This window comes from Centruroides vittatus, unplaced genomic scaffold, assembly GCF_030686945.1.
Source record: "Centruroides vittatus isolate TY-2023 unplaced genomic scaffold, ASM3068694v2 contig_918, whole genome shotgun sequence".
Lineage (NCBI taxonomy): Eukaryota > Metazoa > Arthropoda > Arachnida > Scorpiones > Buthidae > Centruroides > Centruroides vittatus.
Window position 1 is genome coordinate 39,345 of NW_027122605.1, and position 120,561 is coordinate 159,905.

At 30.6% G+C, this 120,561-nt stretch overlaps 3 protein-coding genes across 3 annotated transcripts; 2 read left to right on the forward strand and 1 right to left on the reverse strand.

Annotated features, from left to right (window-relative positions):
• Positions 1-11,984: 11,984 nt before the first annotated feature.
• LOC136984387 (uncharacterized) lies at positions 11,985-17,584 on the reverse strand. The gene is made up of 5 exons (XM_067281356.1): positions 17,353-17,584; positions 16,920-16,992; positions 16,576-16,679; positions 12,568-12,710; positions 11,985-12,388 (listed from the first exon to the last, which is right to left on the reverse strand). The coding sequence occupies exons 1-4, from the start codon at positions 17,561-17,563 to the stop codon at positions 12,568-12,570; spliced, it is 531 nt and encodes a 176-aa protein (XP_067137457.1). The 5' UTR covers positions 17,564-17,584; the 3' UTR covers positions 11,985-12,388.
• Positions 17,585-19,501: 1,917 nt separating this feature from the next.
• Positions 19,502-24,505, forward strand: LOC136984398 (transcription elongation factor A N-terminal and central domain-containing protein 2-like). Its single transcript, XM_067281367.1, has 5 exons — positions 19,502-19,674; positions 19,756-19,897; positions 21,820-22,013; positions 23,226-23,370; positions 24,276-24,505. Exons 1-5 carry the CDS (start codon positions 19,576-19,578, stop codon positions 24,503-24,505), a joined length of 810 nt encoding a protein of 269 aa, XP_067137468.1. The 5' UTR covers positions 19,502-19,575.
• A 7,375-nt stretch (positions 24,506-31,880) lies between these two features.
• LOC136984399 (serine/threonine-protein kinase unc-51-like) lies at positions 31,881-112,864 on the forward strand. Its single transcript, XM_067281368.1, has 27 exons — positions 31,881-32,156; positions 49,388-49,480; positions 54,577-54,627; positions 54,718-54,750; positions 63,167-63,203; positions 63,562-63,612; positions 63,987-64,183; positions 68,178-68,279; positions 71,080-71,138; positions 74,726-74,808; positions 78,832-78,876; positions 80,099-80,295; positions 82,205-82,244; positions 83,429-83,486; positions 84,014-84,332; positions 88,406-88,499; positions 92,702-92,812; positions 92,918-93,127; positions 93,201-93,300; positions 93,408-93,415; positions 96,717-96,943; positions 100,931-101,056; positions 102,738-102,897; positions 110,144-110,292; positions 111,663-111,707; positions 111,780-111,870; positions 111,957-112,864. The coding sequence occupies exons 1-27, from the start codon at positions 32,067-32,069 to the stop codon at positions 112,028-112,030; spliced, it is 2,850 nt and encodes a 949-aa protein (XP_067137469.1). The 5' UTR covers positions 31,881-32,066; the 3' UTR covers positions 112,031-112,864.
• The last annotated feature ends 7,697 nt before the right edge of the window (positions 112,865-120,561 follow it).

A 120,561-nucleotide genomic window follows, 5' to 3' on the forward strand; every position in this document is an offset into this window, starting at 1 on the left:
TAAGAGGAAACCTAATAATAAGGGAGAACGATGACAAATCAATCCGAGCAGTCGTCGTCTAGTCGTCCACCTCGAACCCGAATCTTGAGAAAAATCACTGTAACTTTTAGATCTACTCGCAAGAGTTACCCAACCTAGAAAACCGGGAGATATTATCCTGTGCTTTACTCTGTGGAATATTCCATCCAGGACGTCGTTGTTGGATACCACCCAAAAAAATCCAGTAGTCCGACACCAAGTCTCCAAACAAGGTATTTATCAACTCGCGGGTCGTTTGTAAACTCTCTCTCTCTGAATGTCTAATAATGGTTATCGGAACTGATAGCTGTGCGTCGCCTATATTCTCTGTTATTTTTATTACATTTATTCTTGTTAATTAGCCAGTATCCCGAGTGACTCACTTCCTCGTTTCTCCTTCCTCACCTCCACTCCGGATCCAACCGCTCGCGTGACGTTATAACTCTCCGTCGCGATATCCGAGTCCTGAGAGACTCGGTGGTGTCACATCCTGACGAGGTGTCAAAGAGACGCCGACCCTCCGGTCACACACAAATTATACAAGCCAGATGTTCATATCCGAATGGCTCATAACGTTCGCATCCAGGCACTATATATGGAAGAGGTCTCGCATCAAACTTCCCTATAGATTGCTCAAACGCCATTTTACTTTTCCGGCTCTATTGTGTATAACACAGGGAAAGTTTGACGATAGATTAAAAATTAATCCCTAAGATTTTTACATTTTTGGACTCGATCGACCTTAAAACGTTAATAAATGCAAAAAAAAAAAAAAAAAATTGGAGTTTGTTTTTCTGTTTATGTGGATATTAGTGTGTGTCTGACTGAAAATTCAGTAACATATCTTTCTTTTAGTCTCCATGTCATTGCTATCACTGTCAATATTTAATAATACTATTTGAATTCTTGCCATCTTACATCTACCTATTCTGTATGCTAACCTCTAACTCAGTGGTCCCCAACCCTATGCCCGCGGGCACCATGGCGCCCGCCAATCGTTTTACGTGTGCCCGCCATTGTGCGACCACGATAAAAATAAAAATATTTCGGTTTTCGATAAAATGCTATGTAAAAGTTTTTTCACTTTGAATGATTAACCATTCAAAAGTAGAAATGGCGTCCAACACAGATGAAAGCACAAAGCGAAATGCGACTGATCTCTTTTTCCCCTCCGCCAAATCTGCACTAATTCAATTTCCCATACCTGAAATGAAGTAAATCGGTCCGTTCTGAATACCATAAAATCAAAGTAGGGAAACGTGTAGGGCCCGTAACTTGGAGTGACCTAGAAATTTCAGCAGTCGTTAACTAAAAAAAAAAAAAAAAAAAAGAAAAAGGTCAACAGCCATCCGTGTGTGAGAAGTAATCTCCGCCACGATATCTCTCGCACCATCTAGAAATATTCCTGGGTGACACCACGATATCCGCACCGGGTGTCACCCATGCTAATGTCACATTATATAAGATTTGTTTAGAAGCAACTTATTTAAATGGGGCCCCAATTTAAATTTTGTCTAGGGCCCGCTAGAGGCTTAATCCGGCGCTGTTAACTATGTCCAAACATAAATTCACCTTGAAAAAATAAATGGTGCCCGTCGTCCAGCCGGTATTCTAGAATGTGCTCTTAGGTACAAAAAGGTTGGGGACCCCTGCTCTAACTTATTATCCTGCAATTACCTCTAACAAGGGAACTGTCGGAGTGTCTTTTAATGAATATTAATAAAATTTAGTTAATAATTACGTTAAAAGTATACAAACTCTATATTAAATTTGTAATATTCACTAAAAGTTTTTCTGACAGGTTGCATGACAACATTATTTTAACTTATTAAACAGAATAAATGTTATACTATGTGGACTGAAAACATACTTTAAAATTAAAATACAGTAATTGAAATTAAAACTTTTAGTCATTTAAATTGGTTCAAAATATTTGAGAGTAATGTAACATAATACAAAATTGCATATTCTAATGAATTGCTTATTTTGTATATTTATATGAATATTCTAATGTTGCTTAATAATCTTTTTATTATAAAATAAACCATAAATAAAGTTGAAGCTGATATTTCCATTTGTTGGTATTGACAACCGTTTAATAAATTTTTATAAATATATTTACTTAATTCTCTATAAAAATAATTAAATTTTTATAATATATAAAGTTTTATGCATAACTTCCTTCATTTAGAAACTTTTTTATTATCCCTTGCAAACACTTTCGTACTTGCAAACTTTGTATATTACGTTTACTTTACGTAATATATAAAGTTTGTGAGAATGGTTTTTTCTTTTCTAATTCACAAAATAACACCTTTTACTTATAGCTGAGATAATTTTATTACGAAAACTGACGTTTTCGGCTTACTCAATAAGCCATCCTCAGGTTTTTAACATTCGAAAAAAGGAACACTATCGTTCCATTAAAAGAATACAATTGTTTGAAAAAATTCAAATCATTAGTAACGGACCAAAAAATAACAACATGGTAATAAACAAAAAAGGAAGAACATGGTTATACAAATAAATAAATATACAAAAATAAATAAAAACAAAAAACGAAGAACATGGTTATACAAATAAATAAATATACAAAAATAAATAAAAACAAAAAACGAACAACATGGTTATACAAATAAATAAATATACAAAAATAAATAAAAACAAAAAACGAACAACATGGTTATACAAATAAATAAATATACAAAAATAAATAAAAACAAAAAACGAACAACATGGTTATACAAATAAATAAATATACAAAAATAAATAAAAACAAAAAACGAACAACATGGTTATACAAATAAATAAATATACAAAAATAAATAAAAACAAAAAACGAACAACATGGTTATACAAATAAATAAATATACAAAAATAAATAAAAACAAAAAACGAACAACATGGTTATACAAATAAATAAATATACAAAAATAAATAAAAACAAAAAACGAACAACATGGTTATACAAATAAATAAATATACAAAAATAAATAAAAACAAAAAACGAACAACATGGTTATACAAATAAATAAATATACAAAAATAAATAAAAACAAAAAACGAACAACATGGTTATACAAATAAATAAATATACAAAAATAAATAAAAACAAAAAACGAACAACATGGTTATACAAATAAATAAATATACAAAAATAAATAAAAACAAAAAACGAACAACATGGTTATACAAATAAATAAATATACAAAAATAAATAAAAACAAAAAACGAACAACATGGTTATACAAATAAATAAATATACAAAAATAAATAAAAACAAAAAACGAACAACATGGTTATACAAATAAATAAATATACAAAAATAAATAAAAACAAAAAACGAACAACATGGTTATACAAATAAATAAATATACAAAAATAAATAAAAACAAAAAACGAACAACATGGTTATACAAATAAATAAATATACAAAAATAAATAAAAACAAAAAACGAACAACATGGTTATACAAATAAATAAATATACAAAAATAAATAAAAACAAAAAACGAACAACATGGTTATACAAATAAATAAATATACAAAAATAAATAAAAACAAAAAACGAACAACATGGTTATACAAATAAATAAATATACAAAAATAAATAAAAACAAAAAACGAACAACATGGTTATACAAATAAATAAATATACAAAAATAAATAAAAACAAAAAACGAACAACATGGTTATACAAATAAATAAATATACAAAAATAAATAAAAACAAAAAACGAACAACATGGTTATACAAATAAATAAATATACAAAAATAAATAAAAACAAAAAACGAACAACATGGTTATACAAATAAATAAATATACAAAAATAAATAAAAACAAAAAACGAACAACATGGTTATACAAATAAATAAATATACAAAAATAAATAAAAACAAAAAACGAACAACATGGTTATACAAATAAATAAATATACAAAAATAAATAAAAACAAAAAACGAACAACATGGTTATACAAATAAATAAATATACAAAAATAAATAAAAACAAAAAACGAACAACATGGTTATACAAATAAATAAATATACAAAAATAAATAAAAACAAAAAACGAACAACATGGTTATACAAATAAATAAATATACAAAAATAAATAAAAACAAAAAACGAACAACATGGTTATACAAATAAATAAATATACAAAAATAAATAAAAACAAAAAACGAACAACATGGTTATACAAATAAATAAATATACAAAAATAAATAAAAACAAAAAACGAACAACATGGTTATACAAATAAATAAATATACAAAAATAAATAAAAACAAAAAACGAACAACATGGTTATACAAATAAATAAATATACAAAAATAAATAAAAACAAAAAACGAACAACATGGTTATACAAATAAATAAATATACAAAAATAAATAAAAACAAAAAACGAACAACATGGTTATACAAATAAATAAATATACAAAAATAAATAAAAACAAAAAACGAACAACATGGTTATACAAATAAATAAATATACAAAAATAAATAAAAACAAAAAACGAACAACATGGTTATACAAATAAATAAATATACAAAAATAAATAAAAACAAAAAACGAACAACATGGTTATACAAATAAATAAATATACAAAAATAAATAAAAACAAAAAACGAACAACATGGTTATACAAATAAATAAATATACAAAAATAAATAAAAACAAAAAACGAACAACATGGTTATACAAATAAATAAATATACAAAAATAAATAAAAACAAAAAACGAACAACATGGTTATACAAATAAATAAATATACAAAAATAAATAAAAACAAAAAACGAACAACATGGTTATACAAATAAATAAATATACAAAAATAAATAAAAACAAAAAACGAACAACATGGTTATACAAATAAATAAATATACAAAAATAAATAAAAACAAAAAACGAACAACATGGTTATACAAATAAATAAATATACAAAAATAAATAAAAACAAAAAACGAACAACATGGTTATACAAATAAATAAATATACAAAAATAAATAAAAACAAAAAACGAACAACATGGTTATACAAATAAATAAATATACAAAAATAAATAAAAACAAAAAACGAACAACATGGTTATACAAATAAATAAATATACAAAAATAAATAAAAACAAAAAACGAACAACATGGTTATACAAATAAATAAATATACAAAAATAAATAAAAACAAAAAACGAACAACATGGTTATACAAATAAATAAATATACAAAAATAAATAAAAACAAAAAACGAACAACATGGTTATACAAATAAATAAATATACAAAAATAAATAAAAACAAAAAACGAACAACATGGTTATACAAATAAATAAATATACAAAAATAAATAAAAACAAAAAACGAACAACATGGTTATACAAATAAATAAATATACAAAAATAAATAAAAACAAAAAACGAACAACATGGTTATACAAATAAATAAATATACAAAAATAAATAAAAACAAAAAACGAACAACATGGTTATACAAATAAATAAATATACAAAAATAAATAAAAACAAAAAACGAACAACATGGTTATACAAATAAATAAATATACAAAAATAAATAAAAACAAAAAACGAACAACATGGTTATACAAATAAATAAATATACAAAAATAAATAAAAACAAAAAACGAACAACATGGTTATACAAATAAATAAATATACAAAAATAAATAAAAACAAAAAACGAACAACATGGTTATACAAATAAATAAATATACAAAAATAAATAAAAACAAAAAACGAACAACATGGTTATACAAATAAATAAATATACAAAAATAAATAAAAACAAAAAACGAACAACATGGTTATACAAATAAATAAATATACAAAAATAAATAAAAACAAAAAACGAACAACATGGTTATACAAATAAATAAATATACAAAAATAAATAAAAACAAAAAACGAACAACATGGTTATACAAATAAATAAATATACAAAAATAAATAAAAACAAAAAACGAACAACATGGTTATACAAATAAATAAATATACAAAAATAAATAAAAACAAAAAACGAACAACATGGTTATACAAATAAATAAATATACAAAAATAAATAAAAACAAAAAACGAACAACATGGTTATACAAATAAATAAATATACAAAAATAAATAAAAACAAAAAACGAAGAACATGGTTATACAAATAAACTAGCTGACCCGGCCACGCGTTGTTGTGGCTCAAAATGTATCTATTATCAGTGGCGTGCCGTCATTGGAAGCGATGGAAGCGCCGATTCCACCTTCCAATGACCTCTCCTTGTATTTTATAAAATATAAATTTTCATATTTTAACGTACTTTGAATTAATTAAAATGAATATTTTATTATAACTGCATTATGTATCTTTTACAAATTTCTATACTACATGTGGAAAAAAAACAATAAGATTGCTATTGTATATTCGAATAATTCGGTGGCGGAAGGAATGTCGAAACTGGGTCAGTTTCTAATCAGTTAGATTATATAGGCATTAGCACATGCTGTTTACAGAGCACCAACCTCACCCGGTTGACGGCCGGATGGCCGAGCGGTAAAGGTGGCAGCCTACTGCTCTGGGGGACCCGGGATCGAATCCGAACGGGTCGAATAATCCCCAGGAATTTTTCGGGGGTGGTCCGTTCGGATATGTCGGGCCCCGTCCCTCACCACCCGGTCGCCCCATTGTGGGCCTGGCCGAACCCATAATGGGCCTACTAAAAGAGGCCCTCTTAGTGCCCACAGGGCGGAAAGAGTTAAACAAAAAAAAAAAAAAAAAACCTCACCCGGTTTAGCTGGTAGAAGCGACACACGCGTACGGAGTCCAACTTTATAACCCGGACTGATTCTGAGCTGTAGTAGGCTTTGAAAATTTAAATATTTTTGCAAAAGTTACGCAAAATCCTTACGACAAGTGGGCGTTTTAGTTTTAGTTTAGTTTTAGCATCGACATTGGATCGATTTATCGACATGTTTCTTATTTTATTTTCTGTTAAAAATTAATGAGTTTTCATGTTTAATTGTGAAGTTTGAATGTTATTTAAATAGATAATGAAATAATAAAGTTATGATTTACATTTATTATATAAAAATAAAGCAATAATAAAAAAATCAATTTATTATAGATAAATTATCAAATATAAATTATTATTAAAAAACGGGGGTCACAAAAAAATTATGAAATATTTGGTGGGCCGCGAGTATAAAAAGGTTAAGAACCACTGTCCCTAGACCATCACTGACGCGCAATTAACTGATTGCCCCTGGAAGTCGGCTTCTTACAGAAACACAGCTTCCCTGTCATCAAATGTCACAGCACGCCACTGTCTATTATAAATGTGTAACACTTCCCCCATGGGGGGAATTTCAAAATATCCCTTTTCAGTGTATATTCTGTTGACGTCACCTATTAAAACGCAATTAAAAACGCAAAAAACCGCAAGTAAAATAGTATAAATAGAAGCCGAGTTCTTCACGGTAAGCCTTAATTCTGTCCTTTTTTCCGCTGGGGAATATCGAAAAATCCCTTTTTAGTGTATATTCTGTTGACGTCACCTATTAAAACGCAATTAAAAACGCAAAAAACCGCATGTAAAATAGTATAAATAGAAGCCGAGTTCTTCACGGTAAGCCTTAATCCTGTCCCTTTCCCCGCTGGGGAATATCGAAAAATCCCTTTTTAGTGTATATTCTGTTGACTTACCCTATTAAAACGCAATTAAAAACGCAAAAAACCGCATGTAAAATAGTATAAATAGAAGCCGAGTTCTTCACTGTAAGCCTTAATCCTGTCCCTTTCCCCGCTGGGGAATATCGAAAAATCCCTTTTTAGTGTATATTCTGTTGACTTACCCTATTAAAACGCAATTAAAAACGCAAAAAACCGCATGTAAAATAGTATAAATAGAAGCTGAGTGCTTCACAGTAAGCCTTAATCCTGTCCCTCCCTGTGCCTTAATCCTGTCTTAAAACGCCCACTTGTCGTAAGGATTTTGCATATCTTTTGCAAAAATATTTAAATTTTCAAAGCCTACTATTTTTCCTAATTATTTTTAAAATTCCAAGCATTAATAGTTTCTTAAAATTGCTTTGGAATAAAAGAAGTAAATACTGCGGTGTAAGTAGCATATTTACATTTATTTCTTCTGTACTAACAAAGTTGTATGTAGGAAGAAATACAAAATAAATAAATAAAAACTAAATAGGAAAACTTTATCTTTCTTATTTCACTTTTCAATACGATATTCGGATTATACATCAATTTTCTTTTTATTATATTCTGAAGGAAATTTTGCATAATTTGGCGGCCCCCGGCAAACTTCTTATGGACCCCAGGGGCCGCGGTCCCCCTTGTTAAGAATCACTGGTCTAGAGTCCATTCGTATTCATTTGTTCGATAAGCCAGTAAAAACTGTAGACTTTTCTAAATGTATTTTTACTATCACAATTACATTCTGAATCGCTAGCCACGATATAAGGGCTAAAATTAAAAATAAATTATAAAAACTTACTCGGTGAAATAAAATGTGCGATGGATATACATACCTGGTACAATGTATTGTTCGATTGTATTAATATACTTTTAAAGAAAATTATAATTAAAATATAGCTTTGTAAAGAAACGTACATAAAAATAACATAAAATAGTCTTTACTTTTTAAATCTTAAAACAATCCACTTAGTCAAATATCTTGATACGAGTAGCTAATGGATGGAACTAGTGACGGTCCAGGTAGGTGTGTAGTGAGGTGTGCGTGTGCGTGCCAAATCCCGAGGGTGCCGATACCGATCAATGTCAAATGCCTCTTTTGTCGCATTACTAGTATATCTCAAAGGACGCCACAGGGCTGTTGTAAATTTTAAACGTTTCTCACCGTAGCTGTAAAAATCTAACTATGTTAAACTTAATAGTCATTCGTTTTCTAACTAATTCGTTTTAATACCAGGTGTACACGGAAATCAGTTTCCCACTGTACTGAGCGAGTGATTGGTTCTGTTAAGCTTTTGTTGAAGTAAAATTCTGGCTCTTTCAACAGGGTTTTATTTATGTCCCCATTCCCTAATCTCTTAATTATTTAGTCACTTCTTAAGTAGAAATAAGTCGAAACCAGTTACTTTGTACCTGAATATCTGTAGTCTTGGGAAAACAGTGGAAAGACAAATTTTTATGACAACGGATATATAAATCGTAAATTTTAAGGAAAATAAATTCTAGAGCTTTTTTTGTTACCATTGTATTGTACTGTACGTCTCATTCATTAAATTTGGTTGTAAATGATGATGCCAAAGTAACAGTTAATTTTTAACACTGTACTAGAATTGTACACGTTTTTTCTGCATCCCCTTACAGATGGGACATACTAAATCGTAATATCACCGGTTTAACATCGAAATCCGTAAGTAATATAAGATGGGAGAGCGGAATAAACGCAGAATAAATATATCAAATATTTTAATGGAGTTTTTTTAAACTCCTGTCAACTATACAGAACTATCATAAAAACGTGCCAGTAAACTCCTATCGGTTGGGTTGTTATAAATCTAGTCTAGGGTGGGCAACCCTTTTTATAACATGGGCCAGAATAAATTTTACGTTTTTTTCCGCGCCGTAGTAGTTAATTGACGCCTTCTTGTGACTTCGTAATTTTTTTTAGTCTGCAAATATGAAATAAATAAATAAAAAGTTAATTACTACATTTATTTCTCTTATCGTTTTCGAAAATTACAAAGAATTGGAAAATAACTATTAATTAGTTATTTTTCCAATTTAATAATCTATTAAAGATCTCGCGGGCCGGATAGAAACTTTTCGCCAGCCGTAGCTGGCCCGCGGGTTGCCCGCCGTTGATCTAGTCTGCTCGTGATTCACATAATCGGGCGAGGGTGGCCGAATATCTAGCAGGCGGCTAACAGCCCACAACCGCTCCGGGATATAAAGTCGCGTACTCTTTACGCGTGTGTCGCTTCTACCAGCTAAACCGTGACGTTTGTGCTATGTAAAGCGCAATGCGCCAATGCCTATAATCTGGCTGCTTGGAAGTTGACAGGCAGGAGGATAACAGCCCACAAATTGCTCCGGGATATAAAGCTGTACTCTTTACGAGTGTGTCGCTTCTACCAGCTAAACCGGGTGAGGTTGGTGCACTGTAAACCGCATGTGCTAATGCCTATATAATCTGGCTGATTGGAGACTGACCCGGTTTCGACATTCCTTCCGCCACCGAATTATTCGAATATACAATAGCAATCTTATCGTTTTTTTCACATGTAGTATAGAAATTTGTAAAAGATACATAATGCAGTTATAATAAAATATTAATTTTAATTAATTCAAAGTACGTTAAAATATGAAATTTTATATTTTATAAAATTCAAGGGAAGGTCATTGGAAGGTGGAATCGGCGCTTCCATCGCTTCCAATGACGGCACGCCACTGCTGTAATGATGGCACCATCTGTGTTCAGATGGCAGACAACGATGCAGTTGACTGTGTGGGTGCTTGTCACAGGACTATGTCCTTCCTCTCAGCAAGTGATCTGCCAAGAGCACCCTGAGTCTGGGTGCTGTGTGTGTGAGCTCTCTCTCATCCACTGGTCCCAACATCTGTGTTGTCAGAATGGCCTAGCTTTTCGTAATAAAATTATCTCAGCTATAAGTAAAAGGTGTTATTTTGTGAATTAGATTAATTATTGGCTGAACTAGTATCTGTTTTATTTTTCTTTTCTTTTGATCAAATTTTTTTCTAATTTATAAAAATGTTTACTCTGAGCTCCTGTTTGCAGTTTGTGTAATGCAAAAATGTATGTGAATGTAGAAAACTAAATATATTTTTATTTTAACAAATATCTCCAAGTTTCTCTAATTTTCCATATCAAAAATAAATAAATTTATCATCGTACAGTATCATGCGAACCATTGAGATAGCTTTTTATTTTGAAACTTATTTAGTTAAAGCATTTAATTATACGAAGAGTAACAAGTAAATGAAAAGATACTTTATTTGAAATTATAAAAGGAATTCCGTGGTTTGAACTCAAGGAACGTGCAGTTTATTGCACGTACTGTACATAGGATGAAATCTAAACCGCGATCTTGGAACTAAAAACCCAATATGGTGGCTCCGTAGGGAACATTGGTGTCCTGACCTTGTGTTTATACACCTTGATGGTTAGACAGTTGGTGGCGCCATCTTCTAGCGGTAATATTTAGTATATTCCCAGAAGTAGTATGTTTAATGTTCTGTTACATGGTTAAAGAGATTGTAACTGTAGACAATCACTTACTTTTTTTAATGTTTTTGTTTGTTCGGCTGATATCCCGTAGGTGTTCGATCGAGTTACTTTTCAAATGAAAATTACATCACCCATGAAAAATTTGGAACATTTATTTAAAGAATTATTACGAATAATCTTGACATTTCAATAATGTTTATTATTATTCTTTATTTTCAAATACGTGTTATAAACTAAATTTTCGCACAGTTATCCGTATAACAATGAATAATTCTAAGATAGATACACTGATAGCTTATATCTTCTTACATACACTTGTAATAGTTTTATTAGTCATTGAATAAACATTTCTGAGGAAGATTATATATTTATTGGTTCATTCAAACATTACTCGATTTAAATTAAATTTAATCCTACACATTCATAACTCCTCGAATAAACAATAATTAATTATATTACATAAACCTAAACGCGTTTGTACCGGTATATTTTAAATCACTGTCATTAACAATATCGTGAACTTTTAAGGTACCGGTAGAAAATTTAGTTTCGACTTTATATGATAATCTGTCAACATCTGGTACAGCGGAAAATCCATATTTATGTTTTACATGGCCTTCGGCAATGTACCTTAGCCCCTGTAAACCAGGAATTTTAACAGCTTCGAAATCGTCATTAGCTAACTGAGTTAAAGGAATTTCCATTGGATATACATCCTCTCCGTTTTGCAAAGCAACAACCAAAGATCCCGTAAAATAGACCGCTATTTTATAATCTATTATTTTTGTCTTAGTAATTATGTTCCATTGAAGTTTGAAAGTTTCAAACGGGTCTAATTCAGTTTTGTAAGAACCAGTGATCATGTAATCAAATGTTGGTCGTTTTCCAAAAAGCTCATTCCATTCAGACAATACGTCTTTAAGGCTAGAGTATGATGATGGGAACAACCAACTCCACCACAGCGTCTTCTCCTCAGTTATATTATAGATAGTTGGTTGAAATATGGACGCTTCTATGGAATAACTGCGAGGTCTTTCTCCATCGTTATGTAAATAATCGGTTCTATTTACCCAAACTTCTCCATTCAGATGATCGGTTATATTTGTAATTTCGACCGTTGTAGAGAAAGGAACTTTGATAGGCTTCTTCCTGCCAATTAGCACATATTTATTTATTTATTGAAATTTCATTTGTCATATTCTTAACTTTAAAATCAATTATCTCTTATTTATAATTTTAAAAATATCGAAACATTAAATGTACTAATAAATGTATTTTATATTCAATACTTAAAAGAAACTGTATATAATAGTAGAAACACTTACCCATCAGGTTCTAGATCTGTTAGACTGAATTCTGGATCATTTTTATATAATTCAGGAGTATAGAAATTAAACCAACTCACATTACTCCCAGTTTTATTTTCAATAGCGTAAAGGACATCTATTACATATCTTTCGAAATCTAAACAGATATATAGTTATAAATATTTTTACTTTTAAATATTTTATTAATTTTGAATAGAAAGACTATTATTAATTTACGAAGTTGTCTATTAATATACTAATTTATTATAAGAACAGTTTGCTTGTATTGTTCGCTGACTGAAATTAATGATTAAAAACGTTATCTATATCCTTTTTTCCTACTGTGTAATACGGTACCTGTACATGCTGTGCATGACAGTATAGATAATCGACAGATTCTCCAAGCATTCCCATCCCCTTCTCATGAGACTAAATCCTAATTTGGCTCCAATAAAATATAGCGACTCAATTTAAATTACAAAGTCGTAGAATGTCTCAAATTTAGTACAAAACGTTTTGTCCGGTTAAAATACTTATAGAGAACGTTCTTTTCCTGTTAGCAAGCCCCTGTATATCATACTTTCCCTGTCAGAAATAGAGTCATGCCAGTCATGTATCTAACTCCTTTCGGAGGAAATTTTTAAATTGATTTTATTTTAATCGAGGCCTCCTGACCTAAGCTTTTCATGTCTGGTCTTGAATTTCATTTATCTAACATTTTTCTCGAGATTAAAGAGACAGGTGGACAGATAACAGGAGGAATTTATAGTTCTACAATTTTTTCAAATTGCAGCCCAATAAACAACACCACCTGTATAAATATATATTAATTTCGTAACAACAAATTTTAATTATATAAAATTTGATAAAGTCCTATAATAATCAATTTTTCAATTTATAACATTTCAAATCTAGAACTAGGTAGTGTTTCCAATGAATTATATCTGTATATTATATACATACTGTATAGGGCAAAAACCAGTTAGGCGGTAAATGCCCGTGCTTACTGTATAAACTGAAAGGTGGTGCCACGTGTTAGAGGCAGGTAGTTCCGGGTCAGAACCGTTCGAAAGGAACCGTTGAGTCGGAACTACTAGGAACAGTTCCACACCAAGTGTAGAGACGATCCGGTCGAATATTTTTATAAGAGTTCGTAATCATTATTATTATTATTTTTTTTTTAGTCTGGTATTGCCCGGTTAAAAAGTAAGAATGATAAACGTTAACATGAAAACTATATCAAAAGTTTTGTTGTTTTAGTCTAGCATTGCTATGTTTATCACGAAGTGTCGAGGAGATCCAAGCATGAGAAGAGTGGGTCGTCCAGATTTCACAAAAGTCTATTTTTTCCAAGTTTCCGGAGAATAAGTATGAAAAATTTGATTCAGATCGAGCAAGGGGTTTAGGAATTAATAAGGATAATGAAACCAAGAGAGGGGTGGTGTCCAGGTTTCATTGAAGTCAATATTTTACTCAGAGTCTCGGAGAATAAGCAAGAAAAATCTGGAGCAGATCGACCAAAAGCTAAGAATAGAGAGATAAGAATATTCTATTATGTATGTGTATGTATATACACACACACACATAAAACATACATATGTACATGCAAAATATCAATACAAAGCATATCCTATGAGTCATGATTTCTGAATTTACAATAGTAAAGAGATAAAAAAGAATTTTTTTAAATAACTTATAAGTTAGTAAGATAGATAAAATTATTGATAAAAAAATCCAGCAAAGAGTTGCGTAACTTTCCTCGGTGTTATGAGATTGTATTTAAAAAATAAATTTTATATTACTAACCATAATAAATAAAATTGTATATGGCGCCATCTATTGTGAGATTTTATTATAAAATGTTAAAAGGCTTGATTTTGAAACCTTATAAAAATTATAAATTCTAATAATTTTTATTCATTAAGACCCTTAACGACCCTTTTCAAGATATGACAAATGATTCCTCTAACTCCCCATTCCTCGACCTTTAACCACCAAAATTTAATAGCATCGTTGCCCCCTTACAGACAAACTACCATTGGGGCCTTTTTATGCTCTCTTTTGAGTGGAAAAAAGCCTAAAACCACAAAGAAAAAAAAAGACAAACTACCATGCTAAATTTAGTTTCTTCATCGTTACCCTATCCCGAGATATTAAACGAAATAGATGCCAACACACACATAAGCACTGTAAGTATACACATGGATTTTTTTTTTGACATGTTTTTTTGACATGTGATAATTTGAGACCTCCTGAATCCAAATTCAGGAGGTCTCAAAACGTGGTGATTCGCAAAAAACTTAGAGTTTGACACGATCCCAATACGGGAAAGTAAAACAGTCTTTCTATTGTTTAGTCTTAAATTTAATTTAAACTGTTCATTTGGATAAACTAATATGTATGTATTTATTTAAATAGAAATATTTTTAAAAATATTTTAATTGAAATTTATAAGTATTTTATTATTGAAGAAATATTCTGTTATTTATCAGTCTTAATTAATTTAAATTTAGTTAAAAATCATTTATTATTAAATGTAATAAGTTTTTGAACGAATTAATATTATGGAAATATATGTGATAATAGATTTATTGAAATAGTAGTATGAGATTACCTCTGTCTATTTTAATGCAAATTTAATTTGAAGTGTTTTGAGATATATTTACATTGATTTAAAAGGGTACACGACAACTGGGCGATTAACAATGGGTGACAGAAACTTAAACATTTTTTTACGCTTAGCAAGCATACGATTGGGCGGATATTATTTATTTATTTATTATTTTTTGTAAATATTAATAAAATGTATATAAATATAAATATGGTTAAGACTTATGAAGTATTAGTTACAAATTATGGTTAATGTTACCTTAGGTATACAAAATGGCGGCTCGCCTCTGACTCCAGCATACAGAAGCGAGGAAACAGTGGGGACACACGTTTTCTAAGCCTAACCTATTCTAATAATTTAGTTGCTGATAATTATGATAATTTATTAGAATAGGATATGTTTAGAAAACGTGCGTCTCCACTGTTTCCTCGCTTCTGTATGCTGGAGTCAGAGACGAACCGCCATTTTGTATACCTAAGGTAACATTAACCGCAGTGATCAAAGCACATCAAAGAAAAGAAGTTCTTTGAAAATTCTATCGAAGGACTGCTTTTCTTTCATGTGATTTGTTAACTGTTTCTAATTCTTTTGAAGAACTTTCCGTCAATTAAACATTAGTGTGTATAAGCGAATCATTTTCAAATATAAAATTTGAAATAAATTTAAATTTAATTTAACTTTTTTAAAAAAAATTGTTTTTTGAATTTTACGTCTTTTTTTTTTGTTTTTGTTTTTTAACATATGAAGGTGCGATCTCTCTCGTAGGCTAATGAGTTCCCCAAACAGCCTTCAATAGGCTACAGATAGCTTCTACCTAGCCAAAAAATCCTAAATAAAAATGTTATTGTTTAATTTTGTCTATATGTTATCATCATCATCATTATTATTATTCTTTGCTACAGCTAAGCGGTTTTTTTCCTCATGTATTCAAATAGTATATTTAAAAGGTAAATATTAATTATAAATGACTTCTTTTTTCCTAGTAAATAAAAGTGCATTCTATTTTTAATTTTTTAAAACCAAAAAACGGTTTTAAAAAATTTGGGCGAGTGGCACAGGAGCTGGATGGTTTAGATGCACTTAATACTTTTCTCTATATAGTCTATGCTTAAATAGAGATGTGTCTTATATGCCGTAAAGTACGGTAGTTTCTCATAAAAGTATTTAATAGACGACTAACGAATATCTAAATAATATATAAATAAATTTCGAAAATATGTAAGAATTTATAATCATAGAGATATGAAGAAGTAATTATTTGAATAGTCATCTGTCTAAAAAAAATGTTTTTCAACAAAATCTACATTAAAATGATAATAAATTATTGCTGAGTAAAATCAAAGATAGAAATAATTTTTCTTTTTTCAATTAAAAAATTGTTTAAATTTACAAATAAAAAAAAAGTGTTTACCAGCCACGTAAGGTCCTCTGTTTCCATCTGAAGGAATTTCCGTTTTTGGATCTATTTCTGTCGAATCCGTTTTGTTGACTACCTCTGGTTCATCTGTCGAAACCCTAAAATTTTGTGGTTCATCTGTGGAAACACTAAATTTCTCTGGTTCATCTGTCGAAACCCTAAAATTTTGTGGTTCATCTGTCGAAACACTAATTTTTTCTGGTTCATCTGTCGAAACCCTAAAATTTTGTGGTTCATCTGTTGAAACACTAATTTTTTCTCGTTCATCTGTCGAAACACTAATTTTTTCTGGTTCGACCGTCGAAACCCTAAATTTTTCTGGTTCATCTGTGGAAACACTAAATTTTTCTGGTTCATCTGTCGAAACCCTAAATTTTCCTGGTTCATCTGTGGAAACACTAAATTTTTCTGGTTCATCTGTCGAAACCCTAAAATTTTGTGGTTCATCTGTCAAAACACTAAATTTCTCTGGTTCATCTGTCGAAACCCTAAAATTTTGTGGTTTACCTGTCGAAACACTAAATTTCTCTGGTTCATCTGTCGAAACACTAATTTTTTCTGGTTCAGCCGTCGAAACCCTAAAATTTTGTGGTTCATCTGTCGAAACCCTAAAATTTTGTGGTTCATCTGTCAAAACACTAAATTTTTCTGGTTCATCTGTCGAAACACTAAATTTCTCTGGTTCATCTGTCGAAACACTAATATTTTCTGGTTCAGCCGTCAAAATTGTGGATTTCTCTGGTCTTTTAGTCGAATCCGTGAACGATTCAGTTGTCGATTTTATGTATATCTCAGTTATTTCTGTGTCTTCTGTCACATCTGATCCAGTATTAGTTATAAATCTACCAGTAAATTCTGGTTTATCATAAAGTATAGTATCCACAATACTAGGAATGTAAGTTTCTCTTTTCTGAAAACTCTTCGTGTTTGTTCCTGTTAACAAAAGCAAGCACAGAAGCGAAACAAACTGTAAAGAAATCATTTTTTTGTATTAACAACAGTTTGCAAATCTTTATATATATATACATACATACATACATACCTTCTGTAATTTGGTGATTCAATTTTTACAAATATGCTGTGACATGCTGATTAATAAAAATTGATTTCCTTTTTAGGTTAACTATGAAATATAATCCTTTGAATTACCTAGTTTGTTAATTATTTACCGAGTTTTCTAAAGTCATTTATAAAATAAAAGTAAAATATACTGCTAATGAAACAATTTCTGTTTAAAGTGGTAATTTTTATTACGAAGTAATTTGTATGGATATAAACAAGTTAACCCAAAAAATTAAAAAATTAACTTTCCATAAATTATTTTAAAACAATTATATAAATTTTGTATCTATTTTGATAAAGACATTAAGCTCAGACAAGAAAGTAGGTTTTTTTTTTAACTCTTTCTGCCCTGTGGGCACTAAGAGGGCCTCTTTTAGTAGGCCCATTATGGGTTCGGCCAGGCCCACAATGGGGCGACCGGGTGGTGAGGGACGGGGCCCGACATATCCGAACGGACCACCCCCCGAAAAATTCCTGGGGATTATTCGACCCGTTCGGATTCGATCCCGGGTCCCCCAGAGCGGTAGGCTGTCACCTTTACCGCTCGGCCATCCGGCCTCAGACAGAAAGTAGGTTAAGACCAGAATAGCGACCTATTTTTTAATATTTCTTTTGCATACAATATTAAATGTTTTAATCTGTTAACTTTTCAGATTGTTTTCTTATTGCATAAGTTGATATAAGTTCGGTTTCAGTTCAGGCTTAATATATACTTTCTGTTTATCTTAAAGTTTTCCTGGTTGGTCAGATTTCAGTATAGAATTATAGAAGAGCCAATCGGAGACTCCAATCGAGATATGGGATGGAATATCATATATCGCATCCTTCGTTGGTACCTCGATTTTTACAAATCCATTAATCAATCAAAATGTTTATGTTCCAATAAGATAAAGATAACTTTATTACAAGAATATACAACGAATATATACTTGTTCTTTAAAAAGTTTATAATATTATACAGTCTAAAATATTTTAATTGTTCAAAAATACTATAGTACGTTAATATATTAATCCAAACAAAAACATCTGAGATATAAAAAAAATTGCGCCAAGTGAAATCTTATGACAATTTAGACCACGGTCAAATTTTTTCTTAGAAGTTTTTTTTTTGGTAAAGGTAAACTTGGCGCTTGGAGGATGAATGTAGAAAACAATAATACAGGTACAAATCATATGGGTACCGCTTCTAAGATTTTACTTGGCGCAAATTTTTTACATCTCAGATGTTTTTTTTTGTTTGGATATCAATTGCTTTTGTTTAATAATTGTATTATTACGTCAAGATATAAGACGATAACGTACAATTCGGTCGGCGCTCGGCGACTGAACGCCCCGCCGACCAAATGCGCTGCCAACCGAACGCTTTCAATATTCGTTTCGTTCAACGCCGACCAACGCTTTCGATACGCCGTTTAGAAAAATCCTTGAAAAGTTCTACTTGGCATGAATTCGAGCTTTTGTTATTCTGAGTAACATTTTGAATAAAATTCATTTCTTTTCATGCAATTTTATCTTTATAAGCATAAAATTAAGCCAATAAACTGAATTAGCTCTATGGGAAACCCCCGTGAACATTGACCTATTGACCGGGGAAGTTTTGCCAACCCTTCACTGATAACGAAAAAGACTTAAAATTTCAGCTTTCTAGACCCAATAGTTTTTTTTTTTTTTCCTCTACGAACGTCTGTAATGCCGAATGAAGAAGAAGAAAATACTGTACAGGTTTTCTTGGCGATTTTTGCATCTTTCAATTGCTTATATTTCGGCAACCGCTTTATAGAAAATCTTGAAATTTATTATCGAAATCCTACGTTCAGTGTTTCCAGATTAATGAAATCTGGCAACACTGAACGTAGGATTTCGATAATGGCGGCGCTTATGATTTTATTTAGTTTTGTCAAGTTTTTTCATTAGCGAATTATTGTTAGAAAGATGGATAAATATTTGATTAAAAAATCCAGATCGGAGACATCCCAATCTTACCATTCTAACGAGAAAAAGACGAAGCAGGCAACATTGGAATCGTTAAAGGTTTTTTGAAATTCATATTTATGCTAATGAATATAAGAGCTTAATATTAAAGTATAGAAATTAAATTGATTGTCATTACAGGGAGTGGTAGTAATTGAAGACATTTTACGGCATAAAGCAATTTTAGAGTGGAAGAATCAAGAAGTAGAAAATATAGTGCAGTCGTTGGACGAATTATCAAAAAAGACTCCATCTAAAGAAATTCTCGTTTCCACAAAAATTGGTATTTCACGGTTAATTGTTGTTATAATTGACATATATTTAATTTTTTTCACAACCCTTCTATACGTCATGTTTGTGAATTTACATTCTTTTCTTATGTCTTGTCTTTCGTGTCTTGTGTGTGGTGTTTTAGTTATAATCGTGCTTGTAATAGTTTCACAATTTTCAACTAAATTTATTGCTTTAATTTGATGAATTTCCAGAATGACACAAATTATTAATGCAATTCATAATTATTCAGGATATTTTCAACTTTAAAAATTGCTTATTGTTCAAATGACTCACTAAAACCTTTGATTGTCCAGTAAAAATATTTAATTGAACTAACAAACGTTTTCGACCTTAGTATTTGGTCTTCGTTGGGTTTATGAATACTGAGATTCTAAGAACAATTTGTGCTATGGTTTAAAAACTTAGAATGTTTCCAACCTTGTGTATAAAACTGTTGTGTGCATGCTTTGCTATGGATGCATACGTGTTGCTAACATATGCAGCATGCATAGCACAAACAAAAGAATATAATTATTATATACACAAATAAAAGGGACAGACGTGTACATTAAATAGAGCTGTAGGGATTGTCTTCTCTTTCTTATCAGAACTTCCAAGCTTGAGATATGTTAATAGCATTCTTGGAATTGATGCAGTTAGTATGTAATCCGGCTTTATATATTTCAAGAATTTCTAGAGGTCGGATGTGTTCTATGCGGTGCGAGAGTCTGATCGTTTCGGCATTGTGAAGGTCGGCTCTTATGCCCGTGGTCGAGGCATAAGTGGTTAGGGCAGTGGTGTCTTTGTTGTGATTGATGTCATATTTGTGTTCGCATAGACGCTTGTTGAGAGAATGTTTTGTGGAACCAATATACATGAGTTCTCTTTGAAACCTGTCGTTTCATAGTGGAACAGAGTGTACACCTGGAGCCAATCTTTTGTTCATTTTGTTCTTGCAATTGCCCAGGAGGTCGTATATAGTGCTAGGTCTCTTGTATGCAATTTTTTTGTTTGTATATGCTGCAATTTCTCTGTAAATAGAGTCAAGGTGGTTGTTGTATTCAACAACAGCTAGAGACTGAGTGTTATTCGAGTTGTGAGTGCGAGTATTAGTGTTGTCACTAGGATTTACTTGTGAAGAATAGGCACACGCAATGATATAGATTAATCTTGGATCGTACCCGCAACCAAACTCCCAGTGTTTAGCAATGGAACCGCTTGGCTACTGGTGACCGTAATAAAGATATTGAAGAGAAGTCAATTAATTTTTATTTGGTTTTTTTTTCTCTCATTTAAAATAGTTTTATCTTGGATAAACAGTCAGTAAAGAAGTTTTTGAATCCTAACAACTAACTACCTTTTAAATATTTGCATAACAACTGACTGAGGTTTTTTAAAGAAGTTTTAAGTTATATCTTATTACTTTTTAGTGATTTAATATTTACACATGTTACATATTAATATATATTTAACATTAAAACAAAAAGTATATGAAATTCAAAAGAATATTTTTATTTTAAATTTATTAATTCATATTAAAATGATGTGCAATACCATGTAAATATTCTTATATATTTTCCCTACCATTTACTTCAAAAGAATTTATTTTCAAAGAACCCTCCATGAATTTGAAATAAGTATGTATAAGAGCAAGTCATTTTTAAGGAATGAGGATTTCTAAGCTTCTTAACATAAAGTTTCTTCTTTGACAATTTATCATTCATGCATTTTGTGCATGTTTGATCTATTATATTTTCACTAAGATATCCAGTGCCCACTTGACCATTGCCCTCTCACCATCACCCAGTTGAGTATGGTCATATATACAGTATGATATACCACATGTCTAAGCAACAATACTGTTATGTTATATAAGTAGCATATTTTTATAATTGATATTTGAATATAATATATATTATAATCTATCTACAGGTCATCTTGTTCACAAGCTTTGCAAACACACAAATTCAGAAGTGTCTGAAAAAGCTAAACATTTATATGAAGATTGGAAAACTCATATTATGAGTAAAATGAACAAGCCAAGTATAGAAGTACGTAGTGATGTTCAAACAGAAAAATTTCGTGAGGTGGCAAAAAGATTACTTGCTGAATCTCTTAATAAAAAAGTGAGTTTGAAAGTTTTTATTTTAGAACTACATCATATATTTTTTAGTTAAATTTATTTACTCTTTCCTTGTATACAACAATGTTTTTCATTCAGTTTATAGATAAACTTGAAATTATGTACAGTAATCCCTCCATTTATGCACATTCACTTTAATGTGGCTGAAAAATTTTTAAATTTTAAATAATCCACTGTATGGAAATAAATGATAATACATCAAAAATATGTTTTTCGTTATCAGTAACTTCTTTCATAAACATTTAAAAAAACTTTTGTTAAAAGTTTTCCATCCCAGTAAGAGTGAAATACTGTATTAAAGAATATGGAACAGATCCCTATATTAAATAGCTTTTCATGATTCTGTTTACATGGTATTCATTTATGCAGTTTCGATGGAAACCATTACTCATGTAAATGAAGGCATTATTTGTATATGTAAGCTTCTTAAATAGAACTACCAGAAGAAAAAACATTTTGACCAAACAGCATTGCTTTGGATATGAAGTAATGATCAAGAAATAAACAATATCATAGATAATAAATTAACATTAATTATGTTACTTTAGCATTGTATTTATTTAATCATAATTTTTTATCTTTTATTTTAATCTGTAGTAGTGTCAACATTTTTATTTGCTTAAAAATGATGAATTAGCTGAAAACATTTGTATATTTGCTTTTTCCTTCTGATGCTTCAATTAAAGCCATTTATACTTAATCTGTAGTTGTTTTTCAGTATATTTTTACTATAAATATGCTTGAAGATACTTTCAATGTATTTTTTGGCTTTTTTTTATTGTAGTAAGAAAATTTAAAAATTGATGCATAACAATACAATGTTATATACAGTTATTTTGTAGTTTTGTATTTAATATTAATAGTTTTGAAAATAGAATTTACTAAATTTGAAAACAGGTAAAATAATATTTATAGTATTTTAAATAAATATCTTAGATATAAGTATTTTCTGTTAAATTTCAATTCTTTAATTGCCTTATTATAACTTCTTTTTGAAATTATAAAATATTATTTTAATTCTGTAAATTATTCAACTAAAACAACACAGATATATTTTACAATGTAAAACAAGTAATGTAATCTAAAATTTAAAACATTTTTACCATCATCATTTTATGCATAATTGAATTTATATTGGTGATTAACCAGTTTTTATTATTAACTTTATTAATCATTAATATGTTTTTTTATTCAGGAATCCAGCAAATTAGTGAATCTATTGGAAAAACAAATCTTTCACTTAAGCAAAAGATTGATAAATAAGAATTATCGAAGAACAGTAAGAAAAGTTGTTTTTACAATTAAAAACAGTCCCACTGTTAGTGAAAAACTAAAATTAGGTAAATTATCTGTAGAAGAATTATTAAGAGAATGCAAGAGATGATTTTAATCATATTAATTATGTTTATTTACAAATAATATATTATGTATATACATATTATACAAATAGTAAATTATGCTGTTATAAATTTTTTTAAATGAGAAATTGTAATTTGTATTTTATTTATATTTACTATATGTATAAATAAATATATTTAAATTAGTTTTTAATGTGATTATTTTCTAATACATACAGAATATAAACTTTTTTAAGCTTAGAAATAGAAAAAATCTTTTGCTAGTCATTTATAAAAATAATTTAGAACAGTTTTTAAATTTTTGTGATATTATTTGCTACAAAAATTTTAATTTGATTTACAAAACTCCTCTACTATAAAATAAATTTTTAACAGATTCTAAAGAATGTATATGTAAATTTATATTTTGATATTTAAGCACTCGTAAACTCAAAATATCATGTTTATATATTAAAGACAGTGTTATTAATGTTCTATAAGTATTCATTTTAATTATTTGGATTTTTGTTTTCAGATACAATTGTTCAATTTTTAATTGAAAAATCTTAACTACAATAAATTAATATAGTTTTTTATTTTACTTCTGTAGAATTAAATAGTTTTTTTTTTTTTTTGCCAAAATGTTTTCAAAATAGAACATTATAATTTAATAGAAATATGAAAATATAAGATAGAAAATTGCTTTAAATTTGTTCAAAAAAGTTAAATTTGAATTGTATGGAAAGTAACACATTACATTCCAGTACTTTTAACATATGGAATTGTTTTATATGTAAAACAAAAACAATATGAATATTTGAACTATGCATATACTTATGGTTCTTCCTAATGATAAATATAAAAAATATTAGAAGTTTTTGAATATATAGGGTGACTTTTTTCTTAAGGCCAGATGGATGAAATGGTTAATACATCAGTCTGCTGCTCTGAGAGACCTGGGATCAAACCCAAGTGGTCAAAAAACCCCAAGAATTTTTCTGGAGTGGTCTGTCTTGGATATCTTGGATCACATCCCTCACTACCTGGCTGCCCCATTGTGACTTTGATGGAATCTACAATGAGTTTCAAAAAGCTTTTAGGGCTCATGAGTCCAAAAAATTCTTTTTTGTTTTTGTAACAATCAAAAACCCAGTGTTTTAAACATTCTTTTCAAATTACAAATCAAAAGATTTTTCTCTCTCAACATAATCTGAAAATTATCTTAAGGAGATTTGTTAAAACATTTGGTGTAAATTGTTTTTTAACCAAATGGAAGATTAAGGATTTATAATAAAAAAAAATATAGTATGTATGTAGAATTTGTCAATTATCTATAAATTATTATACATAACTGTTAATATACCAAGATTCAATTAAACCAACTTATTTGTTTTGTCATGTATTTGTCAAAAACTACATTGTAATCATTTGTACTGAATTTGCCAACCATGGTGTGAATCATTTGTACTGAATTTGCCAATTTATGAATCATATATATGATTTTTAGCTTCATTATTGAAATGTAATTCTTATTTCATATATATATATCAAAATTACTTTTCATTAATGCAATTTACATTAAGCTTGATATTAAATCAAACTTAATGTAAATCAACATTTGTGAGTCTGACTCAGATTCTTAAAATTTAAAAGAAGTATGTATTTATATATAGATTTTTTATTGGTACATTTTAAATATATATATTCTGTACCATCCATATTCATTCTAATATACCGGTATATATTAAACTGAATATGAATGGTACAGTTTAATGAAATTTTATAACTTGAAATTAAGGAATTTCCTTGAAACAACACGAATGATGTATTTAAAATTTATTTTGTATACTAGTACTTTATATTAACAGGACCAGTTATACTGGAAATTATGGATGCAGATATGTAGTCTTACAGATCAAAAATAATGTTCTTTATTTAGTTCATCTGATGTATCTTCAACTATGATGTAAATGAATAAAGTATATAATACAAACTTATACTGTTAATATAATAATTAACAACATAAAATAAGCAATTACTTATTGTGATGTAGTCGCGAGCATTTCGACTTTAGTAGTATCTTGCTCCTGTACATCATACTTTTCCTGTTAACAGTAGAGTTATGCCGGTATCTGTAACTGCATTCTGGAGAAATTTTTGAATTGAAATAACGTAACTTTCAGTCCAAACAGGAAGTTCGTATATAGTTAATCGGGGCTTCCTGCTACCTAGGCCTTCCATATCTGGTCTCGACCTTTCATCTATCTAACTCCGTATTCGAGATTAAAGGAAGGACGCCAGTGAAAATTTATAGTTTGCAATTTTGCAAAATTTGAAAACTCATATATTTATTGGACTGCAATTTTTGAAAATTGAAGTCCAATAAATATATGAGTTTCTGAATGTAGATAACTGTTTTGAAATAATTTATTTTCAGTTAACATTTAAAATGAGTGATGAATGAAAAATGAAAGACAAAAATTCCATCAATATAATTGTTCTGTGAATTACATTAGGGGTATTCACAATGAGAGCTTTTTTTTTTCGTTTTTAGTAGAGCTGAATTACAGAAAAGCTATGAATCATGAACACGCATGTGAACTAGACAATTTCGGGAAAGTAACAAAAATAAAACATCTCAGTACTGTCAGTTGACAATACTGAAACGGCATAATTCTCGTTTTATCTCTATCGGGCATTTTATTGGTCATGATGTCCATTGTCTTTAAAAAAAAAATTATTTTGCTCCATTTCTGTAAGTTTAAAAATACGAAAACTAGTCAATAATCGGCGAACATTGCACCAAGGCAGCTTTCCTTTAAGTCTGTGGCATTTGTTATAGAAACCATACTTAACGAAGTTAAGATCAAAGATGCGACGCTTGTGTGAATTTAAGAAAGCTACGGATCGTGGAATACCCCTATTGAATTAAGGCCGGAGGACCGAGCGGCTAAGAAGGCAGCATTCCGTTCTGGAGGACTCGGGATCAAATCTGAACGATACCAGAAATATTTTGGGGGTGGTCCATCTGGATGTTTTGGAGTCCCGTCTCTCAGTGCCCAGCTACTCCGTTATGGGCCAGGCCAAACCCATAATGGACTTGCTAAAAAAAAAAGTGCCCGTAGGAGAGAGAGAGTTGACTATTTGTATTGACTCAAGAATTTTTTAGGAGTGATCTGTCTTGGATATATCGGACCCCCTCCCTCACTGTCTACTCGCCTCATTGTGGGCTTAGCCAAACTCACAATTAACTTGAAAAAGTCCCCCTTAATACCCACAGGACAGAAAGAGTTTAAAAAATTCTGTACCGAGAAACACGATGATGTAGAAAAATAATAATATTCTATTCTATGAGGCAGTTATATATGGGTGGTTTGAAGCATACCCTAGTATGCTGCAGAAAAGGATTTGTGTTATTTTACTCATCATCTTAAAATGACCAAATTTTAACGTTTTCTTTCTGCATCATGAGCTTGAATTCGTTCACTAAGATACGTTCTTAGTGATTTATTTCTGACAATTTTTCGATATTTTAATTCTCGGATTTATTTGAATCTTGATTCATAATTCAAAGTATCGCATCGGAGATGAAAAATGATCAATAGAAAATTTAAAGTAAAATTCTGAAAGATCTACAAGTTATCCCTGATTGTTCTAATTAGAATACGTGGTATTAAAAAAAAGAAAGAAAAGTACTGTTAATGTAATTTATAATTGTACAAAAAAAGGATTGAAGAGGGCAAATAGTCCAAAATACATATCCACCCCTTTGTACAAAAATAATGTGATTCAAAATAAGATCTATTCTCTTCGACGTGTGTTTCTGTATGGTAAGTTCGACACGGCAATTTTGTGCTTTGTTCCCAATGAACACAGAAAGAATAAGATGCAATCAAGTATCAAAGAAGTAATGTTTATATTTTATTGCATACATTCTAATTCTTATCGGTGTTTCTTTTTTTATTAGTTGTGGTCTTTATAGCTATAATAACCTCAATATAAAAGAGAGACTATAATTTACTCACTGCTCAAAAGTTTCCTTAAAAAGTTCAAACTTCGTGTAACAAAATAATAATAATTATTTACTGGTGCGATCAGTGATGGTCTAGGGCAGTGGTTCTTAACCTTTTTATATTCGCGGCCCACCAAATATTTCATAATTTTTTTGTGACCCCCATTTTTTAATAATAATTTATATTTGATAATTTGATAATTTATCTATAATAAATTGATTTTTTTATTATTGCTTTATTTTTTATATAATAAATGTAAATAATAATTTTATTATTTCATTATCTATTTAAATAACATTCAAACTTCACAATTAAACATGAAAACTCATTAATTTTTAACAGAAAATAAAATAAGAAACATGTCGATAAATCGATCCAATGTCGATGCTAAAACTAAACTAAAACTAAAACGCCCATTTGCGGTAAGGATTTTGCATAACTTTTGCAAAAATATTTAAATTTTCAAAGCCTACTATTTTTCCTAATTATTTTTAAAATTCCAAGCATTAATAGTTTCTTAAAATTGCTTTGGAATAAAAGAAGTAAATACTGCGGTGTAAGTAGCATATTTACATTTATTTCTTCTGTACTAACAAAGTTGTATGTAGGAAGAAATACAAAATAAATAAATAAAAACTAAATAGGAAAACTTTATCTTTCTTATTTCACTTTTCAATACGATATTCGGATTATACATCAATTTTCTTTTTATTATATTCTGAAGGAAATTTTGCATAATTTGGCGGCCCCCGGCAAACTTCTTATGGACCCCCAGGGGCCGCGGCCCCCTGTTAAGAATCACTGGTCTAGGGTCCATTCGTATTCATTTGTTCGATAAGCCAGTAAAAACTGTAGACTTCTCTAAATGTATTTTTAATATCACAATTACATTCTGAATCGCTAGCCACGATATAAGGGCTAAAATTAAAAATAAATTATAAAAACTTACTCGGTGAAATAAAATGTGCGGTGGATATACATACCTGGTACAATGTATTGTTCGATTGTATTAATATACTTTTAAAGAAAATTATAATTAAAATATAGCTTTGTAAAGAAACGTACATAAAAATAACATAAAATATTCTTTACTTTTTAAATCTTAAAACAATCCACTTAGTCAAATATCTTGATACGAGTAGCTAATGGATGGAACTAGTGACGGTCCAGGTAGGTGTGTAGTGAGTGTGTGCGTGCCAAATCCCGAGGGTGCCGATACCGGTCAATGTCAAATGCCTCTTTTGTCGCATCACTAGTATATCTCAAAGGATGCCACAGGGCTGTTGTAAATTTTAAACGTTTCTCACCGTAGCTGTAAAAATCTAACTATGTTAAACTTAATAGTCATTCGTTTTTTAACTAATTCGTTTTAATACCAGGTGTACACGGAAATCAGTTTCCCACTGTACTGAGCGAGTGATTAGTTCTGTTAAGCTTTTGTTGAAGTAAAATTCTGGCTCTTTCAACAGGGTTTTATTTATGTCCCCATTCCCTAATCTCTTAATTATTTAGTCACTTCTTAAGTAGAAATAAGTCGAAACCAGTTACTTTGTACCTGAATATCTGTAGTCTTGGGAAAACAGTGGAAAGACAAATTTTTATGACAACGGATATATAAATCGTAAATTTAAGGAAAATAAATTCTAGAGCTTTTTTTTGTACCATTGTATGTACTGTACGTCTCATTCATTAAATTTGGTTGTAAATGATGCTGCCAAAGTAACAGTTAATTTTTAACACTGTACTAGAATTGTACACGTTTTTTCTGCATCCCCTTACAGATGGGACATACTAAATCGTAATATCACCGGTTTAACATTGAAATCCGTAAGTAATATAAGATGGGAGAGCGGAATAAACGCAGAATAAATATATCAAATATTTTAATGGAGTTTTTTTAAACTCCTGTCAACTATACAGAACTATCATAAAACCGTGCCAGTAAACTCCTATCGGTTGGGTTGTTATAAATCTAGTCTAGGGTGGGCAACCCTTTTTATAACATGGGCCAGAATAAATTTTACGTTTTTTTCCGCGCCGTAGTAGTTAATTGACGCCTTCTTGTGACTCGTAATTTTTTTAGTCTGCAAATATGAAATAAATAAATAAAAAGTTAATTACTACATTTATTTTTTTATCGTTTTCGAAAATTACAAAGAATTGGAAAAATAACTAATTAATAGTTATTTTTCCAATTTAATAATCTATTAAAGATCTCGCGGGCCGGATAGAAACTTTTCGCCAGCCGTAGCTGGCCCGCGGGTTGCCCGCCGTTGATCTAGTCTGCTCATGATTCACATAATCGGGCGAAGAGTGGCCGAATATCTAGCAGGCGGCTAACAGCCCACAACCGCTCCGGGATATAAAGTCGCGTACTCTTTACGCGTGTGTCGCTTCTACCAGCTAAACCGTGACGTTGGTGCTCTGTAAAGCGCATGCGCCAATGCCTATAATCTGGCTGCTTGGAAGTTGACAGGCAGGCGGCTAACAGCTCAGAACCGGTCCGGGTTATAAAGTTGGACTCCGTACGCGTGTGTCGCTTCTACCAGCTAAACCGGGTGAGGTTGGTGCTCTGTAAACCGCATGTGCTAATGCCTATATAATCTGGCTGATTGGAAACTGACCCGGTTTCGACATTCCTTCCGCCACCGAATTATTCGAATATACAATAGCAATCTTGTCGTTTTTTTTCACATGTAGTATAGAAATTTGTAAAAGATACATAATGCAGTTATAATAAAATATTCATTTTAATTAATTCAAAGTACGTTAAAATATGAAAATGTATATTTTATAAAATACAAGGGAAGGTCATTGGAAGGTGGAATCGGCGCTTCCATCGCTTCCAATGACGGCACGCCACTGGAGACTATAATTTACTCACTGCTCAAAAGTTTCCTTAAAAAGTTCAAATTTCGTGTAACAAAATAATAATAATTATTTACTGGTGCATCAGCTGAGAAGGTCGTTATATTTTTTTAAAATCTTTTTTAAATCTTTGTTATACATTGCTGATGCGTCTATTTCCAATGAAATATGTCACGAAACGCCCTTTGGTTACTCTAGTTTTAAGCCCACATCGAATCGTTTCTAGAAAAAATCGAAATGTCTAAATCCTACCTTTACAATTGGATATTTTAATATCGAATTGATCAAAATCACTGGAATACTTTTCGTTTTTACCTTTATCATTCATTTACATTAATTATTAAAAGTTACAATTACTAATCAATTAGCATTACAAACGGCAAATCATTTTTTTATAACGAAAACTTATAAATTCATTTAAAAATGAGAATTTTGTAACAAATAAATTTCTCGTTTCATTTTTTATAATCCTCAATTAATTTCAAATATAGCAGGTCCATAATCAGAGCGGCTGAGACTGTGTCCGTCGTATCATGGTCAAACCTACTGTAAAATTTTTAAGAGTACAACCAGGATCTCGCAGAACGCTTTCTTAGTCTCCGATGGCCAACCATCAACATTTAAAGAAAAAAGAGCGATTTTGTTGTTTCTATTCAATTTAAAATTAGAATAATTTTCTTAAGACCTTAAGCATCCCAAATACTTCTATCTCATGCATCCAATGAAACGAATTTTATATTTAATCACTATTCTTGAAAAACCGAGTGAATGTTCGGAAATGAAATTAGTTAAATATATTTCTAGTTGCAACGGAGCATAAAATTTCTGTTCAGTATAAATTTGGAAAAGAATGACTGTTATAAATTTTTGAATATTTTTTCATTATTAATTAACTCCGCTCTGACGGTTTTAAAAGGGAAGATTTTAGCCATATCATCGTGGATTAGGTCAGGTTACAATGGAGAGCGGGCCGGCAGTGAGAAACAAAACTCGATACGATCGGGACAAATCACCCCTAAAAAGTGCAATTTATCTCTAATTAAGTCTTTAAGCATTTTAATTATTCACGATGAAACAGGTTAAATTTAAGTAAACAACTAAATCTGTGTCAATTTTCCGGAAATTCCCCGAAATTATGTTCCGTGGATGCTATAAATTATATAATTGCAACATTTGATTTCAGATTCGCCAAAGTCCCGATAATCACTAATATTATTTATAAATAAATTTGAAATCTACAATGAAAGCGTGAAGCAAATTTCAGAACTTTCATAAACTACGGGCATGAAAATATATAGGTGGGTTCGGATTTTATTCTCCATTACAATAGTTCCATCCTCGAGTTTCTATGATATAAAGATTAAAAAAAAAAAATTCAAATGTTTATTAAATAAAAATTTCTGCTATTGATTTTTGTTTATCGATAGGACATTTATATAAAGAAATCTCTTCAAATCGGACAGAAATTATCTTACAGTTATCAGCTAGTATATATATAGGAATTTCGATAACACTAGAAAAATGCAATGCACAATTGCACAATTATTTATAAAATAAAAACACAATATTTCGAATAAGCAATTAATAAAGTGTAAAATATAATATATTCGAGATAAAACTGTGGCCATTAATCATAAATTTCCGATAGGGGGTCTATTTCGGAGTAGCTGCATTCAATCGTTATCCGATCCTTTCTCCAGCTGATGATGATGATGCCGATGAGGAAAAGTAGCATTTTAATACACGTATTTAATAAGATATCAGTGAGATTCCGAGATGAATTGAGTTGGAAAATATAGAAAGAACGATCGGATCATAATGGAAAGCGTGGGGGAATTCGAATATAATACCAAAGATCTCATAGGCCATGGTGCGTTTGCTGTTGTATTTAAAGGGAGGCATAAAATGGTAAATGTCAATTTTGTTTTCGTTCCTTCTTAAGCTCTTTAATACTACGTTTTCGCTCGTTTATTGCCATTTAAAATTTGAATGAAAGAAAATTTCTCTTTTGATATTGATTTTATTCGTAAATGGAATCAATAGAAATCTATAAAAGAATACCACGATTATTTTTAGTAAATGTTTATAAAATAAATCAAATAATAAGGCCAACGATTTTTGTATTAGTAATTTGCAGAAAATAAAATGGCTTTGGTGGATTCATATATAAGTTATTTTTAATGATTTCAAATTAGATATGCTTTATTTGGAAATAATGATGCAATGTAAGAAAAGCTGAAAATGTTTACTACAGTTTAAAAAAAAAAAATAAGGTTTTTAATGTTAATAAATAAATCTGAGTGTATTGAATCTAGATTCATTGTGTAGTGCTGTTTAATTTGTTTACGTCACGTTCAATTACTCGACGTTAACTGTAGATTAAAAACAATGATTTTTAAAATTATTTGGACGACGATAACCGAGAAGTCTAAAAACTACATTTTCAAAATATTTTAATTTGTCAAAAGATTTAGATGAAAAAAATTATAATGGAATATTTAACTTTTAATTAAAATTGATTATCACAGTCGTTATTTTTATTATACTGTATTATATGTACGTTATATAACGTAATAAAAATGAGATTTCTTGCAATATAATTAAAAATTAGTAGGTTTGTTTGTTTTTATTTTTTGATTTAAAAAAAGGTATTAAATAAAGTTTTATAGTTATTTTCTGTATAATGTTTATGATTACAAATAAATGAATGATGTTTTTATAATCTTTTCATTATGAGATATTTCAGATTAATTGAACTTTTGAATAGAAATTATTTTGTTTCTTCTTTTATTAATGTGAAAATTTACTATAAACTATTTTTAAAAATTGTTTATTTTGCTATTATAACGATGTAATTTTTAGATATTACGTTAAAGTTGAAATATTTCGTCTCTGCCGGAGGACGTTGACATATAGATTGAATTACAAACTATCCTTGAAATTGTAGAAAGTAAAAGGAACCATGATTTGGGAACAACTTTATATGAGATGTTCTATTCTAAAATTTTTATTTGTTCTTTCTAATTAAGCTAGACATGTACAGAAAAATGCTGAAACTATTAAGTGTTTGTCTCAACTGTTTGTTTAAAGCAACTTCTTAAATTTAATTTTTATTAATTAAACAATCAGGCTTGCTGGAACAAGCGGCAGTATTGCTTGTTCCAGCTGTATATAGCAGTCAATAACCTCGTGTAATATAAACTTTTAGTCATTTTTTATTAAAAAAAGAAAAAATAGATTTTAAGTATTTTTTCACTTTAAAGTTTTGTTGATTTTTCATGAGTTGCTTCAAACTTCAGGAAAATTTTGGAAATCATATCATGCAAATAATTGTTGATAATACTTTTTTGGTTTTTTGCTTTTTACATTGATAAAGATTTAATTTATTATTTTTGATAATTGTCAAGGTTGCAATAACCTTTTGGTAGTAATAAAATCTTGCTATTAAAATATACAAGAACAACTCTACAAATTAATAAAATATTTTATCTATGCCAGAGGCTATTATATATCATATGTATTCATAAAGGTATTGTGTATGGCAATAAAAATAAATTATAAGTTAAGTCAACCATTTAATCAGCTATAATCAAGTTAAAATTAATATTATAGATAATTTTTAATTAAAAATTTGTTTATAATTATCTTAAAATATATGTTAAATTTAGGGTTATCATAATAATTGAAGGAAAAATACAGATAGATTAGCATTAAAAGTACTCAGATAGTGAAGCAAAATAAAAAAAATTTAATCATATTTTTTACTCTAGTAAATGTAGGCATATAATATAAAGTTTCAATTTATACTTTCCTTTGGGACACAGATTGCAATTTTAAATGTAAGAGAAACTATTTAACCACTTAGATAACAAGTACTATACAATTAAAAAGCCGTTATAACAAATGTTTGTGTGCACATATTCTAAGCAACAGAGCCGTTACATTTGTTTACTCAATGTTTCCACCTAGCCAACAAATACAATAATAATTATCGTCGAAAATTTAGCACCTTTCGTTGTCAGATTTAAATCTAAATGGTTATGATTTAACTATTAATTGCACAATCAGTTAAAAGTACAGACATTTTAAGTATGGTACGGACATGGACAGACTCTTTTGAAGTATGGATTGTCCATACTATATATGGATGTATGGTAACCCCAGTTAAATTATTTGTCAAAAATTTTAAAATCAGAAAATTCAGTTCTCATTAATATCTACCAAATTCTGAATATTGAATTTATTGAATTATACAAATGAAATGAACAATTGTTTCTGGTGGAAAAACCTGTAAATTTATCAGAAATTTTTCAATGTTTCATTTAAAAACTTCTATGATAAGTTTTGTATCTATTGATGAATAAGATAATTGGAAAAACATGTCTACATACAGTATATAAACTAATAAAAACTTTAGAATAAGAATACAGGTATACCTCGACTTACGTCCCTCTCGAGTTACGTCGTTCCCGATTTTATGTCGTTTGTCAAAAATTTATATGGAAAAATAAAAATCAAGTTTAAGTCAGTTTATTCGACTTTAAATCCGTCCGCCATAAACATTGAAGTCGTAATATCACTAGAAAAGCGTTGAAAGCACATAAAATCATATTAAAATATGTGCATTTACAGTAAATGTTAATACAATCATCATAAATCCTAGGGAACGAATCATGAAAACATCTGTGTTTCTGTGTTGTCGTCTTATTTAGCGGTCTTTAAGTGCTCATTATTGGCGTTTCCTCCATTATTGGCATTTAGTTACAACGTAAGTCGAAACTACAACTTACGTCGTAACTACACAAGTAAATTCGACTTACGTTGCCTCTCCTGGAACCAATTACTGACGTAAGTCGAGGTATACCTGTAAAAAATAAAGTCACAAAAAGGATTCTTTAAAATTTACAATTAATAATAATGAAATTAAACAAGTTTCTTATAGAAATTATGTTGGAAAAATTTTTAAGCTATATAAAATATTCAGAAAAATTAATAATAGAATAAGAAGAGTAGGATTTTTGTATGTTTGTTAAAAAGAAATAAGTTAGAAGATAAAATTATTATTCTCCAATACGACACATAAGCCATATAAATAAGCTTGTTGTTATATAAAACTCAGACAGTTAGATTAGAAGTCAGCTAACCCAAATATTAGAATCATTGGAAATGACAACATTAAGAAAAAATCCAGGCAAATTAAATAACTAATGGAATTTGTGCAGTATAACTGTAATCACATTAGACAGAACTTCCACATAGAGAAACTTTGTCTAATATTTCTTACTGAATTTTATATGATGTAAATGAATAGTTCAAACAAAATGTACTTTCAGTACACACTTACTGAGAGAGAACGTCAGAAAATACATCAAGAAAGATGAATGGATTCACTAACCTGAACTTAATGTTATAAAATTTTTTCTTTTGACTAAAAGTTTGTCAAAAAATCAAAAATTTTGGAGAAAAATTATCGATAAGTAAATTATTATTAGTTTAACTTGAAATCTGCATAATTAAAAAAGTTTTCATACATGAGTTTGTTTTCCAATTTTTAGATTTAAAGGTATTTAATTCATCATTTGTAGAATAATTAATTATATTTTTATGTTGATATTATTATGTTTTGACATCTAAAAATACAAGGCTTTAAAAACAATATAATCATCCATACTAGATGCAGAAAAGTGTATTTTTAAATTTGTGATAAGTTGTTTGGATGGCTGTGTAGTAAGATATTCATTCATTGTTGTGAGAAGTCTGAGTTAGAAATATATCTGACTCATAATATTTCTTAGTTAGTTAAGCCAAACACATATTCTTATCCTCCTTGCTGACAACTTTATTGCAAATTAGGCTCATCCATAATGGACAGAATTCTGTTGATCAATGTAGCTTTCATGTATTGGTATTAAACCTTACAAACTAGTCAACCAACAGGAGACCAAGCTTGTTGTTTAACTGGATGGCTTAGCTTTGTGTTTTTATTATCATACCTATGTCTTCATGGATAAATAACAAATTGATAATGATGATTTATAGATGTGTCTTATATATTTTTGTACATTAATATTAAAACAATACATTGTTATAATAACAAGATTAGAATGAAGAATAATATAGGAATATCATATCATAACCAGATTCTTTTTATTAATATTTTATTTTTTAATTTTGCATGATAATGTGTTTGGTTTATTAACATGTACAGGACTTATATATTACATCAGCAAAGCAAGCATTTGGAATGACTGAGAATAACATTCCAAGTAAAAAATAAATTAATAATAATAATAAAGTTCTAAACAGTCTGTATGTTTAATTAGTATAGAGCTACATCTATATCAATTACTGATGACTCTTCTCCATCCTCCTATACATTTGGCAGCATCTAATGAAAATTTATACAGGCATTCCTTACTTAACAACAGAGTTCTGTTCCTATGACTAGGTCATTAAGTGAATTGGTCAATAAATGAGGATTTTATTTATTATTGATAAAAAAATAGTATAAAGGAAACTCCAACTTGATAACTTTGCTTTAATTTGCATCTCTTACATATTACAGAATGTAAAAATACAATCAGCAAAAATTATTAAAATGCTTTACCAAAAAAATTAATGTTTATTTGCTTAAAGTCATTCAGTTCAGTATTTTAGTTATTGAATCCTTCAAAGGTGGTAATGGTTCCAGGTCATCAATGTCATCATTGGAGTTATTAGCAGGATTATCAGGAACTGTAGACAGCTGAACAGGTAAGGGAGATACAGGAGTAGAAGTCCTGGGTATAGCTTCCAAGAAGGAGCTCATTAGTATGATCAGCTTTGTAAGCTTCCTTTTTTCTTCATAAATTTTATGACAGCATCATAAAAGTTTATTCATTTGCTGTTCTACTTTCTTGAACCATTCAACATTTGGATCCATACTCTCTAGTACTAATATAGTTGCATTCAATTTCAAGAACACACCAGCTAGTCCCTTTACAGTGAACTTATTTTCTACTTTTTCTATTGTTTTTTTTTTTTTTTACTCTTCCAAGTGCTGCTACTCTTCCAACTCCCCTGCCCTTCCTTTTATTCTTCATGCTTCATTCAAGTGAAGTCATGCTCTTTCTTTTTGCTGGTACTATGGGTACACAACAAAATACAAATTTATTAACAAAGTATATAATCTTTGAGATTGTGAATGCTTTGTGTAGTAAATACTGACTGACTGTGGGAATGAGACTAAGATTATAAAATGACAAGCTCCCCATGTTGGTGAGCTTGTCATTAAACAGGTAGGCTGTTAAGTGAGAAGTGGTGTAATGGAAAATTCTTTCATTAGGTGTTGAATGTATTTTTAAAAAATGTGTAAAAAGTGTGTAGGAAGTAGTGGCTGTTAGTAGGAAGACTTATATCTACTTAATACTAATAAAATTGAACACAATTGCAAATCTTAATACTACTAAACAGCTAGACAGACAGTGTGAAAGCAAATGAACACAATGACAAACTAGACAAGATGAACGGACTGACAAACAAATGAGCAAGACCCAAATATTTTTTTTCCTTCTTTTTATGTATTTATTATTAATTTTTAAATGTTAACTTACTCACTAACTAAACTAACCTACCATAACCTAGGACAAACCTAACCAGATGACTAAAGCTAATATCCTAATCTAATTTAACCTAACCAGAAACCAAGCTGAGAGTCCTTAATCTAACTTAAAACTAGGATTAACTTAAACTAATTGAATTTAGACTGAAAAAGATAGAAAATAAGAATTAAAATACAAAGTTCAAAGGCAGCTATATACTGACAGTTGAAACAAAGTAAGGGAAAGCTAATTGCTATTTGTGCCCCTGGAGTAAGTGCTCTCAAGAGCCCCATTAAGGGATATGAATGCGAGTAGCTGATGGAACATTGTATGTGTGTGAATGAATTTGTGCGGGTTTCAAGGCTAATTGTACCCTTCAAGAATAGCAGCTCACATTAAACTCTCTCTAATGTGACTGTACCTATTGCAGCAAAAAATTAAGTGATGTGGTGTTTGGTCCTCCTGAATACCACAATCACATTGTGGATTGTATCAAAGGTTAAACCTATGCAAGTATTACTTAAAGTTACTGTGTCCTGTAAGTAGCTTAGTCAGGGTGTAACTGGGGTAAAAGGGGCAAAGAATCACAGTAGTGTCAACCATGGGAATGAAAGTATAGGTGAGCCTACCAGCAGTGTCATGGTCCCAGCTGTCTTGCCAGAGCATGAAGATTTGTTTCTTGATGTGATTGTTGATGTATGACGTAGGAATGTAACTGAAAGTACTAGTGACTGAAGACTTTGCAGCTCATTTGGCAAGACAGTCAGTAATCTCGTTGCCAAAAACCCCGCATGACCTGGGACCCATTGGAAATCTATTCTAATGTTGTCTAAGTGTCTGAGAATGTGGTGTATGAGACGGATGAGTTTTAAGCAGCTATCAGACTTTGCAATCCTGTGTAAAACTACACTACTGTCAGAATATGATAGTGTAAGTAGTGTCTTTTGTCCTTATGCCTAATGTGAATTAAGCTCATATAAATAGCTAAAGTTTCTGCCTGTGCTATTGAGCAATGTGTACCTAGATGAAAGTAAGTATTGTGAAGCCCGCAGTGTAAGTGTGAGTAAACTGCAAAAGCGGCACTCACATCATCACCCATCACTACAGTGACCATACGTCCTTTATTTAAGAGGACAGTCCTTTATTTCACTGCTCTGTCCTCTAACTTTATTTATTTTCTAAAATAGGCATTTTGACCTTTATTTTGTAAAGTCAACACAAAGTTTAAAAAAAATTTTTTTTAATAATATATTGAACAAGTTAGTTTCGTATGCCATCACGACCAGTGTTGTCATCGTGTCATGCATTGCTACATAGAGCATGGTAGTGCAGTGTGTTGCCAATCAAACGGCCTTTGAAAGTACCAGGGGGTGGACACTCTTATGGGGATTTTTGTGATAGTTTTTTAACTCTCTAGTTGGTGGATAATACACTTGGATCGTTGGTGAGCATTTGTCGTCACTTGTCGGCAATCTTCGGAGGCTCGAGCATGTGACATTTTTACTGTTGAGTTTCCCTTCTCTTTATAGTACACTCCTTTTCTCTGGACAGTACACACATGGACCTCACGTCAGTTACTATACTTTTACGCAACATTAATTAGTTACACAGGGACTGCATGTGAGTTTTTAGTCTATTATTTCTAATTTTTCGTATTTAGGTATTATTTAATTTATATTTTGTAGACCATTTATCATGGCACCCAAAAGAAAATGCATTTTTAATCAAACATTACAAGAAGAATTTCCATTTATTAAAAAAGGAATAACGAATAGTGACGTCAAATGCAACAAATGTTTAGCCAGCTTTAATATTGCGAATAGTGGCAGATCAGCAATTACACAACATATTCAGACAGCAAAACACAAAGAAGCGGACATACAGGCTTCAACAAACAAATCGTTAAACTCATTTTTCATTAATAAAAATTCCAATGACAACCTAAAGGATTTAGCACTAAAAGAGGCATCTTGGTGTTATCACTCAATACAACATAACTATTCATTTCGATCAAACGACTGCTCTTCTAAATTAATTAAGAAATGTTTTGAGGAAAAATATTCTTGTGCAAGAACGAAAACGGAAGCAATCATTTGTAATGTTTTCGCACCATATTCTTTTGAATCAATTAAAACTGACTTAAGCAAAACAAATTATATAACTATTTATTCGGATTGTTCGAATCATGGTAATACTAAATTGTGCACAATTCTGGCCAGATATTTTTTACCCAATTGCGGTGTCAGAGTAAAGTTTTGAATATAAATAATCTTTCTGGAGAAACTTCAGATATATTAACAAATTGCATCAAGGATTCACTGTCAAAATTTGAAATTACTAATAAATTACTCGCTTTGTGTGCTGACAATACCAACAGCAATTTTGGTGGTTCCCAGAGAAAAGGAAAGAATAATGTTTTACTTAAAATGCAACAATCAAGTAAACATAAATTGATAGGAGTTAATTGTGCTGCCCACATATTGAACAATTGCATAAGCACTGCTGTAGATTGTCTTCCGATAGATATTAAAGTGATATTAGTAAAAATTTATTCACATTTCTATATTTATACAATACGAGTAGAAGATTTGAAAGAATTTTGTGATGATGCAGAGGTTCAACATAAAAAGCTTCTTGGTTACAGCAAAATACTGCTGGCTAACTCTTTTACCAGCTTTAGATAGAATTTTACAACTATTTAATCCATTAAAATCATACTTTTTGAATCTGGAAAAATGTCCCACAATTCTGAAAAACTTTTTCAATGAAACATTAGCAGAGGAATGGTTATTATTTATTCATAACCAAGCCTCAATATTTCACCAATATATATTGAAAGTTGAATCACAAGAAATCTCAATGTGCGAAACATCCATACTTCTAAAGGAATTAAAGTTAAAGTTAGTTGAAAGAAAAAATGAGGTGTTTCTTCCTATTGTTATTAGAAAAGTGATTTTAGCATTAGAAAAATCAGAAAATATACAAGCCAAAAAATTCAATGATGCTGTGCACACATTTTATCAAACGTGCATAGATTATCTAAATAATTGGGACATGTGTTTTATTGAAATAGAGGTGTTTGAATAGGTCACATTACGCAAAATCCCTTTGTGGGCAAAGGTAGAGGAAAGCTATATTTTTATTTCGAATCATTGGTCCATAAATATACTCGACGGTGGATTATTTGAAGTTTCGTGTGTAAAAAGTATGTCACAAACGAAAAGATCGATGAATGGCGACAGAATAACAAGCCCTGCCATCAAAGGTGGGTTGAGATTTTTGAACATTTTACAGCAAAAGAAATTGCTTTCAAAAACATTTGAAAAATTGCAGAATTTTCTTAATGTCTCCCTGGATCTAATGCCTCTGTCGAACGAATATTTTCACTAGTGAATAATATGTGGACAAATGAAAAAACCCAGTTAAAAGTAAGCACATTAGAAGCATGTATTTCTGTCAAATACAACTTTCAAATGAACTGTATAGAATTTTATGATTTTTTAAAACATGAACCGGTGCTATTGAAAAAAATTAATTCTACTGAAAAGTATCAAAATTAATGTTACTTAAATTTTTACAATGTGTGTGTATGTGTAATAATTAAGATTGTTTAAAATTTTAATGTATGCAATGTTGTATGCTACTATTTTCGTAATAAATGTTATAAACTTATGAATTTCATAAGGTATTTTTTTATTTTCTTCGATATGTCCTTTATTTTCTCCCAAAAAAATATGGTTACTGTACCCATCACCCATCTTGGAACCATCAGTGTATAGCCTAAACATGAGATGATCACCTGGACCTTTAAAGTAAACATCATGGGCAAGCTGATGGGAGAGGAGGTAATCAGGAGGGTATTTTTGTCGATGCTGAATTTTTTGATATCATTGATCAAGGTCAAACTGGGGGATTCTTACCTACTCTAATCATTTTGTTGACATCTGAGTCACTATAATCTCACCAGGGTAAGGTGACGAGATTTTCCTGCCAAATAATGCATTTAATTTCTAAGTTGATAGGGTTAATCCTGACATTACCAAAAAGGCACTAGTGGGTGCGGTCATATAAGCATTACAAATGCGGAGAGCTGCAATCCTTTGAACAGATAACAGTTTTTTATGGTTATGGACTTTGGTGGCCACATGGCCCCAGATCTGTATGGCATAGAGAGTGTTGGCTGAATTGCACCCCTGTAAATAAGCTTAAATAGCATTAGAGCCAAGGCCCCATGTATTCCTAGCAATACTATTGAGGGTATTGGCCTTCTTTTTAGCATTGTCTGTGATGTATTTGATGTGGGGTGTGAAGTTAAGTCTCTCATCAAGAATAACACCTAAATATTTAATTTCTGTTGTTTGCTTTATTCTGTGAGCTCCTATTTGAAGGGTAAGCTTTCCTGACGAGTAGTTTGTTCTTACCAACTATCATGCTTTTACATTTGTCTATGTTAATGGGTTGCCTATGCTTAATACTCCACTGGTGAATGTTATTGAGAATATCATTGCATATGTTCTGTAAGCATTCGCTGTTCCTGTGTGAAGCTAGGATAATTGTGTCATCCACATAGCCCTGTATGTAGCAGCCAGGAAGCAGGGTGTCATTTAAGTGCAGGATAGTTATAGGGTATGTTCCAGAGACCAGGACCAGACCTGGATCCCTGAGAACAGCCTCGAGTGATGGGCTGATTATGTTATTTTGTGTTGTATAAACATAAACACCTGCACTCCTGTCGCTAAGATAGGACTGAAGAAGTTTGTAAAGATTTTGAGGGCAGTGATGAGCATGTAATGTGTGCAGGATAAAAGGCCACCAGTAACAGTAGTGATCAAAGGCCTCTAAAGTCAATAGTGATAATTGCAGTATGCTGATTGTTTTGACCTGTTACTGGGGTGTAATGCATATAAGATATATAGCGGGTGACAAACGTTTTCGAACTATCACGTAGTTCCTCAGGTCAACTAGCTTAGGAATGTTTTTGAACAGAGTGCATGGAATTTGACGGATCAAATGTCATTTTGACAAAGTCAGTCCTGCCTGACATGCATGGTTGTGTGCTGGAGGAGGTAGCTGCTTGTTGGCATCTAATAGGGACTGCCAGGCCAGTGATGGACTCAGCTCCTCCTTTCAGTCGACGCACGTGGCTACCTGGCCAACTCTATAGATAGCTAGTGTTTCTAGCCACCTAAGGTGTTCCTGGTGGGGTATGGTGACGATGACTGCAGCTTTATCAAACTATACGTAGCAAGGGCAGTAGTGAGCCACCCATATCGGGGTGTTTCCTTATATTGGTATTTAAGGAACGTTTGGTAGAACAGATGTATAATAAGTCCTTTCCCCGCCTGTTGTCTCTAATCAAGATGGAATAGAAACCGGGGAGTCTTGTGCAATCTGGAGGGTCTTTTTCATTTCATAGGATATTGAAAATTGTGGGACATCTCCTGTATGCTACTTGTATTCCATGTTTGTTGGCTATCAGTTTATGCACTGTTTTAAGATATGGGTTAAACGTAATGGGAACACGTGTCGAACCATCGGGCTCTAAGTCAGCATTGGAGGCATGCTTCAAGCATTTGTGAGAATTCGAATTGACTGGCAAAATAAAAATTTAAATTAGTCTTTATCTTGACATCAATAACCAAATTTCAAACCAAAAACCGACCCGTCTTAGGGGAATGACTGTACTTCCCCCTCCCCTCGAAACTCGAAACTGAGTCACACTCGGAACTAAAGACAAAATTTGCTTATTGGCGAGAAAACTAACGAGGGGACGAAATAAAAAGGAGGGGAGCAAGAACCAAGGGGTCGTCGTTCGTAGCTTCCGCCTCTAGTCAGACTCGAAGCCTCTACGCCAAAATTCTACGCTCGAAGCCGCTCCGCCACTACGAATTTTGTATTGACTCTGTCATCCGACTCCGATACTTGTTGAGGTATGACGACCACTTATTTGTAAACGCTCTCTCTCGGGTTCGAACTTTCCTATGTTAGTATATAATATCTCTGTCAATGTTATTCGGTGTAACTGTTCTTTATTGTTTCATAATAAATTCTGTTTGTTGATTTAACTGGTGTCCTTTATTCGAATCTCGCCTCGGTCTTATCAACGATCCCCTCTCTCCTCCTCCACTCGCCTGACAAGTTACTAGTTCCAGACTGGACAAGCCATCCTCGACAGTGGGCAGGTCTTAACCAACCTGTGAACCGAGATAAAGGAGGCTGACTCTGTCCGACCTCCCAGTGATCCCACACATTGGTATTGTTTGACCAAGCGGTGCGTCACAGTTGGGTACCCGTGCTCGGCTGCTATCTTTTTAATTCAGGCTGACTCAGTCGTTGGGCTTGCTTGGTTGATGAATGTGAAAATGCCCTTCTGACTAGAGCGTTAAAAGCTGCCGCCTTGTATGAGAACGGGTTGCATGAATCGGCTAGTATGTACATTGAAGTAGCAGACAGTTTGTGGTACACTGATGTATGGATGTTGGGTCCTACTATTTTAATGCCAACATCAAGAAAATGAACTTCTTCTGTGCTAGCCTGCTCCTTAAAAAGAATATTTGTATGTTGGAGGTAGTATAAAAATACATAATGGAAAACTTATATGTAATCATTACAAATATTTAGAAATGTAATTAAGTCAACATGGAAAAGATTATCGAGAAATAGAAAACAACAGAAGATAGTGTAAGCAGCTGAATTGAATCTAGTAGAAGACCAAAATCTGAAAAATAAAATGGAATAATATATATTATTATATATAGCCAAAATGTGAACACTATCAAAAGCAGATGAAAGAAGGCTAAATGCAATCAAAATTAAAATTACCAATTTTGTAGGATTTGCTGGGAGACTTCTTATATTTGGCAAAAATTTAAAAATTCCCTGACTTCCAAATTGAAGCCTATTCTTTCAATTTACTAGATACAACAATCAGCTCTTGGTGTATATATTAAAACAGACTAAAGAATGGGCAACAGCATTTTGATATTGCTGAGAGTAAAAAATATCAACTGAAATTTTTAATCATGAAATGAAAAACTCTCAGAATCAAATCTTTGGGAGTTAGCAGGCTTAGTCAAAATAGATTCAAAATGGTACTGACAAGATAATGCAGAATATTGTACAGGACAAAATAAAAAAATGAAAAAAAATTAAAGAAATGATAAAAAAGTCAATTACTAATGAAATAAAAAGAAGGATGTTAATATACAGTTTTGTGAGAAGAATTGCAGAATACAAATTGTAGAGAATAGCCATGAAACAAAAACCATGAAAGAAGAAAGATGAAGACCATGTATGTAGTTAATGGGTCATCTTCAGGCATGGACAGTTGAAGATGTTATGTTAATGCTTTTTTAATCATTGCTGTAGTCATACCAGGGCTACTAGGGCTGTGCCCTGCTACTTTTTTTAAGCAGGACAAAGCCCTTGTACTTTGTGAACATTTAGGTTGGACTTTAGACTATATGCCTTGGTCAAAAAACTGAGAAAATTACTTTTTGCACAGTTTTTTTGTACTGATTATGAACTTATAGGACATTTTGGTACATTTAAGCCATTTTTCAAATAATGCACTCTTGGAACCTATAACTGGTGTGATATAAAAAAACAAAGGATGCTTATCACTACAAATGTTTTCGAACTGCTGAGAGTTCTTCTTCATGTATGAGACTGAATTATTGAGGGGACAGAGTGAGCCATTAAAGGAAATTCAAGAAACAATAATAAGGTGTTACATCAGATGTGTGTGTGTTGTTCAACTAGTTGACCCAACATGACCTTAAAGGTTGGAGTCTATCAACGTCTGCTATGCTGTCAATAGAATCAATTCATCCTTAAAATTGATGCAGTTCTCGTTGAAGGACGATTTGTAGATTTGAATGGCCTCCAGCCACTTAAAGTGTTCATTGTGTGACGTGGTGTGAACGAGTTTCGCCTGGTGGAATTCGCCTGATGGATTCTATCGACAGCATGGCAGATGTTGATAGACTCCGATCTTTAAGGTTATGTTGGGTCAACTAGTCGAACACACACACGTCTCATGTAACATATTGTTTCTCGAATTTCCTTTAACGGCTCGCTCTGTCGCATCAGTAATTCAGTCTCACACCTGAAGAACTCTCAGCGGTTCGAAAACGTTTGTGGTGATAAGCATTCTTTGTTTTTTTATATCACACCAGTTATAGGTTCCAAGAGTGCAGTATTTTACCCATCCCGGTGTTATCCAGTGTAGTGTAGTACATTTTTCAAATATTGCCCCACAAAATTGCCTTTTTTCCCTTCAAAATTCCATAGATGGTGGTGCCTCCATAGACAAACTTGGAGTGTCAATTAGCATCCTGGCATTTTTAATTTATGACTACATTCCTGATTAAATGTCAAAACATTAGTGCTATTTAAATTTTGCTTACTGTTAAAGGTGCATTGATTAATTTAGCTGAATAACCACAATGCTAGTTCATCCTTATTTGTTTATATTTTATTATTAAGAATTCCAGGAATTATTGATGATTTTATCCTGTATTGACAAAAAGTGAGTTAATGAATAAATAGTTAAATTATATTGGTAGCTGTTTATATTATCTGTAACACTAATGGTTCTCTTTATTTTTATTAAAAATGTTACATTGATAATGAGAAAATTATGTAATTGTGAAGTATGAACAATTGTAATAGAATATGATTAAAAATTCAATGAAAATTATAAGCAGAAATTATAATGGTCTATCTTTTTTTAAAAAAAATATATCATTTTTAATCAATTACATTGATAATGAAAAAATGATGTAATTGTGTAAAACTATTCTTAAGCATTTTACTTAAATAACAAACTGTATTATGAGCCAGTTTATGTTCACAACACTGAACACAACAAAATCTTTCACTTACCCATATAATGACACAACATATTTAAAAACATTTTTATAATACTGTAATTTCTGAAAACATTGATTATTACTAAAAGTTGATTATTAAATGATTGTTATCATCCTAAAAATTATGTTGGACAATTAAATCAAAAGGTTATCACTATTTATATGAAAACAAGTGTTATTTTTTTGAAAATATTTAACAATAAAATCACTTGTTGAAATTTAAATCATTATTGTAATAATTGTTTAAAGTAATGATTTTGCACACTATCATTTTAATAAATTACAGCACACCACATCATGAAATACATAATAATGAATACAGATCCAATTACTGGTGTAATGAAAACAAAAAAAAAAAAATCTTATCACAAATGTTTCCTAACTCCTCCTGAGTTCTTCAGGTGCAACAACAATTACTGATGGAACATCATTTGGAACATAAAAGTTTATAAAAGAAATGTAATTTGAACAACCATTCAAACTATAAGTATAAATTTAAAGCCACGCATATGTTGTCCTGCGCATAACAAAGATTCAATCAACAACTATACCATCGTGTCAAGTAGAACCTGCTAGGCCATTGACAACATAATTTCCTTTTTAAAATTTATACATGATGATGCAAATTAGTTTTAAAGATTTCTATGGCTTCCAACCATCTGAGGTGTTCTGTGTGTGATGTTGTGAAGTTGAATCTTCGTTATGAGCAGGACAATGCATGCATGGCTTTAAATTTATACTTGTAATTCGACATATTCAAACTATATTTCTTTTAAAAACTTTTATGTTTCGAATGATGTTCCATAGGGTAACCATTGTCACACCTGAAGAAGAACTCAGAGGGATTTAGAAAACGTTTGTGCAGAGATTTTTTTTCTTTCTTTACACTAGTAATTGGTTCTGTGTTCTTTATTATAATTTTAATGTTTTTTTTTTATGAAAAAATAACTCTGATCCATTCATTTTTTTCATATTGTGATGATCAGTATCACCAAATATATTTATTATATTTTTATGTATATACCCCACAGAAAACTGCTGGAAGAAATGGGTTACACAAGTGAAACCTACCCCATCATTTACCCTGCAGTCATGGAAGCACTTTGCTCCATAATACTATTTTATGATTGTAATTTAAAATTGATATACAGTGGAACCTGTCTATCTCAAATCTCACAAGAATGAGGAAAAAATTTCAGATAGACAGGTTTCCAGATATAGAGGTTACTACAGTAAACAGTAATAGGTTTGATTGGAAGTATGGTATTGTATTAATACAATAGCAAGTACTGTACATACATACCTGTATTAGATATAAATAAAACATTTTTGACATACCTTAACAGAAATAGTTTGTCAACAGTTTTTGTAATGCCTGACTTTCATCAACCAATAAGATACAAGCCAAACACATCAGAGAAAAGCAGCATTTAGTTGCAACTATGTATTGTATTGCAAAAGATGTTTCTCAACTGGAATTTGTGATATCAAAATGTAATTACTGAACATTGAATTTGTAATAGACACATCAGTCCATAATTTGAGATATAGAAGTTTTGGGAGAAAATTATTTGAGATAAACAAAAGAACATATATTGAATTTAGGCTGAAAATGCAGGGGACAAAATCAATTTTGAGATAGAGGTTTTCAACATAAACATGTTTGAGATACAGGTTCAACTGTCTAACCTGCCTCATTGCATTACCCTCCCCTTTTCAAATTTTTTCTAAACAGATAATTCATGGGTTATATGGGTACAGTTTTTATTTTATATAATCATTTTAAGAGATATTGATGTACCATACATAAAATATCAGTTTATTTTAAAAATTGTTTTTAAACACATTCCACGAACTCTTCAAATTTAATCACTGCTATTCAGAATTTGTTTAAAGTTAACAAAAATGAGAAAATAGGATATATATAAAACAAATAGAGCAGTTTGAATGAATAAAACTTCCTAAAGTTTACATTAAAATCATCTATTCTGTATTCTCGTATTCTGTTTCTTTGTTGACCATAGGAAAACATTTAATTTTCTATTAAAAGCTTTTTCTGAAGCTATAATAGGAACTTGCTTAATAAACTGAGTTTTATTAATGCAGCTGTATACTTTTATTTTGTATACCGTATTCAAAAATTCTGTAAAGATGAATTTGTTAAAAAAAATATATGATTCTCCAAAAGTGATATAATAACAATTATTGATTATAATTATGAAAAATTAAATGTTTTAACATTATGTTATTATTAACATAAATAATTTTAAACAAAAAATGGCACACTTAAACTGGAACTATATAATCAACTAATTGACATCTAAATGCAAATTCCAGCACATACCTGTAATAAACAAAGAAATTTTAATGTTCAAACATTTTCAGTCATCTTTTAGAGGCATCCTGTTGAGGGTCTCTGAAAGACAGCAAAAACGTTTGAATATTAAAATTTCTTTGTTTATTATGTGCTGGAATTTGCATTTAGGTGTCAGTTAGTTAAATAATTTTAGAATATAAACATAATAACATAAAATAATAATATGAAGAACTATAAATATATGAAAATGAATTATCTTTTATTATTGTAATTTAATAATCATCTATAATAATAATAAAAATAAATGATTGATCTAATTTATTTATATTATTTTAATGATATTGATGGCAGTTATTATTTTTAAAACAGAAACATGACCTGGTTGTAGCTATCAAGAGTATAACTAAAAAGAATTTGGCCAAATCTCAGAGCTTGCTTGGAAAAGAAATCAAGATTTTAAGGGCATGTTAACTTATAAATTCCAATTATTTTGTTTGATTTATATTTAAATAGAAAAATTAGCCTATTAAATTATTATATTTTAAATTAAATACTATTATATATGATTTAAAATATAATTAAGTTTATTTTATAAAATATGTATTTAAGTGCTACTGTTATTTTTTAAATTTAAATTTTTAAAATGAAAGATTTTAATAGGATATTAATATTAATTAATTTAGTTAAACTAATGAATACAGTATTAATTTAACATTAATCAGTTTAACATTGTGAAATTTAAGATTTACAAATGTGCAAAAAATAAATCGTAAAAATAAATCATAAAAAAATATATGCTTTGTTGTTTTTTAAAGATTTATTAATTTAAGTTTTATCTGGAATACTATGAGACAACTGTGTTAATTTTAATAATATAACAATGAAAAAATTTAATAGACTATTTTTTGTAGAAATAAGTAAAAAGATTATCAAAACTACAAATTGATTATTTATATACCTTCTCCCTTTTATCCAGTAAATGGATAGTAGTAACAGCAGTAGTAGTAGTTCTGCCAATGCTAGGTAGCATACTGGGCAGCAATTCTCTTTCATCGATTTCAATCATGAGCAAGGACTTCAGCTTCCTCCCAAGTCATATTGAGCATCTTCAAATCTCAAAGAAAAGTTCTATGCCAAGTCTTCCTGGGGTGTCCTCATGATTGTTTGGCACCTGGGGAACCCATTTCATGGCTGTCTTAAGGATCTTATTGTTCTCCATACAAAAAATATGGCTGGCCAGTCAGACTCTTCTACAGACAACAATGTTATGAAGTTTACACATCCACTCCTTTGAAGAACCTCTTCGTTGGTGATATGACCTAAATATCAGATCTTTAGGATTCGTTGTAGGCATTTCTGTTGGAAGACATTGAGCCTTCTATTGATGTTTCCCGATATCTTCCAGGACTTGCTAGCATAAACAGCTATTGGAATCACGATGGAGGTAAACATGCATAATTTGATAAGATGGATGGTGAGAGGACCAGATTGTGTTCATCTGCCAGAAGACTGTCACTGCTTTTCTGATGCAGTACTTCACGTCCATTTCCATGTCACCATTTTGGGTAATAACACTACCCAAGTAAGCAAATCTCTATACCTCCTCCAATTATTGTGCTCTGACAATTATTCCCTGCTATTGGGCAGTGTTACATACATGCATAATTTTTATCCTGAGGCCAATTTTGTGTACCTTCCAACCCATTGCGGCTGTGGTGTGCTGTAGCATTGTCTCGCTTTCCTCTAATAGGGCGATATCATCAGCAAAAACCAAATCTCCAAGATGGTCCTGGTAAAACCATGATGCCGGCCCCAACATGCACACCAGACTCTTCTGCTTGTCGCATGGCATAATCAAGTGTGATGAGGAAGAGGAAAGGGGGCAGGACACAACCCTGCCTGATTCCTATTGTAATTTCAAAGAAGTCCATGTGACCATCTTCAGTCTTGACACAACAATTTGAATGCAGGTATAAGGCCTTGAAAATGGTGACAAAGTTTGTCGATACACCAAATAATCACAGGATCCATCAGAGGGACTCACAGTGAACACTGTCAAAAGCCTTCTTGAAATCAATGAAATTGATGGCCAATGGCTGTCAATACTCAATGATATTTCAAAGGAAGAAGATCTGCTTGCTGCACGATCTTCTGCAGGGAAACCCAACTTTCTCCTCCTGCAAGCGCTGATTGAGGGCAGTCTGCAGGCATCAAAGGAGAACCATACAAAATATCTTTCTAGGCACAGAAAGGAGGTACATTCGGAGATATCTCCTCTCAGGAATTCTGACTATAGCTCCCCATTTCCAATCCTCTGGCACCTCCCCACATTGCCAGCACCTGTTAAACAATAATGTTAAGTTTTCCAACATGGGTTGCCCTCCTCCTCCATGCTTCAAAATCTCAGCCATAATTTTGTCCAAACCAGCTGCTCTACTATTCTTTAGGCTCTTAATCATAAGCTCCACATCCTCAAGGGTAATATCACAAGTGTCCACCTGAAACTCATCCTGTGTATCTTCAATATTGAGATCATATATAATGGTTGGTTCTGCTTGATTAAATGTTTCCTGAAAGTGTTTCATCCATCTGTTGTTCTGCTCATTTTGAGCAATCAGAAGCTTCCTATTTTTGTCTTTTATTGGAGTGCTGGAGTTACTCCTCATCCCAGTCAGTTCATTGACTATGCAGGGTTTTAGAGTCATTCTGGTCAGAAGCCTTCCTGCACTTCAGTGCCCTTTTGTTTTAACCATTCCTTCTTGTCTTTCTGGCAGCTTTTCTTTACTCGTCTATCCAACTTGGTATATCTTTGGCTTAGTTCCTCCATTTCAGCCATTGTTTTAGTCTGGTCCCTTTTTAAGTTTTTGTCTTTCCTTTCATCAATCAACTTCCGTGAGCAATCTTGGATCCACTGATCCTTTTGTCTTTCTCGACATGTTTCAATGATGTTTTGGATGCACTCCGTGGTAATGTCTCTGAGGTTCCCCCCCATAGATCTTCTATATCTGTTATCCCTTCAAGAAGGGTGAAGCGATTGTGCAACTCCAGAGTAAATGCTTCGGTGATGATTGGATCATTTAATTTTTCTCTCGCAAATGGTCTTTTTAGCATGAACTGCCTTTGATTACAAAGTTTGAGTTTAATATCCACTCTAACTAGGTAATGGTCAGATCCAATATCTGCACTTCTGTAAACCATCACATTGTGCAATGATGACCTCCACTTTTTACTAATACAAATAAAATCTATCTCATTCAAAGTGTGCCAGTCTAGTGACTGCCAGGTCTTCTTATGGATAAGCCGATGCTGGAAGTAGGTGTTCCCAACAAACAACCCATTGTGTTCACAAAACAATGTTAGCCTTTCTCCATTATCACTCATATAAGCAGAGGACGCATGAGCACCAATCACAGTCTCGAGTCCTCGATGATTACTGCCAATTGGGCATTGAAGTCTCCGATCAGGACCCTCAGGTCATGATTTGGGATATTATCAAAGACATCTTGGAACTACTCATAAAATTCATCTTTTATTGTGTTCTCTGCATCATTGGTTAGCACATAAACCTGCACCACAGTTGCTTTGGCATGTCCATGGGTAAAGCGAGTTGTAATAATCCAATCATTGAAGGGCCTCCATCCAAGTAGTGCTTTCGTCACTCGTTTACTCAGAATAAGACCTACTCCACATTTGTGCTGCTCTTCATGGCCCACGTACAGAATGGCCTTGCCATTACTACATTTGGCCATTTGATGTCTATCTAACCTCACTGATGCTAAGGATGTCTAACCGTTTCATCAAATGTTTGTAATAGCTGAGCAAGTCTTCCACTCTGATATAGAGTATGCACATTCCAATTTTCATGATATTTCTCGTGGAAAAGATCATTTCTGACATCGGATGCCATTGTCAGTTTCCTATGACACTGTCATATTACTTGGAGCCGAAGTTCAACTCATTTGATCAAAATTTCTGCTTATTCTTGCTGTTTCCACAGCACTTATAACTTTTTACAAGGACGGGTTGCTAATCCAATGCCCAACCCGCCTTCTTTAGCATCTGGGCTCAAACAGTTATTAGCTAATGAAACCTAAAATTTTAACCGTTTATTTTAAATGTTCTATACTATTCAAATTTGAATAGAATAGAACGTTTAAAATAAACAGTTTAAGTAAATGGATAAATCTTTAAAATGAAATAAATAAGTATCAAAAATTTAATTTTCTGGAAAATTTCAAATTTTTTTTTTGTCTCAAATCTTGGAAAAAACAACTGAAAATTTTGGATGTTTATTAAAAGGAAAAAAAATTAAATGTACAAATCTGAAACAGAAAATTGTCAAATTAATCATAATTTTTAATTTCAGTAAAACGAATAGTGTATCAATTCTATGCGCAGTAAACTAGAACTTTGTATAATAAGTTTCACAACACCTTTCTTTCTTTTTTATAGCAATTTCTTTAATGTAACTAACATTTTCATCTATATGAAATGGCCTTCTTCACATTAAATAAAATAGAACATCAGTTATAAAATAAATCAGAACAGAAATTTAAAACATTGAGATCTTGTGATGTCATGGTTTTGAATAGAATAAATAAATACAGAAATAAACAAAAATAAAATTGTATGTTAAAATTAGCAAGCTTAGTGCAAAATAAAAAGTAAGCATCAGTTAAAACATAATATTTATAAAGACATGTTTATAAATTTGTAAAGTTACATGATATTCTTATAGGAATGAGTAAATTAACCCACTTCCTTTAGGGGGAAGTGAATTAATTTATTAAAATGTTACCATACTGGATTTGTTGCATTTGAACTGCTAAATATCTCCCTAGATATCATTGAATGGTATTTTAATTAATTATGATTATCCAGTCATTGACAATCCCTAGTGTATACGGTTTGAGGAACAAATATATATTGTATGTTACAAGTTAGCATATGTTTTATGTCCATTATAAATAAGAGAGAATTATTTTTTCTAAAATCTTTTAAACATAAAGTTGAAGTTTTAACTTGAATATTTTGATATAATTTATTTTAAAAAATTTAAATATTAATGATAAAAAGTGAAGGGAGAAAGAAAGAATTTTGGGATATATTTGATTTAAAATTAAATAAAAAAAATTATTAATATTGGGTGAGTTATTTATAAAACAATTGTATTTACCAAGACTTTTAATGATAGTTAATTATTATTATAGTCTAGGGTGAGTTATGTTACACTAAATTTCCAATGTGTTAATTTATAATAATGAACATCTTTACTTTCTACAGTTGATATGTGGTTTTGATCTCTAGAAATTTAGTTAAATTAGTTTACTAAAAATATATGATATGATCAATGTACAGTAAATTGATTAGAGAAGTGGAAAGATATTCTCAAAATATTAAGGTAAATTATAATTAATATTTTGTTTGCAATAATTTATAATAATTTAAATTATTACATTTAAAAAAATATTTATAGCTATTTTTGTTTATTAATAGTTTTTATTAATATATTTTTTCTCAAAAATTATAATTTGATTTTTTTTTGTTTGTTTTATTAGGAATTAGCAGAACTTCATCATGAGAATGTTGTTGCTCTTCTTGACTGCAAAGTAAGAAAATAATATATATTCAATGCAAAACAATAAGAATCAAATTTAGAATTTTAAAGTGATTTTTAATTTAATGTATTTTATTTTTAGGAAACATTACATCATGTTTATCTTGTGATGGAGGTAATTTTTATAGAACTTTTAAATTTAAATTATTATTAATAGAAAAGATAAAATAGTTATTTGAATAGTGAGTATGAAAAATTATGTTTAGAAGTTAAATTTAAAATTTAAAATAAATATTTTTTTAAATTTAAGTTCCATTTTGTATGAAGCTATTACTGTTTTCAAGAATCACATTATTTTAACAAAAGTGATGATTTTTAATAAACTTGATTAATAATATATTATAAATTCTTTTTAAGTTGAACAAATATTTAATTTATAATATTAAATTAAATTAAAATTTGAGAATTTACAAAAGAGTTTGTTTAAATTATTCTATTTATTAAAATTATATTTAAAAGAACTTAAAGCACTTCATGCCAAAATCACATAGAAAAAATAAAGAAAATACAATTGTCTGTTATCCTTTCAAATTTGTAACATGTATTCCATTTTTCTGAGATTTGAATCTTTTGTGCTTGATGTCAGAACAGATGTGCTTGTGCTTTCTCATCTGAAGATGACAGTAATAAACTGTGGAAAATACTTGTATAATTTTGTTCAATTAGTGTCAACTTTGTTCGCTTATATTCTTTATAATACCGAAAAACAATTAAATTTTCTTTTTCTTTTCTAAAATTACATTTACTGAAATATTAGAAGTAATTTATTAATAGTTTCTAATTAAATGAATATATAATTTTGAAAGGTTTTTTCATCATCATCATGATTTTAATGATTTATTAGTAATTTTTTATTTTCATACTATTAAAATTTGCTAAAAATAAATATTGATTTATAACTAAATTATTACTAATAATTACTAAATTATTAGTAAATGAGAAAAAAGAAAATTTTATGAATCTAATATCAGATGAAGTTACATTGAATATTTTTTCAAATTTCTTTGCAATGTTGTTCAAAATATCATTAGTGTTGTTTATCAGTATTTATTTGGTATTATTCTTACTGTATGAATTACGAAAATTTAGAAATGCAACAATCTTTGATCCAGCAGGAATCATATGTAATTAATAAGAAGTGGCACCTAATGCCTCCCTCTAGTGACAGATTATTTAGCAGTTAATTACATATAATTGCAGAAAAGTAGCTGATGTAATCTGGTGGTCGTTTGGCTTTACAGATTTGTTGGATTTCTTGATGTTTGTTTAAAGCAAAAATGTTTGAAAAATTACACCTACTTGATAACTACAAAGTAGACAAATCATTATATTGATTTTTATTAGTTGCTTAGATCATAAATGAAGTTATAAATGCAAGAATACCAAATACATTTCTCACCCCTTGAAGTAGCTAGAAAATTGTCTCTGTAACTCCACATTTGAACTCTTGTCATTTAAATCGACCTTCATTCACCTTTCTGTTCATAATAACAGTTTCACCAAAGCCAACCACTTCCCGATAGCATATGACTTTAGTGTTACAATGTATCAGGTTTAGTAGAGTTGTTTATTAATAAGAGTTTCATTTTTCTTCGTTACTTTCACTCAGACTGTTTTTGATAAATTAATAATTAATCAATGTTTACATTTTGTTGTAAATTTTTTTTTCCATTTAATTAGGTATCTTATACAATCTGTTTGCTATTTAGAATTCAATTAAAATATGATTTTTACAGCCAAAAAGATAATTAATATACTGTATATATATTTTAATTATATATGCCACATATATTTCTTGGTATTTTCACATCCCTAACACAAATTTGTTATGTAATCCATCATATTCTTCACTATATGATAACTGTGTGTTTTAAACTCAAATATATCAGTATATATTGAGTCTGGGTGTGAATGAAATAAAGGACTGTACAATATTGATTAAAACAAGACGACGACTTTAATAAAATCAACGATCAGGGCTAACAACAGTATGATTGACAGGTATACCACGTTTACAATAATAAACAATTATAATTAATACGATCGCTAATAAACAATAATACTACAGTATTTACAATAATACAATATTTTTACAGAATAATCAAACAAATAAATTATTGAAAATGAATATAACACGTCACAATAACAATCTTACTTCGTTGTATAAACTGTATACTGTCCATAGGTACACACCACGAGGTCGAGGATGTCCTGTCTTCACGGATGGGAACGGATTCTCTTCACGACGAAAAAACCAGGAAAGAAAGGTCCTTCCACACGTGCGATGGTCCCTTTTATGTTCCCCGTCATGCATGAGTGCTCCCTTCCTCACGTGACTTATCCTTGGCCAATCAGGCCACTCCGACTGGTGTATACAGGAACGGTGACAGTATACTATTCCGCAAACAAACATACAAAACGTAGATCCCGAACGATGTTTTTTTTTTACATATACAATACAATTATACAAACAAAACAAAGTAGCGCAGCACTACATACCTCCCTTGCAAAAGCTACTTCCCAAAATATAATTTGCGGAAGTCTAACTTTCTTCCCCGTAAATTATAATGCCTCTCATTACTCGTTATTCCTTCTGGCTCAACCACATTATGTTCACCAGTATCATGGGAACGATTACCAATGCACTTACTCCAAACCACACGGTGGTCGGAGATCTCGTCCTCGTCCTCGGTTACAGTCTCTTTTATATTCCTCCTCCGCCTTAACTTCCTCTTATTAGGTTTTATCCACCCATAACAAGGTTTAATACGGTCTACATGGACCGTTTCTACATCCCCACGATTGCACCCCTCAACGCGATAAGTTGTGGGGCTCATTACCTTGGTGACCCGGAACGGCCCCACATAATTATCAGAGAACTTTTTCTTGACCCCGTTTCTTTTCACCCATACCTTCTGACCTACATTAAATTTAACCAACTTCCTCCCTTTATTCCTAAATTCGCGACTCTTCCGATTCTGCCCCCTTGCATGATATTCTGCTAATTCTCTCAAAACACGAAATTTCGTAGTAAGAAACGACCTACGCTCATCTGTGGTCATACACCTAGGGACGCTATCGATATTCGGGGTCCTTGGGTCAATCCCAAATAAGAGGAAAGCCGGTGATTCGTTAGTGGTGGAGTGATAAGAATTGTTATAAGCGAAGCAAGCCGATGGAATTAGGTCGTCCCATTCGGCGCTTTCATCACTTGATGACTTCGCAATCATGTCAATTAGGGATTTATTAACCCGCTCACATATACCATTAGAACATGGTCTATAAGCTGTCGTCACATTACGTCTACTTCCCAACCAATTGCAACAATCCATGAAAAGTGATGATAAGAAGTTTGTGCCTCTATCTGATATTATTACCTCCGGGGCCCCATATCTACAAACAATCTCATCAAATAGTACATTGCTTATGGACCACGCCGTCTGATCTTTCAATGGATGAGCCTCCACAAACCGCGTGAAAATGTCTATGATAACTAATATGTAACGATTACCTTTCTTCGATGCACGAATGGGACCTATCACATCGACAGCTATCTTTTGAAAAGGGGCGCTAGCCGTTTCATTCTCTTGGAATGGGGCCTTGCCCTTGTGAATGTTATATCTTTGACACTTTGCGCAATCCCTTACTATCTCCTCCACCTTACGCTTTAAGTTCCTTATGAAATAATTCCTCTCTATATTTTTAACAGTTTTTAATACCCCCCAATGCCCCGAAAGTTGGTTTTCGTGGATCGCTCTCACTAGGTCCTTCGCTAAATCTTCCCCCACGCACATTTGATCAATGTGTTGGATACGGGACTTCAGGTATCCCCTTCTGTACAAACAATCATTTATGATAACATAGTCAGAAATCTTATCACCTAACTCACCGTTACCATCACTCCGAAGCAAGTCACGTTTTATAGGACCAAATATGCTATCACAGTCCTGTGATTGGCAAATTTCATACTTGCTCGGGATCTCCTTTCTTTCATATTCTAAGTCTATGTGATTTACACCATTCACATTTCTGGATAGGAAATCTGCAACAGTATTATCAACACCCCTTATGTGCTGTACCTCAATTTGGTAGTCCATGAGTTCCATAACCCAACGAATTAGTCTTCGACTACCATTTTGAATATTGCCCATAAAAACTAGCGGTTTATGATCTGACAGTATTATCGTCTTATGCCCCAAAATTAAATATTTAAAATGCCTCAAGGCTAAGACTATCGCCAGGCATTCCTTCTCTATTGTAGAATAATTCAGTTCAGCACCCTGGAACCTTTTGCTATAATAGCCTATCGGGGCTAGCTCCCCATTATGTTTTTGTTCGAGGACTGCCACGGCAGCTTTATCGGAAGCATCTGTGTGCAGATAGAACGGCTCCTTGAAGTCAGGATGGGTAAGAATTGGTGGGTTAGCGATAGCAGTTTTTAATTTCTCAAAGCTCTCCTGACATTCCTGACCCCATAAAAATTTCCTACCCTTCTTTGTTAATTCTGTTAAAGGATTAGCGACTTCCGAAAATGAAGGAATGAAGTTACGAAAAAACCCCACTACACCGAGGAAACTACGGACTTCTTTAACGCTTCCCGGTGGTTTAATATTCTTAATTGAATCAATATTAGCCGGGTCTGGGGTCACACCTTTCTCATTGATTATGTGTCCCAAGTACTTCACTTCCTTCGCCAAGACTTGACATTTCCTTGGATTTACCTTTAAGCCCTCATTTTTCAGGGTTCTAACCACCTGTTCGAGTAATTCTAAGTGGTCATCTAAATCCTTTGAAAAGAGCACTATGTCGTCTTAGAAGACAAAGCAGTTATTTCCTACAAACCTAGCAAGGATTTTCGTCATTACGAATTGAAAAAAACGTCCACTATTTTTGCCACCCTGGGGCATCCTACATAGTTGATATTTTCCCCAAGGTATTGAAAAGGCGAAGACGTGCCTAACCTTGGGATCTAAAGGTATTTGGAAATAACCTGCTTTCAGGTCTAAAACCGAGAAGAATTTATTACCTTCCAATTGTGACAGGATATCATCTATCCTGGCCATGGGGAACACTTGGGGCTCTGTGATTTCATTTATTTTACGTAAGTCGAGGGTAATGCGGATTTCGCCTGAGTCCTTGGGGACCACGTGTATAGGCGAGTTCCAGGCCGAGGAGCTTTCTTCACAAATACCGGCCTTCACAAGTTCGCCGACCTTTCTCTTAAGAGCAGGTAAGTAGTTGCAAGGGATACGGTACTGCTTTACATTCACCGGGTAGTCAGATGTTAATTTAACAGAATGCACATAATTTTTTGTGCCAGATATATCAGTTATTTCTTCTGCGACCGCGTCGGGATATTTCCCAAGCACCTCAGTTACTCTTCTTTTAATTCGTTCATCAAGGTGATCCAATTTCCAAGCGTTAACCTTACTCTCGTTTTCATTAATATTGATATAAAACCCGTGGCTGCTACTCCTACTAGGCTCAAGTACCGGCTGCACCTCAAGTAAAATTTTCGGATACTGACTAATAATATCCATCCCTAATATTAAGTCATATTGTGCCCTTGTCGGGAATTTCACACTAGGAATCCTCAGTTCGATTTTGTTCTCATCACAAAAGCCACACCTTACTGCTAGGGCCTCGTCACTCTTAATGATTGCCCCTGACATCCCGCTAATGCACGAATCGTTCTGAACAATCCAACCCTTCCTCTTAGATTTTACCCACTCAGTGAGTTCACTACTAATAACTGTCCTTTCGGCTCCCGTATCTATCAACCCACTGACTCCTCGTCCCACTAATTTGCCGACGATGACCGGTAGCCCCCTCGTATTCACGTGCACATGCTTGGTCAGTTCCAAACTAGCCAGCAGGTCATTAGCCTGACCTCCCAAATGACCGCCAACTAGTTTAAACCTTCCCTCTTTTTGCATTGCCGGGCCAGGTGACCCTTCTCACCACACGAGTAACACCTCCTGTCTCCCCTCGAAGTCCTATTTGAGCTCCTCTCTGCCCTGACATAATCAACCACCGAGGACATAGTCACTCAGTTTCTTTATCTGAGCCTCCAATTCAGTTATCCGGTGACCTAATTGGTCTTGCTGCTCATTAAGACACCTCATGTTCTACACTAATACATATTTCACTTGCTCCCCGCTTGTTGCATGCAGTTTCTATTTCCTCTTCTCCCTCAGCCTTAACTATTGCCTCGTCCAAAGTTCTCGGCCGACCTTGCATGACCTGCTTACGAATTTCGGGCATCAACCCTTTCATAAAGCAGTCCTTAACAGTATTATCTCTCAGCATAGCCAAGTTGGGGTTACGTGTTACGGCACGCGAAAAAAGGGATTTCACCCGAATGCCATACTCACAAACCCTTTCCCCTTTCTTCTGGGATATTTTTAGTACTTGATCGAAATGATCCTTTTCCCTTTCTTTATGCCCAAAACACTTTACAAGCCCTTTCTTTATTTCTTCATATCCCTCAATCCCCTGGTCCCTTAAATCAAAGAATACAGACAAGGGCTCACCTTTCAGACGTGCCTGGACCACTGTCACCTTCACAGTTTCGTCCCAACTTGCTAATGAAGCTACGTTCTCCACAGTCTGAAAAAAACGGCACACATCCAGCACATCCCCAGGTAGATTTGAGAAGCATGGAATCATGCCCATAAACCCGGTCACGATAGGCACATTTCCAACATCTACCACTCCTGATCCTTGTGAACCACTGGTAATTTGTTCTTCCATCTTCCTTTAACAATTAGTCGTACAAAGAATATGGCAATAGGCACAGTTTATAAGACTACAAAAATATATTACATACAAATTAGTACCTAGCCAATAATATCACAACTCACGTGAAAATAGTCCTTTTACAAAACATCACCCAATTACAAAAGAACGGAACTAATCCTGTCGCGGACGCCAATGTTTTAAACTCAAATATATCAGTATATATTGAGTCTGGGTGTGAATGAAATAAAGGACTGTACAATATTGATTAAAACAAGACGACGACTTTAATAAAATCAACGATCAGGGCTAACAACAGTATGATTGACGGGTATACCACGTTTACAATAATAAACAATTATAATTAATACGATCGCTAATAAACAATAATTCTACAGTATTTACAATAATACAATATTTTTACAGAATAATCAAACAAATAAATTATTGAAAATGAATATAACACGTCACAATAACAATCTTACTTCGTTGTATAAACTGTATACTGTCCATAGGTACACACCATGAGGTCGAGGATGTCCTGTCTTCACGGATGGGAACGGATTCTCTTCACGACGAAAAAACCAGGAAAGAAAGGTCCTTCCACACATGCGATGGTCCCTTTTATGTTCCCCGTCATGCATGAGTGCTCCCTTCCTCACGTGACTTATCCTTGGCCAATCAGGCCACTCCGACTGGTGTATACAGGAACGGTGACAGTATACTATTCCGCGAACAAACATACAAAACGTAGATCCCGAACGATGTTTTTTTTTTACATATACAATACAATTATACAAACAAAACAAAGTAGCGCAGCACTACATGTGTTACATGTTGGCAGCCATACTGTATTTTATCTCCCAATAGCAGACAATCTTCTTGGTCCTGATAGTGTCTGCTACTCAGAATGAATCCTCATTAGTTTGAAATTCTACAGACAAAATTATTTCAGCTTCAAATTATCTAAGATTTACATATTGTAATATACCAAATGCCATGTAACTGATGTAATTTATTAAGCAAATGGAATACAGCTTTGTAAACAGAATACTACTTATGTATATATAGAATACTACTTTACTTATTATTTGTATTATTAATAATAATATAAATAAACTGCAGGTAAACAGCATATTCCAGTGAGAACCTCAGAGGTTGCCAGTACAAGTAAAGCAGAATCCTTGAAATGTAGTCCGAATTATTTTTAAAGTAACCCAAAAACTAATAAGTTGCCCAAGTGTAGTAGTGTGGAGCCCTACAAATATCTTAACCTGCTACTTGTAGCCATATCTTGGAACCATGAAATTCAACTGTATTTTATGAGATAAGAGAAAAGGGTAGTTGATGGACAAGGAGACACCTGAAAATGTGTTAATTTTAAAGTAAAGTCATGTTAACCAGATTAGAGTTGTTCATGGTTTATTGTTTTCTTACAGTATGGAGACACATAAACTTCAATTTAAATGAATGAGTTAACATATGCATATCACAGTTTGGACAGGATTTTCACTTTGAATTTTAAAGTAGCAGTATTTCAAACTAACTGAATTCCTTAACTTGTAAATCTGTATATACCTGTCTGGGACGAATAGTACAGGATGAACTACAGTTTATGAACTAACAGGATTTCAAACTATTCAAGTTTGAATTAACAAGGATTTCCTGTAGTTCTATAAAAGTAGATTATAGAATATTTATTTCTTTTTTAATTATTTAATATTATAGATAAGAAATATTAAAATATCAGTTTAAATTTTACATAAAATTACTCTGAATTTTTTTTATTTCAGTATTGCAATGGTGGAGATTTAGCAGATTATTTACATGGTAATTATTGTATTACTCAATTTTTAAAATTTAATCCAAATAATTGAATAATTCAGTATAATTTAAAATGAAAAGATTAAAAATATAAGTTTTAAGAAATTATTATGTATATAAAGTAAAACTTCACTTATGTGGCCATTTTAGCATATACAATTTCTGGCTTCATAAGTAAAATAGTCACCAAGTGGGGTTATGAAAAAGTTGACATACAGAACTGTATTCAATTATTTCAAAATATTTAAAATAAAAAAATTTGATTTTATCTATTTACATTTTTAAAAGAGCAGAATAAAATAAAATTATCAAGCATTTATATATATATTTATTAATGAAAAAATGTAAATTTTATTTTAAATAGCAAAAGGAACTTTGAGTGAGGATACAATTTGTTTGTTTTTAAAACAATTGGGTAAGATTTTTATGTATAAATTATTTTATTTAAGCATTTAAGTTATATTTACATACAATTTTAGATTTCCATCTTAAATAAATTTTACGGAAAAGCTGAGTTAAATTATTCAAAATAGAAAATTTACCTTAAATATGATTAAGTTGATTTTCTAGACTGTGCTTCACAACTCTTGAATTGTGCAGCAAGGAACTCTCTCTCCTAAAATATTTTCAGAAATATTTTAAAGTTTATAATTTACTATTGATAAGTTTTATGTTTTAAAGTTCAAAACATTTTATATTAGAAAATACTAAAAATAAGAGAAGAAAATTATTTAAAATAGATTAAATAATGATTATGTTTATTATTTTTTAATTTTTTCTTAAATATAGCTGGTGCTATGAAAGCTTTGAATGCAAAAGGAATTGTCCACAGAGATTTGAAACCACAAAATATTTTATTATGTTATTCTGGAAAACCAAGTTCTTTACCAAGTGATATTACATTGAAGATAGCTGATTTTGGATTTGCTCGCTTTCTTCAGGATGGTGTAATGGCAGCTACGTTGTGTGGTTCCCCTATGTATATGGTAAATATTATAATTAATATTCTTTGATTTATTGATAATGATTTGTGTGTTTTTTATTTTGAAAATGTATATTAATTTTCAAATTTTGAATAGTTAAAACTTTCATGTAACTTAACTAATATATGTTGTTGAAATTTCATCAAAATAAATTTTGATGAAATTTCAACAGCATATATATTTTAGGACATTTCATCAAGATTAGTTGTCAAATTCTAACTGATGGAAATATTCATTGATAAGTAATATACTTATCAATGAATATTTTCAAATTATTGAAAATACAAAGGTGCATAGTAAGAAACATTTCTAAATTTATTTTTGTTGGAAACCTTTGAAGTAATTTATTAGTGAAGTTTTAATATGTAAAATATAGATTCAAGTAGAATCATCTTTAAACTTTAGTATTCTAGTAATTGCATGCTCAGAATAATTAATATTTATCATTTTTTAGATAAATGAATAATATTAAATAATAATTAAATTATTAGGGCAAAGAATTATGAGTTGAGTTTTCATTTCAAACTATTGTATAATTTTTAACATCATAATGGGTATATTTTTCAAGAAAAAGCAAAGAGAAATCATGGAATAATAGAAGTTACTGATTTGTTGAATATAAATTTTGAAATAGCTGCTGTTGTAAACTGTGAATTAATAGTAAAACAATTATGAATTGAAGATATCAGTATATGAAGATGTTTTGTTACAGCATAATTTTGAGTGAATTAATTTTGAAGTTTTTACTATGTAATTATTTTGGTGTAAATATATACACAAAGTAGTGTGATGCAGAGAGTATTGCAGTGACATTTGATTTCTGAGATTTTTGATGGTTGTTGAGGAGATAAGGATACTTCAATTATATCCACATTTTAAATTATATTTATATTTCATAATTCAATATCCTCAATTATACAAGAAAAAGAAGCAGTATCAATGTTTCTCATTATTATCTGATATTATTATAGTTTTCTTCATAAATAAGCTTTTATAATCACAAATCTGATATCTATTGTCAACAAGTAGTCTACTGAAATGGTCTTAAAACCAAAAATCCCCATATCTAGTCAACTTGAAGAGAATTCTTTCACCAGGATAACACATGCTTGCATGATAATGCTTCAAAAATAAAACAATTGAATCAAAAAAGTTTAGATCATCCATTTTGTTTATTTGTTTATTTGATTTGGTGTATTCTGATTTTCAATTATTTAGAAATTTATACAGGAGGGTTTTTTCTTATGAATGCTCAACTTAATAACATCCAGACATAAACAATTTGACCATATGTCTGAAATTTAAATTTCATGTGGATTCTGAAGTTCTCTTGCTGGTTGTGGGTTGATGTTGAAGTCAGTCTTTGCCCAGTAATAAATAATTAATGTAGATTTACTTTTATTGATTATTGTCATTTTCTGTTTTTGCATGAATTCTGAGTTATATCACGACTCTTTAGCTGGCATCAAAGTTGGTAACTTTTGAATAATGTTTTTTGCTATTGTTTGTAATTTTTATAAACTTTTTTGATTAGTGTTTCAAAAATGCATCCAAAATGTAATAATAAATCTAGCAGTCAGATAAATTCAAGAAGTGTGGCTCTATTATCATGGAAACTAATCTTGGCATTATAAAACTGTTTGAAATGCCCACTATTAAGCAGTAGCAAGTGGGTAAACAAGCATAATATATCTTATTAAGAACATTGAAGAATCAAACACTGACAATATGTGATTATTGTGTATAAATGTACTTTCTAGGTTAGTTTTTGACTTATGACAAAATCTCAGGAATCTAACATGTTCATAAGTAAAGGAACAACTATTTATTTTAAAATGATTAAGGAGAATTAATCAAAAGAATTAACAATATAAAAATTATACTATAAATATTATACTTATTTTAACTTCTCAGTTGTTTTTTTAAGTATTATAAGCATATAAGAATATATATATATATAATCTAAGTGTATAAAATTATGACCTACATATAGTATTACTTAGTCATATAAATTTTAGAATATGCTAATACTTTCAAAATATGTGGTAGTCTCATACATTTTTAAATTTTGCTTTTGCTACCTTGCATTTTATTTCTAATAATATAATTAATTCTTATATAAAATGTAAATCTTCTAAATATAAAAAATATACCTCAGATAATACGAAAAACAACTAATATTTATACAGGATACTTGTATAGGATCTTATAAATTCTTATTACATAAAAAAAGGTCCAAGCATTTTGTGAAGATGATTCAGTGATATTAACTGAACATATCAAAAACATTTGTAATTGTAATAAAGTATTAAAATAGAAAATTGTCTGTACTTGTGTAATACAAAATTATACATTAGAGACTAATTAGAGATTGTATCTTTCAGATGATGTACAGGGTGAGGCAGAAAGGACAGACGTTTTTTTAAAAAAATCACAACATCTGTAATTGTTACTACAAAAGATATTTGTTTGAAAATGTGAGTTTGTATTGAAATAGCATTTTACAGAATCAAGTGTGGAAAACAACATCTCCCATATGGTGTCCATTATCAGTGATGCATTTCTAGAGGCAATTTTGGCCTCTACAAATGCATCTTTTAGATCTAGAAATTTTGGCGACTTCCACATGAATAGCTTCCTTCAGTTCTTGCAAAGAATGGGCTTATGCTCATATTCATGTGCCTTGAGGTGTCCCCACAAGAAATAATTGCATGTGGATAGGTTGGGCAAACAAGGAGACCAATGATTGTCACTGAAACTGGAAATGAGGCGACCAGGGAAGAGACGACGAATAACGTTAATTGATGCTCTGGCTGTGTAGGCCATCATCCCATCCTGTTGAAACCACACATGTCTGATCAGAATATGTTTCCATTGTATGCAAGGATGCAGAAACGTATTCCTATCAGATGTGTACAACTGAGTGATCCCCTTTGCATACAACTGTTTCCTCAATCGTACACAAACACATGGTGTTCTATCATCCACAGCTCCATGCCTTCAACTGAGAAGACAATGATAAGACCTCACTACTTTCATGCTACCTACCACACATCTGTCACTCTACCTGGTGGTGAGTTATAGCCAGTGGTGATATTCGAAATATTTAACAAGGGGTTCGCTAGCAGAAAATTTTTTGCTGACAATCACCGACAAATGAAATGGAAGTTTTGAATAAAAATAAATACAATACCTTTTCTTGCAACCGTATGTCTAACAATCAGTGGCGTACTTCCGTAACGAGTGATGGGTGACGGACAGGTAACAATAATATTTTAGGGCTGTCGACCTTTTTTTTCTTTTACACACGAGTGGTCTTTACCGTGAAATGGCGCTTCTCGAAATACACACGTGTTATCATCTCTCGAGATACATTATACTTTTTCTTTCGCTGTCCATAGCCCGACACGTGTTCGACAGCCATCTTGTATTATCTCGCGTGCGTGGCATTCTGGGATCTCTCTTATGACTGGATCTACTTTTAAGAACTCTCTTGAATCGGTCACGATTGCACCTCGATTGAAATGGTCGAGAGAGATCGCACCAAGACATAGTCCCCGACCTTGCTCACAATCTAGATTGAAATGCTCGGTATGAACAGGGTATAAGGCTCTAGTTTAGTAGTATTACAGAGTATAATACGCATATTTTAATATATTTTTAAAAAAAAACAAACCCACTGAGAAATGTTCCGTGTGTTTAACAAGATTCGGGAAACTGAAAATTTTAACAACGGGTTCGGCCGAACCTGTGCGAACCCGCCAAATATCACCACTGGTTATAGCCATTTCAAAAACGTCCATTCTTTCTGCCCCACTCTGTATAATAGCTGAAGATTTAATAATATAATTAAAAAATATTTTAAAATAATTTTATTCTGTTTTAACTGAAATGTAAAATAGAAATAAAATATTGTAATATTTATATTTAGTGGGAAATACTGTTATACTAGAATTTTTTTAATATAGTATAATGCATTTATTATTATAAAATATAGGCACCTGAAGTTATAATGTCTTTGCAATATGATGCTAAAGCAGATTTGTGGAGTATTGGAACAATTGTTTTCCAATGTCTTACTGGAAAGGCTCCTTTTCAGGTATATAACAAATTTTTAATTACATTTACTCTTTCTGAATACTTGTATATAACAATCGGAAAGACTATGTAATCAAATATTATTGTGCATTTTCATTTATTAATATTAATTAATTAATCAGTGATTTTTAGCAAATTTTGTTATTTTTTCATCGTCTTCTGATTTTTATATTAAAATAAGAAATCTTAATAGTTTCAAGCTGTATGATTTTATAATTATACAGTAATGTGTAATTATAAAATCATATAACTAAGAAGTTTTTGAATAATTTTTAAATATATTAAATTTAAAAATTTTATAAAATTCTTTAATGATGTTAATAAACAAATGTTTAAGGAAGTGTAGTTAACAAACTTGTTTATACTATAACTAATTTATCAATTCTCTTAGCTTTTCAAGAAAATTCAGCTAAAAAGTTACTTATTTTTGAGTTTAAAAGCATTCTGTTTTTTATAAATTTCTTCATGGAAAGTGCTATTCAAAGGACATCCTAGTTACAAAATGCATTTACCATATATTTCTGTGGATAAGATGACCTTCAGGTAAGACGAGGTATAAATTTTCGGCAAAGTTTTATAGTTTTAGCATATATCTGTCCTATAAGATGACCCCCAAACTATCAATGGTCTATGATAGTTTAGATCAACAATCATCATCTGGATAATACTGTATAGCGTATACGGAATTATGTCCTATTCGTAATTTTTTGTATGAACAAATTTTATTTTCTGTTTGCTATTGTTGCAATTACCTACTCATGTGAATTTTGGGTATAACCTTGACTATTTACAAAAACGTCGTATGGGTTATTCTATTTTGTGGACATGCCCTACTCTCTACTAGTAAATAATTATTGTCTGTTTTTTTTATAATGGTTTTAATTTATATAAATTTCAATCTAATTTTTTTGTATCTGTCCTATGAGACGACCCCGGATTTTGGGAGCCTTTTTTATGATTCAACTATCGTCTTATCCGTGGAAATATACGGTACTTGTAATCATTTTTGTGAATATAACTAGAAATTTCTGAGTGTGAGTCACCCACATTGCTGATGGTTTATATAGACAGCATGGTTAGATAGGCTATCATAAAAATGCAATAGCTCAAGATCGATAGCAACACATCAGACATGTAAGGAGCTGCTATATTGGTATGGCAGCTCCTTGCATGTCTTATTTAAACCAATAATACACATATCAATGTATGTTAAAAAGGTGAAGGGGATGAAAAAGAACAAGTATTAAATTTTATTCTTCTTTACATTGTATCTGTTCATGTAGCTTAATAGTTGAGTTTGATATGTGTGTTTTTGTTTCATCCAGTGGTCATCTGCTTGTGACTTTATTTAATACTGTTTACTTTTAAACTTTTTTGGGGTGGCATTGGGGGCAGGCAGAGAATGTTTGTATGGGAAATGCCACTTTTTGCCATCCCATGTGGATAGCCACATGGGATGGCAAAAAGTGGCATTTTCCACTAACTAAACTCAACTATTGTGCACTCCCTGCATATTGATTTTATGTATTGTTTTCTAATTTCATCATTCAGCAAGGAAATAAGTTTTAAAGACAAGCAAGTTAAATTAACATGAATATAATATTCATTTTGTTAAGGTAAAAATTTCAAAATGATTGACGAAAAAAGATTCACTATTATTGTATATTGAATATAGATGATGTCACTTCATGAAACAATGAAAATTAATAATTAATTTTCATAATTAAAAAAAATACATAAAAGAGACTAAAACATCTTCATTTTCACCATGTTCAATCACCAGGATCAACAGTCCTCCATTACAGAGATACCCTTTTATTAGAAGCTAAGCAAATTTATGCAAAAATATGCAAAACAGTTTAAAAAGTTTATCAGTGGCAAGCCAATAATTAAAAAATACAGAATCTTTTTAAAAATGACTGATGATTTATACATTAAAAATATAGAAGATACTAAAATGGCTTCATTTTTGGCATGTCCAATCAATTTTTTTTTTTTTTTTTTTTTTTTAAATTATTGGCTTGTTACCAGTGAACTTTTTAAACTGTTTTTCATATTTTTGCAGAGGTGTAGCCTGTAATAAAAGGTCGTCCCTGCAATGAAAGACTGTTGTTCCTGATGATTGGACAAGACAAAAATGAAGACATTTTAGTCTCTTCTATGTATTTTTTTTTTTTAAATGTGTAATTCGTAAGCCATATTTTTAAAATTTTTTCATAATGTTTATAAGATTAATATCTTATAAACATTATGAAAGTAGTAATGTACTGCATAAAAAGAGAGAGTATATAGATCTTTCTCTATATAAATTATTTAAATTAAATATAACCTTTAATCTCCAAATTACAATACAGTAGAGCATTGATTATCCGACTTAATTGGGGACTGGGGTTGGTCAGATAACTGAAAAGTCGGATAACCGAAAAGTATGAAAAAATACATTATTGGTATAGTGTATTAGACCTGGTTTAAATACTAGCCTCCCTTTCATGGTTGAGCCAGTGCTTCTGGCTAAAACATGCAAAAATTTAACAAAAATAATATTAAAGTAGCCAAGACATAACCAAATATTGTAGCGCCACATCACTAGCGGACATTTGAATTTGCCGAGTAGAATGCGGTCAGTTAACCGATAAGTCGGTTAATTGGGGGTCGGATAATCGATGCTCTACTGTATTTATATTTTGAAAATTAAAAATTGCTTCATTAATCAATTCAAAAATGTTGATTTTAAAATTTAATAAATTTTATATCAAAATTAAATTTACATCATAAAGTTTATAATAACTTATTATTTTTAGGCACAAACTCCTCAAGCACTCAAACAGTTTTATGAGAAAAATTCAAATTTGGTTCCCAGGTAATATATATTCCTAATTCTAAGTTCCTAAAATGTTAAATTAATTTTTTTGGTATAAATTATATAGATTAAAAATGAATTAATTATGATATATATATATATATATATATATATATATCACATTTTCATAATTACAGATGTTTATATCTGAAATTTCTTTTATCTGTATGAACTAATACTTAAATAAATAAATAAATAAATAAATAAATAATTATTAAATATATACCAGATAAAAGAAATTTCAGATATAAACATCTGTAATTATGAAAATGTGAGATAATACAGCAGTTGGTCCAAATCTAATACTAGTTATCTTCTTAAAAAAATTAACTGATATTAGTTATGATTTGTTAGCACAGCTTTAATCACATGTTCAAATATAGTTTATTTCCTAATAATTGGCAACACTTATTTCTGTATGTTATATAAAAAGGGAGATGGAATTAGTCCCAGCAATTATAAATTTATTGCAATACTGTCCACTCTAAGGAAAGTTTTTACATCAATTTTTGTTTATCAATTTGAAATAATGAACCTATTCTTTATTTTTGACTTACCAGTTTGCTTTTGTAAAGCAAAGTGACACAGAATTAGCAATTTTTATTTTGACTTCTGTGATTCAAATTTAACAGTCAAAAATAAGACAAAAAGCATATGCAGCATTTTTAGATCTAAAGAAAGCATTCAATTATATATCTATGAATAAGCTATGTAATAAGTTACTAAAGCATAAGGTTTCATAATGGCTATTAAATCATTGTTTAGTCATTATTATGTATTAATAAAATGCAGTCAATTTAGTTATCAACCAGTAGAAATCATAGCTGATTTCTATTGGTTGATAACTGGTCTTTTACAGAGTGATCCTTTTTTTACCATATTTGTTTAATTTTTTGATTCATGATATTGATAATTGCTTTGATAGAGATGTCAATGGAATAATCTTAGGGGATCATATACTTCACTCACTACAATATTCTGATGACACGGTTCTTGTTACACCTACTAAAATTGAACTCCAAAGAAAAATTAACCAAAGGTGAACTAAATAAAGAACATTATTTTTGGTCTGTAAGACTAAATATCTGCATCCATAATTTCCAGTATAATAAGTCCTGTTAATATATAGAAAGTACTAGTATACAAAATAAATTTTAAATAGAGTTAAAAAGGACACAAAGGCATAATAATTAAAAATTAACCAAGCATATGATTATTTTCTTCAATTAGGAATGAAAATTAATTCAACTAAAACATAAAATGATTTGATTTGAAAATTTGAGATATAAAATATAAAAATAGGAAAAATTATTCTAACCATTACATGATGGAGTGAAATCTAATTTTTGATCTTATTTTTAAGTAATTGAATATTTTCAATAAAAATAATAGAATAAATGAACTTCTGTTTCTGTATATATATTCAACCATGCTGCATGCAGAATGTTACAATACAATTTCATTTTTTTATCTTATATTTGAATAAAATAAATTAAGCTATAAAAGTCAAACCAAATTTTTTCTTATATAAGAAATTTGTGATGAGTTTATTGTTTTGTATTAGAAATTTACTAAAATAAAAAATCATTTATGCTATGGTTATGCTTCTTACTCAGTATAAGTCAGAAATATAATTGCCGCATAAATGATTTTTTTAATAATTTTATTGATTTATCTATTAATCTATTAATAAAAAATGATGACCAAATGTCACTTTGATTTATACACTATTAACTTATTAAGTCTATTTTATATTATATCAAAAATGAGAATCAATATTGTTGTTTTGTGTTATGAGAGCATCATATATCAGTTCCAGTATGAACCAGTAGATAAGAGCAAATAAAAGATATTTTTATTTATTAGAAGAAAATAGAAATACTACAGAAATTTTGTTAATATGCCACAAATATTTAATTTTACAATATTTTGTAGCTAAATATAGTCAACTTTGTTGTTATGTTATTGGTTGTGAAGTCAGTGTTAATGTGATATAGATTTGCAGTCCTATAGACTAGGATAAGTATTTTGATGTTAAGCTTGTATTTTGATGTTATAGCTTGATTAATATGTAATACAAAGCATGTTATGGTCCCATGAATTTAATAACAATTATATTACATCATTTAATAAAAAGCATACTACTACTAGCTTTTCTGAAAGTCAAAATGGCAACACAAAAACAACATTATGATCAGGGTTGAATTTTTCAATTTTAACATTGGTCATAATTAGGGAGCTGATTTATATGTTGCAAAAAAATTTGTTGCTTATTTGGAATGTAACTTTCTTATTTGAAGTCCCTGTCACTTGCTAAACTGAAATAGGGTAGTTTTATTTTCATGCTTTTCCATATTTCACAGGTTGTGACATATGCTGTGTTAAATTATATAAATATATTTTTATAACATATTTTCCATATTTTTTGCATTGGTGTGTTTTAGTTTATTATTATCCAAATTACAATTGAAAATGACTGTTGGATTTGCAAATGATGTGAATAGTGATTGAAATATTCAAATAAATAATAAAAAAAACAAAGAGGAGAGAGAGCTTGACACACACTGACAGCTGAGCCCATAAGATGTTGCATATTTCTTGAGCTCATTTTGTATTGTTATCTGACATTATTAACTGGATATTTTTCTGTGTGATTCAGCTAAATGATGCCAAAAGAAGCAGCATTGTTTTCATCTAAATGAGGATTGTGGGTAACAAATTTCCACATTGTGTTTATCATAGATAGAAAAATTTTCTGCCAGCCATACCACAAAAACATGCCATACCTCAACTATTTCAGTTAAAATATACTGAAACAAATTCATAAAGAAAATGTAGAATGCTATAAAAGTTAACAACTTATGCACCAAATGAACGAAAGATATCATTGTTTAGTTCAGATATGTGTACTATGTTTTAGCAGCCAATATCATATGGTAAAAAGTTAAAAATTCCAGAATTTAGGCAGTTCCTGGAAAAGTGGAGCAAATGTTCTATGCCAGATGAGTCTGAATTACAAAGAAATTATTAAAATTACTGTTCTGGAAAGGTAGACTGCATAATTCTTAATCATTTGAAAAAAATATTAAAATAATAATTGGCTATTAGTCTATTGTTTTTAAGGTAATATCAGACATCAGGACTGATCTGTTTGATTCATATATTTGGTCAACCATTGACAAAACCAGAAAACAAATATGGATGTTACATGGCAGATTTGCTGGTGAAAAAATTCTCTCTTTTTACAATGTGTAAACCACACCTCATTGCATGTGACACATTTCCATTGAAATCCAAGCAAATAAATTATCAGAGGCTTTTACATTCTTATTTTATAGAGTGTTAACTTTCTTTGTTATAAATATTAATCTTACTGTTGAGCAGTTATTAGGAAATTTGTAAGACTTTCCTTATCGTTACTAAATATTTCATCAAATTTAACAATATAAAATTTTTAAGGAGAGTTAAAATTTATTGTAAAACAGTATGTATGCAAGCATTGAGTAAATTACAATTATGATGTAAGTATTTATAATTTTTCCATAATATGAAATTTAAATAATAATTATATACATATTTTATTATAGAATACCTGCAGGAACATCATCATCATTAACAGATTTGTTGTTGAGGTTGTTGAAGAGAAATGCAAAGGATCGAATGGAATTTGGTAAAATTTTGTTTAAAATTATAAAATATTTTTAATTAATCACTTTATTAATTAACAGAAAAATACTTTTATGGAGTAAGGAATATTGTTTTTATATGTTATGTTTATATGAATATGTTTTTATAATGAAAAGAAATAAAGCTAATAAAAGAAAAAATTAAGATTAAAAGAAATTTTGATAATGTAATAGTTTATATAAGTTCAAATAATGTGAATTTTCTTTAATATTAAGCATACATTACAGAACATACTAAAAATGTCAGTCAATACATAAGAGGTTAACACTTCACCATCAAAACCTTCACTGTGGTAAATGTGAAATTACACTGATTTAGGAAATGAATTTTAATTTATGATTATTATTAGTTTTTGTTGAATAATTCTGTTTGACTGCTGTTAATGCCAGAATCTTGTGATTCAGATAAATTACCAACCTTTTATTATTAATTTTATTTGCATGCAAAAAATTAGCAATTCACATTAAAAAATTTTGAAAGTCATTGAAATGATATTTAATCACGTTCCTCTTTGTTGGAACTTTCATTGTCATCATTCTTATTTCCTATTTCATTGTCATCATGGTCTTCAATCTTCTTGAACAGTACACCATCATTTGTTCAATCCAAGTTGGAAACAACATTTATTAAAATTATTTGTAATTCTGTAATTATGAAGATTAGTTGCAATTTCATTTCTTTCTCTTCAAAATTACTTCTTAAAAAATCTTTTTAGTTAGAAATAAATTTTTTTTTTTAAATTTGTATTTACAAATACTTGGGAATCAGCATTAATGAACTTTTTATTGCTTTCTTAGTAATTTTTCAAATCACATTTAAACTGTACCTACTTGATCAAAAAATTGTACTCAAAGAATTTGTTTTTTAGAAAGGAATATACCATATTTTTGCACAATGACCAGCATGCTAATCTATCTGGGGAGACCATGAAATCAGATATTTCCATATGATAAAAACTGGCATGCCGTTTATCCCAGGGAAATTCCGACATGCCAGGTTTAAGTGAGGTTATAGATACCTCTCTAGAAAGTGCATTAAAAAAACAAAGAGTTTTTATTCTAAAACTGTGAAACTGATAGCATTACATCAAAAACTACATTATACATTTAATTTTTTCATTTTTTATTCTTTCCAAGGATATAAATTATTCAAGGAATGCTAAAAGTGCTTTTTTGTATGTATTTTATTGTTATTTTGTTCAAAAACGCAAAAATAAACATTAAATTTAAGAAACCCGTAAATTAATTGCTGTAAATTATCTAACTTAAATCTATTAACATCAGCTTTGTGTGAAATTTGAGGAAGGTGTTATTTTTAAGGTAGGGATAGATGTAGCCCATACTGACTTACTACTATTACTACTACTACTACTACTAGTCAATAAGTCTTTAATTGTTTTATTGTCTTGTAAACAAAAACTCTCTTCCTGATTTTAAGTCAGTCAAATTACAATGTTATTATTTTATTGTACTTGGAAGAATATTTTCTTTAATGTTTAAATAACAACTAGTTTTGTTAGACCTGATGAATTTTATATTTTAGTCACAGTTTAATGAGCATGCTGGTAACCCCGGGCATGCTGGTCTCTAATTTTTATGCAGCATGCCATCATTTTGCAAAAATATGGTATACATCGGACACCTATATTATAAATGACAAAGTTTAAAATTATTACTTCTTTTCTGCCAATATCAATATAAATGAAGTGAAATTAATAAAAAATTAGAGCAAAATCAAGACAAGGTCCTAGATTGCCCAGCATATATCACATTAGGGGAAGTATGTTTCTTTGCATATTTTACATGTATTCCAGAATGTGTACTTATGACTATCAAAAACAAAACTGTGTTTTGGTTTTGTTTTTTTAATAACTGTGTAAAACATTTTTTAAAAGTTTAAAATTGTAATGAATATATAAATTTATAATTACAATAGAATTAGAAAGTGCATTAAAATATAACATAACATTCTGTTGTAATTTACACTTTACAACAGAATAAATTTTGCAATAAATTTTCAGCAACCTTCCCTCAATTTTTGATGATCATTTGATTAGTGGACTCATCAGAATAAAATAAAAAGGTTAGCAAAATGAAGTTTCTGTAGAAGTTATCAAAACTGACTGATTCTGTTGAATACAATAAAAACAATTGGCTTATTTATTTATTTACAATCATGCCAAACACTTAGGCCTATTTCCCACACACAGTTTGCAGGCTGTAGCATGATAGGTCTCAACTTGGCTGATATTTAACGCTGATAAACAATCAATACACCTAACTTTAGCATCAGTTTAACTCTGTATAATGTGTATGACAGATAGTTAGTAATCAAAGAAAATTTAATTGGACTTGAATATAAGTTGAGACACAAATATAGGTCAAGAGTCATATTTAGCCCTTTTAAAACTGGGAAAAACATTGACTAATAGTCAAGCTAATATGGTATATTGCAAAGACTGATGGAATGAAAGCAAAATGTGTATGAACAAAAAAGAAACTATTTTTTAACTTTTTAAAATGTTTTAAATTAATATATAAAATTGAATTTTTTTGATACTACTAATAATTTTAATAACTTGCCATATTAAATTATCACATGCAATAATAAGAAATTTTTCAAAATTTTTTATTAAATTAATTACAACACTAGAGGAAAAAAATGTTTTGTAATTTATCTATTTATTACAGTACTTATTTGTTATATATAACTATATACTGTTTATAATTATTGTTCAACTTGATAAGTAATTATGATTGTCATATAATCTGCAGACAGTGAAATAGAAATTCACAATTAATTTTATTATTTATTGAACTGTATATGGCTCAATGATTCTTGTTTTAAAATGTTTAGATGTAAAATGGTGAATCAAATCAGTAATATGAAATTATGACTTTATCTTTCATTAAATTAAGCATTAAACTGACTTATCTCTATCATTTTGATAATTTATCATAAAAGAATTCTATGATGGATAATTTATTAACTGAATTTAATATTGTAAAATTAATTTTCATACTAATGAAGTTTTTCTTCAAATATGAAGTAAATGATAATCATGTACATTTTTAGAACTAGAAATTATAAAAATTTAATGTCAATTCTTTTTATATGTATGTATAGAATTGTGCAGACATTACAACAAAATACAAACACATGAATATAGATGTTTAAAGTTTAAAAGCTCAAAAGGAAATTAAATCATGTTGAACTAATAAAATTTAAATTCACTGTAGACAGATGTCTGTTTTGTTCTTGTTATTATCCAATGTATGCTTATTTTCTAAAACATATTTATTAGTTTTTAACCATTTCCAAATTAACTTGTTAGGGTAAATGTTCAATAAATATGTATCAGTTATCTCTTTTTCTTCATTTCTTTTTTTGTTTATATCATACTTTATCTAGCATCATTTTGAAGGTTTGTATTTTATGTTTATTAATATATCAAAGTAGGATTTTGATTGATTATTCATAGTGAAAAGATGTTCTGAATAATAACTAATAAATAAAATCTATTATAAAGAGTAAAAAACAGAAATTGATTGGGATAGACTATCATCAAAAATTTTTTAAATCTATCAAATTGATTGTTCTTGTGATATTATTGATAGTAGTGACTTGTTTAGCATAAATGAAATAAATATTAAGTCATTAAAATTCTTTTTATTTTGAATTTGTACTATTTCTTAAAAATTTAGTAATACATATTAATTTAGGAAACATTATTTATACAATTATATGATCTTTTAGTATTTTTTATAATAGCATTCCTAACAGTTTTTTATTTAAAGATCTGACATGAATGAAAGCAAAATTTGAAAAAAATTAAATATGTTTAGTTTTTAATATTTAATTATTATTTTGAATTTTCCATTTTGATATTAAATAATAAAAATATCTTATTTTTAATGTTTATATTAATGAAATAATTTTAGATTAATATTATATCATATCTAATTTATTAAATGACAAAATTACAAATTTTACATTTATTTTTCAGATGAATTTTTTAACCATCCTTTCTTAAAATTAACAACTAAATTAAGTAAGTATTACATTTATGAAATAATTATGTGATTTATATTGATAAGAAACAAAAAAAAGTTTCTTGAACAAAAACTAAAAGACTAGATTAGGGACAAGATACTAGAAAGACTAGTGTGAGATAAACTGGGGATAAAGGGGGGTGCCCTATTAACCACTTAATCATCATGGGTTGTTGGAACTTGACCTCAGTGTCATCGGGTGGCCAAAATTTGATAGGAGGGCAAGTTATTGAGTGGGGAGTGCATTGGGTAAGCTGATAGGTGTCTGTTGGCAGAATAAAACAGGTTGACAGGTTAACACAACAGTATAAAGTATAAGGTAGTTTATTCTATAACTAACTCTAGAATACAAGAGAATATTCAGTGCTATATGTGGTTAAATGCAGTTATTCTATAGACTATTTACAAAAGGATAGCGACTAATTTACTATCACATATCTAAGGTCCTTTCCATGGAGAGAGAGTTCACTGACCCTTAATAAAATACCTCTATGTGGGAGTAAAGAGTTGATATGGCGAACATCGTCTGTATGGAAGAGTCGTAGCCATTGGGTGTTTTCTCAGATGGGATCCTAGTCTGTTTCATCGAGGTTGACTGGCCACAATTACAGAAATAACTTCCAAGTGCAAACACACCCTGAGCTTCCAGTGTCTGTCTCTTTTATATCATTAGTGTGAGAAGGGCATCAGTTGTTGACAATGACTTGCATTCTTTGACAACTAAGTGTCAACTTTTCCACTTGATTGTTGATACAAAAGGTGACATTCTATCTGATTCTCTGCGAGGAGAGTTTTTCTATAAGGGATGTTTACATTTCGTAAAAACTATTTTAACATTTCTTTTTAAATTTCCCTAAATTCATGCCCAAAAATTTACGGGCTCACACTAGTATTATTTTATTTCTACTATAATATAGAAAATTTGGACAACATTGAGCATTTATTCATAACTACATGAATAAATAAACAATGTTGCCTAAGTTTTCTGAAAAAAAATCATCTGTACGAACAGGAGGAAAATGTTTCAAATATCAGATTTTGTTTTCTGAGGCACTGTTTTACAAATTCTAAAAATAAATGTTAATTTGCAGAAATATTTTTCATACTTTATTTCTTTGAATTATTTTTCTTTTCATAATTACAGTATATTACATTATAATTACAAAAAAAACATTTATTTATTAAATTATAAGCTTTAATCTAAATTTTTTATCTGTATAGGCTCACCAGAACCTGTGCCCAATTGTTATAATGCATACACAGATTCTCCACTTACAAGTTATACATCCAATGGTTTACCATTTTCAGGTACTATTCCATCAAATTGGTCTCGAGATAATGATTTATCACAATCATCAACAACTATTGGTAAACTAAATAATAATGAGAAAAGTCCATTATCATCTATAGATGATCAGGTAAGTGTATTAATATTACATAAATGTACAAATATTAATATTAACTAATTACATTAATAATAATTAACCACTCTCACCATTGAAAGAAAAAATTTCCAAAATAGCTAAAGTACAGTACATAAATAAAAAAGTGTTTCAAAATTTTTACTTGTTACATTATTCAAATTACTTTCTGACAGATTAGTGTGAAGTAAAATTAAAAATTTGTTGGTTGGAAAAGTATATTTCACATCGTATATTCATGCTAGAGGTGGTCCAACAGAGTACTAGACCTTCCTTTCATTACTGGTTTTTCCCGCAATAAATGGTCCTTTTGCTTTCATTTTGTAATCACTTATATGTATCACCGTTACACTCACACATGTACAATTTTATTTGATTTTGACAATATCTTGGTGTGCTAACTTTTATGGCAATGAGTGTATTAACATACTGAAAATGAATACTGTAGAATTCTATTGATGTATTTAGAAATATCTCACAATGTTATGTAATATAAATTATTACAATACTTAATTAACATCTGGTCATTTTCATCAACCTTTCATTAAAATTTAACAGCTTAAAGTGTTTCATAAAACTTTGTTAATACTAAGGAAGCATTAAATTGACTTATTTTTTTAAAGATCTGATTTGTGTAACATTAATGCTTCTAATAACTTCTTAATTTTAAATTAAGTTAAAGTCAAGATATGATAAGTTTGATGCTAATTTTTGTATATTGAGTGTATTTAAAATATAAAACCATAAAAACTATTTACCATTCAGACAAAACAATTTGAAAGTTTTGGATTATAGTTGTGAATTAAAATCAAATGAAAGTTTTGTAATTTTTTTTCTTTTCATTTAATTGTAACATTATCAAGTTCTTATATTTACAATTATACTTTTACAGTTTTGAATCAAGTTAATAAAAACACTTTTCACTACATTTGTATAATTTGAAGTTCTTACTTGTATTGATTCGTCCTTACTTATGTGATTAATTGAACATGTGCAATGTGGTTAAATCAAATTTAGTCAATAATATCTTCAGATACAACAGTAAACAGCTGTTATGAAATGGCTTGTTTCATTGAGTTAAAGAATTTATTAGAAAGTTTTATTTTACCTACAATGTTATTCTTTTAACAAGTCTTTAGCTATTTTAAAAAAAGTAATATGGCAAACTGTGTAATATCAGAAAATGATTATTGAATATATCTGCAAAAGTATTTTATATTGATTACAGACTGACCTCCGATATATTAATTACTCAGGATTTAACTACTCTAAAAGAAAATTCTTATCTAAATGCCTATACATATTTATCAGTTTCTTGCATAACTTTTTTTGTTTCAGTTTATTATTGACTAATTGGCATCTGGTTTTGAAATTTTTGCCATTACTGCTCAAAATAAAAATAGCAAAAAAAAACTTTGGTTGAAGATGAATTCCATTTTTGTGTTAAACTAAATGTTTTTTTGAAATGTTTCATAAAATTATTATATTTCAACTGTTTTTTTTTTCAAAAATACAATTAATAAGAACATTTTGTGGGGAAAAATTTTAACATACATTACACCTTAATAATAAAGTAAATATTTTAATTGCTAAGTTTTCAGAATAATTTTATATAAATTATATATTATTTTTTAAATAAATCAAAAATCTAGTAATACGTTTTAGTTTTAAGATATTTATTTTCACCATTAAAGTTTTCTTTAATAGTTTATGCATTTGATGTTATTTTCATTTGAAAAATTTATAGGAAATTTGATAGTATCATATGGTAATCCAATACTTAGATGAAAATTTTATTTAATATATACTTATTTAAAATATTATTTTAATTACTTTGTTATATTGCTAAACTTTGAGAATTGAGTTTAAGTTTTACCTTAATAGTGGTGATTTTTTGTTATTTTAGGATTTTGTTATTGTACCATGTAGTCTTCCAGATGATTCAAGTAAGTATTTGAAAAATAAATGTTATCAAATACTTTTAGTAATTTTATTTTACAGTACTGATTAACTAATTTAGTTTTTTCATTATTTTTAATTCTTTTATCAAATATTGATCAATCAAAAAGGCAAAGTAATTCTTGATTAAAAAAATATTACATACTTCACAGCAGTTCAAAATTATACAGAAAAGAAATTTATAACAAATTTTAGCTTTAATTTTTATATGATTTAGTATGATGATATATTATGTAAAACATAATAATGTATATGAAGATAGTGTTTAATATATAGAAATTTCAGAAATTATGTTTTATATAATTTATATGCATTAATGTTAGGAAATTGTAAATGCATATTTATGAATTTATTCATAAAATTTAAAAAAATGAAATTTTCAAAAATAATTCAGTAAATTTTGAATACTTATTTTCAACTGAAAAATAAAATTCTTTAAAGTATACACTTAATATATTTGAAGTTCTTCCAAATACTGCAGTTATATAAATATTTCATTCTTTTCAATTAAAAAATATTTTAACATGTTACTATTAATGCTACATTTTCCAAATTATATGGTTAACATGGCTAAGGTGGTTAAGATGTAAACTTACCACTCTAAGGGACCCAGGATCAAATCAAGGCAGACAATCCCAGATATGGTGGGCTTACCACCAGGCCTGGCCAAACCCATGATGGCTTGGAAAAAAGATCCTCTTAGTGCCCACAGGGTGGAAAGAGTAACAATATATATTTTTAATCTTTCCACCATTTCTAAAAATGTCTTGCATGCAAAACAAAGAAGTTGAACAGTGTTGAACTCTGTTTTCAGTCCCTTTTTAGTTGTAAATAATTTTCTTCTGATATACGGTGAATTTTTCTTCTCACAAAACATCTAGTGTATTCTTTCTTTTATTTATTATAATTTATTACAGGTATATAAATTTTTTATATACCTGTATACAAATTTTACAGAAGAAAATTTTCTTTTCAACATTGAATCCAGTGTTTGATGAGTTTAAAGTTTTTACTATATTTTCTGGAAAAGTGTTATAGTAAAAATATCATTAAAACTTATTCTTTTGCATTTACAGATTTTGATATTAATCTTATTATTTTTTTAAAAACTCATCTTTTGAAGAAAAAGTATTTTTATATTATTATTTTAAATATATTTATAATTTTGCAGTTGACATCAACAAGATGGGAAAATCTACAAGTAGTAAATGGCAGTCATCTGAAAATAAGTAAGTTGAACTGTTTTTATTAAATGAGATATCAGAGAGATTGAAGAAAGTTTGCATTGTTTATTTCATTTATAATAGGATATATATTTATATGTAGAAATGGTTATTACAATTGATACTTGAATTTTTATTTAGTATATTATCATCTATTACATAATTTCACAAATTTTGAACAATCTAGGAAATATTGGGTTGTAAAGTTCATTCGGTTTTTAGTAAAAATAAAAGACACATTTTTCACCAATAACTTTGTTGAACGATGTATTCACCAAAAATTTATTTTGTATACTAGTACTTTCTATATATTAACAGGATTTATTATACTGGATAGTATAATAAGTCCAGTATAATAAGTCCTGTTAATATATAGAAAGTACTAGTATACAAAATAAATTTTAAATAGAGTTAAAAAGGACACAAAGGCATAATAATTAATGTATTCACCAGTCTGTTTTATTATATTGTAGTGATTAATTTAATTTTATTTATATTAAAATATAAACTTTTTCTTTCTATTCAAAATATAGCTCATCAAAGAATGTACTTTCAAATGGTGGTTTAAATGATGCTTCAGATACTATTTCTGCTCCAAGTAATACAACAAATAATCACTTAAAGTTTTTTATAAGACCAGATACATTGCCTGTGTCTGTATCACCTAGTAAAGTGCAATCATCATATCCACGTTCAGAACCCATTCCTGTTCCTTCACAAAGAGAAGCTTATGATCAAATTCAACGCAGTTTACAAGATTCAGGATCATCACTTAAATCCCTAAGTGGAAAATCACAAGCTACATTTGACCCTCAATTGAATTCTCCTGTATGCTCACCAGTAACATCAAAAGTAAGTTTAAACATCTTTTAAATTAGCTAAATTTTTATATTCATTCAATTATGTATAAAAGCTGGTAGAATTGGCATTGACTCAAGGTGATACCCACCTTGCATGTAAATCAGTTTAATTCTTTATTGTTTGAACCTTACTTTGTTACAAAGTATTACATAAAACTGGAGTTAGTACAACATAACAAATTAAGATAATAGTTTAATATAATACAAAATAATCATAATTAATTTATTGTGTTTTTCAAAAAATATCTTTCCAGGATTTAAATCTTATACTTTTCCTGCATGCTACAAATTTCATACAATGAAAGAATACATGTTCCCAAGTTTAATACATTTGGATACTACAATTACTACAAATTGTCTCAGAATCTATTATTAGTCTACTATTATATGTCAAAATATAATTTTGACCATATCTCAGTTGCACTATTGAATATTTTACACAATAAATTATGTCTATAAACAAATAATCCTCATACATAAAAGTTACACTGAAACCTGTTTTTGTGCGATTTTTTATTTGTGCGATTTGTTTTGTGTGATTTTTTTGTGTGCGGTATATGAATTTCAATCAAATTGGTATACTGCACAAAAATAATTGCACAAAACACATTGCATATATAAAAAATCGCACAAAAACAGGTTTGAGCATATTTTAATACTATGATATAATTGAAAATATTTTTTATTCCAACAAAGACTAATTATCTTGTATGGTTTGTTCACATCACACACTTATAATTAATGTTTGATAGCTTTCAATCAAATGAAGATCTTGAGACAACCATAGGAAAGAGAAACCAAATTTTTCAGAGATCTACAAAATTTTTCAATGCTAATGACCAGTTATGTGTAGAATTATCCATTGTTGAACACAATTTATAGTTTGTTAAAAGTTATGTTAAAGTAGTCTATATCATCTATTTTCAAAAGTCTAATTTAAAATGAAAATATTGCTTTTATTATCACCAATATTCTAGAAACACCAAATTCCAAACACGACATGTAAGCAGGAATTTTATTATATAACATAAAATGGAAATTGTTCTTGCTTTATATCATAATAAGTAATTGCCCATAAAGAAGCAGCATAAAGTAATACAGAAAAAACCATTGAGCAAAACAACTTTACATAGATATAAGCAAAATTAATTTTAGCTCTTGAAAGAATAGGCTGTATTGAACCCATTGCCATTTTAGTCTTATAATTTTTAGCCTGTAAAAATTGTCCAGAAGATGAAAATAATATTCCCCAAGTATATGTAATTTGAAACAACTTGTAAAGGCTGATTATTAAAAAAAAAAAACCATCTCTCTCTGGGTGATAGTCTATCACCCTTGAATGTCGATGGCCAAGTGGTCAAGGTGACAGCCTACCACTCTGGAACCAGGGATTGAATCCAAATGGGTCAAAAAATCCTCAGGAATTTTTCGGGTGGTGGTCTGTCAGGATATGTCGGGCCCTATTCCTCACCACCTGGCCAACCTATTGTGGCACTGGCCAAACCCATAATGGGCTTACCAAAAGAGAGGCTCTCTTAGTGCTCACAGAGTGGAAAAAGTTAAAGAAAATAAAATTTAAAAAATATATTATTTAGCAATAATAACTGATAAAATAGAATTTGTAAAATTATAAGCTGATAAGTGTGCGAGTCGAAGAAAATTTTCATAATGTTGAAGAAATTGCAAAGGAAATACGAACAGAAATGTAAGAAATGTATATCATTGGAAAGAAAAATTGAAAAGCCCTAAATGACTAATGCTGAACAGTGCAGATTGTGTAGAGAGTGCGAGAAAACCAAGCATGTCAACTCCGATGCAAATATTTTGAGTGCCGAACTGATAGATATTGATTTGAAATATGATAACCACCAAGACTTTATTTGTTTACATCTTATCCTTCCTCTAATAATGCAAAGACAGATTCACACCTTAAATGATTGCAATTGTGTCCCGTACACAACCCTCCCAATTTTTTTGACCTGCTTGATGCTTAGTTAGTTCATTGCAGTCAGTTGATGCCATGGGGAGGCAAAGAATTATCAGTCGGCTTAACAATATTGTGTACGGGACATTTTAAAACACTTGGCAAACCTCATGCAATTCGTGTATTTTTATGGCAAACCTCATGCAATTCGTGTATTTTTATTTGTATTCTGTGCTGCTGGCTGTATGCAATATGTGGAGAAAATAATCCTGCCAATTTTGATGGATTAATGATCTATGACAAGCATGGGCAAATGCGGCTCTTTTTGAGTTACATGCAGTTCTTGTTGAAAGTGCTATCCTTCCCAGCCTTACCATACCATCCGCCACGACAGTACAGAACTGCGGCTCCCATACATTTTGCAAAACCTACATTTCAGCTCCCACTGAACTCTTGTTTGCTTCCCACCTCTGATCTATGATGTCTTCTCTCTAACTGCAAATTTTTATCTTCAGATGGCCTATGGGATTTTGGAAGTATACCAAAATATATCCACAGAGTTAGTTGGGTTTTCAAAAACACCATTGACAATGACCTGCTTTCCCGCCAAAACTTTGCCACTCCCACTAAGTTTTGGGGAGGGATGGGAAGAAATGTAATGACCTTGGAAGGGTTCATGCTGGATCAAAAATAGCACACGATAAGTGATTTCTCCCTCTTGTGTAGTGTGCAATTTCTTCTGTTTAAATGATTTTGAATTTTCTTAAAATGAGAACTTTAAGAAAATTCAATTTTATGACACAATGATACGAGTCTTTCTTATTTAAATAAAGTTTATAAATTAAATTAAATCATGAAATTTTTATTTATATGACATAGAAATGATATAGCTAATTACATAATCAATTTTACACCAAATTTTTGTTTTTTTATGAATGAATAAAGTATTTTTTTAATAAAAACTTTATATAATTGTAAGCAAAATGGGCTTAAATAAACTTGGCCGAATATTACAAAATGGAAAGGGGAAATGCAGAGACATTAATAAGTCAGAAAAATGTCATAATTGGTCCGGGAATGGACCCTGTATATAAACATGAGGTCCATTTTTGGTTTGTTTATTTGACTTTTGACGATGAATGATGTCAATCCAAGAAATGGCCGATCTTTCAACCTTCTTGTTTTCTTGTCATTGGGCTTGAGTTACACAGATTATTGTAACCCGTGGTGGTGAAAGATGGCAGAAATTACATTTTCCTCAGTATTTATAAGTTTGCTTGTATACGGTGAAAAATATGATCAAACTTTGTATACATATCTCGATGGGCATAAATTTTAGACAGTTACTTATCTTGAAAATTTTTGTCGAATGAGACTGTTGTTGTTCAGTATCTTTTTGCATATGAGTTCAAATTGATTATCCAGCCAATGTATCATGGTACCTGCTCTCTCGGGCAGTATCTACAGCAATCAGTATTCTTTAGGTTATGTTTATAGAGAAAGGAATTAGTGAAGAGGGAATTAGTCCTAGCCGAATGTATCAGGATAGTGATCTAACAATCTGTATAGTCCATGACAGATGTGTCTGTCAATGGTGAGCCAATGATAGTGTGTGCGCTTTGAGTAATTATGTCACTCGATGTCCATATGATGTTTGATCTCAGTTATAATAGTGGTGTATTCCCCCGGAATAATATAACGAGTTTTCTTAGAGTCGCAAGGCTGGCTCTTAACAAGCTTGTCTGCTTGCTCGTTTATAGTTGTGAGCTGGGGTTCATACAAGATGCGTCTGCAGGTTACTTTTGTTGCGACTTTTGATGGGACTAATGATGGTGTGAATGATGGATGTAGACTTATCATGGTGAGTGTTGATGGTAAAATGGAGAAATATTTTTATTAAATATATTTTATATTTAATAAAAATATTTCTATCAAGTGATATGTTCAACATTTTTATTTTATTTTCTCTGTTAAGTTTTAAAAAAAATAAAAATTGACAAAACAAATTATTTTTATATTGATAAACTCTTTATAATGTGAGCATTAAACAGTTTTAAAATCTTGAGATTTTAATGAATTATATATTAGAATGCATTCTGTATATTCTATTGCATGATTGATTTAATTTTTTGTTTTTAAAGCCTCCACTTTTGCACTCTGTATCCAGTACATCTTCAAAATCTAATGAATCAATAAAAATTACAACAGATGTTAGTAGTTTAACACCTCCTAGTGGTAAGTGTATTTATGAATAAAAAATTTTTAAATAATAATTGAAAGATATTAGTATAGATTTAGAAATGGACATAATAACAGATATATCTATTGTACTAAGCTGCAGATGAGTAAACTTAGTTCAAAGTAAATTGACTATAAATATTATTTGTTTTTATCACAGAAAATATATAAAAACATCAATGTAATTATGAATGTACTTCAATTACTTTTTATTTATTGAAAGGGGTTAAGCATTATTCTATATAGAGTTTAAGTTCGGTTGAATAAGTAGAATTCTAAGATGAGATCCATAGAAGTTTCACAATTGAATATTGAACCTGAAAATTTTCACTTTACCTTAAAATTAGAACAATTTTAAAAGTAAATTTTCCATAAAATAAAATCCTTTCTATAAAAAATTTTGTACTATACATATGAATCAGCAGCTACCTATCAAGTAATTATCTATAAGAAAGTTAATGCTATGCTTCAAAAGTACACATTTGGAGAACTAACATTAAAAAGTAACTCTAAAAACTGCTTTAAACTGAATATCTAACATAATAGCCAATGAAAACATCAAGAAACATTTAAATCATTCATGTGAGTAAGTAGTGGCTACCAATTCCAGCAACAGGTTAAAACACATGCATGCGCAGCTGTTTTAACCAGTTGCACATGCATGTTAAATACCCATTATAAAGATCAAAATAAAAAATTGTTATTGAGATTAATGTAAATTGACAGTAATTGAAAATTCAATTGACATGTAGTGTGTAACCAGCTAACAATAGGCAATTGGCCCTTAGACTTTACATGACAAACTTTGACCTCAGATATCTCAGCCCTTAGCCAGAATTTTGGAATCCAATCTTTGTCATGAAATCAGCCTTGTTGAGTTGTACATATTTCCAAAAAAAATTATCTTTAGTGGTTGCTTAAAACTTCAGTTACAGACAAAACACTTTCTGACATATACAGAACTCCATCCAATTAATGAGAAATTAGCAAAACATGCTAGAAGTTGGAAAAAGTGACATCACTGTGCTAGATGGCATTACATCTAATCATGGCAGATGTTTGAAGTGTTTCATGTTGTGGTCATGGTTGGTATAAGTTTTATTTATGTAGAAGACTAATTTAACAGAATTTGGCATACCTACTCAGAAATGAAGAAATCTTCATCAACCTTCAAGGAAAAGTAAATGGGTAAGACTAAGGATTCTCAGAATTAGCCTTTGACTCAGACTAGACTTAGTTCCCAGAGAGAATGGCAAGCCTCTGATAGTGCTTCTAAGCATGAGGCAAGACTTAATGCCAATAGACTAAGGAAGTAAAACATTTTTAATCAACTTACTACTTTCTAAGATCAGAGGAAATGGTAAGATTGCTTTAGTAGTTACCTGTTCAAGAACTGCTGCCACTGTTCTATCCAACATCAAAACTACTCATTCAATGTTCAAAGTGCTTACAGATTTGAACCATACTGAACCTCCTAAATGCAATATTTCTGAACTGAGTAGCTTTACAAAAGTTTTAAAAGGTTGCATACTTGTAGTATAGGATGAGTGTACTATGGCTCGTAAAAAAGCCATTGAAGTGGTTTCAGCCAACCTTACCTGTTGTTCTGAGAGCAATCAGTGCAGATGAAATTAATGCATTGCTGAGGTGATATTTCCTTTGCCCAACATTAGAAACTATCTTTGATTCAGAATATGAGAGTACATCTTGGAGACAATGGAAACTGCAGTAGATTTTCCAAACTATTTGTGCCAATTGGTAACAACTGATGGGGGATAATGACAAAACTATTAATATTTCTGAAGATCTTTGTATCTTGCTGTCTAATGTTTGTGATCTCATTTTGTCAGTATATCCTGACATTGAAAACATCAGCAGAAAGAGTCTTACTTCATTGCTGTATGAAAGAGTGATCTTGACTCCAATGAGCAGCCTACATCAGTATAATGATTCTTAGTATGTTCCATGCCAATGAGTTAGTATACACTTCAATCAATAAAGTCACCAAAATGAACTAATTTACTGTCCTCCTGGGTTTTTGGTTTCATTTACTGCTTCTGGTCTTTTGGCATACAAAATAATGTAAAAAGTTGGTGTGTCAATCATTCTCATGCACAATTTGAGTCCCCTAAATTGTACAATGGAACCAAACTTCAGATCAAAGCCCTCCACAAGTATGTGATACAAACTATTATTTTGGCTGATTGTGGAGAAGTCACAAGGCCAAAGCCTGGGGATTGCAGGATTTGATCACTGGTCCAGCTGCTTTTTTTACACAGCCAACTCTGTGTTGCATGCTCATGAGTTAGTAGTAGCAAATTTCTGTTCATTTGTGCTCTGAAAATAAAATATGAATTATTGTATATCAGGAGGTTATTCAATAAGCCTATCTAGAAGGATCCCACATCCTCAATAGGAATATCATGAATCTGTAATAACCAATTAGCTGTAGATTATCAATATGATTTCATGAAATGAGTTACATGAAAAGTATATCTCCCATCAACAACAAGTAAAATAGCTGTATTTAATAATAATGTAAAAAATTAGAATTCTAAGATAAATTATATTTTCTGTATATAATAATCTTGGCATTTAATCAAATTTGTTTATTTTATATACAAAAATAAATACAAATATTTTTGAAGAAATAATAATAAGATAGAGAAATGTCCTTTCAAAATTGTATGCCCATTTCTAATTCACAAAAAAGTTTATTTTATTGATTTCCTCTGTTGATTTGAGACAAAGTAGGTGTAATATTTCTTTTAAACAGCTGCTTCAAAAAATGTGATAAAAATGTACAATTGAAAAAATCTAAAACTTTAGTATTGCTGAAAAGAGTAAATTAGAAAATGTCATTATAGACAACAAAACATTTAGAATTTGTCATAATTAAATCTGTTATAAGAATTCTACAATTTGATATTTCAGCTGTTACTAGAAAGTAGAATATTTCTATAACTAGGACTAGATAGTTGACACCTTAAAAATATCCCAAACATACGTTGTCAAACTAGCCTTGGATACACTTCCTATTATGATGTTTGGTTTCCCCATCAGTTAAGTGTGTTTCTGTTTCACTTTTAAAATGCAATGAAGAAGATTAATGACAGCTGATCAAAAATGGATTGTTTATGACAATATTCAACTTGGAGTAAGCCAGGTGATCCACCAGTGCTGCATCCTAAGGATTGTTTACATTCCAGAAAAGTAATGATTTCATTTTGGTTGGATTGGAAAGGGGTATTTTATTACAAGCTTTTATGCAACAAACAATTAATTCCATAAAGATTTTCTCCAACTGAATGAACTAAAGGCTGCGGTGCATAAAAAAGTCCGTAACTTACAAATCAACAGGGAGTGGTATTCCATCATGATAATACAAGGCTGCACATATCATTGAACACACATCAAAAACTTCTAGACTTTAACTGGGCTGTTTTGACTCATCCTACATATTCTTTGGATATTGTTCCCTCAGACTATCATCTTTTTCATTTGTTGCAGAATAATTTAAATGGTATAGAATTTCAATCTTTAGAAAATATCAAAAAATCACATCAATAATTCCTTCAATCAGAAACCTGCCCAATTCTACACAGATGGAATTATGAAACTACCCATCAGATGATGTAAGATTATCAAACAGAAGGTTGAATACATTTGGAATAAATAAAAACCTTTAATTCACAAATAGGGCATTTCTCTCTAAAACTGAATGAACTTCCGGTTCAACCCTATACATTTTATATATAATATGTTTTCATTTAAAAAAAAAACTATGTAATATTTTAATTTTATATTTGTTAATTTTTTCTATTCTGTTCAAGAGTAAATACAATTACTAATTATACGATGATATTTATGTTTTCTTAGAAAATGCTTTGAAATTAATATTAAGTATTATTTCTAATATTACTAATTAATAAATTATAAATAAATCATATAGTTACACATTTTATTGCTGTCAATTATTATTATTGTTTAATATGTAATTTTTTGAGATAGTATATAACATTCATATTTTAAATTTCAAGGAAATTTTAATTAATTGAAAATCTGTAGCAAATGATTGGTCCTCATTGTTTATTAATGTAAAAAATAATAAGCAATGATATTAAAATTGATAAGAAATTTCATATATTTTTAAGACTTTTCCTCAAATTTATCAAAATGTACTAATTAATTTTATATAGTTCAGTTTGCTATTGGCACACCTCCAGGTGGAGGGCAGAGAAGAGGAACTGTTCCATCATATGTTTCCAGATTTTCAAATCCCTCTTGGCGTCAAACTATTATGCCATCAGGTGAAATCATTTAATTAAAACATTTTATTTTTAAAATTAGAATTTGAAATTTAGATGAAATTTAGTGAATGTAAAATGCTTAAAAATGTAAAATACATTATGTAGGTAATCCACTTTCACCAGTTATTGGGTCTCCAAACAAAGAATTTATTAAAGATGATCCAAATCTTTTAGATTTGCAATATAAAACTGAAACTGTGTTAAACGGCTTAGACACACAAAAAAATGTCAATTCTTTATCTTATTCATTTCATATGTCATTTAATGGAAGGACAATGACTTTACCTGAAATTACTAATAAAGATTCCTGGAAAAGTATGTTATCTCTTATTTATAATTAATTTTTTTATTATTATAAATTCTGTGAAATTTATTATTTATTTTCCAGAAGAAAGTATTACAGATGCCTCAGAAAACACAGAATTGGATCTTCAAAGACGTGGTAGTGCTGGAAAATTAAAATCCGTGACAGGATCCTCGGAAGGTTCGTTTTTTATTTTTGAAAATAATCCAATTATATAATATGTAAAAGAAACAAAACTTTGCACAAACACTTTATAGTTGTATTACTATGAACAATTCTAACAAATTTCAGGAGTACAAGTTTTAATCACATAACCAGGATTAAAAATGTTTTTCATAATTTGAAATATTTCTTTTAAATATCTTATTTTCTGATGTACAGTACCATCACAGGATGCTCAAAGTTTTCAATTGGTGGTTCACATAGTGTATAAGTTGTAGGTAGGTGGACCATAAATATTTCATACATACTAAAAGTAAGCTTATTTCTAACATTTATCAAATATGTTTGCTGGCCAGATTTGGCCTGGGTGCTAGGAATTAAGATGGTCTTGAATTTTAAAGATCATATAATGAATCAGTAGCTATTGCAACTCTTAGGGGGGGCTTCAAGCATTTCATATATCAGGCTTCTGACACTACTGTATTTTAAGGCAAATACAGAAACCATCAATTTTCATATTTTCTGTGCAATTTTGCAATTTGCACACAAGCAGTCATGTATTAGGATGAATGTGAGTGGATGGAGGAGAAAGAGTTAGAGAGACAGGGTGGTCTGGAAGGAAGTTCTCAACACCATATTTATACTAAACTTAACTAAATTTATTTGCAATTATACTTGATTATTATACAAGGAGAATATACAGGGTGTTTTTTTTTTATCTTGAGACAATGAAAATAACTTAATTGGATCTCATTATTTTGGGGAAAAAGGTATAGACAAAAGTTGTAGGGTTTCGAAGGGCCAATCAATTGGTGACCTTGGATGAGACCTTGACCCTCAAGGTCATTTGAGGTCAAGTCTGTTTTTTTCAATGGGAACACACATTTTTGACCCTGGCAATGGAAAGAGCGGGAAATTTCACAACTGGATATACCTTTGACCTTATGGTCTAGATCAAAGGTCAAGATTATAAGGTTTAAATTATAAGCTTTTTCTAATGGGAAACTGTACTTTTTATTACTGGAATAGGCAGGGAGGTAAAAGTTAGATTTTTTCATGACCTTATTACTTTGAACTTTAAAAGAATTCACTACTTTTAGCACTACCCAGGAGTAACAATGTGGACATAGTAGTTTTCTGCTCCCTTTGAGATGTTTATTTTCAGCGAGTCCCCTTGCCTCTCACTATCACAATGCTTATTTTTGGTGAGTCACTTTACTTTTCACCATTGCTTGAGATGTTGGTTTTGGGGAAAAATTTTATAACAAATGTTCAACCTTCCACTTTGATGCATTTGGTTTTGGGGAAAAATTTTATAACAAATGTTCAACCTTCCACTTTGATGCATTTGTTGAGCTGCACTTAAAATTATCACACTTGAGATGACCTTCAGATGTCAAATTTGGGGTACTCAAGGTCATTGCTGATTGTGAAATTTCCCACTCTTTCCATGTAAACATAACTTTTACCTCCCTGCCTATTCCAGTAATAAAAAGTATGGTTTCTCATTAGAAAAAGCTTATAATTTAAACCTTAAAATAATCTTGATCTTTGACCTAGACCATTACCTGAAAGGTATATCCAGTTGTAAAATTTCCCGCTCTTTCCATTGCCGGGGTCAAAATTATGTGTTCCCATTGAAAAAAAAAACAGACTTGACCTCAAATGACCTTGAGGGTCAAGGTCACATCCAAGGTCACCAATTGATTAGCCCTTTGAAATCCTACAACTTTTGTCTATACCTTTTTCCCAAAATAATGAGATCCAATTAAGTTTTCTTTTTATCTTGAGACAATGAAATAACACCCTGTATAAGGAAAATAATACATACAAATTCTGAAATCTCTTATAATTCTAATAATAATCTTCTATCTCAATATTCTTATTGAACATACACTATTCCTATTGAATATACTATTTCTAACTTCTATCTTAACAACTGAACCTGATTTTCAAGAGAGAGAGAGTTTATTATTGGTCATGCATAGATAAATACCTCTATGCCTTCAATGATGAGAAGTTCCTTCAAAGTTCCATTATCTCATTAACTGTCCATTGTAATCCTAGTCAATAAGCAAGTGGATGTTGAGCCTCACTCTTGACAGATCTATCTTCCATGACAATAGGGCAACAACCTGAGTTGGATGATTTGGACTATAGTTGCGACAAAAATGACAACCCGAAAAGACAGTTGCAATGACTGTAGGAACTGGGTAGTGGCAATCTGAATGACCTTTGGTTGGTCCCTTTTATGTTTTTGGTCAGTTCTTGACTCATATCACTACCCAAAATGGCAATGTGGGATAAAGCTTTGATTGTTGACCAAATCGGTCCTTTTCTTCTCTTTCTTCCTGAAGGGGTGACTGAATAAAAGGGAAATTTTAGAAAAAAAAATAAATCAATTTTTAAATGTCAAATATTTTAACAAAATCTAAAAACTTAAGCCTGGGATCTGATACTTACATAAATAAAAAAAATAGTCACCAGATTAATTATTTTTTTTAAAGGCAATCATGATCAAAACATCTTTACAATTTGAAATGTGATGTAACACTTTCCTATCTGGAATGTGATGAACAGTACATTTATAGTTTGAATAATGTTGTTAGTGTGACATTTCACATTTCTCAACTGGAATCACTGAGTTCAAAAATATTAGACTACTAATCCAAATTTTCCCATTCTAAGCAGTACAATAGAGCGTCGTTTATCCGAAAGCTTTCCAGTCGGACTGTGTTATGCTGAATCCAACATTTTTGATACTAGATTAACTTCTAAAGTATAATTTTTTTGTTTTTATATTTTTCAATATATTTATTTTGTTTGTACAAAATAAAGAAATAATTTTTAATGAAACAATAGTCTCGATTATTATTATAAAAATTTTCATTAGGTTTAAAATCGATGAAAATTCAACACAAAGCGACATGCAATGGAGAAAAATTTCAAAATCAAATAGGTTAATATATTTTTTCGTACATAATCGGTTATCCGAACAACCCCAGTCCCCAATTGATTCGGATAAACGACGCTTTACTGTACTTTTCTATGAATACCGATGTTACTTCTAATTTAAAATTTTCAACAACAAACAATATCCTGTTGTCAAACAGGCTAGTCTTAATAAAATTTAGCTTCAAATTATGCATTTGCACATTTCATATATTTATTTACTGTGTCCATTATTCTGCTCATTTGAAACTTTTTAAATGAATATCTTTGTTTCATTGAGGATACCACTGTAAGTATAGTATACAAAATGAATTATTATGTTATACTATTTTATGTTAGTTTCATATAAAGGTATTTTCATTGGTAATATAATTAATTTGATATATATGTATATTTATAATCAAATAATATATTTTTAATATATAACATAATTTTCATGTTATATTTAATTCAAAATTTTAATATAATTCTTTTATTTAATTTCAGTAAAAAATCTTCCTTACAGCCATTATCATTCACACTGCTGGTTAGGAGGAATTTGGGATAATAGACATTCTTCCTGTGGAAAAGTTTATCAAAGTGCAAAATGTAATGGAATAATTGATCCGACGCCTCCTAGTCATTCTTATCTTTCGTTTGGTACCTCACCTCAAAATCTTGATAGTCATATGTTATTTATTGCTCCAGAATTACCTGAAGAAACATTATTGGAGGTAAAAATTTTATGAAATATATAGTTAGAAATATGATTATTGTAAATGAATAAACAATAGCAATTATTAAATATATATTTTGTATAAGAAAAATATTAATTTTATTAAATGAAAACTTTTGTAAGAAATGCTGTTTTTTGAAATGATATTGTCATTTATATTTTATTTGATTCAATTAACAATGTGAAATTAATAAAAGGCTATGTGATCTGAATTTATTCAGTGGCTAAATGCAATTGCGAATGAACTAGTTTAGCAGTTTCCAAGTTTTTCCAGTTCATGTAACTCCTTTGTGAAAATGGGAAATTTCATACGGCCCAGTGTAATATAGGTTTATTTGCTTGGGAAATAATACACTGAGAAGGTAAAACTTTTGAATAATTGCTTGATTAATTTATCATTTAAATTGCAAAAAAAAAAAAATAATAATTAAAAATTAAAGTATTGAATATTAGAGCACTTATTTTAGTAATACAGATGTGAAGATTAACTGATTTATATAGTTATGAAGGTCTAGGTTCAATTATTTTTAAATATTGTAAAGTCCAAAAATTTTTTTTTAAAGTTTGCAGCTTTTAAAAACATGGATATGGAAAATTTTGAATTATCTAGGTATAAAACTGAACAAGTTGTAATGGCTACCAAAGGTAACTTTAAATTAGCCAATTTTTACTGCATCTTTCTTAGAAGTGTGTACTCCAGATAAAGAAATGCTGAACTAGATTCATTTGTTCACAACTTAAATCTAGTAATTCAGAATAATTAAAAACAAAAAATATATTCAATTTTGAAAATATATACATTATAAAAAAATTTAATGTAAAATTAATATCATGAAAATTTATATCTTGATTATTGGGATGAATTTTCAAACTACAGATCTATATATTCCCACCGTCATCTATTTGTCCTTCGTTAATCTCAAGAATGGAGTTAGATGAAAATCAAGACCAGATATGGAAGCTTAGGGGACCAGAAGCCCGGTTGACTATATATAAACATTTGGTCTGAAACAGGAAATTTTGAATTAAAATCACTTGACTTCTCAGAGTTAGATAGGTAACCAACATGATGCACAGGGGCAAGACTACTAAAGTCAAGACCAGATATGGAAAACTTAAGAGCCAGAGACCTTGATTAACTATAACAAACTTCCAGTCTGGACTGGAAGTCACATGATTTTTTTTTAATATAAATTAAAAGATGATTAAAAATTGCAGTCTGGTATTGTGACTGTCACAATAAATAATTAATATAAGAACAACAATTAATAATAATAATTGTTTCTTTATCATTTTATTATTGAATTATTGAAGTGTATATATTTATTTCATATTATGCAAAGTACATAATTTAAAACGTTTTTAAGGAATAGTCAATTAACATTAAAGTAACTTTTCATTCCTTTTGAAATTATCTGTTTTTTAAAGATTATTTAACTTCTAAATAATTACAGAATTATAGAAATTTAAACAAGTCAAAAAGTTCATAATTTTAGACTGAGAAAATGTTATAAAATAAACTATTCTAAGATGATTTTGCAATAGAAATACATTATGAAAATGAGTTAATAAATCTAGTTTTTACAGCAATCTTTAAGATTTAATTGGAAATCATGTGTCTATTTTCTATGATTTCAATTTTTTCTTTTTGTTAAATTTGTTAATAATTTGTTTAAGTTAATTTTCTACAATTATTTTTAGAATTCTAATAATTATTTTTCAAAATAAAATAGACAATATGAAAATATTTTTGCACTGTATAACTCTGCAATGCAAAAAGACAACACAAACTCCACTTTACAAAAAAGAGGACAAAAATTGTTGAAGCTAGTCATCCTATTGCATGACAATGCATGTCTGCATACAGCTCATGGGATGGCAGTAACTGTGGACTGGAAAGTCTTCAGCAATTCTTCCTACAGTCCAGATTTAGTCCAAACAGATGAAAATTGCTTGGAGCTGTGTTAAAAGAATACTTAGAAGAAAATAATCCTGCAGGGTTTCATTTATTGCAACTTTATGCCTGAGTTGGCTACAACAATAAGACAAATTTCAGCATTGCAGAAAGTATAAGCCTTTCCAGGACTATGGAAGATTGCATAAATATGAATAGCGTGTGCCTCAAAAAAAGGCACACAGTTTGAAACCGTTACATTTTCATAAAAAGTATATCAAACCAGCATTTTATATACAGGGTGGTTATAATTAAACTGACCCTATTCAGACTCCTCTAGAGCCTGTTCTACTTATATACCAAATTTCATTAACATCTGATGTGTTATATAGACCATGGGAAAGATATTTCTGCAGCAAAAAACAAACAGTTAAAAATTCTACCACTTAAAAGAACAAAAACAAATCAGAAACATTAAACTTTATTCAATCACAGTGTGTGTTCAACATTAACATTAATTACACATTCAAAGCACATTACAGTGTGTTCAATGTTAGTGTGAAGAAAGTCTCCAGGAATTTCAGCAAAATGGAGTGTAATGCTGACTTTTGATTCAGGCAGTCCTAATCCTTCATCCATAAACACAATCTTTTAGGAATTCCCACAGCCAGAAATCACAGGGATTCAAGTCTGGTGAACAAGGAGGCCAGGTATCCTGAAAATCTCTGGATATTACATGATCTTTGCCAAAATCTTGCATGAAGTAATTTCTTGACTTCTCTTCCACTGAGGGGAGCTGCTCCATCTTGCATGAAGACATTGGTCTGTAAGCATTGCCGTTCCTATAAGGCAGGAATGACTATCTGTTGAAAGAGTTCACAGTAAAGCACACTCATGACAGAGCATCTTTTAGGACCTTCAGAAGCAAGATTTTCAAAGAAAAGTGGCCCAAGAATAAAATCAGCAGTAAATCCACATCATGTAGTCACGTAATCAGAATGCAGTGACTGATGCTGCACAACATTGGGCTGTGAGGAACCCCATATGCAACAGTTCTGATTATTTACTACTTTATCGAATGAAAAGTGCACCTGACCACAAAATTTTCCAAGGCCATGCATCAACAACAGCCATTGTTGCCAAACCCAGAAAGTAAAATCAGTGCATTTTTGCAGGTCTTCAGTTGCAGCTTTTGCACAATGTGGATCTTATACAGATACCATTTAAAATGGACCGCAGAACTTTTTGTACTGTTGGCCAAGGGATGGATGACTTGTGTGACACTGCTCAAGCACTTTTTAAGGAATATTGTGAACTTGAAGGCTCTGTCAACCACAGCAACGGCGACTTCTTTGATAATTTCTTTAGTAGTCTGTTTCAGCTCTCTTCCTGGCAGCACACTCAAGTCTCCAATCTATTCAAATTTTGTAATCATATTTTTCAAACCATTCTTTGACATGGGCCTTTTTTGCAATCCTCTTAAACCTCAATGTTCTTGCAGTGTAGCTAAGCCATTGCTGCCATTCTGATAAAACAGTTTAACCAGCAAAGCTCAGTCTTTCTTCTGTAAGGGCATGATTAACGATAAAGCCAGAAAAATCATTCTACATGCCTTTATGTTGAATGTTGTCCTTTTTAGTAGGTTTGCCTACTTTGCATAAGGATTTCGTGAGAAGTGCCATCTGGTAGTGAGTTTTTTTTGCAGAAATCTCTTCCTTGTGGTCTATATAACATTTGTACCAAATTTCAATATGAACAAACTCTAGAGCAGTCTGAATAGTGTCAGTTTAATTATAATCTGATATATTTACAAGTACAGTTATTTTATAAAAAAAGTTTATGAAATAAATGAAATTAGCTTGTATACATCAACAGAATGAAATGTAGAAATAAGAATTTCCAGTATTGTCTTAAATCCTGTAAATAACTGAATTCATAATCTTTAAAATTCATTAAAGTTAATAATTTTAGTATTTGCTTACATTAGTTTATAATAAAATGAGTTAGGTTTAATTTATGTATCTTATATTGTGCAATAGAAAGTATAAGTTAAAATTGGAAAATAATTGATCTTTTCTTTTATCTTTTCAGAAAGAACATAATGAAACATTAGCAAAATTAAATTTTGTTCTTGCGTTGGTTGATTGTATTTTAGACTTGGCACGTTCTAGATCAACTCCTATTTCGGCTCTCACAGACTCCTATGTTCGTAAAGAGGTTAACCTAATTTTCTTTTTTTATATTTACAATTTATAAAACTGTATATTCACTTTTGTTTGTATTAAAGTTAAAAAATTTATTTAATGAACCAAACTGCTAGATTATTTTGAAGTTTATATTAAAATTCCATGATTACCTAAGTAAATAATGTAAAAAAATGTCTAAAAGATCATTCCATTTTGAATTGATCTTTTTTTTTTATGGATATTTCTAAGTTCATCGTAATTATATATTTAAATTGATGTACAAGTTTAATATAATAATAAATTTTATAAGGCTAGAATTGATTAAATTATTAAGTATGGTCTATAAAAATAAGCTAATGTATAATTCAGCAGAGTTTATTTTTATTCCAGATGGATTGCTAAAAAAATTTAATTACATAAATTGTAATATTAACCTGTGTAAAATTACTCAAAATTTCGTGTGTAGTAAAATGAAACTTATAAAAATATGAAAAGATACTCAAAATATTTTAAAATCTTAAAATCATTTTTGTTTACAATTACTAATAATTACAAGAATAACAACATAAATGCAAATCACTATACACACCCAGGAACCATGCTAACTCACATAATGTCTTAGATATAGTTGTGCAAAATACCTACAACAAAAACTGAAAATAAATAAATACTCAAAACAACCACAAATGAAGCATCTGTGAAGAATGGATGAGGTATTTATTGTGTCAGTAATTCTTTCTTCACAGGTATCATACCACATATACTACACAAAAGTCTTGGAACATTAGGACTTCACAATACATACATCACATTACAATGTGTGACATGTATTTAGTACAACAGCCTAATCAGGAAATTCTTAAACACAGATATATAAACAAACAGCATGTAAACAAAACTTTCGTTTGTTTTTTCTATAATTATGCCTTGACTTTGGTTCAGTATAGCACTGGACAGAAGTGCAAATATACTGTGTAGGTACACTCCACCAATGACTTATGTTATTTTATTTTTTATACTAAAATCTATTATGATTTTCTCTAAGAAATATTAATGTTGATGAATACAATATATTATACAATGATGAAATTTATAGCACACCTTGTTTATTATACTAATTCATACTTGATTTCAGACAGAATGAATGAATTTGATCTATAATGAATACCATTACAAAAATTGTTTGAGAAATTTATGTAGTTATTTTGAAATAATTAAATCTCTTCAGAAATTTTTATATTATTCATTTTGTTGAAGTTTGGGTGATATTTTCTCGTAATTTCAAATATACTCATTTGAAACTAACACTTCACTAAAAATAATTTTTATGTCAGAAAAAAATGATAAAGCATACATTATAATAGCTGTTGTGTAATAAAAAAGCTCCTTAGTAATATATTGACTAGCTATTTTAAATAATCAACATATTTTTTCTGTAAGAACATTGTATACTTGCTTGTTTAATAGTTAAAATGATAATCCATGGAAGTTTTAATCAATACAGAAAGAATTGTTCAATGAACAGTAAATTAGATAAATTAAAAATCATAATAAAATAATAATTAGCAGCATAAAATAAATAACATGTATATATATATTTTTAATTCCATTATTTAAAATGAATTATAACTTTTAATTATTTATATTATTCTTCAGCAATGTAGTGAATATCTTATCTTAACAAAAAAAATTATTCTTTTTTTTATTTTCAGATTTTATTAGAACAATTCTCCATTATTAGTGAAGGCTGCAGACGGGCAGAACAATTAGTTTTATATATGCGAGCCCTTCATTTGCTGTCCTCTTCCCTGCAATTATCGAGGGAAGAGGTTCATGCAGGTCGTCTGCAGCCATCAACATCAGTTAAAAATGGTATGTTTATATTTTATATAAATTAATTAGATTATATTAAAAAGTAATTTTAATAAAGTATTAGACTGACCACTCTCAGATGCATTACTTTCAAACATTGGATGTAATATATATATGTTAGGCTCAAAGACCAAAATCGCTCATTGAGTGGAAAAAAATGGCCACAATGTGTTGTGGTCATTTCAAAATGGCCACGAAGCGAAATTCGCGTTGTGGCATTTGTAAAAATGGCCACAATGCATTGTGGCTAATTCAAAACGACCACAAAGCAAAATTTGAGTCGTGGCTTTCATGATATTTGACCACTACACATTGTGGTGATTAAGAAGCCATAACGCATTCTGAACATTAGCTGATATATATGCTTCCATAGAAAGTGAAGAAGAATTACAAGAACTACTTCTTTCTACCTCCAAAAACGATGATCAACAAAACCAGAACAACATAGATAATGGTAAACAGCTAAATGAAGTTGAGAAAGCACAAAATGAAAAAAATGTTGAAGTCATAGAAGTATTAGAGAAGAAAGATGATGAGGAAATCATACAAGAATTGACAAACAAAGATATTACTGTATTTTAGAAAAAGCTGAAAATTTAAATTAAAAAAAAATGTGTGTTATTTGTGAAAATAAAACCTCAGGAACTCACAAGTGTTCAGTGTGTCATGAATATGTTCACGTTATATGAGGAGAAAGCAACGAGAATGAGGGATTTGGTGCAAATGTTACTTGCAAGCTCTGTTTAAGAAAGAAAACCATCAATGCTTAGAGAGAATATGCCGAAACAGGCACATAAAATAATTTCATTATCCAACTCAAAATTTTCTGCAGTTGAAATTGGTTCGAATGTTTTAGTTAGGGTGCCCGATGTTGATAGGAGACATGCAGCTCCCAGAAATGTTTTAGCTGTTGTTACGAGCATTTAATCCATCGGGTCTCTATCAGTTAAGAAACAAGGAAGGTCTTCTCGATCGACTTTACGCTCGTAATGAATTTACAATTTCTGAGAATACCTTTATTAAAATTCAGGACGTACCCTCAACTTCATTAACACTGCGCTCAGCATCCACATTAACAACTGGAAGTAAGCAAAGGTTTGTAATGTGTTACTGTAAAAGATACTGTATTGATAAAAAATGCAAATGTCGCTCAAAGAACATAAAATGCAACTCAAAATGTCACGATAATAGTTCCTGTAAAAATAAATAACTCTGAAACATTCTTGATTCACATAAAAAGACTGATTTATTAATAAAAGTTCCTGACAAAGTAATTATTTTTAGTAAATTAGTTGTTAGAAAATGTTGACATATCAAGAACACAGCAACAGATTCACAAATGATTACATGTTGTTGGAAATGACCTAACCTAAGCAGAACGCGTAGTGGTCAAATATCACGAAAGCCACGACTTGAATTTCGCTTTGTGGTCATTTTTTTCGCTCAATGAGCAATTTTGGTCTTTGAGCCTAACATATACATGAAAATTGCTTGTTGTTATTTCAATATCTACCAGTTTCTCGAGTCCAAACGCAATCTGTTTTTATGACCTAAAATCACAACTTTTTAGAATAAAACACAGAAATGGAACCTAGGGCTTTTTACAGGGGATACTTTTTTAGTAACCCAGAATATGCAAAAGTTTGTTAAAATCCATGAAATATATTTCTGAGCCTCTTTTTGTAAACTTATTTTTAACATACAGGATTATGATTACACTGTTATCCTTATGTTAAAGCATTGTGAACTTTCTCTAACTGAAAGGTCTTTATACAATGGAATGAATAGCCCAAGTGTGGATGTACACGCCCGAGCAAAACTGTAGTCTATCAGTCGATCAATAGCGCAGCTCTGGAAATTGATCACTTGATACACCAGGATGTTCTACCTGTTAGCAAAGGCGTTTCGGGTGGACTGGTCCAATTTGTGCCGTAATAGGGGTGAGGAAATCGAGCTGGAGACGCTTAATTGTGCATTCAAGTGTGCTGCAGGTTGACATTACTAATCGCTCATTGCTTGCCTAACAGTGGGATTGAAGCATTGGTCGTTTGTTTTTTTTTTAATTGTAAATTTCTGCCACTGATTATCATAAATTATGATTTTATCTGTTATTTTTATACTTTTCTTTCTTTATAACGTTTTATTTACGTTTATTTTCCTGTAATTAGAGACGATACAGCTTTAAAATAAACAGATCAGGTTTCACTTGCCAATAGACTATCTCAACTTTCATCGATTGTCGTCTGTTCCTTTGTAATCAAAGAGGAATAGAACATGTGTCAATGTCCAGTGTTAAGTGTTTGTTGCTTTTGCGGTAATCTGAGTAGAGCAGTAGAAGTCACTTAATAAACCGCCAAGTGTTTTATTACTGTTTAAACAACTGCTCCCCAATTGTTATTCTTAGTAACTAGAGACGGTAAGATCATCTGTTAAGGTCAGTTAAAGTTTATTACTTTCACAACGAGGTGTCATGTGAACTGCACCCACTCCCCACTGTTAATGACAGCAAGGCACAAAGTGTCATATTACTCTATAAACAAAAACTCCCTTCCCTGTTGGAGGTGGCTCAGATGTCAAGGTTACTGTTTGATTGTATTGAACAGAATGTTGTCTTTGATATTAAGAATCAGTTTTGTCAGAACTGTTCACTTTTAATATCTTATAATTTATTTCCACCTTGGTTATAAAATTGTTTTTATCGTGTTTTAAATCCGTGCATTTTATAATACACTTGTATAAAGTTACGAATTAAAATTGCAATGCACATTTCGTTGTTTCATAAAATATTTATTGATTATACAGAGTTCAAGTTTGCAAAAATGTTTGCATATCTTCTTTGTCATTATATATACAGTAGAACCTCTATCATCTGGACTAATTGGGGATGAAGGTAGTCCAGATAAGGAAAAATCCGGATAATAGAAAAAGTAATAATTGACAATGCATATAGTATGAATAATTTTTATTTGTCTAGATTTACATATAACTTCAATATTAAATTATTTTTTATTAAGATTAACGAATTTTGTTTAAAGCTAGCTGTTCTTTTTGAAGCTGCTAAATCGCGAATACTTTTAAGACATATAAGTTGTCCTGAGTTACACTCGTCTTAGCTCTCAAACCACTTCATGGCGACATCTAAGCACTGAAAAGCTTCAGAATGTGTAGGACCAATATCTCTTACTTCGCAAATCTCTTCTTTGTCTTCTCGATCTCGTTCATCTGAGTCAGATATTTCTTTAATTATTTCCTCATCATTCAAAATTTGGAATCCAGGATCATTCGCATCACAATTTAACCACTCGGTTACATCTTCTTTGTCACATTTGGCACATATTGAAATTTGTGCTATTGCTTCCATACTGTCTCCTATACTACTTTTTACTGTTACTGGAATTTACTAATGGTCTTTCCAAAATTTTGTTCCATGCATTCCATCAAGTATGTACAGTCTCGGGCAATGAAGTTGTAGCCAGGTAGATCGATCGTGCAGCTCAGGAAGTTGATCACTTAATACGCCAGGACGTCCTACCTATTAGCAAAGGCGTTTCAGGTGGACTGGTCCGATTTGCGCCGTAATAGGGGTGAGGAAATCGAACTGGAGGGACTAATTGTGCAGTCAAGCGTGCTGCAGGTTGACAAGACTAATCGCTCATTGCTTGCCTAGCACTGGAATCGCAGCATCAGTCGTTAGTTGTTTTTTAATTTTAAATTTCCGTCACTGATCATCATAAATATGATTTTATCTGTTATTTTCATACTTTTCTTTCTTCATAATGTTTTATTTATGTTTATTTTTTGTAATTAGAGACGATACAGCTTTAAAATAAACAGATCAGGTCTCACTTGCCAATAGACTATCTCAACTTTCACTGATTGTCATTGGTTCCTTTGACACACGATCTCTTCCTCTCCGATTACAATGTCCAGTGTTAAGTGTTTATTGCTTTTGCCATAATCTGAGTAGAGCAGTAGAAGTCACTTAATAAACCGCCAAGTATTTTATTACCCTTTAAACAACTCCTCCCCACTTGTTATTTTTAGTAATCAGAGAAGAGTAGATCGTGGGTCAAGGTCAGTTAAAGTTTATTGCTTTAGCAACAGGGTGTCATATGAGCTGCCACCCACTCCCCACCCTTAATGACAACAACATGCTAAGTGTTTTATTACTATGTAAACAAAAGCTCCCTTCCCTGTCAGAAATGGGTCAGATGTCAAGGTTACTGTTTGATTGTATTGAAAGCAATGTTGTCCTTGATATTAAGAATCAGTTTTGTCAGAACTGTTCACTTTTAATAGCTTTTTTATAATTTATTTCCACCTCAGTTATAAAATTGTTTTTATCATGTTTTAAATCCACGCATTTTATAATACACTTGTATAAAGTTACGAATTAAAATTGCAATGCACATTTTGTTGTTTCATAAAATATTTATTGATTATACAGAGTTAAGTTTGCAAAAATGTTTCGATATCTCTACACCTTTGTTATTACATATGTATAAATAAAATATATTGCCATTTTATAAACAGATCTTATTGAATTTAATTGGCTTTATTATATTGTATTTATATTTATATTATATTCGAATTGACCTTTTATATTTTGTAAATATTCATGTATCACATTATATGTCATTTTTTCATTCTGTAATTATGTAAAACTATTTTTATATCGTTTAATTTATTTGCCTTTTATGTTTTGTCATGTTTAATGTTTTCAATTAGTTTTTTTAAGCTAATGTTTACCAGCCTACGAATGGCAGCTTCCCTAGCATCACATAGAATTTATACAGGAAAACCATCATTGCAGGCATAACATTGCCTCTGTAAAGTTCTTTATCCGAGAAAGATGCCATTCAGGAACCATTTTCGACATATTAAAACAAAATAAATATACACACTTTTTTATATTTTTAATGAATATTTATTTCAATAATCAAGAGCTATACATTCTTCTGGGCATGATTTTTAAGGAAGCCGTCTAATGAAGGAGTTAAAGTATTGGAAACAACCTGATTGTGTTTTGAAATAAAATAAATATAAATACTTTACATGGCATAATTAAGCGCGATATATTGCATTATTGCCATGTAATTCAGATGCAATGTATTTGTATGATGTATGAATTTGATTTCCCCTCCCCTTTTTTGCAATCTCACCATTTTATTGCTTACTGATTACGTTTTGTAAGTTCAGAAAAAAAACACGAAGTATATTGGTTGGTTATTATCCAATAAAACAATCAAAAATTTCCTTGAACATGATTTGTTAAAAGGTATTAGCCACACCTCGTTCTACTTGCTTGATTGGGCACTTGATTTTAATACAGCTATTGGCCGTGAATCGTTACCGAACTATATCAGAAGCGCGAATCATAGATAACAAATAAATCTAAGCAACCAATCTGCCAGCAATACACATTAATGACAAGTAACAGTTATAATAACAATAACGTTTAATTGTGCAATGTTTTTATCACTTCTTAGAAAACCACACAGATTAGAAATGACTATTTACGTTTATTAAAGTTTAACAATAAAATAAAAACTGTCTTCTTGACATTTACAGTAAAAATAAAACTGTCTTTTGGACATAAAGGAACATCGCAGATGGAGGGAGAGGGTCAGTACCTCATCCACATGCCGACTCTGTCCACGACCTCATTCAGTCGTGAGGGCATACTTGCGACAAGTTTGTCACATAGTTTGTTCCCACGAAGGCCCTCCCAGCGACCTCTGACAAGTTCCCAGAGTGCACTGGGAGTTGCCGTCTGAATGAGGCCGTCAGAGAGGCAAGCCTAAACATGCTCTATGTAGTTTAGATCTGCCCCTCTCCCCGGCCATTCCATGTCAATAATGTCTGGATGATCTTCAAGCCATGTTTTTACAACTTCGGCGGTGTGTACCGTGGAATGGTCGTGGACGAAATAGAATGGATGTTCTCCATAGACGGCCCTCACCGTCAGCAACAATACCTCTTCAAGTATTTCTATATATTAGACGGCGGTGAGGTTACCATCTATACAGACCAACTTCCCGGGACCTGCGGCAGTCATCCATCCCCAAACGGCTGTAAACAGAAAACATCAATAAAGTTGTGATTTATGAAATGAACATGCCGATATGTTGTCATGTTCAAAGAGTTAAGGACATAAATACATGAAAACACTAAATTTAAAAACTCACCTAACGAGAAGCGACTACTTTTTTGGGTGCGCCACACGTATTCTGTGTTATGGCGTGTGCCTTGTGGTCGGCGCACCCACTTGCTCCCACAGGAATCCGACGAGAACACTTTTTCATCGGAAAACACTACGGATGACCAGTCCGTTATTGTCCAGTTTTTATATTGTTGGGCGAACCCAAGACGGTCAAATTGGTTGGCGACAGTTAATGACTGTTTCTGGGCCGCCCTTCTTCCAAATAAGTTGACTTCTCGCAACCTATTAATGAAATGTATATATTAACCTGTTTCTTACATTTCTGTATATGCAAGAACATGTTAATAAAGTTGTATTTCTGGCGGTTCATTATATCGATAGAAATATATTTCGAAGGATGTTTGAGTATTATATTACAAATGTTACATACCTTCTTTTTACTGTATCTGTTGATACATCTAAATTCAATTCTTTTCACAGAGTTGCCGCAGACTTAAACAGGTTGTCTTTGCTGCAGACTGCAGTTGAGCGTCCTGTTCTTCTGTTGTGCTTTGTTTACGGCCTTTCGCCTTGCCTGGGGACGTTGTACCAGGACACGGAACCCGTGTCCTGGTACAACTTCACAATTCTCTGAACAGAACGAGCTGATATTTGGAACATTTCCGCAATTTCATCAGAAGGTGTTCCCTCGTTGTTGTAATGTATTTCCGGAGTTATTGCTTTCGGCATCGTGCCTTGATTAATCCAGCAGGTCATCACGTGCTTTATATACTCTTGCTCCCCGTGGGAATTCAATTTAATTCCATGCTAACAGACATAAACAATATAGATAGACAAAAATCTGTCCATTAATTTCTATGTCTTTTTTTAATTACTGCATGTGTTGACCCTTTGCGAATTCAAAGGGTCATTTCCCTACTGTTTTGCATATATCAGAATATTAGAGGTCAACACATGCAGTAATTAAAAAAAGACATAGATAGAAATTAATGGCAGATTTTTTGTGAGTATTATGGCAGAGTATTATTAATTAAAGCATAGCAAATGATTTTTTTTAAATAAATAAAAACTCTCTCTTTTCAGTCTTGCAAATCTTGAAAGAGCATTTCCATCATTGTTTAACAATGTGCAAATCTTTAAATACACAAAGTATACTTCATGCGTCTGGAGTAGATCCAACATCATCAAATATCAGTGCTGATCGTCTTATTTATAATTATGCCATCGACATGGTAGGTTTGTTTTGTTAATTATACCTAATGTTAAATTAAAATTATTATTATTTCATTATGTAGAAAAGATTAATTTTAAAGTTTTCTTGACAGATTTCTACTTTAAACATTATCAAATTTGATTCTTAATAAAATGCCAACTAAAAATAATCTTTAAACTGATAAGTCCAAAAAATATTATCTTACCTAGTATTTACAAAATAATCATTTTGTCAAACTGCTAATACAAAGGCAATGTCAAAATGTTTCATACAGACAAAACACTGTAAATATTGGCTTTATAAAAATACAAATGCCCCAGATCTCCAATTCCAGCAATCAGAAGACGGAACAGTGGGGATACACGTTCTAACCTAACATAACCTATTCTAATAAATTATCATAATTATTAAAATAGGTGTTAGGTTAGAACGTGCATCCCCACTGTTCCCTGTCTTCTGATTGCTGGGATCGGAGACGAGCCGTCACCTTCGATATCTAGGGTAACATTAACCAAAAACGGTATTGATTAGAAGTGACACAACACTTGTGCAAAACTATAAAATAAAAATAAGCTTATCAGTACTTATCAGTTTGTATTTTTTTATTAAGCCATTCACTTTTAAAGGTAATTGAATTTTTGAAAATATTTGCAAAAGTTAAATGAAATAATAAAAATAACTTGTAGAGTCAAACTAAAATTAAAAATGAACTTATTTGTGCTTCTTAGTGTAACATATAAAATATAATATTTTACTTTATTTTTACAGGATGTACTGTGGCGGCATTTCGAATTACACAAAATCATTTTTTTTTTTACACTGGCACCTATTTATAGTACATAAATCAGTTCAGCCTGAAATCGGGTTTGGCCAGTAACATATATATATATATAATGTTTGTGTGTGTATATATATATTTAATTTATATACAAACATACTAAATTTATTTATTTATACAGTAGAGCATCGATTATCCGACTTAATTGGGGACTGGGTTGTCGGTATGAAGTCGGATAACCGAAAAGTACGAGAAAAATTCATTATTAGTATAGTGTATTAGGCCTGGTTTAAATACTAGCTTCCCTTTCATGGTCGAGCCAGTGCTGCCAGCTAAAACATGCAAAAATTTAACAAAAATATTATTAAAGTAGCCAAGACATAACCAAATATTGTAGCGCCACATCACTAGCGGACATTTGAATTTGCCGACTAGAATGCAGTCGGTTAATCGGGGGTCGGATAATCGATGCTCTACTGTATTTAGTATTTTATCATAATTTTGTTACAAAAATAAAATTTAAAATTGATATGTTATAACAAAATAATAATGGCAATAAATCTAATTTAGTAATCAAAAATAAATAATTGTCATTATTTATTTTTATCTAGTGTCAGTCTGCAGCACTTGAAGAACTTTTTGGAAATCCAGAAGAAGTAAATAAATTTTTGATTTTTATTACTACTACTTTTTATTCTAAATATATTCAATATATTTTCTTATTCTAGTGTTTTCGTCGTTATCAAACAGCCCAGATACTATTACATAGCCTCGCCCAACAAGTAATCTACGAAAATGACAAAAAGCTCTTAGGAAAATGTAAGTTTCTAAATCTTCTGATAAAGTACAAAATTTCTGTAAGCTTACAACATATAATTAATTTACACGAATATTGTTTTTAATAGATAAAATGGCAGTGGAAAAACGACTCTACGTTCTTCAGAGTCAAGGATATATCTATGCTTACAATACTATCTAGTTTTTATTTAAATAAACTCACAAATATTTAAAAAATTAAGTTATTTTCTTTTTATTACAAAAACACTTACATGTTTTTAACAAGGTTATCTGTACCAACCAAATCAAAAGTTATTTTCCCATTATCACATCCAGCATTTTTTCCATGTAAAATATAGTCACTTTATATACCATTTTCAAAGATTTGAAAATTACATAGAGGAAATATATTGTAAATTTAGCTTCTAACCTTTTGTAGTTTATGTAATATGTGTAGGTTATAAGAAAACCAAAAATTAATTAAGACAAGTATAGGAATAGAATGTTGAGAAAATTAAAAAAAATATTGTAAATCTCTTTGAGAAATATGATGACTGTGCCTTGATGGTTTAACCATCTTTCTGAATGATTTGGCAAAGGAAGGAAACTAATTTACTTTTATCAATAATAAATTTCTATCAATTCCAAAAAAAATTAAGCAGTATCATATTTATTTATGAATAGGAATTTCATATCTCAATACAGTTATTTTTTAACACATTTTATTTATATTTAAATTTTTTTTTTATTGAGCAATTGTGTAATTGATACTTAAAATTCTCTCCCCTATTTTTAGTGATTTGTTATATATATATATAATGTTATATTTATAAGATATTTAATTTATAATTGTACAGAAATATTTACAAATGTATAATTGATAAAATATTTTATTTGTATGTATGCATTTAAACAGTGATTGTGATGCATTTATCTATATTGTCTTTGGAAGAAAATTGTATATCTTCTATCAGTATCTCTGTATTTTTCTTAACTCAAACTTAATAAACAACATAATGGATGAAAAAATAATAAATTCCAAGTATAAATGTCTGTATGAACATTTTATGTTAATTCACATAATTGTTCTCGTTTTGGTATTCATTGTTGTATATAATTCATACATTTATGACACTAACTAAACTATAGGTTTTTGTATTATAGATTGTAAAATATGTATTTATTTGTTGTAGTTTTCTATTTTAGGAAATATTTACAGATGCAAGATGTTTCTTAGAGAACTAAACTCATAATTCCAGTTGTTAAATCATTAAGGAATTCATTCTGTTTCTCTAGTCAAAATAGCACTTTCAACTGCAAATCTACATAATGCAAAAATTTTAACATTACAATAAGCCAGTTAAAAATCATTTTTCTACTTGAAATAGTTTTTAGAAATATAAAATTAGTAATTTTATCAAAGTGTAAATACAATTTTTTCCTATAAATAATTCTGTAGTTAGTCAAAGCAACTCTTTAAATTACTACAAGAGATTGGTTCTTCTAGAATCATCTTGTATTAATAAAAAAAAAAAGAAATTTGTAAGCAGATTCTGTATTTTGTTAGTGTGCGCATGTGGTTCTATTTATGGAAGTATTTTATTTAAAAGGTTGCATGTGATTAGTAACGAATAAGGACTGTACATAATGATTTGGAATATATGAAGAGTATCGTGTGATTAAGATTAATTGATATATTGTTGTGTAAATGTTTTTAAGAAATTAAAAAACATTGTAAAAATTGTATAATGAATGTTCATTTTCTTCTATTAGAAAAAATACTACATTATGATTTATCAATTTATTCAAATGTAAAGTCATTTTAATTTGAAATCATTATCAAATTTCGACACAACAAAACTTATAACAAATTCATCATTAAATAATAATTAATAAAACATTTTTCTGTTTGAGATTTTAAAATGTCATATTTCAAAATATAACTTAATTAGTTTTAAACATTTTTCAACATACAAATATGACTAGAATTTATTCTATCAATAATTAAAAAGGTAAAAGTATTAAATTTCTTGTATAATTATAATATAAGAGTATCTGAATATATAAAAGTTAGTATTTGATTTATAATTACAAAGGTTATCTTACATAAGGGTTTACCATACCAAGTGCCCATCTAATACATTTTAAAATTCTAAATTAGTTCAACAATCTTAACATATTTTAGTTATTAGTTTTACAAAAGTCAAATTTTCATTGTTAATAAATTATAAGACTACCATGAAAAAATGGTTTAATCTTAATCCCTTCCATCATTTTCTGATATCACAAGAGTAATTTTAATAGTTTTCTTAAATTTATTTTTGAGTGGTTGTGGTTAAACATCATGCCAGGAATTGAGAGGAGAAAAAAAAATCCTAAAATTAAAATTTATTATTATGCTGGTGGGTGGCATAGCTGGTCTCCTTAATAAGTCCACAACAGCAATCAATCATGTTTTGGAAAAAGGTAAATTATGTACAGAACAAAAGATTTGACCAGGGGAAATCACTGTTCTCACATGATTACAGGTGTTTTTCTGATCTGGCAACTCAACGGAACATTTTTACAAGAGAGATTTCATGCAAAATTGTCACGTGTAATTGGTTGGAAAACATTAAGAAAAACAAGCATCCAAGTTACATAAAACCAGCAATTCTCAACCTTCTTAGCTCTGCGACCCCCCCAAATATAAATAAAATTAATATTTCGTGACCCCACCAAAAGAAATAACACAGTAAACCTTACCATTACTAATTGAATTTTGACTAATTATAAATGTAAATTTTTAAAATATTATATAATCACATTGCACTAATTTTATACATTAAGAAAATACGACAGTATAAAAAATGTAATACAACTATGCCTATCATTTTATGTCACTGCGTTTATAGCGACGGGTATGAACATACATGACATGTTACATGTACATACACGAGCAATTTACAAGTTCCAACTTGATGTGTACGTGCTCTTTGTAATTTGATCCAAATACAGAAAATTTTAAATGAAAAACAAATGCAACTATCACATTAATTTCTTTTCTTTACATGTGTACTTATTGTAAGTAAAATGTTTTATAAGTTTATAATAAATGATTTCATTATTTTCTCGCAACCCCCAAGTTGAGAAACGCTGCATAAAACTAAAGGGCAAGTCCAAATTGACTGAGGCATATAAACAAGCAAGATAAAAATGGGCCAAGCAGTCCTGGACAAAAAAGTGGAACAACATGCTGTTTTCAGACAAAAAGAAGTTTAATCTTGAATCTAGATGGGTATAATGCATATTGGCATGATTTGTGCAAAGCACCTAGGGAATTTTTTAATAGACAGATGGGTGGAGATACTATCATGGTTTGGAGAGAATTCTGTTATAATGCTAACTTTAACAAGAACAAGTTTAGCATTAAGTTAAAATCTGAAAATTATAAGGTGTTATTTGCTTCCATTTAGATTGGTAGTACCATTTCCTTCCTCTAAAATGCAATCAGACAATGCCACCTGCCATAACTCAAAGGTAACTCAAGACTGGTTTAAGGCAAAGAAAATTTGTTGTTTTACATTTGGAAATTTTAAGTTGGAACTTCTTGATGGCCAAAGTTTTCAATGGAATTTAAGTCAAAGTATATGTGAACAATCGCCAATTTTCAAGGTGTTCAAGAATGTGAAATTATGCACCGACGGAATAATATTGACAATGACCTACTAAAAAAATTGGTAGAATTAATGCTAAACAAGCTATTTAAAGTGATATGAAGAAATGGAGCAAAAATCAAGTATTAATCAACAAAAAAGTTACTTCTCAATATTTTTTTCGTGGTAGTATTATAATTTATTAACAGTGAAAAATTTGATATTTATTTACAAAAAACTAAAATGTGTTAAGATTGTTGTACTAATTGATAAAAAATTGAGTAATAAAATTGAGTAATTGATAAATATTATTGTACTTACTTTGTTGAGAATAATAATTGGCCATTAAACATTGTTAGTTTTGAGAAACCTAAACAAATGTAATGGTCTTATAATTTCTTAACAGACTGTATATGCAGTACATATATACACTGTACAACTTACAGTAACAAAGTACTATATTACACTAGATGTAGTAAAATATATGAATTTTGAGATGTGTTTTAACCATCTCATAATGGGTACTTTAGCAAAAGTAATTTTTAAGAAACATTGCATCATTTATATTTATAGTTACATCATCATACGCTAGGAGAATAACTCAACAAAAAGGCGTTAAGAAATTTCATTTCTCTGCGAGTGCTTTCGACACTGTTACGAACGTCGTCTTTAGGCACAAATACCAATCAAATGTTTCTTTGAACAAATTTTAAATTAAATTACGAACATAAATGGCATTAACCAAATAAAATGTAAAAATTTTAGAACAAAAAATCATCATCTGCCAACTAAATGAAAGATGCATAGGGTAGATGTACCAGTTTTGGCCAGTGTACCGGTTCTGGCCAGAAAACAAATTTAACTTAAAAATATAATTACCACATATTCAAATCTGTCCAATGAAACAAACTTTTATTGTTAATTGTTCACACAGTTAACAATAAAAGTTTGTTTCATTTGTGATTATATTTTTAAGTTAAATTTGTTTTTCTGGCCAGAACTGGTACATCTACCCTAGTAGTAGTAAAATGCTCATTTTGATGTCAACTAACTTATGTGCTGTTTAAGGTTGTAAGGGTTGCAACAAATAGCCTAACCATGCACTTCGCATAAGATGGAGAGCCGACATCTAGAAAGAAATGAACACAGGTTTTACACAAGAAAGTCTGAATATTGCAGTGGAATGGAAATAGTTCAGTATTTGAGCAGAGCTTAAAACATTTGGAAGTGTGCATAATTTACCTGTGAGAGACCGGATTTGAGATAAAATATATATATTTTTTCGGCTGAAAATTTTATTAAAAATTTGCTATAATTTTTCCCACGATTGTTAAAATTGTAAAGGATACGATTTTATCCCTCTGTGGAGTCACTTCCCTTTCAAGATGATATTGAATGTGTCACCAGGAACTTGGCAACAACAAATTGTTATTGGACATAGGTGCTGCAACATTGCCAAAAAAGGGCAAGGGGTGAAAAGGAGGAGGACCCCCAATAAAAGGCAATGACTGATGACGACAGTTGGTTCAGGAGAGAAGTTTGTCTGCCGAAAAAGGGGACAGTTCATTCCTCCGAGAATCTGCTGCCATCAAAAGTTTGCCCTAGTCAGAGTTTCCTCGATGATCGGATACCTTAGTGACCTCCCTCCATCCTTAGTGATCCTCAATGATCTCCATAAAGTGAACTCCTTTAAAGTGACCCCTTGAAAATGTGCACACCTCCATCCAAAGGTGAATTCCATCAGTCCTTCAATTTGCCTCAGATCCCTTACCAGATATCTATGAACCTTATATGTGAACTCTCCAACTTGCAAACTAGTTAATATTGCAGACGTAACCCTTAAGCCGGATGCACACATGCGGCGCGGCAAGGAAAAGCGGCAGAATGACGTCACTTTTTCTCGCCGCAGAGGTCTATTTCGTACCGCTTTTCTCATGCCGCGAAAGTTGGTCGAATTCTATCTTTCGCGGCGGCCGCCGCCAAGACGCGTTTCTATCAGCCAATAACATTTCGTCTGGCTAGTTCACGTGAGAAAATACAGTAGAGCGTTGATAAGTGGAACCAATTGGGGACTGGGGTCCTTCCAGTTAATGATTTGTTCCAGTTTCCGACTTTGTACGAAAAAATACATTAACCTGTCCGATGTTCAAATTTTTCTCCGTTGCGTATCGCTTCCTGTTGAATTTTTCTCCGTTGCGTGTCGCTTCGTGTTGAATTTTCGTCGATTTTAAGCCTAACGAAAATTTTTATAATCATCATCGAGGCTATCGTATCGTTAAAAATTATTTCTGCATTTTGTACAAACAAAATAAATATATTAAAGAATATAAAAAACATGAAAATTATACTTTAGAAGTAAATTTAGTATCAAAAACATTCGATTCAGCACGACACAGTCCGACTGAAAATCGTTCCACTTTCCGGCCATTCCACTTACCGACGTTCCACTTATCGACGCTCTACTGTACAATCACGCGGTGTTTTAATGGCGGAAAGTTCGACGTGGTTAACCGAGATAACTAACATCAGAATAAAGAGGAAAGAATAATAAATTTAACACAAATTCTACACAGATACAGTAATCATATATTATTTAATTCAAAGAACAAAACAACCGAATCTTACTCGAAATAGTGTTCTTAATCGAGAGATCTTAATCGAAGAATAAACCTATTTTGTACATCAGTTCTTTATCGATCCAACAAAATATCTCGGCAAGATTCTTGCCAATACGATATCTCTAATCCAAAATATTCATTCGAATCTTCGACGAAATCTAGCTAAATAAAACGAGCCGTACAAAACAAAATTTGTAAACACGTGGATAGCGGAATGTCGATATCGTTCGCCATCTTGAATACTGAACGCATGCGCCGACGAATCCGAACGGGTCGATTAATCCCCAAGAATTTTTCGGGGGGTGGTCCGTTTGGATATATCGGGCCCCGTCCCTCACCACCCGGTCGCCCCATTGTGGGCCTGGCCGAACCCATAATGGGCCTTCTGAAAGAGGCCCTCTTAGTGCCCACAGGGCGGAAAGAGTTAAAAAAAAAAAAAAAAAATGTAAACGGATTGCCGCTTGTGTGGTCGTGCTGCCGCGCGGCGAAGACGAGTTTGCGTTACCGCTTTTCCTTGCCGCGCCGCATGTGTGCATCCGGCTTACTATGGGATAGCCTTTTTGTAGAACTAGCTTAATAAACAAAATTTGTTATTGTTAGAACTGTGTTTGGTGCACTCCTTCGATCAGTGCCATCCCTCGTATCAGATCCAAATGCCTACAACGCGACTGCTGGCGCAGAGAAAATATGAAATTAGCGACTACTTAGGTTTCTGTGTCTACCCAGAATACACAGATGGTGTCAGTCCTGATGAATTAGTCATTGCAGTCTTCGCTGACGCGATGTTGACCCTTCGGTCCCTTGGTGCCAAAGCATAGGGGGCACTTTGTGCATTGTCACATACCCCTATGTGGGTGACCACTCATATGGCCACCCAATGGAACTTCGTTATTCTGTCATTCGAGCAAATACAGTGGTGCCTCGTATAACGTACGCCTCGAATAACGGACGCTGCGAACAACGGTCTTTCTGTTTGGCCGTTACGTGACTCGAGCAACGGACTTTCTGGCATAATTGGTGACTGCTCCATGGGTGCGTTCTTTAATAGCGGTCGCTCTGCGTCTCCGCTATTACGGGAGTGCGCTGCTGTTTGTAGGCATTTAGGAACCACTGTGAAAGAAAGAAAGATGGCGGCGCCCCGCACTATCAGTAGTATCGTGATGGAGGAATCTATAAAAACTAAAATAAGAGCTTTAAAAGGCAAAAGAAGGGTCCCAATTGTAAAATTTAACCATAAAATGGATTATTTGTTGAAAGAGCATTCAAAATAGCCTCGAAAAAACATTCGTAAAGACAGTTACATCACCGCGTGCGCTAACTCGCGCTTTCACAATTTCTAAATTTTTATTCATAAAACCACATAATGGACCCGGAAATGAAACTATCTGAGCCATGGAGGACGCCATGTTGCTCTCCACCGTAAACTACTGTTACAAGCGGCCGTTTTTGTCGTTCGACGGCGCGCACTCCCACCGGAATTTAGGAACGCGTTCCGCAGGAATTTTTAAACGGATGTCGCTCGCGCAGAGTTTACGCGGAGGAATAAAAGAACGCACCCATGTTCATTTTTTTATGATACAGTACGGTTATCTTATGCTGCGGAACGAATTAGATGTTTTAACATGTATTTCTATGGGAAAATGCGTTTCGTATAACGGACGTTTCACTTAACGGACGTGCACCTGGAACGGATTAAGTACGTTATATGAGGCACCACTATAACTCCAACGACCAGTTGCTTAACTTTTCTGGCAACATTTAAAACTAACACAATGGCTCCACATATGATATAAAAATACAAAATGGCAAAAAGCTTAACTGTGAGGGTTAGGGTGGGTTTTATAGAAAAAAAAAATTAAATACTAATAACGAGTAAAATCGTAATTAAATCCGTTCCTACTGGAGATACACACGAGCCCATTATCTCCTCACCCCCTCAATCTTTAAATACCAAAATTTAATAGCACCACACTAGTTAATGTTACCTATGGTAGCGAACATGGCGGCGCTTCGGTTAGGTTAGTCTCGTTTCCGTTAGATTAACTATATTTTTAGTAGACGTTTTTTTAGTTGTTCAAGAACTACCGTGAATCAATAACTAGTGACGTTAAACACACAGCGGCCTGCCGGCGGCTGCCACTTCGCGGAGGAGTCCGTCGAGAGCACGAACAGTCGGAAAGGCCGCCATGTTCGCTACCATAAGTAACATTAACCCGTAAGATACGTCGTGCGCTAAGTAACATTAGCCTCCCTGTCCGATCGCTTCTATTTATGCTATGTTATATATGGGTAAAAGACTGAACTTTCCTTTTTCTTGTATCCATCTACACTTCAATCGAACATATAAAAAGTTTAGTAGGCGAGGCCGTATTTTAACACATTTCTTACACTTCTACGTAACTTCAAATGGTTAAACAGCGCATTCACCCTTCACGGAGAAAAAGCGTCAGCGCATGCAAATCATCAAACGCATGACTAGT

Excerpts from the sequence above, each read along its gene's own strand:
- LOC136984387 (XM_067281356.1), bottom strand. The coding sequence starts at position 17,563 with ATGATTTCTTTACAGTTTGTTTCGCTTCTGTGCTTGCTTTTGTTAACA. Across the intron at positions 16,680-16,919 it reads GATGAACCAGAAAAATTTAG|GGTTTCGACAGATGAACCAG; the intron begins TGTTTCCACAGA and ends ACAAAATTTTAG. Across the intron at positions 12,711-16,575 it reads CAGAGGACCTTACGTGGCTG|ATTTCGAAAGATATGTAATA; the intron begins GTAAACACTTTT and ends ATATCTGTTTAG.
- LOC136984398 (XM_067281367.1), top strand. The coding sequence starts at position 19,576 with ATGGATAAATATTTGATTAAAAAATCCAGATCGGAGACATCCCAATCT. Across the intron at positions 19,898-21,819 it reads TCTCGTTTCCACAAAAATTG|GTCATCTTGTTCACAAGCTT; the intron begins GTATTTCACGGT and ends ATCTATCTACAG. Across the intron at positions 22,014-23,225 it reads CTGAATCTCTTAATAAAAAA|GAATCCAGCAAATTAGTGAA; the intron begins GTGAGTTTGAAA and ends TTTTTTATTCAG.
- LOC136984399 (XM_067281368.1), top strand. The coding sequence starts at position 32,067 with ATGGAAAGCGTGGGGGAATTCGAATATAATACCAAAGATCTCATAGGC. Across the intron at positions 32,157-49,387 it reads TTAAAGGGAGGCATAAAATG|AAACATGACCTGGTTGTAGC; the intron begins GTAAATGTCAAT and ends TTTTTAAAACAG. Across the intron at positions 111,708-111,779 it reads TTTTTGGAAATCCAGAAGAA|TGTTTTCGTCGTTATCAAAC; the intron begins GTAAATAAATTT and ends TTCTTATTCTAG.